This window comes from Sylvia atricapilla, chromosome Z (assembly GCF_009819655.1).
Source record: "Sylvia atricapilla isolate bSylAtr1 chromosome Z, bSylAtr1.pri, whole genome shotgun sequence".
NCBI lineage: Eukaryota > Metazoa > Chordata > Aves > Passeriformes > Sylviidae > Sylvia > Sylvia atricapilla.
The window spans coordinates 43,942,801-44,078,707 of NC_089174.1; the positions used below are offsets into that span (position 1 = coordinate 43,942,801).

General features: G+C 41.6%; 1 protein-coding gene across 1 annotated transcript; it reads left to right on the plus strand.

Annotated features, from left to right (window-relative positions):
• The first annotated feature begins 16,322 nt into the window (after window positions 1–16,322).
• On the plus strand, window positions 16,323–95,984 carry TRABD2A (TraB domain containing 2A). Its single transcript, XM_066338608.1, has 7 exons — window positions 16,323–16,522; window positions 24,222–24,782; window positions 67,950–68,096; window positions 70,267–70,441; window positions 84,415–84,505; window positions 91,501–91,752; window positions 95,257–95,984. The coding sequence occupies exons 1-7, from the start codon at window positions 16,406–16,408 to the stop codon at window positions 95,435–95,437; spliced, it is 1,524 nt and encodes a 507-aa protein (XP_066194705.1). The 5' UTR covers window positions 16,323–16,405; the 3' UTR covers window positions 95,438–95,984.
• Window positions 95,985–135,907: the final 39,923 nt, after the last annotated feature.

Consider the following 135,907-nt stretch of genomic DNA (forward strand, 5'->3'; position numbering starts at 1 on the left):
GCCATGCATAGTCCTACCCATTCCCCAGATGTCCATGCTCAGAGCACTCTGGCCACCATGGGATGTGATTTCTTGTAGGACTCCGTGAGTCAGCCACTTTGGAAACTGAAATTCAGACAAACAACATTGTAGAGCACATTTGTGAATATTGTGTTTAAGTGACAAACAAGCGGTGTTTCAGATGCAGTGGCTTATAATCTTCTTCAGCTGTGAAGATGCCCAGTTATGAAACTCTCCCTTCATGTGAAGGCTCTCATCTTCCACTGGGTGCCTGCTTCTAGTAGCTCTCCCCACACACCATGTCTCTGCCACTTCTCCCATCTTCAGGCCAGCCAGTGGTCCTCCGTTGTCACTGGGGGCTAGGGGGAAGTAGACACAGCTGTAAGGATGAACTGTCTTTCATAAATGCAAAATGGCTCCCATAGGTCTTTGCTGTCCTCTTCCTTTGGAAGTGAGAGCAGCCTGCCTGTCTCTTCACACTCAGATCTTGCCAGTAAGTTGATTGCACTGTGAAGGGCCCAGGTCCCTGGTATGTTCCATGATTTCTTCCTGCAGCTATTACCACCTGCCAGCATCTCCTTTTTCTGGGAAAGTGTTTCCCTGTGTGCAGTGTGTCTTAAACATGGCAAAACAGGTGCTTGCCCCTTTCCCCTTGCTCTGCCTATGGGGTTTAGCAGTCTAGGTTGGATACACAAATCCTGAGCAACCCAGTAATGTGAGACTGCAGTATTATGGGGCCAGGTTTCCAGCTCTATCTCAACAGAGCACTGGCACCCATGTCTAGATTTTCAGCATGTGAAAACTCTTGTTGGCTACTCTGCAGATTTAAGAACTACAGGGAATGAGAGTCAAGGCCAGGTAAAGTCAAAAGGGTTATTTTCTGTACTTTCCAGTATGATAGAAAAAGAGTGTCCATTTCCCTTTCTGGGATAACAGTGCCATGCTTGCAGATTCATTCATGCCATCAACTTCTTGCTACCAGGTGCAGCAATGTGGAAACAGGTCTATTTTAACTCTTATTGTGGAGGGAACACTCCTCAGACACTAAAACTCACCATGTGACTTTGGTAGAGGTCTGCAGAAGTGACATAAATGGAAGGACGTGGAGGGGATAATACTCTAGGGATGCATTGTCAGGAGGTTTATCAAGCCAAGAGCACCACACAGTACAGACATGGCTTTTATGTTTTCATCTCCTGCTCTGACATCCTAGGTGTGTATGGAAACCACTGTAACTAAGCAATATCTTATTTAAGTCTCTGTTTATTTCACTCTGGTCCCAGGTGCCTTCACTTCCTCATGTACTTTCTGTCTTTCATGATCTTTCTCTCCGTGAGTACATTGTCACAGCCAGGACTTGGAGAGCAAGTCCAACGGGCTTTGTAATGAAGGTGCAGCTACATTCAGGGCTGAGACATACCATCAGCCTGGCAACTGGGAGACCTCTAAATAGAAATCACTAAACAGAAATTGCATGTAAGGGGCCAAGGGTTGTAGGCCTGGCTGTACATCACCATGCATTGATAGTGTTTCCTAAGGAAGGAATTTGAGTACTTTCGCTTGTTGTCTGGAAAAACATGAGCAGGTGATTTCTGATGATCAGAAAGTGTTCAAGTACTATTAAGGATTTTGGGAAAAAGACATCAGATAACTTGGTCCTTGATTAAAGTTCTCTGCAATGTTTGATTTCTATATGGTAGCATGAATGTAGGTTGCACTGATGCCTAGAGAGGATCAGAGACTAGCATAATTTCTGTCAGTGGTAGCCTTTGGCTATACTTTGTTGTGTCAGGAAGGGCAGATTTGTCATAGATATCTGTCTAAAATCAATATATATCAAACAGCATGTTTGAAGGAGAAAGGGCAAGATAGATCACTTACTGAGTAACACACTGGCCATCACAGTGAGAACCAATGCTGTCTGCTTTCAACTGTTATGAGTCAGGCAGGGCAAGAGTTGAATTTTTATCTTCTGGTTCTGGTGTGGGAGTGTTGTGGGTGTGGAGAAGGCCATCAGCCTACCACTTGGATACTGTGAGTAGTGCAGGACATTCTTTCTTTGGGAGTCCTGAGGCAGTCAGCTGTAGCTAGTATCATGGTTGCCTGCCATAGACAAGAAGTTTTGATAAGATTTTTTCTGTCTTTAGAAATTTTTTGGGGGCGGGATTTTTAAGCTCCCATGGAGGTAAATAGGTAACAGGTAAAAAGCTCAGAATTCTTGGTGACAACCAGTTTTCATAGAGCAGGCTCTTGATAAGAGCTGTGATCATGAAGAAAAATGTGAAAATTTGATTCATCAAGTACTCAAAAATATAGAAAACAAACTCCACCTGTATTTCTTTTCTATTTGCTACTTTCAGGTCTACTCTGTGATTTTTCAGGAACCAGAATAATGGCACAGGTATTGCACAGGTATTTTTAGATAAAGACTTCAGTGCTGCCAGGCTGATGGTTTGTCACAACCCAGCTACAGCCCTGACTGTAGCTGTAACTTGCCCACATAGCCCCACAGACATGCTCCTCAACAGGCTGGCTGAGCCTTCCCACTGAAAGAAAAAGCCAGTTAAGCAACTGTGACTTTGATTTCAAACACAGCTCTCAGTATTGGCTGATAGTCGAAAGCACCTTTTGAACAGCTAAAACAGTTTCACATGCTTAAGCCATGGCTTTAGAGATCTTTCTTTCACAGGAGCAACACCTACAATGCAGCCAACTGCAAAATCCCACCATCTGAGCTGAAATTCCCACTTTGGTTTTCATAAGTGATGGCTGCTCTGACTGATCAAAAGTAAAATTCATAAATTTATAAATTTATTTACAGCAGATGGAGGAATTTCTTTCTTTTTTGCAACATCTGTGAATGATCAGGATTCTGTCTGATTGCTGGATAGCTAGCAAATCCAGGTTGGAACATCTGTGCATCAGATATGCATCATTGCTGATCCATCTGCAAAAGACATCAGATGTCAATTGATTGATTTGAGCTTTATAGGGCTAGATAACCAAGCAGTAGGAAAAGAGAAACTACATGGCACAATGAGAGTTTTTTCCCCTGCCTCTCCTTCTTTTCAGCTCTGTGTAGTTCCACTGATTATGCTTTTGCAGTTGTTTTTCTTACATGGTGCAGTAATTGGGTTGAATATGGATGGGAGAATGAAAGCCCACATCTCAAAGATGTGTGAATGCATCTGCCCCTTGGCAAAAATAACTTTACCTGTGATTGCCATCACCAAAACCATAAATGAAATACATCATGAAATCTTCCATGAAATCTTCCTGAAACTGCTTTGGGATCTCAGTGGGAATATGGAGGGTGGTATTCAGGTTCTGTAACAAGGATTTTAACATTTTTTTGGTGTCTTCTCTTTTAGTTTTTAAATCATGTTTATTTGAATGTTGTGACACTTGAGATTTTTATTTGAAGCTGAAGTTTTATTTCCTGTCTTCTTAATCCCTGATTGCATTTACACTGGTCACCACCATTCTTCATTGATTCATACTGCCCACTTCCTATTGCACATGCATATGCAGTTATTGCTCTTCTGTCTGCTTCTTTATTGACTTCTGGAAGTGCAGACATGCATCATGATGATTAAGAAGACTCTAATTTTTAGGTTTTTTTTTAATGTGGTGTGCAAGGAGATGTGGCCTGGCTTATGACTGTTGCAGCAACTACAGTATCCCTCAGTGGCACAAAATCAGCCTAGACCTGGGCTTGTATTGTCTTTCCAGCAATCAGTGAATTAGCAATTATCACTTGAGCAGTAGGTCTCCAAACAATGCCTGAGAGGAGAAAATTAAAATCTGTCTCACCTAGCCCTACATTGCATTATCATGGGAAGTGATAGCAGCACGCTGATGTGAGGTTTTCAGGCCAGTGTGACCACCCAGACATGATAAAGGCAACAGGTACAAAGTTAGAAAGTAACGCCTTTATACAGACATCCTTCTGATTCTAACTCCTGTTGATGTGCCGCATCTGGAAAGCCAGCAACCAAATCCTCTGCTGAGATCATGTCATGCTCTAGTTTTTTTTGCTGCTCTGAGAGCAATGAGTGTAGAGTGTTTCTGTGCAGGCAGTACTGTTAAAACCCTGTTTCTGAGACAGGGAGAGAAGAAGGCTTGCTTTAGCAGCCCGTGGGACTCTGTGACTATTATAGCTGACAGAGGGTATCTGCCACACAGTTTAAAACCACAGCCATCAGCCACCCTGTTAAATGATCTTCCCTCTGCAATTCAAGGGTAGCTCGTTAACATAGTAGTTCAAACTTCCCAGTATGACTGTGATGTCTGGGTAACAACGTGCTTTGCAGACTGTATTTTATTCTTGGTAGGAGCAGAGCAGTCACTAAACAGCTGGCTAGCCTAGCAGATGAATCCCCTCTTCTGTAGGCATCTCCGGTGTGAGATTACAGCTGTCTACATGAGAAACAAAATCTCCTCCTTGAAGGCTGCGGCTCAGGTATTATGCATGAGCTGTTTTATTTGTATCATGCCATCCGGGGGAAAGGTCTTTCTGCATCATAAGAAACCCGCAGAAAATCACAAATGGGGGGGAAAGCATCGATCTCACAAATGTGTATAAATATTTGAAGAAAGTGTGCAAATATGTTTGAACAAATTTATTTTCAGTGATGCCAAGTAATGAGACCAGAGACAATGGGAACAAATTGAAACAAAAAGGTTTTCTCTGAATACCAGGAAACATTTTTATACTGTGAGGGTGACCAAGCAATGGTGCAAAATGGCCAGAGAAGTGGTAGATCTCTGCACTTGGAGATATTCAAAAGTCATCTGGACCAGTCCTGGACAACTGGCTCTAAGTGGCTTTACTGGACCTTGGGAATGATTCTGTGACAGTGAGTGAGTGTATCTCTTCAGACCAGTCTAATGTGAGCATGGTCTTCATCCAGGTAATGGGAGTCCACCAGCTCAGTGGCACATGACAGTGGAATGCCTTCATTGTTAGTAGCCTCCTCTTGCACAGCTTCTCTCTCTTGTAGACACAGAAGTACATTAACATTTCACAACCATGGGAAAATGAGGCCCTGGAAAGTTGACATGGAGTCGTTTAGGTGTAAGACAGTTCCAGAGGCAAATGAACTAGGCAATACCACTTAGTGTATGAGTTGGTTAAAAAATGTTGTCCTAAGTAATAAAAGAAGCATCGCATTCCAGCTTTTTCTCCTACAAAAATTGTATGACATTCTCTTTTGCTTCTGTCCTTTATGCCTGGGGGCAACATAACTGGTAACTGACAAAAGTGAGATTGCTGCAAGCATGCCCTGCTCAGATCTAATAAATCACATAAAAGTAGAGGAAGAACAGAACTGGAAACGTCTCTGAATAATCAGCAGATGAAAAACCTTTTACAATCTACTAATCTTGAAATGCAGGCGAAGATTTGGTCAGTTTTCTCTCAGAACTAAGTAATTCTGTGGTATAAATTAAATTAAAAACCAGAAAGAGCATTTCTCTTCCACTGTGTGGGGGAAATATGCTCCAGATACTTGCAGCCTGTTGGCAACAAGCAGCAGTGTGATGGATGAGATGGATTTTGAAATTATGCCTCTAACTGATCTAAAGAAAAATTAGTGATAAAATGTTCAGCAACTGGCTGGGTGGAAATAACAAATGGAATGCTGTAACCTAGACCTTAGAGATACCTCTTAATGTGCTTCATTTGGGGTAATTTTCAGAGACAAGACTCAAAAACAGCCTTATGTTGAGTGATCTGTTCTCTCAAGGTACTGGTGGATATAGGGAAAATTTTCCAGTGACTGCCTGGTCTAAGACCTAAACCATGGTTCTGAGCATACAGCACTGGAAATGCAGAAGGGTAATTACTGCTGAGATAGTTTGCCGTCCGTGAAAATCAGTCTTGACTCTGAGAGCTTTTGGGAATCTTTGCTACAGCAATAATCTTCTTGAGGAAGAACAAAGGAACTGGTAAAAACATTGCTGAGCATTTAAAACATGAAATTTCTGAAGCTGATACAAAAAGGAATTTTGTCTCAGAGCACCAGCTATGTGAGATATCAATACCATTTTGCAGGGGGTTTCTGATGTTACAGCAGAGTTAGTTTGGAATTCTGGTGCCAGGATCAACCTAGCTTGTGCATAATTGGTGGCATAGTAAGACCCTGGGATTCTATATACTCACTGGTTTTTACTCACAGAATACCTTTAGGATAACTGTGTCCAGAGTTAGCAGAGGTTTTAGGGCTAGAAGACAAGCAAGTGTGCACATGGATCAGTGTGATGACTATGAAGAAAAGCCCTCTTCTCAGCAGACTACTGCAGCATGGATGTCTCATTTCTCCAGTAGCTTCTGTGGCAATCGACTTCTGCTGAACTCATCTGTGCTATTCACACTTGCAAAGGTTCAGCCATAGTTTTTTCATGAGATTGGAAATATTTTTGTACTATAGTTTTGCATATAACTATATGTTAGAGTAATATAGTTATATAATCAGCCTTTTTTTTTCTATTAAAGATGTCAATTCTAAACATTTGGTTTTGCTTACACCAGTAGTAGATAATGATTGTGACAGTGGTGGCTGCCACAGATGTATCAAGATGCTGACTACAATGCTTCACTTTGGGACACTTTTCATCCTCACTCAGGCTCCAGGAACCTGTCCACCACAACAGGTGGTGGACACACCACATAACCATCCCTCCATTGCAAATTTTCTTGAAGGGAGCCAGAGAGAGCAATCCTGTGGAAATCTGCTGGAGTCTGTCAATTAACTAACCTCTTGGATGGTGCTGGTGAGCAAAAAGGTTGCATTAAAGTCAGAAAGATTTGAATCCCAAGCAAGGATTGACAAGGTTTCATTGTGTCCCCAGGAGTGATGGAGAGAATCCCAGGAAGTGAGGTGTAAATTACCTGGTTTCCTCCACTGGGGTCTAGCCAAGAATTTAACACCTTTGTTTGCATAGGAGAGGTCCTGCTGTGCTTTTAGTGTCTGTAAGGGCCCCCACACTGCTGCTGTCTCATGCAAATGTGCTGAAAGAGCACTTCTGAGCAAGAGTCATGAATCAACCCTGGCTCAGGCTCCCCAGGAAAAAAATAGTCAGTCCTCCAGTCTTTACTGGGTGTCTCTCTCTAATTTATGGGTGCCTGGAGGGATACTCCTTAGGGAAGTGCAATCTCCTATTTCGTTTAGGGTTACAGCCTGAAGGCCATTTTTAGAACTACACAGGGATGTGTCCTGTGCCAGCACAGGAAGAACGTGTCCTGGCACACTGCACGTCATCTTGGTCTCCACTATAGGTATATTAGAGCAACTGGAGGGAGTTTTCTTGCAGGATTACATTTTGCACAGCCACAGAGGTGTATTCTTTAAGTGATGATGATTTTTTTTAAAGTTACTATCTTAGGTGGAAAGGCTGACTTGATGTAAGCTTACTGTAAGGAAAATCCCTTTCATATATAACTGATGTTCTGTTATCCACCTCCATTTAGTTAGCCTGCAGCTAAGCCCTATCAGCCCATAGTCACTTCAGGAGGCCCCATGCCTGGAACTAGTGATTTTGCTGTGTGTGCAAGGCACTGAGCCCAAAATCACAAGCCCTGCCAAGTCTGAGGTGCCATTCTGGCAGCAGTGCCAAGCAGAATGGAGGAGCAAGAGGCTGGGAAAAAGAAATCTCAGAGTTAGCAGAGCACCTTGAGGATGTGCTAAGTGCAAACAGGCAGAAAACTACTCCTTCCCTAGACAGGGCCAGGAGAGCAATCTTGTGGGTGATGCAAAAGACAAAAAAGGAGCAACAGATGCAGCAAGGCTGCTGAGCTGGTGTGCAGTGTTGAGGGGGTAAAGCAGTTGGTGAACAAAGCCAAGCTCTGGCACCACAGGTTTTGTGACATGCAGAAAAATTCTTGCACCCTAGTCCCAAAATACAGAGTGAGTATATTTGTCTCTTTCCTCTTTCCTCACCAGAGGAAACAGAGATTCTGCCAGAATACATTTGTCTGAATTCTCATCTAGGCAAAAGCCATCTGCAGGCTGGAGTAAGGAAACATCCAAGCTGGTTTCCTACTCCAGCCTGTATATAGCTTTCAGAGGCCCAGCCTAGCAGTAATGAAAATTTTGTTCAGTTTTAAGAATTAATTCACTCACTGTCAAACATTTGGAGAAACAACACAACCTCTTCCTCCCTTAACTTCCTCATCTATCTGTTTTTCTGACTTGACAATGACCAGGATAGATCCTATAAGACTTGGTGGTCATCCAACAAATCTTTAATAAACTTCTAGACAGGAAATGCTATTGTCCTTGATACCACTTCTCCTCCAAATTTTCCTATCTTTAGGACACAGTCTGTGTATTGTTGATGTTAAAACACTTTCTGTCCACTTCAGTTGTATGACTGACACTCCATCTCATTGCTGCATCTGTGCAGAGGCAGACTGACAAATCTACATACTGATTATTCTTGCTTTATTGTCTTATTTCTTGATAATAGAAGGAGGCAGAAACAAGAAGACAGCTGAGGAAAGAAACATTATTTAACTGGATGTAAAAATGTTAAATAAGACCAGGAAGTTAGAGTCCAGAAAAAAATAGTGCCTCCCTTATTTCTTGTAGTAGAATCAGTCAAGATTGTTTCCTGTGCTGAACCTAGATGATTTTATTTGAGCATATGGTCCTCTTGACTTTTGTGCAGAGCTGTGAGTGCTGGTTTGTAATGGCACTGGTCTTGTTACCAGTCTGCACTCTTTGTGTGGAGTCAAGACATTGTCCTGCTATTGGGCTGTGATGTTGGCAGCTATTTAGCAGAGGGACCCAAAGGCAGATGGTTCATAATGTCTAAGAGACACTGAGACCTGAGGCCTTCCACAGTGGGGACAATCTCATGAAGATGGATAAGGGGAAAGAGAGCATCCTAGGAAAAGTATCGTGCTATGCTTTAGGATGAATCCACAGAAATCATAATGCCATCTTCGGGGCATAATGTCTTTATGGATCAGAAGAAGAGAAGAAGCAAACAATACATCCCAAACCACTTTATCTACAGAGAAAGAAGACCGGAGTCAATGTTGAGTGCTGCTTAAAACCCCATCTGCACAGTATCTTGTGCAGATCCCATCTGTACATAGGTGTGCACTTGGGTTACAATCCTGTTCTGTCTGGGCTGGGAAAGCAGCCCTGGTCCTTTGTGCGAAGATTCAAAAAAGCAGATGAGATGAGCCTATGAGCTTCTGTTACTGATTAAAAACTGACCCTATGGCCTGAGGAGAACAAAGGTGTATCAGGTAGCTTGATTGCTTCGCAGGTGTGGAGATGAAGTGGCTTGAGAGATTCAGAGAAGTCCTGCATTTTTCTAGTGATGGCTTAAGCATCCCTGTCTGTCTGAAGGAAGGCTACAGGCCTCATGAAATGTCAAAGGCAATTCTAGCAGATGCCTCTGAAGACTAAAAAATGAGGCTTTGGTTTAAAATAGTTGCAGATAGTCAGGGTAATTAAGTAGGAGTGCTGTCCACCAGTGGAAGGCAAATAAACAGGGTGAAGTGGCTTCAGTGCTTGTGGCTAGAATCAGGGGAAGAATGGGTTGTCTTGCTAATGATTTGGCACATATGGCTCAGTACGAGGTCTTTACTCTTCACATGGTGAAGAGATATCCTTAGGAAAGCACTGTCTCCCTGTGAACTTCCCTCCTTAATGTTTTTTTGTGTATTCAGTATCAATCACACAGACCAATGGAGGGTTCCATTTCCTTTGATTGTTCGTTGATGGTTTGGGTTTGTTTTCTGCACAACAGAGCATTGGACCAGATTGCAGCCTAAAGTGGAGACCTGGTTCAGCTGTGGTACTGCCCACATGCTTCAAGTTAAGCACGGTTCCAAGAACCCTCCAGGTCTGACGGAACATGGTCCTGCTGCTTTCATGTCCCTGGCAACTCACTCACTTGAAAGACACCACAGTGATGAAAAAAAAATTGTTTTATGTCCTTATAGTGGGTGCAGAGGAGGTAATTTGGCCTGTTTCTGTAGCATATCTTTAACACAGGATTTAAGAAGTAATCCTGTGGTCACTGAAATCCTGGACAGAGCTGTCAGTGGAGAGAGCGCAAATCAGATCCAAACTGGCTAAGAATGTTACACAGCATTTCCAGCAGAAATGTTCATGGTGCCTGACAAGGTTTGGACAGTGTTTCAGCTCTTCAAAGTCATCTGCTTGGCAAAATGAGGTGCAACAGCTGTGATTAAAGGCAATAATTAGTCCCCTCCCCACCCAAAAATGCTGTGTCAGCAAATAAATTCAGCATTTAGAACTGTCAAGCTAGAGTTAAGCCACTTCTTGGAATAAATAGAAAGCACATTTATTGGCACTTTTAAATTTATCTTCTTTAATCCTGATGAAGAAGTATAGGCATTTTCTTCAGTATTTAAATGGGAGAAAGAAAATTCCCAGTTGACAGAAACCAAAGCAAGTGCTGCCTGAAAGAAAAATTACCCATGAAAATAGAGCTAGAATAAAAACTTAGTTTCAGCTCTGCTACACTTGATGGGCTGACAAGAAACAAGAATCTTTACAGTCAAGTAAAGGATAATCACTGACAAGCTCATATACGGCTATATATATATACAGCTATACAGTGGTCTCTTGAGAGAGCTCAAGGCTAATCCAGAATTGCATGAAACTTCCTCAGTATGCTGTTTCTTTAATTTTTCTGGGACATTTTGCAGTTAGTGAAGCAAACTGTCTATGTAACTATTCAGAAGATCTGAGCTTTAAATGCCTTGAGGCAGGGATGGCCATTAGCTGTGCAAGTCTGTATTGCAAATAACCCAGCAGAAGAAGCTGCCGAGCAAGGACACATTCAAGTGCTTCTCAGAAGGCAGGTCTGAAAGGGTTGGAAAATACACTGCAATTCTGTGGTGCCACAAATGACTGATCTGACCTTCACCACCCCAAAGAAACATTCCACCCCACCTCTTACGGCCCACTGAGGTCAGTATCCTGAAAAACATCAAAAACAGTTTCCCCTTGTGCTGGAGCTTCACTCCGATGATGCACTCTGTGGCTCTGTTACTGCCTCAGTAAATACAAGCATGTTCATAATGTATTTATATGGTAAAAAAAAAAAAAAAAAGTCACCTTACATACTGTCAAGGCAACATTTTGTAACAAGTTACATATTGTCCTCAACTCTGTCTTGCTTGCTCATTTTTTTCTGAGCCAGTTACAAAACCAGGAGAAAATAAGTGCTGTCTCTTGGAAAATTCCTCTCTACTTTGTGGAAAATCCCTAATTGCAGTTGCTAAAAAATGAGGATAGCTTTTATCCCTCAAAGACATCCTGAAAAAAAAACAAACAAACAAAAAAAACCCCTGCTTTAATGAATAAACTGAATTTGATGCATATCTAAGTGATTTAAATTTCCTTCAGTTGTTCCATAGCAAAGCTGTCCTGATATTTCCTAGAAGACATCAGAAATATACCTATGTAGACTAAAGATTTTACAAATTTTGGAGCTTTCCTGAGGGGCCCAGTCTTTCCAGCTGCTTCCCAGATGGATGTTATGTGCGCAGGACTAGGGTTCACCTGAGTTTTCAGGACTCATTTCTCCTGCATCTTTCCTCCAGCCCAGGGAAGGGCTTGAGGAGGGAGTGCAAAGAGAAGAGGGACTGTTGCATCCTTCCTTTCTGAGGCCTAAGCCACTGTTTTTCTGACAGTAGGGCTGAGGGCCATATATAGGCTTCCACACAGAGAGAGGGACTAAACCCCTATTTACTGAATTGAATAAAATTATGCATTAATCATGTTAATTTTTTCCAATCCTTTCCAACATTATGAACTACTAACTAACTCTACTTTTTACTATTTTGCTAGCATTTTATTCTCACATTTTAAATAGTATGGGTTTTGATTGCACTCTTATAAAAATGCTTTCAGATTGGGAAAGCAGTTTGTAAACTGTTGTTTGACTCCTTCCAGCCTGGCTTCAAATGTTCCTCTTCCTTTATTTCAAAAGTGCTCAGGCCTAGCACAATTCAGAGCTCCCTGTTGTGGTCATGTACTTTCACTTCATCTCCTTTCAAAGTTGAAGAGATTTATTTTTGTTTCACTTTCTCTCTCCAGTCAAATTGAGATTACTGTTATTAAGACGTATTTGGAGAACAGAATTCCACTCTTTTCGGTTTATTTTTGGCTTCTGGGTAACTATGCTTGATAATTACATGTAACCACTGAACTTTGTAATATATCCCCCATATTTCCATTCCAACTGACCTAACACTTTCATACAGTAACATACTACAAAATCCACTAACCCTTTTTTATCTGGAGACATAACTGGGACTCTGTGTTCATGAATCTCTGAAGGCCACATCAATCCTTCTTTGCAAACTTCCTTCCAAATGCAGATACAGTACTTTCTCTCAACTTGATGAAAAAAATCTCCTTTGTTCCTTGATAAAGTGCTTTATGATATGTGTTTCATAATTTTAAATGGTAAGAAATACTTAAATTTCATGGTCTTTAAAATCAGTTTTAAAACCATGTTCAACAGCAGGTGAATCAGAGCTGACCTGCCTGTTAATAGACTGTGAGTATAATTCTGTCCTGAACTCTGTGCAAACCTCTTTTGTGGCAGCCTCTCTCTCTCAAGGTTTACTGTGTTTGGCTGTATGAGGTGGCTTTCTTTCCTGCTGCAGGTTAAGGTTAGGTAACAAAGGTACGTACATAACTTGGAGGTCTCTCAGGCATGTGTGTGCTGTGTAACATGTACAGATGGATGCATGCCATCCCAATTAGCATGTGCAGGAGTTTTGGGCTGTGGTGCTCTTTGCAGATCTGTCACCAGTAACACCCACTTGAGGAGACTTGTGCCTCTGACAGCCTCTCACCTATTTCCACATAAATCCTCTTATGGCCTGAGAAACTAATTGAAGTTAAGCATCAGCTGATGTACAAAAATCAATATCAGCAACAAAAAACCCCAACCAACCAAAAAAAAAAAAAAAAAAGAAAAAACACCCTCCAAACAAAACTCCCCACCAATCCTGCCACCCCCAACCCTCAAAAAACAACAAAAGCAACAAACCCTACGTCCCAAAAAACCCACCCAAAAAACCCCAGCTAAACCAACCAAACAAACCAAAGGATGCAGCCTGTGTTTGCACACAGCTCAGGTTACCTCTTGGCCCCGCCTGCAGGCATACCTAAAGCTTGGGATGTGAGTGTGAGGAACTCCTCGTGCATGACAACTTCTTCAACTAGCTGCTCAGACTGTGCTGCTGTACGAGACACAACTCATTCAGTATCTTTAATTAAGTACTAGCAAGTGACAACTCAGGCCACAGCCTCTCCATGGTCTAAGGCCCTGATCCAGAAAAGCATTTAAGTGCATGTCTGTTTACCATTTCTGGACAATGTTCAAAAGTACATGCTTAGATATTTGGACATTTTGAAGTCCTACTGAAATAATTTTGCAATTTGTTTATCCCAATTATTCAGGGATGAACAAATCCTGGACATGACACAAGCAGAAATTTATTAAATAAAAATGTTGGGTTTATCTCTTAGGTTTCTGCTAATAGAGTTAGGGTGTGGCTTTCTCCTGAAATGTTGCAGTGCAAGTAAAAATTACTTTGGAAATCTCTTTAAGACACTGCCTTTGTCTTTTCTTGTTCCCTATTTTTCATTAGCAATTCACCACAAAGAATGGATTTCCCACCAGTTCAAAAGTAAGGCCAAGCAGAATGTTAATCTGCATTGCCTGTAGGCCTACGGGCTATATTTCAGAAAGCACTGTTATGTAATTTGCTACTTTAAAACAAAAAGTAAACCAAATGGTCACAGAGAAGGTACCTAACCAGTCTGCAAGCACATCTCTCTGCCATGAAAAATTTATTCTTATTCTCTATAGATTGCTCAGGGTATTGTATGAATGCTATCTGGCTTTCATGCCCAGACATACATATGACCAAATGTGTGCCTGGCTTACAGCATTCCAGGGCAAAGGAAATGTTATGTTTTATACTGGGCTGCTAGGAGTAGTGTTCAGAAAAGCTGCTTGACTATCTGTGACTGGTGTGAAAGAAAACTCACTATTTGAAGCTCTAATTTTGAATTAGGATTCTTTTTTGGGGGGCAGATAAAGAAAGAGGTACCATCTGCACTTCTTGCTCTGATTGTTACAGGAGTACCTGAACGGCTGGGAAACTACTATCAGTATTTTACCCTGCTGTAAAAACAAAATAGTTTGGGACAACAAATACTATTCATTGCATAAATTCCATATTCTTGGTCATATAATGCTCTTTGCTCTAAATGATTGGCATGACCTAAAGAAGATGCACTTCAGGTATTACTCTGGCATACTTCTCATCAAAATCCACAAGATTTAGATACACAGTAATGTACATAAAAGAAGGGAAAACAATGAAGGATTTCCTTCTGGAGGCAGGGGGTTTTGCACAAAAAAACCCCAGACAAAAGTAAAGAATTGCACCTTTTCCTTCTTTGAGCTGATGGGAAGTTTGCCATGGACTCTGAACCAGAATTTAACCTTGGGACAGGTATCTTGATCTCTGGAGTAGAAAAAGATGTGTTTAGAAGTGAGAATATGGGAAAGCTAAAGAGACAGTGACTACCTGAGTCTGCAAACAGACAGACATGCTTCTCTGGTGTTATTTTGTGCATTGTATTTTCACATACACAGCTTTGAAGGAATGGTCCACATTAATAAAGAAATTACAGGGCTCTTTTAAGACCATCTCTGTTCATTCTGTATATTAAGCCCAAGGGTAGGTCAGTACCACCAGCAATTAAAAAAAAAAAAAAAACAACAAACCCAACAAACCCAAATTAGAAGAAATGTCATTCAGCCCCTCAGGACAGCAAGCATAAGGTAGAAATTGTAAAATTACTATTACTGGATAGTATATATGACCAATACATTAATATAATATATATTGCCAATATAATTAATATATACTATATTAATAGATAACAGGTATTATGTGTTATCATACTGAGAAAAGGTGGAAAAAATCATCATAGCAAATTGCCTGAAAAAAAGCAACACCTTATTCTTCTGCATAAACAAAAAGATATTGCTTTGTAGAGTGGCATGCCTTTTACCTCTATTGTCTTTTTATTTAAAGCTTCAATAGATTTTGGCTTTGTTGTTGGGAAATACTTGATTAAAAGAAGTAGGATGATGCAGGAAGGATTGTTCCATACAATAACGCCATATACCTTAGTGAGCCACAGATTTTTAGCATTTTAGCTTTAAAGGTTTACCCAATTTAAGCATTAAAAGTGCCAACAGTTTTGCTGTATATCAATTATTTACACACGCCATAATAAAATTATCAGGAGGAGACTACTGAATAGTTTGAGAGCTATGAGAGCTCATTCTGTTAATTTGCACTGGACTGAAGCCTGGCACATTTCTGGCTTTTCTCAATATTTTTAAGACTGTGCTTAACAGCAAGGTGTACTTCTGTAAAGATTTAAACCCTAGGCTCCTCGGCAGGAACAGATGAATTTGACTCTTAGAGACTGATACATTATCCAGCGTATTTTTGATCATGTAAGGATCACACTTAGAGCACAGTACGCCCAGGTCACAGGTTCCATCCCTGTATAGGACGTTCACAGAAGAGCTGGCCTCAATGGTCCTTGCGGGTCCCTCCAACGCAGAATATTCGGTGATGCTGTGAACACTGCTTCTGCAAAGCACACTGGACGCACAACTTTGGAACGGTCGCCCATGAAACAAGGAGGAGTTAAAATAATTCAAGCCGACGGACAATGAAAAAGCCTGTGAACAATCACAACATTCCATTTTACATTCACTTAAGGACAGCAGTAGGAAGGGCAGAGACACGGGCGGGGGGCCCTGGGCGGACAGAGCCGGGGTGCTGCGCTCCCTGCGGGCCCGGGCACGACGGGCTCGCCGAGGGCTGCGGGACGGGGGCCGCGGCCGCCGCGGCCCCTCGGGGCCAGGAGAGGTCCCGGCGTGGCACTGCCTGGCTGCGGGACCCCCCCGGGCCGCCCCACCGCCCGCCCCTGCTGCGACGGGTCCCGCGCCCTCCCCTTCCTCCCCCCGCCCCGCAGGGAACCTTTTAAGAGGAGGGGGCAGCATCTGGAGGGCTTGGGCGGGGTATTGGGCTGCTCCTGCCGGAGCTCCGGGACTGAGTAGGACGGCCAAACCCAAAGACTAACGGGGGGGGGGGGAGGGGGGGAGGGGGGAGGGAGGTGGAAAAAGGCAAAAGAAAGGGGGGGGGGACCAACAAAACAAACCAAAACAACAACAACAACAAAACCCCAAAACAAACAAACAAACAAACAAAACCAAAAACGGGAGCTGCGGAAGCAGGGAAAGGTGGGGCGACAAAACAGAAAGCGCAGAGGGACGCGGTCCGCAGGCTGCGCTCAGCGCGGGGATGGTGCGCCCCGGCGGGCTGTGCCTCCTGCTGCTGCTGCTGCTGCAGGGCTCCCTTCTCCTGCTGCTGGCCACAGCCCGGCACGGCCGAGCCGCCGCCTGCCCGCTACGCAGAAAGGTAAGCGCCGCCCGTGGTGCCCTCCTGCCTTGGGGTACCTCCTGCTCGGGGTGCGCTGCCCTCTGCCCCGCCCCGCGCCGGCAGCGCGGGGGACGCGGGCCCGGTCCCCTCGGGGTGCGGGGACGGCGGGCGGGATCGCCCCGGCCGCGGCGCCATCCCCTCTGTCGGGCGGGCGACGTGCGCCGAGCTCGGGCAGCGAGCGCTTGGCAGCGGTGCCGCGGGACTGTGCGGCAGGGCGCTGGGGCCGTGCACCCATCCCAGGGGGCTGACGGAAGAGCGTGACGGGGGAGGAGGACCTCGGGGTGAACCTCAGCAGGATCTTTTGCGTGCGCTGACTAGGACGAGCCGCGATGCTCGCCAGAAGAAGATAGTGGATGGGAGTGACTTGCTGCCGCCGCCCCACGCAGGGGTATCGCCTAGTCCCAGTTCGGAACGCCGAGCGTGCTGGAACAAGTTCGGGCCCGCAAATTGCCATTTGGCGTGAAAACATGGTTACACGTTATGTGAGGATCTTCTCGTCTCCTAAAGTCAGCAGTTTGACTGCTGTAGCCAGGAGCATGCAGTGACTTAGCTCCGGAGGGTGGTTACCAGAGCAGAGCATCCCTGATGCGGGTTAAGGCTGATCTTAAGGCCAGTGTGAAGTTTGTGTAGACAGTGTCTGTCATTTCTGTGAGAAATCAGAAAAAGTCGTTCTGAGATAAAAGTACCAAAAATCATGTAGGAAAAGCCTTCTTGAACTTATATTGTGTTAACAGGCCATCTGTGCTGTCTGTTGGCATCTGCTTGGACCTGATGTGCTCTGGCATATGTGTACCACCACTTCACCTTCCCTCCCAGGTGGGGTAACTCCATCAGCACAGATCGTAAGGAAACTGGAAGGTCTTAGAAGTAAGTGCAGACCTGCTATACTGGAGAGGTGCTGAAGCCACAGCAGGCTCACTGCAGGGCACTTGTGAGAGTTTTGCAACTGAAGAAGATCTGCTCTGTGACTTCACTCCACTCTCTCACCTGCTTATGCACCTACATGTAGCCCTCGTTCCTGGGGCCTTCCTGCCTCTATGAGCATGCTGGCTCCCCAGAATACATTCTAGGATCTAGGGCATTATGGAATCAGCCATGTGCCAAGTTACTTGTGCTTCACTGGAGGTGTCTGCTTGAGCTTCAGTTAAACAGCCGTGTGGGATGGTGTCTTTACAATTTGCTTGGAACCAGCTCGACAGCTGGATTTGTAGGTGGCCAGCTGTGACACTGCCATAAAGCCAGGTCAAGCCTTTGGAGTGTGCGCCCCCTTTTCCTTTAGGGCATGAGGTGCAAAAGCCTGTGGGCTGGTACGAAACTACTGCAAGGAGCTAGTGAGAGCAAAGACAAAAAAAACAGCTCCTGAGCAGAAGTCATACTTGTGGAAATTGATAACTTCACACAGATTTGGTGGGACATGCAGGAAGTTTTTCTCAGGCACAATTGACTGGATTTCTGCCGGTTGCTAGCAAGACTGGAGGTGAATGTGTTAATGGTAGGTAATTATCTGCTGATTACTCTGTCATTAAAATGTGGAACCACCTGTAGTTCTGGAATAGGCAGGCTGTTTCCGAGGGTCATTAGGACAGTGGTAATAACCACACTGTCTAGGAATAGCAGCATCTGCCTTATTTACAAAGCTGGTGAGTTTATCCTTATGACTATTTACACGAACTCCTTAGGAAAAATATAATGTCTTGTTCCTGCATCACCACGGGTAGATTTTTAATTTACTTTAGTTTTTTATAGGATTCCTTTTCTTACCTCTCATAGACAGGTCTCACTGTCTTCCTTTTGTCAGGTTGCCTCAGTCTCTGGCTTGAAAGAAGTATGTGTGTTGTCTGAAAAACTGCTTTTTTAAGGAATCAACCTATAGTACTTCAGAGGGCTTTCTCAACGTGACTACAAATTATAGTTAAAGCAGCAACCAATAATGTGCCTATCATTCTCAAAAAGAAAATTTGAAAGCAGTTAATTTAAAATAAAAGTATACTGGAATCTTCTTGGGTTGTATTCCAGATACTAACTAATGTGGTTTGGTATGGCTTTCTTTTTGCTTAACATTGGAGTGTATTGGGGAAATCAAAGCCAGACATCAGGGATTAATTGTGGAATGCTTGTAGTTGTAGTTGGTTAGTATTTTATGATGTGTTGTTCCTGATGAAGGGCCAATGAATTAATTTATATGGCTACTTTTCCCCATATCTGCCCTTCAGCAAAGAAAGTAATCTGTCTGTTCTTAACCTGTGACTTTTTAGTCAAAAACTTTGTTTTTCAGTTCTGGCACTTTGGCTGTGTTCTTTCAATAGCTGTAGCTAGTGCAGTGTTTATCCCCAGGTGAGTTCTGCTTTAAGTCTTAAGCTGAGTGTCAGTGATGCAGGTGGGCAAAAGCTCAAGATGAGTACTATAAAAATGTGGCTAGCATTTTTGTATACATTACCATGTTTTCATGGGCATGTAATGTGGTGAGTAAAATCTTTGCCTCAATTAGGTATAAAGGAACATGACAAGATAGGATGCCAGGATAGATAAGAGAGAGGGAGAAAGCCATATAGGGAGGATTTAGGGCTGCCTGCCTGGGTGAAATATTGCATTCCACGTGCTTTGGCTTCTGTAGCAAGCAAGAAAAATAAGGCACAAGAATATTGTGGATTGAGAAACAGTGCAGTTCTAGTGTGAAGTTTGGAAGGTGTGGCTGTGAGGTCAACTGGTGAATATTAGGGGTCCTGAAAGACAGTGAAAGACAGAGGGCCTCCTTGATTGTTCATATCTGGAATTCCCATCCAGTTCTTCACACTCTAGACAGCAGTTTTCCTTTCCCTCTTCATTCCTCACATCACCACAGCTTTCTGTCTTTTTTCAGTTCAGTTTTTTATATTCCCATGCTCTTCTAGATGTTTGGAGTGCTGTCACTAGACGAATTCTTTGCTTCTCTTGGTGTTTTTCTGAATTGTTTTCTGGATCTTTGCCAGTTTTACTCTTGTTAGTATGCCATTCAGCCCAGTTTGAGCTAGTTCCTCTGAAAAAAAAATACACTTTCTCTGATTTTCTTTGGCACTTCTCTTGCAGAAGATTCATTGCTGCCTCACTTCAAGTGATATATGATATCTGACGAGCACAGTAGTATTTGTGTATTTGAAGACTAAAGGTTGAATCCTGTAACAGATCTATAGATTGTGCTGGAAAAGCAAGCTGCTGGTGCTAGTTAAAATGAACAAAATCTGAGGCTTTGGGGTTTTTTTGTGAAAAAGAAGGAACCTCAGCTCCCAAGGAAATACCCTTGATGTGCACTGTGCTTTTCCAGAATTTTTGCAGTGGCTGACACCGTTGTCCTGTCATGTTGGGGAAATGCTCTCTGTCCCTGTGTGTCCCCATTGCACCTCAGTGGACAGTGAGTTTGTCCTGTGTAGCCTTGGTTGAGAAGGAGGCTTTCCAAGTCTTGTGGTAGAGAGTGGATCCCACAAGCCCCAGTGCATTCTCTGTGAGAGTGTCAGCTTTGTCACCTGAAGAGGTAAGGGAAAGGAGGAGGGACCATGCCATGGTGCTGAGCATTCAGAAATACCTTGATTTGATGACTCCTTGGATCTTTGTGGGCAGCAAGTTGGGAGACCTGTGTTCTTTTGTGAGACTGCCACTCTTTTCCCTTTCTCAAGGTTTTTCCCCTGATGAGTAATGCATTGAGTACCACCTGTAAATTGTAGAGTGAAGACAGAAATATGTATCCATGCATCTTGATCTATGCTACTGGAACTGAAATTCCTTAAGTTGTACAGCCTAGCTGCCATAAGCCTCCAGGACAACCCTTTGACTGTAATTAATTTTAAAACACCTGTTTGTTTGTTTTTGTTTTTGTTTTGGTTTGTTTGTTTGTTGCAACAGTTGTATTAAAGAATTTTACTGCAAAGGAAAATTGGGGTTCAGCAGTTTTATATACTGCATGCTCTCAGGGAAGTGAGGTAGTACAGTGATGGTGTGTGGTGTGATGCTGAACAAGCCTCAGTACTGCTCCTGTGCTATTTCATGGCAACCTAGAGCACTGTTTAACAGCTTCCCTTTTATGGTATTGGGGTGAGATTATAGCCTTGCTTTTCGCTCTCTGAGGCTACATTGAGACATGTGGGAGCTCCAGGAGGTGGGCAGGGAGATGGGAGTGCCTGAAGATACAACAGGGGAAGACAGACCTGCTCAGGCACAACAAGGGGTCGACCCCTTCCCCACTCGCACAGAGCAGTAACTGGAGGCTCTTTGCAGAGGTCTGGCACAGAGGCAGAGCACTGCTGGCATTCCAGTCTCTGCTTCAGAAGGAAAAGGAGATGCCAAGAGAGTCCAAGGCACTAGCATGTCCGGAGCAGCTGTAGTACCACTTCTGGAGGGAGAGTGAACTTTGTGAGCTCCCCATGTACCGTCACTTGCTGGTGCCCAAAAACTGATTCTGCAGGGTCCAAGGATTTTCCCCTCAGTGGTAGGAAACTGAGGTTTCCTTGTCCTCTCAAGCTCCAGGCTTTCTGTGAAGGAAGGTCTGAGTGGTGTTTAGGGTGATTTTTCAAGTTCATGACTACTTCTTTTGACATGCAAGTGTCAGCTATAGTGCTCAGCTGCTTTGCTTTATAATGTCAGGGTCTCGAGAGCTGTGTGAAAATTTTTGCTATATCTCAGCCTGCTTTCCTTCTGCCCATGGTTTCACACGTTTCCTATTAACCCATGACACTGTGCTAGAGGCTCTTTAAAGGAAGACTTCATGTACTCTGTGATGAGTGCCTGATGGCCTGTTTTATTTCTTCATAGGTTCCACTGGCAGCTGGCAGTATTACTCTGCATTTAATATCTGATTGTGAAAGTTGTGGGGATAAGCAGAGGAAAAAAAAAATAGTATAATGCAAAAAGCCTTTCTGGCTGGGCTGTGTGCAGAAGTCCAGAGCAGTGCTAATGATCATGTTGAAGTCTGGTACCAGTCATCTGGACTTGAGCCTTCTGGCTGGATTTATTGAGGAGCTAAAATCGGTTGACCACTTGTTCCATACAATTCTTTGCAGTCATACCTGGTTTTGTACACTCCCACATACATGATCAGACTTGTGTGAAGAGAAGGAGTACAGACCTCCTAGCCTCATGCCTGTTCCAGGTCCCTCCTCTGTCTTTATACTCATAGTAGATAGAAAGCAGTCATTCTGCTTCGTCCTTGATGCCTCAGCATTACTTCCAGTTCGTGTCTCACTGCAGTGACATGGCCTTTCATTTTCCCCTTCTGACTAATGTTGGGGAGAACCTTGTCTCATTTTCCCTCTTGTTTAACTCGGCATATTCATTCTTCTGTATCCTTTCCAGGTCTGTGATAGATTTTTATTCACCTGTTGCCTTGTATCTTTTGTACCTCCTGATGCTTTTAATGTTTGTTCTCCCTTCTTCTTATGGTCTTCCAGGAGAGTTTTTGTGCTCTGTGATACAGGCGTGCATTCCAGGACTGTCCTGTAGGGTTTGGAGTTGTAGAATGGTGTTGATATGTTGCAGAACAGTCTGAAGAGCCCTTTGGAATATGTTTGGTTTGTACAGTGCTCCTGGGCACATGGTGCAGTTCTTGGTGCTCTTCTGTGCAGCTCAAGGAGTTGGACTTCAGTGATCCCTTTGTGTCGCTTTCAGCTCAAGATATTCTATATTCTATAGTCCATGCAGGTGAAGTGGACTGCTGGTAGCACTTTGCTGAAGTGGTGCCTGATCTGTGGCCTGGTTTTTGTGTACAGAGCTGCTGGAGAAGGCTGTCTAGGATGAACCACTGCAGAGCAGTGTTTAAGATTAACCTTTCTGAGTCTTTAGTGTCAGAAATTTATAGGCAATGTGCTTCCAGTAAATTCGTCCAAGCAGCCTGTTCTTCTTTTGGCAGTCAGGAAGGCTTCTTAGATCAGCACACATGCACAGTTAGCCCCAGTGCTGGAGTTTAGAGTTATCTGCTGGCTCAAGACTGACCAGATGTTTGAGTGCATCTGGAAGCCTGTTCTCTTACTTAGACATGCAAAGGCTACTTCTTCCTGTCTGTGCAGACAGACACTGCTTGTGTCTGTTGTTCCAGTAAGTACTGCTACACCACTAGGGTGCTGTAGGTGATGAAGGCTGTGCCTGCTCCGGGTGTAAAGTGAGTTGGAAGGATTCAAGCAGGATCCATGTTTTCCTGTGTGCTCTTCTGCCCTGTGGGAATACCACAGCTCTGTATTGAGGTATCTCAGGTGATGCTCTGAGGTGTATTTTCCAGCAGAACAAATTTAAATCTGATTCTGACATTCCTAAACCAATTTAAAAGAACAGATGCTTCTTTTTATTCCTCTGTGTTTACAAGTATATACCCTGAAACCACAGGCCAAGTTTGGCCTGCAGAAAAATCTTTAATTTCCAAGGTATTGCACACTCTTCTCTGCTACCCGAGAAATAGTACTGGGCTGTGAGTGGTCTTTATTGGGTGTCTGTCTGCCATGTACAAAACTTTATTTCTGCCTGCCCCAGCAAGTCTGCCTGCCAGCTGTGTTTTGTGTTACTCGTTTTCTCAGTGTCTTGCTGTTGTGGTGTAACCCCAGCTGTCAATCAAGCACTGTGCTCATTAAACTCCAATTCAGTATAAGAGAGTTTGCAAGAGAGCACTGGAAGGGTAAAAGTGTTGGGTTCAGATAATGACAGCTTAGTAACTAAAGCCAAATTCATGCACACAAACAAAGCAAAATGAGGAATTGACCATTTCCTGGGGCAGGCAGGTGTTCAGCCATCCCCAGGAAAGCAGGCTCCATCATGTATAGCAGTGACTTGAGAAGACAAACCCCATCATTCTGAATGTCCCTTCTCCTCTCCCCCCACCCTCCCAGGCTTTTTGTGCTGAGCATGATGTCATAGGTTATGGAATATTGCTTTGGTCAATTAGGGTCAGCTGTCCTGGATATATCCTCTCCCAATATCTTGTGCACCCTCAGCATGTGTGCTTGCATACATGAGCACTCCTCACACGATATGGAGAAAAAGCCTTGGCTCTGTGCAAGCACTGCTCAGCAATAACAACAACATCTCTGTATTGTCAGCACTGTTTTCTGCACAAATCCAAAACTCAGCTCCATACCAGCCACTGTGAAGAAACTTCACCCCAACCAAAATCAGCATACTCAAAGTGGGAAGTTCACCCATGATGCTGCACCACCTTCTGACTGTTGCAGCAGTTTCTTTGATGAAAGATGCATTGCTGTGCTGAAGTGAAAGGTGAAAGTGATAGAAATCCTCCTGTCCTGCTTTGCTTTAGCACAGTGATGCCAATTTTTGACTTGATGAAAGGCAAAAGTTGGGTAAGTGTTGTGCTTGAATCATGGTGTGCTAGGGCTGTGCTCTGCTGCTGCTTTTGTAGATATCCAGATGATGTATCAGGTGATGTTACTGTTGAGAAGATGCAGAGTTACCTTTCAGGAGGAGAAAGCCCAAGCCAATATTTGTATGTTTTTATTTAATGAAAATGGAATTTTTACCCCAGAACCTGAGAAAAACAATGGTCAAAGAGGAATTTATGTGAGCAGAGTCACTTTAGGAAAAGTCCATGCTGGCAAGCTGCTGAACCAGGTGACTTGCTAACTTGGCACCATGTTTTCCTTAAGCCCCCTGCTGCAGTGGCCTGGCATAAATGTGTGTACTTACTCAGCTGTGTCTCCCTCTCTCCCAGCAAAATGAGCTGAACTCCTTCCTGTGGACAATCAAGAGAAATCCCCCATCTTATTTCTTTGGCACCATCCATGTCCCGTACACACGTGTCTGGGATTTCATCCCAGAGAACTCCAAGAAGGCCTTCCAGCAGAGCCACATCGTGTACTTTGAGCTGGATCTCACTGATCCCTACACCATCTCAGCTCTCACCAGCTGCCAGCTCCTGCCACAGGGGGAGAACCTCCAGGATGTGCTGCCCCATGACATCTACTGCCGGCTGAAGCGGCACCTGGAGTATGTGAAGCTGATGATGCCGTCCTGGATGACCCCAGACCAGCGGGGCAAAGGGCTGTATGCAGACTACCTCTTCAATGCCATTGCTGGCAACTGGGAGCGCAAGAGGCCGGTCTGGGTGATGCTGATGGTGAACTCCCTGACAGAGGTAGACATCAAGTCACGAGGCGTGCCCGTCCTGGATCTGTTCCTGGCCCAGGAAGCGGAGCGGCTGAGGAAGCAAACGGGCGCTGTGGAGAAAGTAGAAGAGCAGTGCCACCCACTCAATGGGCTGAACTTCTCTCAGGTGAGGTGGAGTGGTGTGCAGGGTGCCAGGCTAACTGCTGAGCTGGATGTCTCAGCAGCAGCAGCATGGGTTGGGGCGTGGGATAAGTGCTTTCTGCCCAGAGACCTGTGTCTGCACCCTGCAGCCTGTGCCTTTGCCTGCATCCTCAGAAGAATTTGCTAGCGCAGGATATCAGGCCAGAGATGAATTCATCCAGGCCTGGCCCAGGAAAGCCTCTGTTCCACCCTCAGAGACACTGGACCTTTGGATATGTGCTCTCTGACCCTGACTGAGGCTGGGGTGCCTCAGGGCTGTCCTGCAGGAGTTCAGAACAGGCTGGGGCTCAGTGTCAAACTTGCTTTTGTAATAGCAAGTTAAAAAGAAAGAAGTGGCTACTTCGGGAAAGCAGGGATTCTGTGAGTAGTGTTGAGAATAATTGCTGGTTAGAAAGCATCATAATGAATATCTTGATACCCTCAGAAATAGGGGCCCAATATCTACATTGGGAAAAGGGGTTTTTTTGTTGGGATTTTTTTCCCCTTCCTTTCTTACCAGATGAGGGTCAGCACAGCACAGCTTTCTTCAGGGAGTTTCACAGACTAATACAGGGTCCTGTGCAAATGCCTTTGTGTTTGCAAACCTGTTTACACACGAACTGGTAGAGTTCAGCATTGTCGTTCATGCAGCAGAATCACCTCTCTGTTGTCCATGTGTTGGATGAGGTGCTCCTCTCTGAACAAAATACACCAGGCAGTAGTGTCTGTTGTTGTCTCTGCCCAGTGGGATCGGAGGAATAGTGTTGCTCTCTGTCCTGTGGTACGATTACTGCAGGGCGTTGCTGGTTTGGGGAGTGGAAGTGGCATTTACTTAGGAATGATCAAGACCTGCATTTTGCAGTATGGCCTAGTAGCACAAGATGGGGGGCCTTTTAGTCATAGGGCTGGGGAGTTTTGACTGATGCCTGACCTTCTCCCCTGCAGCCTGAAGCACAGTTTGGAAGGGAAGGAGCAGAAGGCGAGTGCAGTGCAGCAAGGGCAGTGACAGCAGCTCAGGACAAATGTCTGAAGTGCTGCTGCCCCAGACAACGTTGCTGGGGAATTCATGGTGCAGGGAATAGCACAACAGTCCAGGCTGCATCACTTGAGCAGTCCTTGACTGCAGGCAAGCCTTTTTTCCTTCTTTTCCATTGTTTGGAGCTGGGCAACCTCCTCTGCATCTTCAGTCTTTTGTTTAACACAGTGCTTTGAATGCTTATACTGTTGCTGTTTGCTTGCAACTAAACTGAGAATAGGCTGGGAAGTCCCTTCTTTTCTGCCTCTTACCTGGCTGGGTATTTAAAAACATTATTGCCCATGTTTTTCTTTTGCTGGCATTGCCTCTATATTTATTATGATAGAAGTGGAGACATAGGCATTTTTCTCCAGTGCCTTGTAAGAAAGTGGTAGGGAGACTGAGAAATGTTGATTGCAATTATTGCTAAGCTCAGGTAAATGTTGACTCTTAGACCTTCATAGCTTTCTTCAAAGAGAAGCTGCTTTTGTGCTGTTTTTCAGATGGGATAAACACCAAGTGATCCAAGAAGCTGCACAGGCAAGAGACACAGAGCTGCAAAATCCAGAATTGCATAGCTTTCTGAGAAGACCAGAGAGACAAAATCTGCATGAGTAACTTGCCTCTAGTTGGGAAAATCATACCCCATCGTTGACCCACGGCGAGTGGAGGTGTGCATTTGAATCATGAAGGCTGCAGCTCCTCCCATGCCTGCTCACTTTCCAGGGAAGGAATGTACTGTCCCTTGAGGGAGCAGGTCTGGAGCAGCTGCTGCACTGCAAATTCCCACCTCCGCTGCTGCCCACTACTAGATTTCCAATACAGGCAGCTCAAGGAAAGGGAAAACCAGAGGTAGATGATTTTTGTATTTCTAAGCCAATTTCATGGCTTAGAAACTGTCTTGTGAACTCTCATGGCTGGCAATTGTGTAAGTCTTTGATTTAAGAGCTTTTTTGTCAACTTGTTCAGGCAGTAGAGTTAATTATGTGTTTAATAGAAACCAAGCAGAGAGTTTGAAATAGGCTCTTTGAAAATTATTCTCTTTAGTGTGCTGCTGTTTGCAAACCCCCAGTACTGGACCACTTCTGTGACTGTTTTTCAAACTAGCAAACGCACAGGCATGACTTAGAAACTTCTGTTGGGGAAAGTGGAACAAAACCTATAGCCTAACACTGTACAAGAAATATCATAGAATCACAGAATGGCCTAAGTCGGAAGGGTGCTCAAAGCAGCTCCATCCCGACTACCATGAGCAAGGACACCTTTCACTAAGCGCAGATTTCTCAGAGCCCCATCCAACCTGGCCTCAAACACTTCCAGGGATGGGACATCTACAGCTTTTCTGGGCAACCTGTGGCAGTACCTTACCACTCTCACAGTGAAGAATTTCTTCCTAACATCTAATCTAAACATACTCTCTTTCACTCTGAAGCAACTCCCTTTGTCCCTTGTAAAAAGTCTTTCTTGTGGGTTTCCTTTCCATACTGAAAGGTGCATAATAGGTAACCCCAAAGCCTTCTCTTTCCCAGGCTGAACAATTCCAATTGTCTCAGCTTTTTCCTATAGGAGAGGTGCTCCTTTCTTCTAATCAATCTTGGTGGCCCTCTCTGGACCTACTCCAAGACATCCATGGTGCTGGGACCCCAGAGCTGGATGCAGGGTTCCAGGTAGGGCCTCACCAGAGCAGAGCAGAGGGGCAGAATCCCCTCCCTCCCCTGCTGCCCACGCTGCTTTGGATGCAGCCCAGGACACGTTTGGCTTTCTGGGCTGGGAGTGCCCATGGCTGGGTCATGTCCAGCACCGCCAAGTCCTTCTCACAGGGCTGCTCTCCATCTGTGCAGCCCCAGCCTGTGCTGATGCTGGGGGTTGTCCTGACCCAGGTGCAGCACCTGGCACTTAGTCTTCCTAAGCTGCATGAGATTCCTGTAGGCTCACTTGTCAAGCTTGTCCAGGTTCCTCTGGATGTCATCTAGGGAGACCCTTTTTTCCTAATAGCAGAATTACAGAGAAGTTATTTACTTAGCAGAGAAGCAAGTTTGGTGTTTTCAGTTTGTGCATAGGGTTTGCTCTTTTGCATCCAGAGTTATTCTTCTGGCTGGTAAGGCAGACTCCCAAGCCACTTCCAAACTATACATTGTTACTAGCTAGGTTCCTGTTTTTATCCATTCTATTGAACAAGGCCTTATTGGTGTATGGTATTGCAGGTGAAGTTCTGGAACAGTTTGTTGTTGTCTCCCTGGGCACAGTGCTTACTAACTCCAAAGTACAAACAGACCCAAATAAGCATCTTCCTTCTCCTTGTGAAGAGAGAACAGTAATAAATGAAAGAAAAAAAAAAAAAAAAAAAAAAAAAAAAGACAACCCACATACAACAGCCAACAGGGCCTATCAAGGGGGCTCTTTTTCTTTGGCTTTTTATAACAAAGACTTTTGATTTATGACTATCTTATTTTACCTGCCAAATCTCTCTATTCTTGCTCAGCTCAGACTGGCTGCCCACATTGCCAGATCATAAAAGTATTTCTGTTCAGTACACTATGATGTGTGCACAGACTGTGAAATACTTTACTGCCTTCTTAATCTGTCTGTCTTGTTCCAAGTTCTGTGCAACTTCAGGACTATGGAAAGATTAATTTGCTTCCATGCCAAGGCCATGGTGTTTATTTTTGCTCTTTCATGCTGTTTCCATCCTTGTTTGTCTTACAGACTTGTTGTCCCTCTCCACCTTATTTGCTGGATAGTGCCTTTCTTGTTACAATGAGACCCTATGTAGGTCTCATTCCTAACTGCATTTGGGCTTTGTAGCTAAGTGCAATCTGCCACTGCTGTCTTCCAGCACCTTTCCCTTCCAGCTCATCCTTTTCAGCTATGCACATGCTTACATGTTTGCTGCATTGGGGGCATTAGTGCTGCAGCCCAAAATAGCTTTGCAGGTGGCTTCAGTAGTGTCATCAACATCAGTTTAGTACTGTCTCAGAAAACGAGCAAGTGTTGGCCCTTGTACTGTGCCAGGCACTTCCTTTGGTACACTGTGGTGATGTTCAGGCTCTATTCCTCACAAACTGGTCTCAGCTTGAACATAAGAAGTTTAGACTCACATCTGCCCCTTGTGTGGACCCATGGTTAACTGTGTAAACACAGTCCAGCCATCACTACTTCCTAGCCACAACCCTGGCCAGTTTGGCTTTTCCAATACTGGGACACTTGGTAGAAGATTCTATTACCAGTTCTTGATTTGAGAACTGTTTCCACTCGTGACTTTCCTGTGGTCATGCCTTGTCACAGCATTCTTCCTGACTGAACCTCTGAATGCATTGCTGCATATTCAGATGTAGGCTTCAAAGCTGCTTGGGATGCAGTAGGAAGCTGAGAGCCAGAAAGGGCTGACTGCCCATGAAATCCTGGCTCCAAATCTGGGACTGAGCACTTGCAAGTATCGTCATTTCCATCTTTCAGCCAGTCCCTCATATAGTTCATTGCAAATTGGAAATGAAGCAAAATTTTCTACACTAATAATTTTGTATTGATTACGACATTATTTGTTTATGTTTCTACTCAAAAAACAAGCTTTGCAAGCACTGAAGTGCTGAGAGATTCTTAATTTTCCCAGCACTTCCAAGTTCTGGATCACTAGCATGACCATAAGAGCTGTAGACTCCTGCCTGGCAAATACAGCCCTTCTGACATAATAGCAACATCATTTTTGCTGCTTAATCTGCGTACCCACTTGGGTGAAAGGGCCACCCTTGTATAAAGTTACTGTTTAGGAAAAGTCTGTATTTGTGGGGAAACTAGGAAAAAAAGACTTCGTTGCTTCGTTACAAGTGTTACATGGTTTGTTGGTTGGTTTGAATTTTTTTCCTTTCTCAGGGGTTTAGAAGTGATGCCTTGAAATTAGGCACAGAAGATACAGTATGAAATGGTGATATTTGTGCTAGTCTTCTCATTTCAGGTAAAGGGGGCGTTTTGCTGTACTCAGCTGACCAGTTACAATAGTTGTCTTTAATTTGTGGGACGATGAGGCCAGATCTGGCAGTGTTTTCATTCACAAGACCTTGGTTCAGGCTCATCTTTGACAATGACAGTAATGGAGAATCTCAGAAAAAGAAAGAGCAAGGAAGAAAGAGCACATAGTACACAATCTGCAAAGAGGAGATTAAATTCTGTAGTTTACGTCCAAATTTGGAGCACAGCAAGGCAAAGAGCAGTTCCTTGATGAAGGAGCTGACAGAGGAGTAGAGCATTTTATTGGTAAACAAGTTGAATGGGACACTTCTTGCAGTAACCTGATTGCATCTGCTGCCCCAGAGGTATAACTTCAAGACTTATTTGTTAGAACCAGCCTTCTTTCTTCAGGTGATCAGGGAACATCAAGGTTTTGTGCAGATGAACTGGAGCTGGAACAACTGAATTGATCCTATTAGCATCTTTGGCTGCTGGAGGCTGTGACCTAGATTTGTTTTTGTTTTTGTTTCCAATTCATGTGTAAACAAGCCTGCAGATTCCACGTCTGAACATTAGGGGTGGGGAACAGGCTGACTGGTGGAAACCAAAATAACTAAGGCTTTGCATATCTATTGAAATAATTACAGTTCAATTAAGATCTTTTTAACTGTGTGGGGATTTCAGGGTTCTTCCCTCGGTAAAAGTGGCATTCAGTGGTGATATGCCGCTTCTGCGTTCCAAAGGGTGGGGAGTTGGTTTCAAACAGCCTGGACTCTGTGGTAGGGTTTTGAAATCCCTTGCGTTTGCACTCTATGTGCCTGTCAGCTAGCTGGATTTTCCCATTAAAAATGCTCTTAGCTCAGCATGTTACAGCAGAAACAGAAGACAGCAGGTGGCAAACCTGGCTTCTTCTGTCCTTGCTGCTCCCAAGGAGGTTCCTTGCAAGTGTCTGGCTGCCAGTTTTACAGTGTGAGTATGCCAGTGCACTTTCCTTTTCCACTCAGTGATCAAGGGCTGGGCAGTGAAATGTGTGCGCTGTTCTGAGAGCTCTTGTAACTGGGTTATCCTGCTAACTTCTGGAAGGTGGAGCTTGCCACTGCAAGCTGCAGAGGAGCATAGCCCTGTCAGCAGGCTGAGGGATGCCAGGCATCAGTGGCCATTCAAGGTAGCACACAGAAGCTCTGAGCTGAATGCTTTTTGGAACAGCTCAGCCAAAAGTACGGAGTGGGGATCAGGGCAGAGGTATGGCCTTGGCTTAGTAAGCTGTTCAGGAGTTGGTGCCCCTGTGTGTGAAGTTCTGCTCTACACATTCTCAAATTCTAACAGAATTACAGTGATGGATCATGGTCATCTGATGCTGTGGCTCTGTCAGATGCCTGATCCCAAGAGCTCGCTGCTTACTGCCATTACAGAACCCAAAGCATGGGACTGTAGCTGCCAGCTTTTCCCTTGGACAAACAGGTTGCAACTGGTCTGGACACCTTACAGGCATGTAAGGTGCCTGTAGAAGTTGCAGAAGACAGCTTCCTTTCACACCTAAAATCTGGGCTGCATTCCTATCACCCTTCTGTCCAGTACTGGTGAGATGGTACTTCTGTCCGAGACTGGATTGCAGGATCCATGAGGATCCCTGTTAGCTCCTGCATCCCAAATGACAGCATTTCTGACTCATGGCAATGGTCCTGAAGAATTGTTTTTAGTTTTCATCACTAAATTTAGATGAAAAATAAACCCCAGGTTTAGTTTCTTCTATTTGATTTTGTGAGGGTTTGTATTCCACTGAAGAGCCTCTGCTGTACTTGTATGAGCATTACAGCTGTAACCAGTTTGTCCTTTAATGTTCTGTTTGTTGAGCCTGTCCCAGAAGTGCACATTTTCTGTGTTTTAACTGTTGTCTCTTCCCAGGACTAGCAGCAGCTCTCTTGTGACTTGGCAGTCATTTGTGTGCTTGGTGCAGTGGTATTGTCACTGTCCTCATCTTTCCTTGTTTATGCATCTGTGTTTGGCTGTGGTTCTTTCAGGCACAGTGGTTTGCTGAGCGCTCATGCTTGGGGCTGTCAAATTCCTTTTTAATCACACTGTTTCCCAGGGAAGAAGTGTTGCTGTTGTTCTTGGTCCAGTCCATGTCTGCTCCCTGGTTAATGTGAACTTGCAAGTCAACTTACATGTTCTTTCTCATCTGCATTTACATTTTTAGGTCTTCTGAGTACTGTTTCTGCTCCCCATGTCTTCAGTATGTGAAGTATTGGTTTTGTATTTCTCTAAATTCCTACTGCCATACACTCTCTTGAGAAAACTGTTCCTATATGCTGTTGACTTACTGCAGAAAACTTGCAAAACATTATCAAGGTTTTTGGAAAGAGTATACTGTTCCTATTATACTTGTTGTCTTAAAATGTCTATATCCTATAATTATTTGTAATAGTCTTTGTGAATGCTTTTATTAGATAATTTGAAAGATTGATTGCAAGTAGGATAAAGCTGAACATAGTTTTAAGATAACAGTCTCTTTTTCTGACCTAAGGCAAAAAGGAAAGAGTAGGAACTTTTTTTTTTTTTTTTTTTTTTTTTTTTAATAATACAGGAAAGATTGAGTTCTTCAATAAAATTCTTAAAATCCAGCAAGCTTAGCAGCTATATGCACATCCACACCAGACATCATCCACTTACAGCATGTGTGGATGAAAGATGCTCAGACACCAAGGTGTGTGAACAGTTTCAAAGAGATTAGACAGATGAATGAAGAACAATCACACCAGGTAATCTCATACATGTCCCAAATGCCATCTCTGGCTCAAGACATCTTTCAGCCCCTGACAGCTTGAATTGAGGGCAGGTGTGAGTGGAGGAGTTGTTCTGTGGGTTGTGGGCTTCTGCTCCACTGGTAAGATGTGGAGTGCTTGTTCCCAAAATGTAAATAAGATGGGCTTGGAAGCTGATATGTAATGGGTCAGCTGAAGTAAGCTCAGCAATGTCCCTGCTGGAGCATTCAGATACCCACATGTTCTCCCTTTTCACAGAATATATCTTCCTTGAGCAGGCAGAGGTCACATGTGAACAGATGAGTAGGTGGGGAGCAGTTGGCTGTGCAGTCTTACACTAGGGAGAAGTTAGGAAGGTTTATCCATAGATCTGTCAATTAAATGTGTAACAGTGTTTAGTCTGCAATTAACTGTGATGTCAATCCTGTCCTATTACTGTTTGAGAGAAGATTTAGGTAACTGGCCCTGTTAATTTCTCGGGTTTTTTTGTTCTTAACAAGATTAGCAGGATTGCTAGCTTTAGCCATAACTCAGATTAATCTTTGACAAAAATAGATACACTTACTTGACTTCTGTGAAGTCAGGTCTGGTAGATGCATTACAACACTGTTCTAGCAAATAAAATTTTATTTTTTGACGGCAGATCTTATGTGCTTTTGTGTGACCTGTTTTGCTTTTTGAGTGCATTTGTTAGCAACACATAGTGTTGGAAATTGATTTGCATCTTACTCAAACCATTTGTTTTTATATTGATCAGTGTATTCCACTCCCTCAATATTCCCCAGACAGCACCATGTGAGAAAAGTATTTATACATATTTTGGGTCCATCAGGCTGTCAAACCTCAAATTAACTGAGGTTGTAACTATGCATCAAAGCTGGCTGAATTCGCTGCAAATAAATGAGCACTTCCAGGTGCTGTTTGATGCAGACAGCAAGCATTATCCCATTCTCTCCAAGGTTAAAGCTGAGATTCTGGCTGCCTTTGCTGAGTATGTCTGGTGGAGAGGTATGGTCACACTGGCCACTTGTAATAGCTGTAGGGAGAGACTCCACTGAGACGAGAACATTGTTTTGTGGTGAGAACATCATGCCTTTTTGCTGTCTTGAGAGCACCCCATGTAGAGTTAGCCCCTCTGCCTTTCAGCTGGCTCATAGGAATGTCACACAGGATGAACCATCATACCTCCACCAAGGACAGGAGTTTCATGGTGTGCTTCACTTGGCTGAGTGGGGAGCCTGTACAAACCCTTTTTCACTTATGTTTTAGAGCAATCAGCATAGGATGACATCATACAGTTCTTTATCTTTGGTCTTCCATCATCTTTTCGCATTTTGAAGAGCTTCCTCCAAGCTCAGGGGAAGTGTTTGTGTTTATCATGGAAACATATTGTATGAAGAATACCAGATGCTCTACAGTAGCAGGAGGGCTGGAGCCCTGCTCTGGTGCTGGAGGTATGCCAGCACAAGGTGGTGCTGAGGACTCTGGTACTGACACTACAGTTCCCCTGATGCAGCACAGGCCACATTTTCAGTTTTGTCAAGTAAAAACTTTACCTGTGTTTGGGATACTGGACTAGCTGCTTAAAGATTTTAACCACTGAGAAAATTTCATCTAGACATTGCCCTAAACATCTTCCTGCCTCTCCAACTTCAAACCTTTGAGTCGTGACTCCTGCACACACCTAAAGAACCGAAGTGATAAGCAGGTTTTGGTGTTGGTTTGGACTTGTTTTGCAGAGGGGAGCTGGCTAAATCACTCAGATGCTCAAAATCTACTGGTTTCTTCCCACATTTTTCCTTCTCTGCCATCTGAAGGTGGGCAAGTTACGTCAGAATCTATTGGTAAAGAAAACTGAAGCAGCTTAGCTTTCCATGGTTACACAGGATCTACACAAAGCTAGCTCTCCCTGGTGTTTCACTAGACATCTCACTCAGGGCTATGCAGCTTTGAGAACTCTGCTTGCTAGCCTAGACCAGAACTGTTTCAGCAGAAAAGACATGCCCTTAGCCCCAGTGCCTATAATCATACAAGAACTCCCTCAACTTCTGTGTATGCCTGAGGAAATTCCTGCCTCTGGAGTTTCAGCATAATCTCCTAAAGTGCAAACATACCAAACTCTTGGGTAGCTCTTTGAGAGAGAAACTAAAATCCTGTCACTGTTGATACATTTGACAAAATGATCTCTGGAAGTTTTTAGAGCTGAAATGTCTGTACTTAAGTAGTTGCAGATATCCTGATATGAGGCATATCTATACTCTCCTTGAGACCAGAGTGAGTAATGTCGGCAGGTAATAGTGGGTAATATAGACATTTCAGTCTTGTGTTGGCTAGTGCATTTCCAGTTTTGCAGCAGCTTGTATAAATGGCTTGACTCTGTAAAATGCAGACATGTCAGGAGTGTTTGGAAGCTTCTAACAGAGGCATTTCTGTTAGAAGGCATTTAATTTCTGAAACAAATGACAGTGTACAGACTAAGTCCGAGCTCATGTACAGCCTCTGCTGCTCAGCCAGTGTACAGTAACTTGGTATGTTAGGGAAATTTGATCACAAGTTTCACCCCTGTGTGAATTTATAAGGCCTGTTTAATAAAGATAAATGAACTGTTGTTGCAGCTGGAGTCCCATGGGATAAACGGCATTTTTGTAATGTTCAAAAGCAAAGTAGCTACAGCCTTGTTTTCTAGGAAGGATGAGAAGGTGACGCCACATAATTTTTATCTGCTTCGAAGATGTTGGTAAGTCAGAAGAAGAAGGCATGGAAAGCTCAAGGTTTTAGCTGATCAGCAGGGGATAGAAGTATCTGTTATGAGTATTGCACAGTGCCTGGGTGAGCATCTCCTTGAAACTCTACCAGAGGAGAATAAGAGAAAAATTATGCTCTCATTTAGGTACTTCAGCACTCCGAGAAAGCTATTCACATAAAACACATATGTGAATAACACTGTCTAGAAAGTACTTATGCTGTCTTGGACTAATGCAATTTCAAATATCATCTGAGTTAATAAAAAATGAATGAATCACTGAACTGAAAAGGATACTTGCTTAGGTACAAATAATAATGACTGAACTTTATTTTTATGTGAAAGAGAATATATAGTCCCAACCAATAAGATTAGTGCTCTAAGGGAGGTCAGTTTTTTGAAATGGAAAATAATTATAGGCCAAATGAAGTAGACAGAAAGCATAAAAATGCGAATGGTAATTGGGAATTGTTCAAGAATTCTAATTAGATCCCTGAGAAACCACAATTCTGCATTTGCAAAGACAAATTTTTTAATTTTAAGGAAAGCTGGTTTGGTTAACAAAGGACATTAAAGCAGCAAAAAACCTCAAAATACAATTAATAGAAAAATAGAGCAAGCAACATAAACAAGTAATCTGCAAGCAAAGGTAGACAATTCATGGGGGAACTGAAGAGTACCAGTGAAGAGTTTTTGGGCAGCAAATTTAACAATAAGAAGGGATTCTTTAAATGTATCAAGGATTCTTGAAATGCTAGGAGTGGTTTAGGCTCCATACTGACTAGGGGTGAAAAAGCATGCTGAAAAAGCAGTGGCAGAAATAATTAATAATTATTTTGTGATGTTTGGAAAGGAGAAGACTCTGTATTTGTAGCTTATCATTAGAGAATGTTTTCTGCATTGCTGACAAATTGCTTCCAGTAATTAGGAAAAATGTTAAATGTTGTTGTTTTTAAATGTTCAAAACAATGGTTAACCTAAAGTCCATAATTTTTAGAGACTAAGACAAGGAGCTCTTTGAATCATTAATTGCACTTGAAAAAATTCAGAGAAGTGGAAAAAAAGCTACTGTAAGAGTTTATTCTGGGGCAAGTAGGGAGTAGCCTGCCAGACTACCTGAAGTTCAATTTGGTTAGGGCACAGAAAGTCTGATAAGCTCTACAGCTAGTGAAGAATTGAGAGAAGACAGTATGGTACTAGACAATTTTCCCTGAATGGTAAGCTGGCTTTGTCAGAAAACTTCTTCATATGAGTATGATTTTTGGTAATAATTGGAGATACAATTGCACATAGCTTTGGAAGCTTTTGAATTTGTTCCTGGTGATACTCTGATAAAGGAGTACACACGAGACAAAATCAAAGTGGCTTATTGTAAATAGCCTGGAGTATTTGTGCATTCTTATGAAACAGCTGCAGATGGGGAGTCATCCTCCACCAGTGAGTAGGGAGGCTAAAAATAATTCTCATAAAGAAGTACTAAAGGTGTCTGTTCCTGGCCCTGCATTACCCAGTGGCTTTGTCAGTAATATAGCATAAATGCTGGCACAAGCGTGGGGATGCTTGGAGGGGATGTAGACAACAGGTCAGCTGTGGCAGCAGAGCTCAGTCACCTGAAAAGCAGGGCTCATCTGGGACTGTTCCGTGCAAGGATGTACATTTATAGCAAAGCACAGACATTGAGCTGGCAAGACTGGAGGCCTTGTCTGGAATATCCTGGTGGTGCAACGGGCTTGAAAGATACCAGTTAACATGACTGCCAAGCTCAGTAATTCAGCTGAGAAGGAACTTGCAGTCCTCAGGTGAGTGATAGGAATAGGGGAGAAATGTTCTGAGGACCCTAGTGCAGGAATGCTGCCTAGTCCTGGTGTCAGCACTTCAGAAAGCATTGAAGAGCTGGATATAGGCCAGGAAAGAGCTATGCAATTATTCCAGGACTTGAACACCAAGCTCTATAACAGGAAAGTAAACAAACTTGATCTAAAATGTTGTGTCCAGAGAAACAAATTGTTCCTTGAATTTTCTTGGGCATTTGAGGCAGCAGGACAAAATAATAAATTCTGTATGTCTAGTGGCCTAGATGTTGAGGAAACACGCTATTATCAGATTCAATATAATTGGTCTCTAATGAAGGCAATTAGCTAGTTTAACAAATTTTCTTAGGACCGAGTGGAACTGCCATTATTTAGACTTCAAGTTGCCACCAGGTATCTCTCTGAAACAGAAGCTGTTTCTAGGTAGCTGCTGATTTGTGCATGGTATCAATGTACATTTTGATCCATCTGGTCAGTGACTGTCTTTACATTAATGTGAAAGCAGAGCTTTTTTCTTACATTGAGGTGCAGGATGATAAGGTTTTCTAAAACAGGTACTGTGACTTCAGCAGGCAAGAATGAGGTGGCAGCTGCAGGTCAAAGCTGTGTGCTCTTTGTTGCACATCATCTGAAAATGGGCTGAGCTTTTAGGAATATTAAATGAATGTCAAGAAGAGGGGGTCTTGAGGTACTAAAGGCCCTTTTGCTAGCTTGTTCGAAATGCTCTCAGGCATCAGCTCTGTCTGTGTGTGTGTGTGACAGGAACCAAAAGACTCGTAGGTTTGCATGCAGTGCTGCAATGCCTGCAGAGAAAGATCCCTAAGGAGCAGGCACTACCTCTTTTGGAGTCTGTTTACCTGCTTAGCAAGGAATGAAGTGGGACCTTAAGGCTATAGTGTTGCCTGGAAGCCACATTCCTGCTCAGATTAGTCAGGAATAAGCAGCTGGAGTTCAACAGTGTCTTCATCTCACTAAGGCCCTGCCTTAACTTCAGTGGTTTACATCTGTTCCAGGACACTGTAAAGAGCCCAGTTCTGTCTGGCACAGGGTGGGGGCTGGCCCCTGGAGTGTGGCAGGTGCTGAGATGCATGGCAGGTGGACAGAGTGCTCTGTGTACATGTGGTATGACACTGTACCTTGCCATACTCTGTGCTGTCAAGTGGGGGGCTGGGATTTTGGTAAGTGATGACAACCCCTGCTTGTCATTGATGTGTGGCACTGAGCACAGGGAGCACCGGACAGATGAAGAATGATTTAAAAAGTACCTGAATTTCCAGGTCCCCTTAATTCAAGGCTGTCCTGGAATACTAGACTATACTTTCTTGTGTGCTCTTGTTAAGAAGGCTTGAATTGATTCCCAGAGCAGTGCTTTGTGGAGATTACTGGGGCAGCAACAGTGTCAGGGACCCTGTATGCATGGAGATTGGAAATTGTGGCAGCAGTGGTGATGGTAGGTAACTGAATTCACTCACTCCTCTTGTTTGTACTGTCAGTATTTCCTCCCCAGCTGAGGTTCACACTGTCTGAGGAAGCTGCAGCATGTCTACACAGTGGCACTGTAATTAATGCTCTGGGAGTAATCTAGTTTTTTTGCCCAAATTTTGGTTGTTACTTTAGGCTTGTCCAGTTTGACAGCAAAAGTTAAAATTTCCAACTACCAAATGAATAGTCGGAGCTCATTACCACTATAGCAAATCTGCTTCTAAAATGTCATTGTGTTGTCACTGTTAGAGATAGCATTGTAGTTACATGGGGTTATCTCTTCTGTCCTCCCTGTGCTCAGTGAGGACTGGAAACCTGGCTAAAGACATTGCCTTGCTTAGGTGATTTTCTAACAAGTAGTGTTTCAAGGCTACTATGGTGTTTTGAGGACCTATCTTGAGCATATCTACTCCTTGTTTTGGTGGATTAGGGAAGACAGGTTGCTTGTATTGCTGGAGCATAATGTTTTTGTAATTTCCAGGGATCATGGGCTTGCAGGGGGAAGTCCATGACACTGCTTTTGTGTTCCATTAACCATGTATGGTTGTGCACATGCAGCTGAGCAGACATCTAAAATTTAGACGAATTATTTCCTTGCCCAGGAACCTAAATGAATTAGAGTCTGATGAAGTGGTGTCAGGTCATAGGTTGGACCTGATGATGTAGAAGGTCTTTTCCAGCCTAGTTCATTCTGTGATTTTGTGTTACTATGAGACAGAAGAAGCTGGTGTTTCCACATATCAATGTCTTTAGGAGATGTATGTTCATCCATAATTGTTGCTTCCGTGTATCCATCTACCAACAATACCTCTCTGGAAGGAACCACCCCGCAGGTTTTTAGCTGAACTCAGAGCTGGTGGCTGTGGTTTGTCAGGGAGTGCAGGACCGGACGCTGGCATAAAGCAAGTTTTCAGGCAACGTACTGGAGTGATGACGACTGGTGATGATGATGGTAGCTCAGTAATATCTGCCCAGTTTACACAGTTGTGATCCCATGTGCTGCATGCTTTTCTATTCTTGCTCTTAATATAGATGGTGGAGATCTCTTGAGAGCCTGTTGGTTCAGGCTAGTCTGTAGAATTGTTGCATGGCACTAGACCTTACCAAGTCAGGGCATTTGCCATATGATGTATAGACAGAGTGGTCAATAGCTTTGGACACAGTGTTAAAAGAAACACTCATGTTCAGTACTACTTTCCCTTGAGCTGGGTTTTCTTCTCTCACCATCTAAAAAGCAGTGTGGTTTAGGGCAGATGATCACTGCTGATTACAGAAGTTAAATGCAACATTACTTTGTGCTCATGTGGTTGTATTCACAGCAACAACAAACCCCAAGGTGTGTGTGTAGCTGGAGAAGGAGGGAGATAAAAGTGTAGGGATCTCAGTTACTCCCATTTTCTGCTTCAGATGGTAATTATTCCATTTGTCTCACATCCAGGGCCTAGTTTTATAGAAACTCTCAAGTCAGGTCTGGTTTGCCTGGTACTGTGATGCTCCAAATAATCCTGCTGCTGTCACTTTCTGTGCTGCCTCTGAACTCCACAGGCATCATAAATTCAGTCCTGTTTCTCTTCAGAATGAGCTGAATTCTTTTTTCTTCCCCTCTGCCAAATTCTGGGCTTGTGCTATTTTCTGGAGTAAGTACAAAGGGACAGAGCTAGAACTGAGTTTTAACTGCATTCCTGCCTGGCTCCTTCTTACTGTTTAACATCAACACTTGGCCAGAACTCTGTTGGTTTGGTTTGGTTTTTTCCTTTTCTGTATTTTTCCTGGAATACACACTGTTATTCACAGTTGGATAGGTCTAATGCAAAGCAGTGGATTGCCTGAACTCTGACTGTAATCAAGCAAGCACTTTTGCTTCATGTTTAAAAACAAAGACAACCATTAAGCAAACTTTCCTGACTGTTGAGAGACAGGCATCAGCCCTGAAAAAGCATTGCTGTCAACTCCTTGCTGTAGTGGCAGCACCCTCCTGGAAGCTGGTGTCTGCCGAAGGTTTCTTGCTCCAGCACTACATGCAGTATGTGTGATGTCCTGGCAGATGGGTGCAGGGCTCAGGGCAGCTGGCCTCAGTGTGCATGCACCAGGTGGTATCCAGCCTGCCAGGAAGATGACCAAGAAGGAAGCCCAGATTCCTGTCAGTCCGACTGCCACGACTTTGCTACATGCTGCTTTGAAAAATACCCCCTGGGCAGGACTGTGTTCCTGGCTGGATTTGTACATCTGAATGCTCTGCAATTTGCACAGCCAGAGGTGCAGGGGGGAGTGGGATAAGCTTAGGTTTCCACTCGCTGACAGCCCCTTGTTAAGTAAAAAGGAATACTCTTCCCTCCAGCTGGGAAATGGAGCCCAGAGCCTGGACTGGTGATGTGGGTTCACCAGGGCATGTGCTGTATAGATAGTGCCATTCCACTGAAGGTCAGAGGGCCTTCCAGGGTCTGGTGGTCTATGCAGACATTTATCATCTTCTACCTGGCAGAGGGAACAAAAATGTGACTTGTTTCAAGGCTGGCAACAAGGCAGTTACTCTAGTGTTGCTGCATTTTGTCAGTTATTTTCTCCCTAGCTGAGGTTCCTGTTTTCTCATGTTCACCTGCCTTTCTCAAGGACTTTCACTGAGCTAGAGGTTCTCCATATTACTGCACTGTCCCAGGCACAATGCAGTGTTTCAGTTCAGAGCCTTTTTCTTCCCTCTTTTTCTCCCTTTTTTTTTTTCCCCAGTCACCCATGCCAGGCAGAGGTGCAGTACTGCTGAATTAGGAGGAACATCTGCTTTGAAGCTGGGATCTCATACCAAGTTGACCATGATCTTCTTCAGTCTCTGCATCTCTGTTTGCTCTTCACTATCAGAGCTCAAGCGTTTGCATTGGTACTGCTGGTTTATTTGAACTCCTGTTTGCTCTCTGTTCATGCTATATTTTAATCTAGCCAGGCACTCCTAGAAACTAGTCAGTTTATCATCCAGAGTCTAACTGTATGTCATAGGATGGAAACCTGGAGATTCACCAATGTATGAGTACTCATATTAGGTGTTGTAAGTATTACATAATGTTTTCAAACATCCTGTTTGGAATAGTTTACTCTGGTTCTAATAACATTTGCCATAGCCAAGATGCTTTCTTCCATCCTTTTCAGTCTCTAGAGGTGAGTGATTTCAGATTAGTTAGCTGATAGCAAGAACTTTATCCTGGCCACAGATGGTTCCAGCAGAGGATTTTATTGATGGGCTTTCATAGCTGAGAGTTAATATGGTTGGGAAGGTACTTTTCTGAAAGCTGTACTGCATTTAGTTTTAATGAAGGCAGAAACTGTACTTGCCTCACACTGATTTGAGGAGAAGCAGTCATCCCTTATCTCTGCTATGACCTCTAATAAGAGTGGCTGGAGAAAATTAAGGTATGACCTTGTTGCTAAGACTTACAGGAATGAAAATCTGGTGAAGTGTCTACGTCTCAGAGAGTAGTGACTGAAGCCAATCCATCTCCCAGCTTCAGCTCCTACCAGGAAGATGATCTTATCGTCAGTCACATGCCATCTTATTTAGTAGTGGCAGAACTGTGGTAGGAAACAACTATGTCTCAGCATGAGTCAAACAGCAAAGGTTTGACTGCTAGTTTAGGCTTCAAAACTGCACAGCAGGAGCAGCCGTGGGAAAATGGGTTGTGAAATGGTTGGTGCAGGAGTGGAGAGGGCTGAAGTCAAATTACTCAAGGACATAGACTATAAGTCTGAGAGATACTGCAGTCATTGAGTAAGTGACAGCACATGATAAGTGGTACAATAAGTGGAACAGCTCCTAGTGTTGGCATCACTGCTTTCTTCACTGCTTCTCCAAGCTATGTCAGTGGCAGGCACTTAGCATGTCCTATATAGGTCTGGTTCTCTTAAGTGTTTACATTTCCTACATATCTGCTCCTCCTCTTTCTATCTGATGTTCAAACAATGTGTAACCTTGCAGAATTTGCTTAGTTTTTTCAAGGTGGTTATTCTTACAGCAGGCTCTGCTCCTGAGATGTAGGGGTGAGTCACTTGTGCTTTGCTTCATGTGGCAAATTGAGGGGCAGCTACATAAAGCAGTGCTTAACTGCAGAATTAAAAGGCATAGGGTACAGCTTATGACAGAGATGCTTGATGTTCTCCATCACTTTTCATATATCACTTCAGGTTTTATACGTCCAAGTCATTTGAGGTCCCCTGTGGAGAGTCTCACAACTTGTCCTGGTGAAACAGTGAGGACACCAGATGGCTTTGCCAGCTGTGAATCCCTTTGCTGATTTGTGGCTAGGCAGGCCTTTGCAGACTCACAAGAATGCCTTGTGTTGGGAACAAGCAGACAGGTTGGGGTGTTGAAAGACAGGTATGGAGCTCATTGAATTGTAGCCCATTATGGTTTCTATTTGACTGCAGTCTTACAATGCTGTACAGCAAGTTGTCTGGAGAAATGTTCCAAAGATTGCCTAGTACTTCATCAGTAATTATTAGTGGTGTAGCCTGTGATAGCAGAGAGCCCTCTTCCTGAGTAGTTGACAAAAGTATTTCTTACCTTTTCATCTTTTTGATTTGTGCTGAAACAACTAGTAAATCTGTCCCTGATGTGCAGCCTGCTATGCTGTAGACTCTACTGAATTTAATTTGCAGTTCTGTGTTCCATCTAATCAGACATTACAAGGGACGCTCCAGTTATGCTTTGTAGATCAGTTACCCTCTCCTGAGCCAGAAGTTTACAACTGAAAGTTGCACAAGACAATTTTTATTCACTTTAATTCGTTCCTGTGAGCAGTGAAACATGAAATTCCTGAACAGAGATCGAACATAGTGTTCTTATTGTTGCAGCGCAGTCTGAGTCATCAATGTCAATTTTGCATTCACTGTTTATCTGTAAAAACTAGGAATTATGATTCTAGCTTGTCATTCAAAAATCTAGGGATTGGATAACCAAGAAAACATAGAAGACATATACTCCAATGGTTTACAAACCAGAGAAGGGACCAGAGGTGACATAGTGGAAGATACGTGCAGAAAATTGCAGTTAGGAGCAAGAAAATTAGAAAAGATGAGAGGAGGAGCTAGATGCTCTCTTAGCAGTGGTATACTGTGAAAAAAGATCATTGTATCTTCTACAAGAGATTATTTATGCACAGACTTATTTATCTGTTGTCTCCATTAATCTTTCAAAGTGGAAGTAGATAACTTCCCTAGAAATGGGAAGACAGCATGGGAAAAGGGACTAGTTTGGGACTGGATCTACAGGAGAAGTTTCCAGTCAACCATCTTCCTTGTAATGTGATTTTTGTGTCTGCTGATCTGAATCTACTGATAAACATGTTACTTTTCCCAACAGGTCATGTTTATCAGGTCAGCTGAATTAGTAAGTGTTAGCCTCAAACGTTTTCCGGGTTTTATATCCTCTGAGGTCACTGTTTCCTCGCTTTCTTGCTTTGTCTACTGGAGGCAAGCAGTGTAGTATTTCACTAGCTAGCTGGGATGCAGTGCAGCTACCAGCCAATGAGCTGGTACTGCAGCTGGTGCATCTCTCCAAGGCCTGGATAGCTTTTTATCCACCCGTAGCCAAGAGGGAGGGTTGAACAAGATGCAGTCCCATAAGGGAGTGAATCAGAATGCTACAAATGCTATTGCATAATTAGCTCAGTGTAGTAGGTTCCGAGAATCAGCATGCTGACATATCCATGTTAACTGTTCACATGACATAGTCTTAGGCTGGTCTGGACCCTGCATTGCAGTGTAGCATATTTTGCAAGTGCCCTACCCATCCACAATGGATCTCCCCTTGAAAAGAGCTGAGCATCGAACACTGATGTTGCTGTAGTACTGTGGTATGTGAAGTGGGAGAGCAGGGATCAGAAGCTCCAAACACATGCTTTTGGTGTGAGGACAGCTGGCTGCATAGTCTCTTCTCCATTACCTCTGCTCCATGTTTGTCTCCAGTGATTAGTTCTGACACATGCCAAAGACTTCCAATGAAAATGAAAGAAAACTGAGCCCAAATGATGTGTTAAGGGCCACCAGGCAAAGCTTGCAAGACAAGGTGTAGAGTAGGAACAGGCTTTGGTGTTCAGGAGAAAGAGATGGAGAGTCTTACTTGCAAGTGGTGGCTGGAGGCAAGTTTCTGCAAATGGGTCCTGTGTGCTACAGGGGAAGAGGGTGCTGTTGCTGTTGTATTCCTGCAGACTTCCATATACCTTGTACAGAGTGTTTATGGGGTGTAGTGCCCTCCATATCTCACCCGTGTCCTGGGCCAGCTCTGTGGCAGCGCTGCAATTCCTGATTGCCACTTCTATAGTGGGCTTTGACTAAAGTTACTCTGAGGACCTGAGGTGAACTCTTCTACTGAAAGCTTTGTGAAAATGGCAGAGAGGCCTAAGTGTGGAAGAAAACCTTGAACATGTTAATGTAATCTTGATGATGGTTTGAAAAAGACTATACTGTGACTGTTATGTGGGTTTGGGTTTTGTTTGGGATTGTTTTTTGGCAAGAGCGTTCTTTTCCAGTGAAGGATGCTTGAGATAATACGTGGCAGAAAAAGAACCTGATATATCCAGGCTAAGAAATTATAATAGGGAGACCTGACTTTAATTCCAAGACCAGCCATTGACTTTCTGCCTGTACTCTGCCTTCTGTTCCTTGTATAGCAGCAGGATTAACAGTGCTGTGCAGAGCTGTCATGCAGACATTGCAATGAATGTGCTGTGCCAGTGCTTGCAAAATAGCAGTAGCAAAAGAACACACAGGAACAGAAGATGGTAGCATGCTGCTTCTGCTGTTGGCTTTCCTAAACAAATACAGCCTGGCCACATGCTCTAGGTTAATTGTATTTTGATCCCTTCCTAGCCTGAGAATCTAAGTCCTTTGTTAGTAACAAGCCATCTCAGTAGCCTTTTAGGGAGGTAGAACTGGCTTGTTACTGCAAAGCAAGTGAGGAGGCATGTGAGGTAGTCTGTCTGCTTTGAATGAAGGTAGATTTAGTTCCAAGGAAGTCTAGGTTTCCACATGCAGTGAAGCTATGTTAATAAATTTGATTTCAAATATTTTCTTTCAAAAGCTAAGAATGCCTTTTTCGTAAAAGAGTAGAAAGCATTACAAGATTACAACACCTACACTTTCCTAGGTGGGTACAAAATCTGTAAGCAACAGCCACATAATTACCTAGGAGAAAAGTGAATACCAGAATAAGGTTATTTTGCTTACTTTCTCCACTGATCTGTTACTATGTCTTTTAATCTCAGGTGATGGTGCTTTTTGTTCATGATGTTTCCTGTTAAAAGGATTTAGTGAATGTGGTTTTTGTTAATTTATGTTGGTTTAATTTTAGCAAAAATTTCATTAAGATTGACAGTGGCGCAGTATTACAGAGATCAAGCTGTAGTTGGGTGTTTTGCCCCTTAATAGACCTTTGTTTCTCCATCGGGAATCAGATTGTCATGTCTGAGAAGATAATATTCTAAAACACAAGTGCTTCAGAGGTTATTGTTGCACCAGTGACTTTACATACTTTTGTGGAGGGGAGGAGAGGTCTCCGGATTTCCTTATTTTCAGGGCTCTAGTGAGTGTGAATTGAATTATTTTGGAGACTGGAACAGTATTTCACACTTCCGTCACCAATGAGCCTGTAAAAAAACAGCAGGATGGTAACTGGCTGTTAACTGAGGCAGAGGGTGTGTTGGCAGATGCTGCTATGTGGCCTGAAGATAATATTCTTGACAGTTTTGTCTCATGAGTGCTTTGTCTCATGGTTAAATGAGTTATGCCAGGTCATGGCAAGTTTTAGTTCAAGCCTATGTGTGGTGTTGATGGGTTTGTGTTTAGTGCAGGGGGTGATGTACAGTTTCCTGTAAGCTTGCACTGTGAAGAGCATCCTTTTGCTCCTGGATGTGATGTTTGCCAGATAAGTAAATATGTATTAGCTGAAGAAGATTTTGACAAGTGCCAGGTAGGTTACAAGAACAAGTCTTCGTAGTCTCAATATTATTTGGACTCTTATATTCCAATCTGCATCTACAAATCTTTGCTGGGATAACTCAAAATCTGTGTAATTCTGGATTTTTAAAAATGCTATTTAAAGGGTCCTATTCTTTTCAGTGAAACTGTTCGTTAGATGTTAGGTCAGAATGTCCTCACTGTTTCTTTGCCTGTGTTGTGACAGGGCCATAATCAATGTCACTGCAGAAGGAGTGTGAATAAGTGGTTTTTCCAGCTGTTAGTGCAATGTAACAGTTCAGAGTGCTGGAGCTGGGAAGACTGTCTTGCTGGTGTGGCTGTTCTCTCAGCTGTGTTGCTATGTAACAGAGATGCCAAGGAAAGGCATCAGCATGCTTTCTGGCCTAGAGCAGAGTGGAGGTGGTGGCTTACTTTCTGAGTGCTTTGCTGAGTACCTTTTCCATGGATTATGCTTGCAGCCAAGATGGCGGGATAGACAAAGACAAGTGCAAACAATCATCTTCCAGTGATTTCAGATGGTGGCTGTTATAAACGGGCCAGGAGACCTGCTCCTTTGAAAAGCCTTTATTAGTCAGCTCTTTCAAGGGGGAACTCGAGGGGTCGCCTGCGCCGCCGCTGCTCCTGTCGTTGTTCCCGCTCCTGTCGCCGTTCTCGTTCCGGCCACCGCTGAGGAGGTGTCAGGCGAATCTGCTGCTCTCGTCACAGAATCGGGAGTTCCGGCCTCGCGGGAATCCCCAGGAACTCCACTGGGCTCGTGTGGTCTAGGGGCGTCACTTCTTCCCAGTCTCTTTGTGGTCATGACGAGGGGGCAGAAGCAGAATTCAGTCCTTAGGTAGCTGAGGGTCTTCTCGGTGTTGTAGTGTCTCCCTTTTATCTGGATTTTGTGCTGGGTCGCGGCTTTTGGGTCCGTTTGCCGGCAACTGCACTTCGGTTTGGAGCAATGCACCATGGAAGTCCTTGGATTTTCCTATTAGGCGGGGCCGGCAGTTCGAGGAGCCGGTGGGGAATGGGGACAGCCTAGCCCGACGGAAGGGGAGGGAACCCGGGGTTTTAGCGGGGGTATACAACTTGGAATAAGATTTTTGAGGGTACAAACTTTGGTACAAACAGCATAATTTTCTTAACAGACAGGTTACAACTGGCATAACATTTGAACAGTACAAATTTTTTAACAAATGACAAACTGTGTAAGAAAATGGGAATCTCTTACATTTTATTCATTTCAGTGGCTTTTTTGTCTTTTTGAAAATGTGTGCGCAGTGTAACTCCGGTCAAAGGAGATTAGAATCTTCTGCACATACAACTCACACTTTTTGTTATGATACAGCATTGTTATCACAGAAAATAAAATGGGAGGAAGACTGGCTTGGGGAAGACAAGCCATGTCCTTGCGTTCTGGAGCTTAAAGGGTCTTTCATCACAGCCCTGGTAGCTGATGCTTCTTCTCTCTTCACAATGCATTGTTCATAGCTACAGGCCAAGAAATCATGTTTTCTCAGGTCTGGTACAAAGATACAACTTTCAAAGTTACAACTAAAAGTGTGCGGGAAAGGGTTTCTTTCTCCTAGGTTTCAGGAAGGTGTGTCTGTTTGGATTGCAAAATTCACTTTAATTTCATGACAACAGGAAACCTGATGTTTTTGTATGTCTAAATTTTTAATCTCAATATATTTGTAGGTATATTGCAGGTATATTTGTAGGTTAAATATTGGTTTAGAGGTCCTGACTACCAATGATTTTGAATTGGGCTGAAAGAGGCACAGGACTTTTGAAATGCAAAATGTTATATACAGAAACTCAATCATAGGTTGATTCTCTTTGGACAGCCAGTTTTGAGAAACATCAGTCTGATTTTCAGACAGCTGGATGGATATGCATTGTGCTGACTTTCTAGCCTTGTTCTGAAATGCTGATACCTTTGATTTCCTTCTGCTGAGCATTTCCAAGAGCGCTTCTTTGTTTTCTCTCTTGGCAGTCATTAAAAGACCCAGCTGTTCTGAGCAGATTTCTCATGGGCTTTCAAATTTTTTTTTCAGTCTAATGCAGAAGGGAACATCTAGAGCTCTCTACCTGTAAATTCCATTAGGCTGGAATTAGGAGAAGTTTTCTTCGTAGAAAGACCGAATACACTCTGTTGCCCAGGGAGGTGGTGGAGGTGGTCACGATCCCTGGAAGTGTTGAAGAAAAGACTGGATGTGGCACTTAGTGCTGTGGTTTTGTTGACAAGGTGGTGCTTGGTCATAGCTTGGATTTATGATCTCAAAGGCATTTTCCAACCTAGCTGATTCTGTGATTTCTATGATACACATTCCTGTTCATGTGTGTGTGCGCATGCAAGTGTGCTGAAGCAGCAGTGTGATGGGAGGTGGCACATGTGAAGGGGATCTGAGAAATCAGAATCCCCATAGAGTTGAGACATACCGTTTGGGGAAGACATGATTTGTCAAGAAGGATTGGAGTACTGGGAAGTCAGAACTTTCTTTGTGAGATTTATTATTTCATTGAGATTTTTGGGTTTTTTTGCTCTCTGGCATAAAGACTTGTTTGATGGGACTCATGTGTGGCAGAGATTAGTGCAGTCTCACTTGAAGCAAAGTTTTCTGGTTTCTACAAATATCTTGAGAGTATCTCTGTGCTACAGGAGCAAGTTGTATGGCCTCTGAGCTCTGTGGTTATCCATGAATGATTTCTGTTCAGTTACTAAATTAACAGCTAATTCAACAATGTCACTTGGTATATTAAGTAGGTTTATAAGATAAACTAACTGATTTAACTTAATAAAATTGAAACTGAAGGACCAGTTAAGTGTCTGCAGTTGGCAATTAGTAAAGTTCCTGACTGAGCTGCTTTGCAGATGACTACTGAGCTCATATGATCCAGATAATTTTATTATCACCAGATCTAATGATTCCAAAAAAATTATAAGCACCACAGTAAATAATCTCCAAGTTGAATTATTGTGTAATCCAACAAACAAAAACATTTCAGATCTTGTGGGTTTGCTGAGTTTAACAAAATTACCTGGAAGTGTATGCATTTGTATAGTCTGTCTTGTCAGAAAGTAATCTTTGGGAAGATTATCCTATTATTTTGATCACTGACTTTCTTTCTGCATACATTTATTTTCACTGCTCTAGATGGCTCTTAATTATTGTACGTACAATATTTGGTTTTTACCCGATTTCAGGTTTGTATTTGTTGTGGTTTCATTCCAGCCAGCAACCCAGCAACCAAGCCCCAGGCTCGTTATTCCCACATGAATCAGATCAGGGAGAGAATTGGAAGGGTAAGAGGTAGAAAACTCATGGGTTGAGATAAAGATAGTTTAAAAGGAAAAGCAAAAGCCACACACACCTTCAGCATTTCCCACGGGCAGGCAGGTGTTTCCCATCTCCAGGACAGCAGGACCCCCTCGCGTCGCACAGTGACTTGGAAAGACAAATGCCATCGCTCCAAACGTCTCCTCCTTCCTCCCTCTTGGATGCAGCTTGAAATACTGAGCAGGATGACACATGGTCTGCAATATTCCTTTGGGTCACCTGCCCTGGCTGTGTCCCCTCCTATCCTTCCAGCCACCCCTAACTTTCTCCCAAGTGTGGCAGTTCAAAAAGCAGGAAAGGCCTTGGCTCTGTGTAAGCCCTCCTCAGTAATAAGAAAAACATCTCTGTATTATCAGCCCTGTGTGCAGCACAATCCAAAACACAGCCCCATACTTGACACTGTGAAGACAGTTAACTCTACCCCAGCCAAAACGAGTACAGTGTTAAAAGTAGCAGTTGAAACCTTTAGCAGGAAGACAGACGCAAGTGTGCAAAAAAGCTAGAGTCTGGAGCAACCTTTCAGTCAACAGAACTCTCGGTTTCATTTCAGCAATTGCTTTTTCAGGGCTGGTAAGATCTGGTATTCTGGTATCACTTGAAACAGGAAAATTCTGGACAAAGTAGCCTAGAAGATAAGGAGTGTTTCAGAGAGAACTGGGAAAATAAAGAAACAAATTTTTTAGAAAGCAAGGATCCCTAAGTATTAGGTAATTCAAAATGGAGGTGAAACCGGCCAATTCAATTGTTACTAATGTTGTAGGAAATTACAGTTTCAGACACCTTGCTTAGTTTTGTGTAGTATGGCTTATAAAAACAGAACTTTTTGCCTTGTTTTTTGTCTGAATACAGGTCATATGTAATATCCTACTTACTTTACTTTCTGAAATGAGCCATTTTTTTTGAGTGTCCTTTCCTTAAGAATATAGCTTGACAAGAGTGGTTAAGCACCTGATGAGTTAGGCATCAAAGACTGAAAAACTACCACGTATATGTTGCAACTCAGCCTTTCCTAACAGTTTATCTGTCTAGAATTGCTGCCTTCATGCCTGAAGAAGCATGTACTTTATAGCATGAGAGCATTTGGTTATGAGCTAAACAATTTTGTTGTTGTTGTTGTTGTTGTTGTTGTTGTTGCAAGGCAGAAGTAAACCAAAATGGTGCATATTAATGAAGTTAATGGTGTCTTAAATGCAGTGCTGAAGACTGTACAGTGACCTGGGGAAATCCATTCCTCTTCTTTGCTTCCCATCTTAGCTTCACCTCATACCCAACACACTTGCTGTTGCAAGCTGATGTCATCTTTTTGTAGGCCATGACTTGCTGAGCTTTTTGTTAGTTAGCTATCTTCTGTAGGCAGGATGAATTGTGGTGATTCCTGTCTCTTTCTTCAGGCTTCTCTTATCCTGAATTGATTAAGCCAGTAATGTCGTCGTTTCCTGTAGCTTACATTTCCAAACCTCTGAAAAATTCCTTTTTCTCCTCCGGACTCTTGAGTTTGTTTCTGTCTCAGTAGTGTATGAAACAGGATGCAAGAGACTTGCAGAGGCCTTAACAGGACTGGATAGGACAGCTCAATTACTTCCCACTTGTTATCTATTACACTATTGGAAACTGCTTTGGCAAAAACATCGTGTTGTTGATTGACAAATTTTCTAATGCCCTGCCACTCATAGATCCTATGATGGTATGGCTATCTTCCCAATAATTCCTCATGTTTATTTTTGTATTGATTCTGTTTTTTGTTTCCCACATTTTGATTTGATCTACCTGAGATTACTCTTTCATTTTACCATAACTGTTGTGAAATATTGTGCTATCTCCAAAGAGGAAGTTCTGGTCCTTTTTGACCTTGGAATTAAAAAAAACACTGAACAAAAAGGAAAAAAAATCCCCAAATCAAACCCCACCAGAATTTGTCATAATAAATCTTCATGTACTGAGATAGATACCCAGGAGTTCACAACCAATTTTGTTATTTTTAGTGCCTTAGCCGGTTACAGAAAGGCACATTCACTTTGCAGCGAGAGCCCCTGTCCTGGGAAGACCTCATAAATTAGCTTGCCTAAACATACTGCCTTTTTCTAAGTCTAAAAGTCCTTTGATTTCTGTGACCTTTCTGTTTGGAAGCTAAAGAGATATGACAGGCTTGAAACGCCAGATTTGTCGGAAATCTTACAAATTAATTGTAACTGTGCATTTATTCCATTACGGTAGTAAGTCGCATAAGCATTTGCTGGATATGAAGTACTTATTAAATAATGTCAGAACATATGAAGAATAAAATGCAGCGTGGAAGGAGTGTGGTGTTTTAGTTCATTCATCTGAGCGGGTTTGTGCAGTGATCCCGAGTGCAGGGTGTTCCACAGTGCTGCACAAGTCCCGAGCCATACGTGACTGCAGACTCCTGAGCCGTGGTACAGCTGTGCCCAGTAGCGTCTGAGCTCTAGCTAAAGTCCATGTTTGGTGTGCGTTGCTTGGAAAGAGAGGCAGTAAATGTTCTGGGAGCTCTAGCAGTGTGTCTGAGATCATGATATTTCTCATCTTCAACTGCAAAAGAGGAGGACTTTTGCAGTTGGAAGCTTTAGTGCCTGCAGTGAGCCCAAGGTCCAAGTTTCTGGTAGTTCTTGATGAGCTATTACAACAGGCTTGGCGCATCTGTCTTGGCACATCCATCCCATTTCACTCCGTGAAAAGGGAACCTGGTGGTAGCCCTGAGGCTGTTTGTTAACAGTGGGGTTTTTTTCCCCCTCTCCAGAGTGTGTACTTTCTGCAAGGCTTCTTTTGTGTGTTAGCTGTAGTGCTTTCCAACACCTTTGAAAGATACCCCATGCTTGGTTTTTAAAGAGAATGGGGCTGAGGATTCAGGCCTCATGACAAAAGCGGAGATGTTTTCTTATGTCAGCAGTTAAGAATTTAAAAGACTGTAAAAAACGTTCTACAGAAGACGACAATGGGACTCTCTACTGCCTTTCCCGCCCCCTCTAGTAACCTGTAAATGTCTAGCTGCCATTCAAAACTAGGATAAAAGTTTCAGAAGACTTTCTGGGTTTAGCCAAAACAGTTACTGATGCAGCTGATGCTTTGTTATTTAGTTGCCTTCCACATGAGGGAAATTGACAGTACAGATTGATGCTCATTTAACACTTTTTTTCTTTGACTTGTTAAACTAGGAATTTTCTTCTAGGGTAGATAAAGCCGTGAAGTCTAATGAGTGCGATAAGAAAATGGAGTGGACATAAGCAGGAAATGTACTAAATATTCTTTCTGGTGGCCAGGTTTTTTGAGGACTGTCCACCAGCAAGTCTGCCCTGGTGCAGAGTCCCTTGTTGTGCACAAATATTCATTGTACCATTTTGTAGCAGGGGAGCAGAAGCTGGAGGTAGGAGACAGGATGAGAGAAGAACTTGAAAGAAAAGCCTTGGACTATGTGAGCATGGCAGAAAGGCTGAAGCAAGCAAATATTTTTGTTAAAAAGCGGTGCTGTTATGGACCATCAGGAAAAGAATAGAACTGATACTGGGTTAGTCAGAAATTTAGTGATGAGGGGAGAATGAAAGTACACCTGGTAAAAATAACTATTTTAAAACCAGCAGAAGCAGGCACATGCAGCCAAGGCTTCTAAAGGAACTAGCACAGGTTACTACAAACTGCTAGGCAGAGTGTTTGAACTATCATGGAAAATAAATGAGATCCAAGGAAGTTGAACTAAGTAAATGTAGCAACAGTCTTTAACAAGATAAAATCCATGTCCCTGGAAATTGTTAGGCAGAAAGTTGAATTTAAAAAAAATTCGAATGTTGCAAAGGCCAAATGTGTCAGCACTTATATCGAAAGCAGTTTTTCAGCTATTTTGAATTGAAATTGAATTAGGCCTTTCTGCTGGTAGAGAATTGCAGAGCATTCTGTGCACTGCTGTTGCAACAATTCCATCAGCACAGAAAAAAAATATGATAGGCCTAAAGTATGAACTAATTTTAATTCATGATTTCTTGACTATGATTTTTGATGATGGTTTTCAAAATGTGCAGTCATTTTATGTGCCCCTGGTGTCCCTGAATGACTCTTCTGTCTGACCAAAATTTAAATCAACATTGTGCTACACGAAATACATCTTTGACACAATATACTGAGGATTGGTCCAGTGGCTTTCGAGTTTCATGAAGCCCTATTCAAGATAAAAGTTGTGCTGACAAAATTTTGAGGGCCTCTGGAGCAGAGCTATATAATTGCTGAGTAAACTGAAAACGTGGGCCTGGATTAATTGAAACATAAGTAAAATTGTCTCTTATGTTCCATCCTGGATGAAAAATAAATGTGATAAAATATTTTCTAAGGGGCTCTGCAGAGGGGTGATATATTCCCAGCAGACGCTGTGTATGTCTAGCAAACAGCTGGGAACCCATTTATGATTTGGATTGACATTTATCTAACTGTCTTTCTTGCAAAAACACTTCAGAGAAATTCCATTGCTGGAATGGCTTGTTTCCCTAGCCAAGGATAGAGAAAGAAGTAGTTACTTGCCAGGGTGTACAGCCTTCAAGTTTTGTTTTATTTGATTTGGACTGCTGGGGAATGTGTATGCGGTTGTACATGCTTACTGAGAGTCTGCTGTATGATTCAGGTTTGTCCCTTTTGAGCAGTTGCTGCTCCTGTTTTTGTATTTGTGAGCTTGCACTCTTCTGGCGTGAACAAGACAAGCAAGACTGTTCTCAGGTAGCAGTTCTGTCCACTTAATCTGAAAGGTCTCCTGGAAGGAATTGTCCAAGGAGATTGCAGTAGAGGCTGCAGAGGATTTGGGTTCTGGGTTTGGTACTAAGCTTTGATGCTGACCAGAGGACATACCAAGGGAGTGAGTTGTTTCTCTGTGATCTCATTCTCGCCATTTATGGTTGGTTGTGCAAGCACTTCCTTCCACAGTGCTTCTTGTCATCAGGCAAAGAACCAGTACTGGCACGTCAGGAGAATCTGATACATTACCCTGCATCTGGAATTTCATGCTGAAATACTGGCACCTTTTGCATCCGGGAGGTATGGAGAGCCTCATTACAAAAGGCAAATGTGACAGCACTTAGCATATGACCATCAGGAATGGACCCTACCCTTGTTCCCACCTTTGGAGCAGTGGAAAACTGGGTATATTGAATTGAGTGAGCTCTGACTGGACTTGCAAGATCTCCAGCCCACCAGTGGCACTTTCACTAACTCAGTGGCTTATTTGGATAGATACCCAGTCAAAGTGTGTGCCAGCAGGTCACAAGCAAGCAGAAGGGGAAGACTGCCTGGAAGAGGGGTCTTGGAATGGAAAAGGAAGAGAATATTTAAAGAGCTCTAGTTTGTGCAGCAAAAAGAAAGGCTCCAGCCAATGTATCATGACCAACTCAATATGCTCATATAGTGTGAAATCCTATTTTTGAGTGTAAGAAAGCAAGTAGAAGCAATGAAGTGAGACACTAGCCAGTGTTATACCTAATCTTCAGCAGTGTTCAGCTGGAAGTATGTAGCTGTTTAGGGCTGAATTTTTGGAATGTGGTGTGCATGCACATGATAAAAGGCTTAATGTCCTCTGTGCTTGAAATTCACACGTGCACTCACTGTAGTTTGGGCTCACAAAGAGTACAGTGGAGCTGATGTGCAAAGTATCCACTGCCTTCTGAAATCTCTTTTAAAACTTAAATTTTCTTTTTACATTAATTCCAAACCTCTCAGCAGGTTCTTTAAATGTGACTGTGTTTTGGAGTCTTTTTGGGATTTATATAAGAGCTTTAAATGCAGTTCTGAGGGATGGTGATTTCTTTCCAGGTTTGATCTGTCACAATCAGATGTTATTCTAGATAAGGTTTCCTATCAAGATGTTTGATGTGAATTCACTGTTCAGAATCAAGTGCATTGAACAACACAATAAATATGACGTGTTCTGAACATGAAATCTCTGTTGTCCTGTTAGGTTTCTGTTTAGTTTTATTAAATTTTCAATGGTTCAGAGCCTGAAAAACTGGCATGGTTGGGAGAAACACAAGTCTGGTTTTGGTTGAGGAGTGGTTTTGGAAGAGTCTTCTTAGGACAATGTCTAAGAAGATTCCTACATTAGCAGGGTTCTTGTGGGCTTTTCTTCCCAGATGAAATACTGCCGTGTCTGAAAAATTTAGGCAAGAACTAATACTGACATTTTTCTGTTGTCAGTTAGTCCCTGTCATGCTTGTGTGTAAGGAGGCAAAAAAACCTTCCAAGTGTGGACTTAAGTGAAAAGCAAGCTACTGTATCTGAGAAAGAGTAGCTGCTAGAAAGCAAGGGGAGGTTTGTAGTTAGGGTTGCTTTGAAGGGCAAAGAGGCACACTCCTGACAGAATGCAGTGTAAGAGCACCTCAGCGTTTGGGCGCACCGTGTGTTATGGCACACTGGTGTGTGTAGTGCTGGAGAAGGGCTGGATGGGGCTACCTGTGAGTCCGGACACAGCAGAGTCCATAGGGATCCTGTTAATGACTGGTGAAAGATTCCCTACCTGGGAATGACACCCTGCTGGCTCTCAGACATCGCATGTCCTAGTCTTTGGAAGCAACTTTGTGTCAGAAACTGTCGTTAATTAGAAAGTTTACAGATGAGTAAAAAATACCAAGAGGGCAGTATTTTAACTAAGATGATCGAATGAAGAATTTCTAATGTTTATGAGAGTTTCTTTTTTGGTGTGATGGATTTTGACACAAGTTTTTCAATTCCAACTTTATTTTCCTTACATATGAGTTTGGGAGGAATGTTTTAATCCTTTCATGTATCTGAATATTTTTTAAAACCTTGTAGAAGCTATATGGTATGGGATATGTAAAATATTGCAAGGGCTGAATATATGCTTTATGCTACTTATTCTGTGTCACAATCCAGAGTGAAGTAATCTCTGAATTCTTTTCTGCTTGATCCGGTGTCACAACACTGCATAGACACAAGGCTTGTGGACCTGCATCTCAGATTTTCACTGAAGAGACAGAAGTATAAGGAACTCCAGTAGGTGCTGCTGACACTGAGAAGGTGCACACTTCTAACAGTGTAATGCAGGAGGGAGGCATACTTCAGCGGATCTTGGGGGTGGGATAACAATAGTGAAATTTAACCCAGTACTTTGTATATTTTATGTTCTCATTCAAATACAAGTTTCAGGAGTAGACTTTTTGTGGTACAAGTCTCATGCCTATGCTGTACAGACCTTCTTGAGAGTTTATTGTTTAAAAAATGGAATTGAGTCACTTGGTAATGCCTGGGAAAGATCACATTAGTCTGTAAGTACAGCTTGTCAGAATTTACCTAGTTCAGTCAGGGTGAATATTTCAGCTGCTTGAATTATTTTTCGCTGAATACTTGCCTGTTGTTCTGTTTTTGTCACAGTTTTAGCAACTACTTACTAAGCAACTGCTGTTGTAAAATACTGGTTTTTATTTTGAAAATTGGGTCTGGAGGAAGATGATTCACATCTGATTATACCTTTATAATCTTCTGCACCAGAGCTCTTTGCCTTGGTGCTGAATGCTACAGGCCAGGATTCAATATATTCTTGCATTTTTCCATATAGAGAGTTGCTGGTTTAGTTGATACCAGTTGCACTGTGGCTTTTCCACATAATTTCTGAAAAGCATTGCCCTGCCTAGCTCAGGAGAACTACCCAGTAATTCACTTTGAGGCCAAAGTGTAACATGCCCATAAGATAAATCCTGACATCCTTTGTTCTTGTTTCTGTTCACTTCATCACATCCCAGACCCTGCCTGCTTATCTTGGTCCATTTTAATCCTGACAGTCAGACTTACATAATCATTGTGACTTTGCAAAACTTCTGAGCTCTTGGCAGATAGCTCTGCTTTTCTCAGGGATCTTTGAGCAAATGTTTATCCAGGACACTTACCCTGATGGCAAGTGTGTGTGACCATGTGCTGGAACTGCTGTTGAGAAGATGACCTGCCCTGGCCTTTAAAAAACAATTTGCCTATCTAGGGCTCAAAAGGGCTAAAGAACACAGAGGTAGCAGTTGGAACAGTATTCTACCTCATTCAAAGAGATGATTAAGAAATTTCTGTTCAGTTAGTCTAAAAGATTTGAGTTTAGAGACATTCTCATGGCATTTTGGCCCCATAAAATCTTTTTTTTTTTTTCAAGTGGTAGTGATGGAGGAGACCTTTAATAAAGTTTCTGCTTTCCAATTTGAGCTAGCATCCTTCTGCCTTCATATCTTGGAGGGCTGAAGTTACCTTTTGACGATATAACCCTTTTATTTTTAAATATAGGCAGCAGGAGAATTTGAATAATAAAGGCATGTAATACTGTGGACAAGTCTCAGGGCTAGCAGAGGAAAATAAGAATTTTTTCTTCTGGCTTTGGATGCATTGAAACTGGCTCAGAAGTCCACAGGTTAAAATTTTCCATATTTTGCCAGCAACAGTTTACCTGATAAGAGATGTCTTGCAAATAAGTTGAATTTAGGCAGCCACTTAAAATTCTTGAGGGGTCCTTGTTGGCATACAACAATCCTTTTCAAGAACAAAACAAAGAGAAAAACATTACAAAACCAACCAGATACTTTCTAGCCTTTTGCTCAGAAGTGCCAAACACTCGGCCACTGCATTGACAGCAGATGAATTTTCCTGGGTCTGAAAATCAAACTATTTTATATATTTTTCATAAAGGCAGCTTGGTGTATTGGCTGACTTTGGGCAACTGGTCATGTCCTAATGTGGACAGCAAGGGAGGTGAGTGGAGGTGCCACCTGGCAGTGGGTCCAGGTGACTCAACCTCATGAGTATAATCTCAGGAGGTTCTTACTGCTCATCTGGTGGCTTGTAAATCCCCATCTTGCCTTGGGACATGCTATTTTTTCTGTGTGGGTGAGCTCACAGGTACTATGAAGAACACAGATTTAGGCCAGTGTCTCACTATTTAAAAATTCTGTCAACTATTCCTGTTGGAAAGCTTTTGCATTGAGAACTTCCAGCTTTGATCCTCTTGAAACCAGCTAGGGACCATTCCTACAGTACTTGTTTGAAGCTTTTCGTTGCAAGTTGAACAGTATATAACAACAAAGTATAATGTAAATTCTCGCTTTCACGTCTGTGTCTGTCGGAAGGTCATCTGATGCCCTGCTGTGCTCCTTTGGGAAGCCAGAACCTTCTCTTAAAGATGATTCTAATTGCCTACAACATAAACACTAGTTCAAAATTGTTGTTCTGTCTGGAACAGCAGCCAAAGTCCTGGCCTAATTGTTCTGTTGAGTGGAAAAATGTTTTGTCAGTGCTGAATGTTTTATATGGAACATGCTTTCCTAGCTGGCAGAACTTCAAGAAACTCCAAGGAGCTTGTTGCATGGTTAGCAGAAGACATATGATAACTATCTGGGCCAGTTCATGGCATTGCAAGGTTAGGTTGTTTGCTCTATTAACCTTATATTCTTGATTTGTTGACACTTACAGCAATCCCACAAGTAATGTGCGTCAGTTTTGCAGAAAGAGGGGGAAGCATTCCAGCCAACTAAAAATATGTGTTCTGAATTACTCATTTCACCAAAGAAAACATATACAAGTGTTGAGAATGTGTTCAGTGTTCTAAATTTCTGAGGCATGTTACTTCTGGAAGCAATCTTCCAAACTGTTGCTGAGTTCAGTCCTAAGGTACACATGGCTGGGGATAGAGGGGACAAATAAAAATAATACTGGAGGCAAGTAGGGACTTGTAAGAACTTTTGTTTCATCCAGAACTTTTGTTTCATCCAAAGAGCATCTGTGAGCACTGAAAAATGAAAAAACATGAATGTATGAGCACTGAATGAAAAAACATGGCTGCTAAATCCTGGGTCATTACTACCCTGTTTGTTTAGTTTCTGTAACTGTGGGTCAGGAAAGTGGAAAATGGTTCTAAATCTTGTCCTTGAAGCTATGAAAGATAGGTAGTCTTCAGCAGTATTACTAGCTTACTGCTTACAGTCACAAACATAGTGAAGTGTCACCATTTCTACATTTTTACATGCTTTCTACAATTGGAAAGCCAAATTGTTTCCTTTCTAAGAAATTTTTCCTGTATGAATGTTGAAAAGTGTAAAAAAGTAAGTCTGTTTTATTAACTTCAGTATTTAATTTTGTTTCAATTACATTTAAGAGTCTCCAGTGGAAAGGGAGGAGAAGGAAGTGGATCAAAACAAGTGTTTTAGCAGAAGATTATTTAAAACAAACAAACAAACAAACAAACAAAATTCTAACTAAAACATCATTTGCAGATGTTGAATTTTACAAGTATAGCTAGTCTCTGCCCAGGAAACCCTAGATTCAGGTTTTTTGCTTTGCAATTTGGTTCTTCTTTTAATGCAATCTTGAGATGGTTCTGTTAAGTGTCTTGTGAAGTAAGTATTGGGCAAAAAAATGAAAAGATTGCTACTAGTGTACTGATTAGACAGTTCTGTAAATCAGAAAGTGAGTATATTCTAAGAGAAATCAGGAATAAATTACTATTTCCTTTTCATTTGGGTCATTGTTCCCAATGATTTTGAAGGTGGACATTGCTAACTGAAGAAATACTGAATAGGAGACAGGTAGGTATTCTAAGTGTAGACGTAGTAGGTTGAAAATAGAGAGGGGGATTTTTTTTGCCTTCAGCTTTTCTTTGGGACTGTAGAAACCTGACATTAGACAAAGGGCTAGTCCCTGGTTCCTTTCCTTGAGGTAAAAATGTATCTGGTGAAGATTTGATACATGAAGGTTTTAGAAACAAACTTTGCTCACATTTACAAAATCTTTAACAAAAATGGAATTAAAAAAAAAAAAAAAAAAACAAAACCCAAACTTAAGTCTGTCTCTAGTAATGTGCAAATAGTTCAAGGATTTTCTATATGAGAATGCACTTTGTGAAAGCTTGGGAGATTCCTGCAGGACAAGAAGGAATCCAAATAAGCTTGGATGGAGAGTTCTCACGACAAGTGCAACCTCAGGTTCATAGCCACATAATTAACCCTACAGAAAGATGGGAGCAAGTTCCAGCAAGGTCTTTGAGGCGTCCAGATGTGAATTACAAGCCATCCTGAGAAATGGGAACAATTTATACCACTGCTGGTCTTATTCCACATTCAGCACATAGTGGGGCATTTATTTCTGCTGCAGCCCAGTGAAACATAAAAATTACATTTTACACTGTAAATCAGTGTAAATTACTCAGACAAAAGGCTATGTTTTAGTGCAGTCTATTACAAGTAAATGGGTTGCACTTCTTCCAGCAGCGCTGCAAGGAATGTTCATTTGATTCAACATTATCAACCATCCTTCTGCAATAAGATGAGAATGAAAAACTCATAAGTTGCTTTTAAAGCCTCGTATTTATTGCTTCTTGCTGGTTTGTGCATTCCCACTTGAGTTCCAGGTAGCAACTGTAAACTTTCAGTGTCTTGCATTTGGTCCTGGTAAGACACACTGCAAGAATTTGGCATAAGATGTGTTAGTGTGAGTTTGTTTTCAGCAGAGACAGACATCAAATTCTTCACTGCCTTTACCTGAGTCATTATCCTTTTGTCTGGCTTGAGGCAAGCTGGATGTCATTTAAGTGACTTGTATGATCCCGGTACAGAAAGGTGCTCCCTCTCCTTGCAATGCTGCCAATGAAGAAAAAACCTAAATATTAATAATATAAAGCCTATGGGAAATGTGTAGCTCATAAGTAATCTAAAGTAGTTTCCATTTCCTTTTGTTTCATTGGCCCCTACTGTTCATCTCTTGTCTGCTGAGAGTCTCTGCAAACTGTCTCTGTCTCTGCTAGTGGCTTCAATCTAGTCTTTCTCACAGAAGTGGTCCGAGTTAGAGAATTTGCCTCATTTTTCTCTCTTCATTACTAAAGCAACAGTTCTGAAAGTGACTTAGACTGCCCTGAAGGCTGCAGATGGTGGGTTAAACCTCCTTTTGCCTTTTTCAGCCCATACCAAAATCAGACTTCTTCTACCTGTATGTGCAGGAGCTCCTCATGGTAGTAGGTGGGTACAGGCTTCCAGGCTCTGGCATTGCCAGTCCCAGCTTTCTGTTGAAGGCTCACCAGACTTCTAAGGAGCTGCATCACACTGGAGCAAGAAATCCTGCTTTCTTCTCAACATTTGGCCTCTTGGGCCATTACCATGACAAAGGAGGATTATTGACTTTGATAGTCATGCTTTTGATTTAAGGCCTGCTTTGATTTGGGGCAATAGTGTTCATTGGCCCAGAGAAGCAATGGTCTCTGCCAGGTGAAGAGCAAGGAGAGAAACATGCTTTTAAGAAGGAGGAGAAAAAGGGAAAGAATTGGCTGAAGAGGCTGAATGGAAGCTGTAATGGATGCAGTTGGTCTCTGGGAAGGACCCAAAAGCAGCCCATGATTCCCTAAGACAATTAAAAGCAAATTGTCCGGCTGAGTGATCCCAGAGCAAGGAAGATGCTCCCCAGACTATAATTCAAGGGGCTGAATGGCCCTCAAAAACTGAGAGCAGAAAGAAGAAGAAAAAAAAAAAAAAAAAAAATCCGAAGATGAGGCAAATGATGGAACAGATGTGAGTGCTTTTGTTGGGAAGACTTGGAGGCGAGCGGGATGGCGATAGGCTAATTTGAGGCGAATAGTGCCAGATTCCTTTCATATGCAGAATAGCACTTTGATCCAATGTGGATGAAAGTACTGAAAAGTGGAGAGGATGGCAGGGGGTCTTTTGTCTTTGAAAAAAAGGCATCTGCCAGGCTCTAACTCTCTTTTCCCCACTCCCTTAGCCTAGCAGGCCACTCCAACAATGCTAGCAAAGGGGACAAGTATCTCCTGACAGCGGAAGAAATCTCCAGGAGGAGAATGAGGTTTGCAGCAATATATATACTAGAGAGCTTAATCGATTTTTTCCACGGTAGAAAAAGGGAGAGGGTTGGAGGAAAACAGAGATCACAGTGAAAATGGGAGGTGGGAGATAAAAAATACCTTTCTAATGAACTTGTTACTTTTGTTCTCCGAATACATCTTTTCAGAAGATACTTTGATGCTAGTATGAATACCCTTAATGGAGCAGAGTAGGATAGAGTTGCTGGAGGGGGTATGTGAAATAAGGAGGAATAGTTTTGCAGGGAGGATGAATGTAGAGTGATTTCTGTGGATTCCAGCAGGAGAGACCTTCTAAACAGTAAAATAGTGTAATGCATGAGATACCTGCAAGACAGATGCATACTTTCTGTACCTCCTGCTGGAGAAGCTCAGATCTACCCAAAATCTTGGGCTTGATTTGTAAGCAAAATTAAAATTTTCTTTTTAACCTTTCCATATTTGCTGTTTTCTTAACTGCTTGGAATTACTAGGAAGGAAAGGGTTGCAGGATCAAATGGGGATTTTGGAAGGGAAGCAATATTTGTGCCTAGCAAATACAGCAGTTTCAGACCAGCTACTGATCTGGTCCCTGCTTCTCATGCTCTGTTGACTTTCTTCAGCTTTTCACATACGGTAAACAAGACCAGATCCAATTTGCAGTGTTTGATGGCTGGGGTCGTCTTTAGGCCTCACTTTACACCTAGTCTGATGTTTTCTTTGAGAAGTAATGACAGATAATGAGTTATCAGCTTCTGAGCAAGACCCGTCTCAGTAAATTAAATCCTTTAAGAACAGCAGGCTTAGGAATCTTCCCTTCTCTTGAGACCCTGACAGTGTTTATCCATTGCTATTTACTGAAGATAACCTTCTCACCAGGGCAGAGCTTTAAGCAGCATCTGATATCACAAAAAGTTCCTGCCCCTTTACCCCCACAACCCTTTCTCTTTCACTGAGGACTTTAAATTCCCTCAAGAAGGTAGGAGTGATAGAAGAGTTGAGAAGAGCTATCACATTGCTTTGAGAGACTGTAGACTCATGCTGATGGCCAAGTGTAATCCTGTGTAGTTCTTCAGTAGGTGTGCCATCATCCCCCGTGCAGCAGATGCCATTGTGCTGTTCAGACCACCTGATGTGGAGAGTATTTTTGACAATAGAATTTCCTGTACTCCAGCTGTGAAAAGCCTGATGCATGAATTACTGTAACTCATTTAGGGAGGGCTAATTTTCAAGGGCATTGATGGTCTCTTGATTTCTGCCTCTTTGTTGTATTTTGACTTTTCTTGCGTCTGTGCAGATGGATTTAAGCTGCTGCTGCTGTCCTTAAAGGAGCAGAGACCACCTCTGTCCCTCACAGCACAAAGGTAGAGGCCCACTCTCTAGGTGGGGGACTTCAGGTGGTTCTTGTGTAACTTCTCTCTAATGTCCTCTCTTCAGTGGTAGGATGCAGGTCTGGGTCTGAGTGGGGAAAGACATTGCTTGTGGGGAAGTCTGAGATGTCAGGGAACAGTCTGTAGTCCTCCATGACAAAGAAAAACAGCTGATGAATTGCTACAAAAACCACCAATATGGCCATGGAGTCCATGGCAGGCTGCTGGATGCTCTGTCCCCAGGCAGCTGTGGTTAGGATAGGATGTAGGAGTCTTGAGCAGTGAGCTGGGATGCTTTGTTCTTTAAGATGAAACATGAACATCCGCACTGTAAAGGGCCTTTTGTGCTTTCTCATCTGGGCAGGCAAGCCCTTCACCTGCTGGCATCCTGAAATTTCTTCATATGTCCAGTATCAACTCTCACACCTCCAACCAGAAAGGCGTACTCCTAGCAAAGGCCATAGAGCTGCCAAAGTTCGGGCAGTTTTTTGTCATGCCAGCAGTAAGATTAGAGATATGGAGAAAGAGGGGGTGAGTTGCCTCTATTCCTGTGAAATGTGTGCAGTGATCCTCCATAACTGTTGATCATTATTCAAATTTATGCTGTCATTTTGGGGCAGATTTATGTTGCTCTTTGCAGTTTACCGCGTACAGAAAAGAATGGAGATGCCTGTGTGACTTGGCCTGGCTGCTGCAGTCCAGGTCTAGTCTGTTTGAAGGAAAGACTGAATCTATTTCACCTGAAGCACATTGCAAGGGAGGAGGAAAAAGAGGTCTGTGTGGACCTGAGGGCTTCTTGCATGCAGAGCAAGTGACAGCAGGAGTACAGGCTGCAGGGGTACAGCAGAGAGAGGAAGATTGGCTTTTTTCTCACATCTCACCCAGCAGGCTGGTGTTTTCTCCCCAGAAACCAGTTACTCTCTGCTGGTTTGTGTTTGGATGAAAATCAAACAGTGAAGATTGCAAAGCCTCTTTGATGTTCTTGAGGCAGAGCTACCTGACCAGCTCAGGAAGCTGTTACATTTCCTGACTGCTATCTGGACAGGGACTGTCTGGTCATTGTTTCAAAGTCTGGAAAAGGACATACTGCTTTTGAAATGAGTAAAATGTAAGAAATTCCCATTTTTGACACAGTCTGTCATTTGTTAGGAAGGTTATGCTGTTTAAAATGTTATGCCAGTTGTACCCTGTCTGTTAAGAAAGCTATGCTGCTTTGTACCAATATTTGTACCCTCAAAAATCTTATTCCAAGTTGTATACCCCCGCTAAAACCCCGGGTTCCCTCCCCTTCCGTCGGGCTAGGCTGTCCCCATTCCCCACCGGCTCCTCGAACTGCCGGCCCCGCCTAATAGGAAAATCCAAGGACTTCCATGGTGCACTGCTCCAAAACCGAAGTGCAGTTGCCGGCAAACGGACCCAAAAGCCGGGACCCAGCACAAAATCCAAATAAAAGGGAGACACTACAACACCGAGAAGACCCTCAGCTACCTAAGGACTGAATTCTGCTTCTGCCGCCTTGCCATGACCACAAAGAGACTGGGAAACAGTGGCACCCCTAGACCACACGAGCCCAGTGGAGTTCCTGGGGATTCCCGCGAGGCCGGAACTCCCAATTCTGCTGGGAGAGCAGCAGATTCACCTGACACCTCCTCAGCGGTGGCCGGAGCGAGAACGGCAACAAGAGCGGCGACGGCGCAGGCGACCCCTCGAGTTCCCCCTTCAAAGAGCTGACTAATAAAGGCCTTTCAAAGGAGCAGGTCTCCTGGCCCATTTATAACAGCTTTAATGATAAATAATCAAGCAGATGGTGTCCAATAGCTTAAAGATAGGCCATTCCCATGGAAGTGCTTTCAGCTGGACTGGCTGATTGTACATGCAACATTTTCCTGGCATGATCTAGCAGTCATGGCTGTAGAAATCCTGTACTTCCAGCATGGATTTGGCTTGTCTCTCAGTGAATGTTGTCTGGTCATTAGCATCCACTAGGAGTTCTCTGAAGCCAAACAAATTGAAAATGATGACTTTAGAGTATGATAAAACCCAGCTCCCATGCAAACCTTTGTTTAGACATAAGGTGGTTTCAGTTTGGTTTTGTTCCATTTCCTTTAAAATCTACCAGCGATCCTTTGCAAGATAGCCACTGCTTAGTCTGATATAACTCACCTGAGTGTCTGCATGGAGTTATTTTTTAGTTGCATGCAGTTTCTACCTACAAAGTGAACTTAAAAACATGAGATGTGAGTGAATGTTGTGATTCACCCTCCCAGAATCAATGCTATGTTGTGTGTTTTCATATTGGGTTACATACACACTGATTTGGATCCAAAGAGGTAAGTCTAGCTGTAGCGGGGACAGCATGGTTTCAAGTCTGGTGGAATTTCTACCTTTCTGTAGAAGACAGATGGTTGTGCTGAGGGAGGGAAGTTGCACCTGTTTGTTTCCACATCTGCTGAGTAATCCCAAAATTTGGTTCACATAGTCTCAGCACATTGAGTATGCTTACTCATGTGTGAGTTTGATAGTGTTGGCAAATACTTTCAGTTCTAGAGTGCCTTTGATGGTGTTTCCAGCAAATGTCCAGGAGGAGTTAATTACACTGAGAGTAACCAGAGCTTAGATAATAACACTCACATGAGTAATTTTTGAAAAAATTCAAAGCAGTATATCTGAGCTTACTTCCTTCAAAAATAAAAATAATAAACCAGTAGGTAGTTGGAAACCTTGTTACAGTTGTCCAGTTTTGGTGTGAAAACTGGTGGCAGCGTGAGTGTAAGCATGAAGAGATGTGCTCAGATGAGATGGTACTGTTCTATTCACCAGGTGCTGACAGAGGACTGCTCCCTGCACAGGGGACTGTGCAGCTGCATGCCTCACCAAACGTGCCCACAGGCATCCCATGTTCAGCCTGGGAAGTTTTCATCCCAAGTCTTTCTTGGTTTCCTGCCTTTCTGGGGCTTGGTGACTGCTGTCTGCAGGGGCTGGAGCAGCTAACCAGAGGTACAGAGATTCTGCATCTGTTTGGCTGCAGAGACATGTGTTGGTCCAAAGTGCTCTCTTGTCCCTTTCAAATGGCTGCCATCCTCATGGGCTCTGCACTGCCTGAGGCATGGGGCAGTTCGATCACAGCCAGTGTCTGGGTCAGGCCCGGAGACCACTGCCGTGGGAGAGCCCTGCCATGCTGGAGGTGAGGAGGCAGCCACATCTGGATCTTCTCTCTTTATGGGCAACAGAAAGGTCCCTGGGAATAGGAGCTGTGGCAGCCAGATAGTTTTCCTTGAGGCAAAGGGGAAGGCTGAGGAGGAAGAAATGCTGGCAGCACCCTGCCTGTGGAGGCAGTCAGATGTGAGAGGCTGAGTGCTGAGCAGCTGCACGGAGAGCAGCTCCCCACATTCCCCCAATAGCCACCACTCTTCCCTGGCCTGCTCCAGAGAGCCATTCCTTCCTGACACATGTGCAGTGTCTGAGACACAAAGTAGGAAGCAACAGCCTGTGACTGTTCTTGCAAATGAGGAAGGAAGGGCAAACAAGGAGAAGCCATGCTTAATTTAGGTAGGTGGCTGAGAAGCTACGGGGATAGGAGCCTGTCAGGCCCTAGGGCTCTGGTGGTCAGGCAAACTGCCATCTGAGGGAGCAAGATTGCCCCTGCTTCAGCCTGCCCCTTTGTATCATCTATATTAATCAAGTCACAGGCAAAACCCCGTTGAGTTAGTTAAATGTGGTGAGTCCATTCCTTCTGAGCAGCCAGGATCCAAGGTGTGAGTACCTGTGGAGCCGTGGAAGGCATGGGTTGGTGATGTCTAGACTGGCAGGCTCAGAGCCTTCAGCAGCTTCAGAGGGCCTTCAGCAGGTGGCTGTGTTTCTGTGACCTTCTCATGGGATGAAAAGAACTTACTGGGAACTCTGTCTTTTCCTCCCTTCTCCTCCTCCCTCAGGTGGTCTTTGCTTTGAATCAGACTCTCTTGCAGCAGGAGAGCCTCCGAGCAGGCAGTTTCCAGATCCCCTATACGACAGAAGACCTTATCAAGCATTACAACTGTGGGGACCTCAGCTCCATCATCTTCAACCATGACACTTCTCAAGTGAGTCTTGCCACTGCAGCCCTTGTACTACACACATCTCCCTGTAGTGCTAGCCCCTGTAACACCTGTTCTCATCTCTCCTCAGGCAGACCCTTTCTGGGTGAGGGCCAGGGGCATGTTGCTGGCTCCCTGGCACATATGCTTTCCTGAGCCTTCTGTTCCAGAAGTCTGCACTGCTTCAACCCCTGTCTTGCACACAAGCAGCAAAGGTGCACCTGGCTTCCCCTTTTAGATGAAGGCCATGTTCACTTTAGCTTCAAAGCTCTATGAGGGCATAGAGCTCTATGAGGGTATAATAATTTACTTTTTTAAGGATCCTGTGGAATTAAGCTAGCTTTGGTATGAGCAAACTTAATACCAACAGAGAGCAACAGCACGCTCTCTTGTGTGAATAGGATCAGAGAAATGCACCCCTGACTTGGATGCTTGTGTAAGGCTGGGTGAGTTACAAGGTTTTTGATGTCCCTATCAGTATGACTGTGTGCTGTCGACAAGGCCCAAAGAAGAGCAATGGGGTGAAAGAAAGAAAAGATAGATTCAGACTGAATGTGAAGTAAAAGAGACCTTCTGAGACCTCACAGATTTGGGTTTATGGTTTCCTAAGCAGCACAATGGAATGCAACACTGATCTTTAAACCATAAGAAAATGCCCAGCAGGGACCAATTTGGCCTGTTTGGGCTGTTAGATTAACCTCAGGCCAAGACATCAGGCCTCTCTGTTCTTGTCTGTGAGGTATTGCCTGGCAGTTTGTGCATGTCAGTGAAAGCACAGGCTCTATCCTTAGAGTGTTGAAAAGGCAGGTGTTGATACCTGAGCCTTCTGTGCTGAATAACCATTTTGCTGTGACCTTTTGATACATACAGTGACGTGCTGCATAGCTGGAGAGTCAACCTTTGCTTCCCTGGTGGCAAGCTTTGTATGTGCGCTGCTGTCTTCCTGTCTCACACACTCACCCTCCTGCAGCTGCAGGCATCCTGGTCATTAACACTGCCTAGCTTTTACACTTGCCTTCCATGCATAGGTTTCAAAGGATTTCTCAGAGGAGACCAGCATTTTGAGAGGATGCAGATGCTGCATCACTTCCTGTGGAGATGTTACAGACTGCTGACATTGCCCCGAGGTCCTTGGAGAGAGCAGCTGTTTCTGAGACATGCATGTTGCCAAGGGAACAACTGTCCTTTACTTAATGTGAGGGGCTCCACTTCAGGGCACTCTCCTTGGCAGCGGAGCTGAATACTGATACTTTGCAACACCGGCAGTTTATGTTTTAAGCAGAACTTCTCAGTAAGTTGTATTTGACTCCATGCTTGCCCGGTAGATGACTGCCTGTGGGCTGACTATCCTTTGAAAATATTCCATAAGGGTCTCTGAGTGGCTCCAAAGTATCTTCATCTCCTGCAGCCTTGCAAGGGAAAGCACCTGGCTCTGCTCTCCAGAATTCACCGCTTGCAGTCTCTTTAGTTAACTGTCCCCATAACTGAGTGCCTAAAGCTACTTGTCAAGAAGCCAGGATTGCTGCAACAATTGCAGTCCCATGTTTTCTCTTCACTGGCAAGGGGTCAGGGTAGTGTGCAGCCACAACTGTCCTTGGGAGCCCCAGGGGAGGGAGCCAGCATTTTAAAAGACACCGTTCAGGACAGGGCAAATGGAGGTGGTAACGTGTTCTTTTCTGACAAAATTTGGCCCTTTTATAGTTTAGGGATTTTTTTTTAACTACTTCAAATTGCACAGTTATTCTTTGACAGCCTGAGGGCTCTGATACCAGTCAGATTCTCTTAGAAGATCATAATTATCATTATAGTTTTGTCATACCTCTGGCAGTTTAAGAAAGAGGTATGTAGCTAGAGGCAGTTAGGGAAAAATACTTTCTTCAACTGAGCAATCAGGATTTGGAGTCTTCAGTATTGCAAAATGAAAGTATTTGTTGACTTTGAAACAAAAAATGTCCATCTGGCTAGCTTATGAAATGATACATTGAGAGAAATGAAGTACCATGCATCATTAGAAATTTGCTATGTATTTTTTTAGCTTGCTTTGGGTTTTGTCCTACTGACTGTGCCTTGAAGGATGAGGCAGTTGCTATACTCTATGTGGAGCAGAAGTGCCTGCGCATGATGGCTGGCTGTGAAATAAATTCCCCTTTCATGAAGACTTTTTTTTCTACCTTAGGTCCCGAATTTCATTAATGCTACACTTCCAGCCCATGAACGCATTACTGCCCAAGAAATAGACAGCTACTTCCGGCAGGAGCTCATCTACAAACGAAATGAGCGAATGGGCAGGAGGGTGAAGGACCTGCTGGAAGAGCACCCAGACAAGAGTTTCTTCTTTGCATTTGGAGCTGGTATGTGACTGCAGTGTCATTCAGCTGAACTCATCCTTCCTGTGTCCTTTAGAGGCATTCTGCAAATGCTTGCCTCAGTTTAAACAGGGGTCAGTATTTTTACTATGGTGGACATGGAACTCAGCTTTTCCCCAAAAGTTATACCCTAGTAGGAAAATCTTCTCAGTGTAGGAGACCTTTTCTTCAGTGTGCAAAGAGCTCACAGTGCATGTGCTTACTGCAGTATCTGTTAATTACAGACATATTTGTTGTATGCAGAGGCAAAGAAACTGAGTCAACTGCAGTGCCTGCACAGGAGGAACAGGTCATAGGCATGCACACGTGTTTATTGTCTGGGCAACCAATGGAAGAGGAGAGGAGGAATAGGGAGCTGAGATGAAAGGACACACATCTGAGGCTTCACTGGTGCTTGCATTAACCTTTCAAGGACATGTTCAAAAGAAGTAAATGCCGAATTGTGTGAATCTAAGAGGCTCGATGAATGCAAGGGAAGAAACAAGTCACATTTTTGCCTTTCTCTTCCTCCTTCAGCTCCTCACCTCTTTCACTGCAATTCCACAAGGAAGCTGTGACTGCTACTATTTTGAAACAGTGCAGTGGGGTCAGTTGGGAAAAACCTACTCCATTTTCTGTCTCTTAGCAGTCAGCAGGACTCTGCAGGCACATCCAGCAGTACGTCCAACTCAGTAAGGTTAGCATCTACACTTCAGACTAGGGTTGGATGGAGGGTATGAACATGATTGCTTTGCTATGACTCCCATCCTTTGTCCTAGCTCTAGGGAAAGGAAGAAATTGGGATCAGTGTTAGAAAAGACAGGAGCTAATTCCCAGAGAAGTATCACATCCCCTCCTCCATGAGCCATATGGCCTTTGGGAAAGGAGGAGAACTGAGACTGGTGTCAGTCAGTATCCATGTGTGGTTTTTCAGTCTCAGTGAATACTGCTTTAGTGAGGATGAAAGATCTAAATAAGACAAGGAAAATATTTACTTAAACACTAAAAGCATTTGTATTCAGAGTCTGTGAGAATTTCTGTACTTGCAGCAGTGAGTTGTGGTTACATATTTAGCATAACAAGGGGCCCAGTGTGTGAGCCAGGGCGTCAGGAAAGGTGGCTGACCATGTTTGTTCAGATGTGTGCGACGATTGTAACCTACTGTCTTCCTGCACTGTCACTGCTCTGTGCAACTTCCTGTCACAAAGTATGGTGAAGCAGGCCCTGGTTGTGTAGATTCTGGTCATGTCTTTCTGGGGGCTAAGACCAGGGCATTGCTGCACTCCACTGCTGGAGTTCTGAGCACATTTGAACCAGCTGCTCTGATGTTTGTGATGAAAGGATGAGCCAGCCCCAAGTCCAAGTTGGGTGTATTGCAGGTAGCTACTCTTCTGTCAGGATGCCAGTTGCAGATATTTGGGCTCAGGTTACTGCATCACAGCTGGAGTGATGAGCAGCATGTGTAAGCAGACATATATGTTGCTCTGACATCTCCCAAGAGCAAGATCCTTTGAGAGGAGAGAGCTTCTTCCCCTTTTTACACACACTCTGAGTCCCCGTAGCTGTGAGTCACATCTTAGATTTTTTTGTGTAATTTGTTCTCCCTCCCATCAATTTCTTTCTATTCTGTAGTCTGGGGCAGAAGGACTGTCTTCATTGTCATTGAAGTGGACAGTACTGCTCCAGAGTTCAGAAGCACTGCAGGAGCAGAACAGATTCCTGTCTTAATTTCTCAGCTTTCTTGTTCTTAGCTTTAATGACAGTACTAAAATCCTTTCCCAGGCTTCCTTTTCTTTTTTTCCTTTTATTTTCCCAGTTCCCCCTTTTCTGTATTCTGATGGCCTACATTTCTATACTGTAGCAGTCCCAGGGGCCTTGTGCCTAAATGAACACCTTTAAACCCAGACAGCTTCCCTGTCTTTTCTGGGGACTTTGGACTGATTTTGAAATTGTCTCTAGTTACTCTCTGGCTTTGATACCAGTCTGTCCTCTGTTCTCATCTGCTCATCCAAATAGTTCTGTTCAAAGGATAGTGCCAGCCTCCCACATTTAGCAGCACAATTCTTGATTATGCCCTTGTTTGACTGCATGAGGGTTTTTTTGCTTGTTTATTTGTTTCATTTGTTTCTTATTAAGCATCTAAATGAGAAGTAGCATCACAGGATATATTGCAGAAAACAGATCAATTTCTACAGAATTCTGAGGTTTCCTGAGTGCATATTGCAATTATGAATGCAGTCTTTCATTGTTTTCCAGCAAGTTAATTCAGCCTTTTGCTTATGCAGATTGCTGTATGTGATAGATAATTATGTGGAAGAGTTATTTTTATGCCAGCAAGCAGTGAAGATGAACAAATATCTTGTGATCAGTTTCAAGCATTGTTTAGAATTGTTCTGCTGTTAATTACTGTGAAAATGTTCCAGGAAAGTGCTCATACAAGGCAGGTTAGAATGACTCGTAGGAAAAAAGAAGAAAAGAGAAAGCTCTAGGTGTATAAATAAATCATGACTGTGTGGTGGTTTGCCCTCTTCTGACCACCGGTGAAGAAAGTATATCCTAGCAGTAGCTTATAAACTGCAGGACAAGGTTGTATTAAAATGATAGTAGGATATGTAAGGGTCTCCCAGTTAGAAGGGGAGAGAAGACTGTCAGTTGTTTTCTTTCCAGATTTTTTCACCTTGTATTTATTTTTAAAACAGCTAGGCTTCTTGTAATAAAATTTCAAATTTTCCATTAATGAAACACCATTAAAAAACACTTTTATCATCAATTATATGCAAACAAGATCATGGTTTGTGGGTGACTGTGGGATTACATATATATATATCTTGTTATTTAAACTACTCTTAGTATTTTTATTTCAAATGGAGGAAAATCAGAAAATACTGATTTATTTTATATTCTAACTCTATTGATGGGATTTAGAGATGTGTAATACATTGTGCAAAAGAAGACTTCTCTTTTTTCAGGTCATGATATAGCTGCATGGTTATAGATGTTGACTTCTTACATGGAAAGAAGTGTGGTAATTTGGGCCATAATCAATTTGATCATTAGATTCAGCACATTTTATGCCTTTTTTTAAAAATCTATCAAGCATACTCTCCCTATATTCAAAAATGCTTAACAGTCAGAGCTCATTTCTGGAGCTATTTTTGTTTGGAAGTAATTTGCACCAAAGTGGAGAACTAAAAAATAACAGATTTTGCTGAAAAGATTCAAAACACTTTGCTTATGGCCAGCGTGCAAACAGGGAGTTGGCAATGCCAGCAGCATTCCAGTAGGTTCAGTAAAGATTTATCTTAATTGTGGACAGGCCCTTATGTATGGTGGTACCGGGGTTACAAGCCAGGCCTACTCCCTGTTGCCAGTAGTGCAACTTGTGAAGCAAAGCCAGCTATAAGCTTTCACCAGCAGTCTTCCTCCCATATGCATTTTTAATTTCTCTGAATTCTTGAGTGGCACGTTCAGGATCTGGATGCTAAGCCAGTGTAAGTGATGGCACATGATTCCACAGCCAGCCAGCCAGGTAATGCTGTGGGTTTCTGGTTTGTCTAGGAAGGGAACACTGACCTAGTGAGAAGCGCATTGTCCTGTGGAGAGTTTTACCACTTGTCCACATTTTCCAAGGGTTGCTGCATGCTGCCTAAACCTTCCCAGAGTCAAGGGATACTTGACACTGAGTCAGAGAGCTCTGGAAATTCTCTGATTGATCCCTCTGCTCAGAGCAGGATCATATAGAGAGAGCAGTTTTCCTACCTAGGACTGGAGTAGGAGCAAGGAGGAAGACTCCAGAATCTCTCTGGGTAATCTCTTCTAGTGTTTAATCACTAAAGAGGCTTTTTCTTATGTTTAAGTGGGACTTCCTGTATATCAGTTTATGTCCATTACCGCTTGTTGTTTCATGGGACATCGCTACTGGGAAAAGTTCTGCTCTGTCTATTTTGCAACCTCCTGTCAAGTATTTATGCATAAGGTATGGCCCCCAAGCCTTCTCTCGTCCAGGTGGAATAGTCTCAGCTTCTCCTAGTATGACACACGTTCTAATTGTTTCATCATCTTTGTGGCCCTTTGCAGCACTCTATCCAGTATGTTCTCATCTCTTTTGAGTGGGGAAGCTCAGAGATACACACTGGAGGGACCCAGATATATCAGGGCTGAGGAGCAGGGAGGGATCACCCCCCTCACTCTGCTGGCCACAATTCTACTCACAGAGCCCAGGAGGCAAATGGCTGCCTTTGCCATAAGGACTCATTGCTGCCTTAAGGCCTGCTTGATGACCACCAAGACACCACATCTTTTTCTGCCAAACTAGTCTTCAGCCAGCTGGTGCTCAGCCTATTGTGGTGCCTGGAGCTATTCCTGCCCAGGTGCAGATTTGCTGCACCTTTGCTTTGCTGAACTTCATGAACCAAGTTTCCCGTCATCATAAATCCATAATGATCACTCCCAACCATTTGCTTATCCCTGACACATTTGGAAATAGTCTGCAGGCTAATTTGCCCCACCACCTCTTCCAGGAACAGAAGTGTGACCAAGCAGTTTATAATTTCTCAGACCCTTCTTCATGCCCTTCTTGAAGACAAGAGTTATACTTGCTTTCTTTCAGTCCTCAGGGACCCTGCTCACTTGCCATGATCTTTTGAAGGTAATTGAAAGTGGCTTTTTGTGTCATTAAGCAAGCTCACACAGTTTCTCTGGATGTATCCTATAGGGACTTGAACATGGCTGGTCTATTTGAATGTTCCTTAACCTGATCCTTTTCCCCCCATACTGAACCTTCTTTGCCCTGGACTTTTCTGCTAGTCATAGGAACCTGAGATTCCTGAAGGTTGGTTTGACCTCTAATTAAAGTAACAAAGACATTAGGTACTTGGCCATTTCTGCATTTTTTGTCATCAGGTCTTCTGCCCCCTTCTAAGTGCTTAGATTATATTTACCTAGTCTACATTGTACTGCTGATGTGCCAGTAGAGGCATTCTGTGTTCCCGTTGATGTTTCTAACCAGATTCAGCTCTAGATGGGTTTTTTCTTCAGCATGGTAATTTTATTCATTTTACTCCTTTAGCTTACTTATGGTTTCTGTTGAAGGAGCTGAAGAATAAGAGAGAAACAAACCCAAAAAAACCCTGTTGGGGTTTTTATTATGTAGGAGGAAGAATACTTAGTGGCTTGAGATCTTGCCTTTATTTTGACAGACAAGACCTCTGGTGAAGCCAGGTTTCTAGGAGCCAAGTTTAAGTTCCTTGTAGTTTCTACTGCCTCTTTGAACAGTTAAGAAACTCTAAAGTGTCAGTTCATGAATAAGAAGTACAGAGGAATTCTAAGATTCCTTATATCCCTATGGAAGAAATTACTGACTTCAGTGAGAAAGGCTGGCTGATTTGATGACCTGAGAAGCTGCTCCTCTTAATCTTGAGAACGCTGGAAAAATCCTTTTTCTCTTAGAGTTATTTTTCCCTGTTACTCCTGAAAAAAACATCATTCTGAGGCTTTAAACTATGGTGGATGTTGGTAAGCCAGCATTAACACAAAGGAAAGAAGGATGTTGGTAAGAACTTCTTCAGCAAACATTTTTTCTAATTACTGAAGGAAATAACATAAGTGTTTATTTGGCATTAGTCAGACTGTATGGAGTCAAATCTCCATGGACTGACTGTTCTTTTTTCCCCAGACAGAATAGGTACCCCAGTCTGCTGTAGTACACCAAATCGCTTCCTTCAGCTTCTCTAGGTTTTGAGGCAATCCCTGTGATGTGAGAGGTCAGTTTTGTGTCAGCCTTAGGTGCCACATACATTGGATCCGTAGGCATGTCTAAACCCTTTTCCATCCATCCTTATGTCATAAAAAAGACAAAAAAACCCAAAACCAACCAAACAAAAACCCCCCAAACCCACAGAAAACCCCAAACAAAACAAACAACCCCCCCCAGCCAACCCCCCCAAAAAAACAAAGCAAAACAAAAAAAACCAAACCAAAACACAAAAAACCCACCCAAAAACAACAACAAAATCCCCCCTAAAAAAACAAACAAAAAAGAAAACAAAACCAAAACCAAAACAAAACCACCAAAAAAACCCCCCCAAAACAAACAAACAAACAACAAAAAAACACAAACCAGACCAAAACAAAACAAAAAATTCCAGGAGAAAGTGGAATTGTGCTGAATCTGAGTGGTGCGTTAGGTGGCATTATTTCCATGTAGAGATGTTCAGTCCTACTTCTTGACATTTTCTGGAATCTGGAATCCTTAGATGCATAAATTATGCAAGAGGAGCAAGATTTGTTGTCTCTGGGTAAAAAAGATGGGAGAAAGGACCTGGCAACAGTGGGTGTAAAAAGTCAACAGTGCTAAGACCAGTGCTCTATCTGTCCAGCTTGTATGGGTGTTTATACCCATAAACCAAAACCAAACACAAACTTGCCATGGGAATAAGAAAGTTGCTCAGGGAAATGAGATATCACTATGAAATTTGGTAGGAATTCAGAATACACTACGGAAAATTTGAAGCTGCTGTCAGTACATTTGGAATTGGAAATATGGGCTGCACAGGGAATGTAGATTTACCTATGCCTTATGTAAAAGGTTTGAAATGTTTAATGAGTAAGTTCATGAAAAGTCCATAAGAAGGTGAATATTTGTGGGTCCTGAAAGAGGTAAAAAAAAGCTGGAGGGAGGGGCAGGAAGACAAATAGATTTAAAAAACAGATTAAATGAGTCTTGTGAGGCCACCTAACTTCTCCCTAGGCTGAAAGAGTTTGCTGATTGCCTGCATGCTTCTGTCTCTGGAATGCAGCAGCATTTTAACTTCCTTGGGTGGGTGGAAAGGCTGAGTGCCTGAAGGTGTGCCTGTACCTCTGTAATCTGCGAATGCCAGATACAACCTAGCAGCTTTGAGACTGTTTTCCTTAGTAGCCTCTTTGAGTCTTCAGAATGCTAATGACAGGGTTTATTAGAACAAAAACCCCTGAAGGGGAAAGATAATGTTGTGTGGAGGCAGGACCCACATCCAGTGCCCTAGGGTTCACATGAAGGGCACTACTCCTGATATCTCTGACACTGAAATGGAGAAATCTTTGCATTTCTCCATTAGAGGCAGTAACCTCTGTTCTAATATATTAGTGCAGCTGTCAAAATCAGCCAGGCCAAAAAGTTGTGCTGTTTCTGCTCAGGTGCTGACAGTCATCTTATCAGTGCTGGGTTTACCCATTACTGCCTTTACTGGGCAGCGAAGTAGGAGAACTTTCATCATATAATGTGTGTCTTGAGCTAGGGGAATTTCGAGTCCTTAGTAACTTTTTTTTTTTTTGCTGGAAAGGAGGGAGTGGTGTGTACTAGGAACAGGCCCAGTGGCAGAGGTGGCTCTGCCTACTGTATCTCAAATATGACACTGGTAATTCTTTCCCTTACTGGTAGCATAGTGCTGGCTGCTACCATTCAATACATGTCTTCTTGTCTCATAACCTAAGGCTTTCCAGTGAAAAACCCTCAGTAAATGGATTCCCAGTAGCTTAGGCTGCCTGAATGTAAGCTGTTTCTCTTATTTTTTACAAAACAAGCAATATGAGCATGTAAACTTTTCTTCTGTGTTGATTTAGTCATAGATTCTGTCTTAAAATCATTGAGAAAGCTTTTTCTAACTTCAGTTTTTGGAGATTGTCAGGATGTTTGACTTTGCCCAGGGGTAAAAATGGGAATCCTTGGGGATAAAAAATACCTACATCTTACATTTAAGAGGCCTAATTTTTGACAGAAACAGGTAGATGAATATCTTCTTATCTTTCACAAGAAAAATGTCTTCATTTTGGCTCATGCAAATTGTAACTCCACATGTTTATTTTCCATTTTATTAGACCATTTTCCCCATGTTGTGCAGCAACATCTACTACTTTGAGAAGTTACATAGGTGAGTTGATTAGCATACCACATCACTTTTCAAGAAATGGAAGGTTGTATTTTTTCCTCCTGAGTAAATTCAAGTTTGAGGCACTTTGTTTAAGTCTTTTCATGTGTAGGGAATGTACTCTCTTGGGCATAGAAAACACCACTATTCTGCTGTTATGCCCACCAGATTTTTTCCTGTTTGGTTCGAGAGTAGTGACATATGGTCCACTAAGGTTTTGTACTAGTAAAAGATTTCCAGGAAATCGTGTTTCTGTGGATAAACACTTACAATAGTGTCAGTAGGATAAAACCTTGGGTTCAAAGTTTATGGAGTAATATTTCATTAATATTTCATCTTGTAGATAATCACAGGAAGGATTTTGTTTGGAGGTCTGCAGTCTGTAAAATACAGGAGAGTATAGGATGGCTGTTTTTATGGGATTTGATGTGCAAGCCCAAAGTAAGAAGTATTTTAATGCAACATCCTTATACTCTTACACCTAATGTAAATTCAGGGATTCCTTAAGTTACTTACAGCATCACTGGTGCCACCTCATCCCCTTCAGTCTTTGTCATTTCCTTCTCTCTGCAGTATGAAATTTGTGACAATACCATGCCCTTTGTCCTTGGTTTCTGTTCTGGAACCTGGACTTTTCTGGACTTGGAAATACTGTGAGAAGCAGGAACATACTGGATTTAGTATTACATGTTTTGCATTTGGTACACTTAAATGGCAGATTTGGAATGCCAGCCACTTAAGACTGATCTCAGTTTTCCATATGTTGTTTGGATTATCTAATGTATCTGTGCAAAATTTCCTCCTCCTGATTCTGGGAGAAGTGAAGCGTGAGCTCACTACACCTGGGTGCATCATACCCATGCTTGGAAACAATCTCTTCCTCTTGAGAAGTGTGTGCAGAAAGCATGTGTATGAAGGAAACTGATTTTTTAATTTAATTGATCACATCAACTGCTTTCCTTCTTTTGCTTTGGAATGTAATAAATATTTTGTCTAGCTTTTTACCTCCACAATTGTACTAGCTGGGTTAAAATTACTCCAAGTTCTGCATCCTGGTGTGTACTTAAAAAGTATGACTGTGTTTATGTTAAAGACAAAGTTAGGAAGAATGAAAGCAGATGATAATTGCCATAGGCATTTCCAGGAAGTTTCTAAATAATTGTAAGATCCATACCTGTAAAATTCTCTTGAAAGTATTCATTTCAGTGACTCATACAGTCTCTGGCACCAAAAGTCCATTTGAGTGCTTGCAGTCCAAATAAATATCCAGCTTTATGATTTCCCCAGAGGTTGGACTAATCTGTGCTGTTTTGTGATTGCAGTGCTATAATTCTCTGCTTTAGTTGTTCCCACAACATCTTGAAGTCAGCAGTCAAGATCGGGTTTCCTAACAAACAGTTTGATGTCTTTACATGTATGTGCAGTGATTCATTGTCTTGGGATGTTTGTAAATGGTTAGGTCTTGACATGCTTTTGGGGCAGATGGGAAGTGCCATCTTTCTACTAAAGAAAACACAGAATTTTGTATACTTGGGTGTTTCCTTTTAAATGAATCTAAGAGGTTAAAGAACTTTATTTATCTGCTTGGAATAGTCGATTTTATTGAAATTCAGAGAGGAGTATAGTTTTCATGAATCTTGCAGACTTAGTTTCTGTGAAAAACTAAAATTTAGTAACAGAAACAGATCCTTTGTTTTGCAATATTTCCTAGTTCCTTTTGCTAGATGCAGAAATATTTCAGACTTACAATGGCTTAAATTTGGGTTCAACAGTCTCTGCTGAAACACAGAGTCATCTAGATAAAAACTTACTTAAACTGTTGCGGTTATAGAAGCAGTTCTGAATGAGCTGACAGGAAAAGATGCAAGAAGGGGACACAGGTTTCAGGGCAGCAGTAGTAGCCTGTGTTCTGCAGGATTGGGTATGGCTACTGAGGAAGGTCAGAAGCCCACAATTCGTTGTCAAGTTTGCAAGTGCACATTGGTCAAACTGCGTTGTTCTTTGAGCGTATCGCCTGTTGTGGTCCCTGCATGCCATCTCCTTTCAGTGCAGATTAAAGGCCTGGGTCTTATTTACTCTCCAGTAGAGTGCATGGCTGAGCTGGTCCGCACAACAGCTTCTTAGTTTCTCTTTGAGCTTGAACACAGAAGAATAAAGATTCATGACTCCCCGCCCCCTGCCAGAGTAAATTGACCTCTTGGAGACATCTCTTCACCTAGTGGTGTGAGGATAATGCAGGGCTATGTACAGAAAGAAAAGAGCAGGCTTACTGATGGGACAGGGCCCAGGGCCTTTCTTTTGGGGAGCATTCAAGTGTGTTAGGCAAAAATTGAAAACAGGTGAAAGAGGCCTGTGCCTTGTCACGTGACTTATCATCTAAGTCTCCCTTGCAGCAATAGCTGCTTGATCTTAAACCTTGGAGAGTGAATCTTTCCTGTGTTTCTTACCATTGTTTTTGGCAATCTGAAATCTCTTACACCACTGAGTGCTTTTTGTGGTAGTACCCAGTAATTAGTCAAAAGTTTTGATTCCAGAGAGGCTCATGGTGGGGTCCTGTTTCTCAAACCTTCACCCTTCTGCCTTTTTAAATTTCACATTTCAGTCAGTTGAACCTGTAGATCCTCTGGGCCAGAAACTGTTAAAAATGGGCCAGGAGACCTGCTCCTTTGAAAGGCCTTTATTAGTCAGCTCTTTGAAGGGGGAACTCGATGGGTCGCCTGCGCCGTTGCCGCTCTTGTTGCCGTTCTTGCTCTTATTGCTGTTCTCGTTCCGGCCGACGCTGAGGATGAGGTGTCAGTCGAATCTGCTGCTCTCCCAGCAGAATCGGGAGTTCCGGCCTCGCGGGAATCCCCAGGAACTCAACTGGGCTCATGTGGTCTAGGGGTGTCGCTGTTTCTCAGTCTCTTTGTGGTCATGGCGAGGCAGCAGAAGCAGAATTCGGTTCTTATGTAGCTGAGGGTCTTCTTGTTGTTGTAGTGTCTCCCTTTTATTTGGATTTTGTGCTGGGTCGTGGCTTTTGGGTCCGTTTGCTGGCAACTGCACTTTGGTTTTGGAGCAGTGCACCATGGAAGTCCTTGGATTTTCCTATTAGGCGGGGCCGGCAGTTCGAGGAGCCGGTGGGGAATGGCGGCAGCCTAGCCCGACGGAAGGGGAGGGAACCCGGGGTTTTAACAGGGGTATACAACTTGGAATAAGGTTTTGAGGGTACAAATTTTGGTACAAACAGCATAGCTTTCTTAACAGACAGGTTACAACTGGCATAACATTTTAAACAGCATAACCTTCCTAACAAATGATGGACTGTGTCAAAAAATGGGAATCTCTTACATTTTATTCATTTCAGAAACAAGCTCTGTCTGATGGAGTGTGAGTGGCCCACCTTTGGATAGTGAATACTGCATCACCTAACCTTTTATGTACCTAACCTGACTGGCTGCTGATTTACCATGTTTTGTGAGCAATTTAATATCACATGCCAGTTTGTATTTGTATGCATCTGTTTTACACATATTTATTCATTTGGTCTGTTCTCTTTTGCACAATATTAGCGCATCATTTTTCTCTCACATGCAGACATAACTCATTGCCTTGGCAACAATGAGCAAAGGCACTCTATGAAAGTATGTACAGATAACTGTGTTAAAAAATACATTCTTATCACTGCATTAAATTAAATTAAAAATAAAGAGCCCAGCTACAGAAAATCACTCAAGCAGGTTGACTAATTTAAATGGGATTCATCCATGCTGCAGTGTTTTCCTGCATTCCACTCTAAATCACTGCTCTGAGCAAGGATGACTGAAGATAGATGGAGGAGTAGTATGTTTAGTGGTGTGGCATGAGCAGCTATTCAGTAGCTCACTCTTGAAATGCATGTAACTGTAAGCTCTTAAACTGTCTCAAGGAAAATTATTTTAAGACCATATACTACCCTATGGATTGCTTATCTTTATGCCTTGTCCCTTTCCTCCTGAAAGATTTGGATTAGGAAAATATGACTTCAGAGACTTGGCACTGCTTTTCACTTCTGAAGATGGGATTTGGCTCATGCATCATTGCCTGCATGAGGTGAATGACTTATCTGAACTTGGAATATACACTGCCCCTATCCTTGTCAGTTGAGAGGCACTTCTCTACAAGCCCAAGTTATCTTACCTCCCTGTCATATGCAAGGAATGGATCACCCTTTGGAAGCACCCCTTCCTCTGCTGTGTGGAAGTAGGGAAGGAGGAGTGAATCCCTCTCCCCTTTCCTTTGCACATACATCTCCTCTGTGTTAAAGGTGAGAGATAGAAACTAGGCCTGGCGTATTATATACCTAGTGTTTGTTTTACAGTAGTTAATTTTACTCAGTTACAATATTTTATTACAGTTATTCCTGTTCCCTGCTGCAACTGGTCTTTTTTTGCTGACATGAGGGAATTCTCAGTTATCTGTACCTGGAGATGAGCCATCGGGAAGCAGCAGATACCAACAGTGTTAGGTTAGGTCAACATAATGGTACATAAGCTTTACTCCTTTTAAAGACAAAATTTAATCTGAGGAGGTGGGGCAAAATCCAATTATTGTGTGAGAAAATATGGTACCCAATGGGTGTGCATTGTAGTGTTCAGTTAAAAGGTTTCATTTGAACTAGATTGGTTTATGCTCTTAGGCTCTGGAGTCCATGTTGTGCTCAAGTGGTGCCATCTAACTTATGACTTAAGCTAGTGCATCATTAGCACTTTGCTGTTGTTGTATAAGAAATTGGAAATTTTGTGCTCCAATTCATTCAACCCCTTTTGGAATGTAAAGTCATGATCCCTTATGTTTAGTCTTCTGATATTCTCAGTACTGTTAGAATTATCTTTATAGCTTCTTGCTCTCCCTGGTTACTAGAATCATTCTGTTGGTTCTATTGCCATGTATTTATGAACAGTATTATCAGAAAACAGTTCTTCTGGGATTATTTATCAGTTTTAGCACTGTATACATCTACAGAATCAAAGGATCACTCTAATGAGTAATTTGCCAAAGGCAAATTTTAATTTATGTGGGCTGTTAAACGAAGAAATATTTTGTGAAAGCTGGATCTGTGACAGAGTGTGCAAGGCCTTTGTTCTCTCTTTGCTCTCTTTTTCTTGTGCTTCTTAGCAGCCTGGTCTGATGATATGTTAGAGTGATGGTGGAAGACATTCTGTGAGTAGAACATCCAGTCAGGAAAGCTCCTGCAGCGTTTGAGTAATCACTTATTTACTATTATGCCAAAATACAATCTTACCAGCTACCACATCTGTCTGAGAATGGAGTGGAGGTGTAAATTGCAGAAATAGGACAGAACTGTCTAAGTCTTTCTAAAACAAAATCTTTTTATCAACATGGTTGAGGTTAAGTTTCTGGCCCCAGTGGCATCTAATGAGAAATGAAAGAGGTTGATCTGAATCATTTGCTTTCAGAGTGATTTTCTGTTCTTTGCAGTTGGATGATTCTTAATAATTTAAAAATCTTTAGTGACATTGAGCAACAGCTCTGTGTCTTTATGATGCTAGAGTTTGTTAAAATGTGGCTGGATTCTGACCTTCTTTGCATCAGCACCAGTGGTAGACTCACTGCTGCTCTTGAACAGTGGTGTCTGAACTTCATCTCTTGTTCCCTCTATCAGGCAATGGCCTGATTATCACAGAGTCAGTTAGGTTGAAAAAGACCTCTGATATTATAAAGTCCAATCTTTGACCAATCACCACCATGCCAGCTAGACTGTGGTGCTAAGTGATGCATTCAGTCTTTCCTTAAACACTTCCAGGGATGGTGACTCCACCACCTCCTTGGGCAGCCCATTATGCAGCAACATGTGAGACCAGAGTAATTGCCATCATATCTGCATTTTAGAAAGGCAGAATGCAGTAATTGAAGTGACCGTGGGAAAGTTCAGCAATCACTCATTTTAGATCCTGTGTTTCCATGTTGATAGGGAGTGGTAAAGCCCTGCCTGCCATGAGTGTGGCACACCTCCTGTGATGAGAAAGGATTTTGTTGTTCTTCTCCCTCTTTCAATGTGGTTGGTGAGTTCTGATGTCATTTTTCTTTTAACTGCAGGTCACTTCATGGGCAACAACACAGTGATTGATGTTTTGAGGAGAGAAGGGTACGAGGTAGAACACACTCCAGCTGGACAAGCCATCAACAAGTAATGCATGCTTTTACCTTAGCTGAGCAGCCATTGGGGGGTAGGTTTGTAAACAATTATGAAGTAGGAATGGCAGCTGGAACTAAGTTATAACCAAGAGTGAGCTAGGCTTTTTTTTTTTCTCCTTCCTAACAGCTTGCTTTTCTTTTCCATGAGTTTGGAAAGGGGATTTTATTTAGTTTTGCTTTGAGGTTTCTTTTTTTTTTTGTGTGTGTGGTGTTGGTTTTTTGTTTTGTTTTGTTTTGTTTTGTTTTGTGTGGTTTTTTTTTTGTTGTTTTTGGTTTTTTTTTTTGGGTTTTGTTGTTGGGATTGGGGGTATTTGGTTTTTTGGTTTGTTGTTGGGATTGGTTTTGTGGTGGTTTTTTATTGTGGTTTTGGGTTTGGTGGCGTTTTTTGTTGGTTTTGTTTGAGGAGGTTTTTTGTTTGTTTGAGAGGTTGTTTTGTTTTGTTTCTTTGTTGTTCCTGTTGTTGTTAATAAAATTTCCACCCTTGTTAATTTTTAACTCTTAAGTGAACAGCCACAGAGTACGCATACTTGGTTCATCAGATCTGGAAGATGTCTTGTACCACACAGGCTTCTAGGTTTCTTTTTCCTCACTTTTATGTGTTTGACTGCCCTGCCTCTTAATAATCCTCTTCTTTTATACTGCTATATTTTATTCTTTCTGTTTGCTTTCTCCCAGCTTGGAATCTGATAGCCCAGAGTCTTTGCAAGCTGTCTCTATGACTGATTGCTCTCATGTCCCCTGCTTTCTTCTGCATTTTTAAGCCAAGGTGCTTGTTGTTCTGGTTCATCCTGCAGCTGTCCTTTGGGATATACCCTTCCTGCCTCTTTTTATCTCTCACTGGATGCTTTTATCCACCTCCTTGGTTTCAGTAACTACAGAATGCCAGATAATCTCCTCCTCCACTCTCTACTGAGAATTACTTGTGCTTTGACTCAGCTCTTCCTGGAATTCTTGCCACCAGCTTAGGGTCTGCAGTCTTTGCTTTCCCCTTCTCCAGACTCTTGCTAAACATGTAGCTGTCAGATACACTTGCTCTTCACTGCTAAAAAAACACAAAGTAGAAAACTGGAAATTAGTCCCAATTATGGTACTGTTTCCCTTTTATCTTCTGTGCATGGCACAGTGTCCTTGCTTACATCTCTGTCCCTCCTCCCCCATATTTCTGATATGGGACTCTCAGGCAGGACTATCACCTTTCGATAGGATTTGTGCAGAGGGCTCAGTGTTGAGTCTTGCTCTGTGCCAAGGGCTCTACAGGTGTGATGCAAATTAGTAACAGCTGTTTCTCTCATACTCTGCTTCATCTTTCTCTTTATACCACCTTTGCTGTTGTCTGAAAACATGAGATTGAAATTTTGGCACATTGTGTTTCTGCAATGATTCTTAACATGGACGTACATCATTAACTCTACGTGCACTGAAAAAACCTGACTTCCAAGACTTAGCCCATGATTATATGAATGCCAGCCCCTGACCCTGTTTCTACCAGTGGACAGGTAGTCTGACAAAGAGAAGCACCTGTGCTTAAGCACAAGACTTAATGATTCTGTAACACTTTGAGTTGTGCCAGAAAGTAAGTACACAGTGTACCCATGTTTACAGGGATGATAAAAAAAAAAACCCAAACCAAACCAGCCTGCACTGATATTTTCATGTTGTTAGCTTGGTTCTGTTTTTAGCTTAGATATTCCTAAAAACAACTCCAGCAGCTTCTTAAAGCCTAAAGAAAGATAGCTTAATAGATTCTTGAGAATACACGAGGGCAGAAAACTGAAAAATGGAGGGATAGATTTTTAGTTATCAGGAAGGTTGGTATCAAGGTTACTTAGAGTACCTGGGCATCCAGTTCCATAACTACATCATGGGAGTTCATTGTGCAGCCTCTTGTGACTTGAAAGCCCTCAGTTTGGCATCCGTTGCATCTTGAACCTCTTATAGGGACTATTGGACAGAGTATCTTTCCTGGAGTCTTGATACTAAACCTGAGTAAGAAGATGGCACTTCACTGTTAACATTTCTGGATGACTTGGAAAGAGATTAAAAAATAGGAAATACATTTTAAGAAAAAAATGTGAGTGCAAAGGAAAAGAGTTTCTAAGGTGAGGGAAAGGACCTGTGGCAAGAGTGTGTCAGAGTTCTAGAGCTTGGAAGGAAGATTTCACTTAATTGCTGTCCTGGGCTTGTTCTAGGAGCAAATAGTAGAGCAGCCTGTGACAGTAAATCCAGTGCTGATCGCATAAATGTTGAACTGTATCCAGGTATTGTCCTACATAGTGTTGCACACAGTCAACTCAGTACCTGTGGACTATTTCACTGCTCATAATTGAGACAAGATAAAAATGCAAGAGGTTTGACTGAGACAAAGATTTTAAATGAATAAAACTGCTCTGGTGTCAGCCAAAGTAGGTGTATTAGTTGAGAGGTTCAAAAATACAAGAAGGAGCAAGTCTGTAGTCATCTCCTTTTCCTGCAACATGACGTTCTGCTGTAGCAGCACAGTCTGCTGTATCCTGTGCTCTGGCTAAACAAAAAGTCCCTTGTGAGGTATGTTCCTATAAATGTGTAGGAACCAATGGATAGTTATGTTCTTTTCCCTCTAGCAGGCAGGGCTGCCTGAGGTGTCCTTTCCATCTGCAGAGCAAATGTGATGGATGCCCCTAGCTGGAGACAGAAAGATTCTTTCTCCCTGGTGTCTCCCAGGCAGGGAAGGCAAAAGAGGTGCTCCAAGCAGGCAGTATTGCAAAGGGCAGCTTATAAATAGTACCAGAAGTTCAGTCAAGCCCCTACTGACTCACTTTGGTCTGTAACTGTTGTTCCTGATTTTAGGATGTAGTTCCATATTGTAAAATATTGAACACAATCCAGCCATTATTAAGATGCTTGCTGACTCTCCCTTAGCTGCTGTGACTGGAGAAGGAATTCCCTGTGGGGGGAAGAAGGATGGACTTTTGAATCTCTGTTCCTTTTCAAGTGATCTCTAGGAGAATTGCCTGCAGGAAGCATTGCAAAGGAGGTTTGGTATTTGGATGTGTCTGAGGCCACATCTGTCAGAATAAATGTCTGGCTGTGCAGGACGCAGGTGATCTACCTGCAGCAGTGCTGAGCTCCAGCATGATATGGCCATGGGTTCAGTAGGGAAGGCTGTAGGCAGCATGGAATCTACAGGGGCAGGGTTCTGCCCATTTTGTGACTTAATTAAGGAACAAAAACAGTGAAGAGAAATGGTGAAAAATGAAATCATAGGCAGTAGTCCTTTACACAGATTAAATCAGGTCACTGGAGAGAGCTAATGAGGGATCATCACTCTGTAAGGTGGAGTTAAAGAGTGGGTGATGTGAAGCAGCTGAGGAGGAGAGCTGAAGGATCATGACAGTTCAGAGATGATAAAGTGTGACAGAGTGTGACACCACAATGATTTTGAATGAGGTTGATAACCCAGGGTCCATTCTGCTGCAGACTCTCTCATATAAACTTGAACATGTGATCACTCTGATTTTCCTTGCAGCAAATAAGACATATCTTTGTGTTTCATCTACTCTCTTGATGTTCTAGTCCACAACTTCCTTTCTCCTTGTCCAGGAATTCCTCTCTATTTGCTGTCAAATAGATGTGCATACAGTCATGGGCTAGCTTGAAAACTGCACCTGTGCTGGAATATGTCTCCTTCCAGACCACCTCTTTTTCACGCCCTTGGAAGCTGAAAAAGGAAAATGGTTCTGGGAAAGTTTCATTGATTGAAGGCAGGTTTCTGCTTGGTAGTCTGTGGTTTTCTGTTACTTTTCTGAATTTCAGTCCAAGCCAATCTGCACTTTCGTTACAGATGATTGTTGCATCTCTTCTCTTTATGAAATAGCCATAAATATCAGTCAGATATTCCTGCTAGGTTCTGTTTATACACAGAGTGGTTTGAGTTTGTGGTTTGTCCAAGATTCTCATAAACAAGTGAAGAGGGAAAATTGTTCCAAACAATGAGAAATATGGGCCAGCAAAGCCATGAGTGAAGAGGACACTGCAGACTGCCTGCCTTAGAGTATAAATGAGATGTTGCTTGTTCTAAGAATAAAGAAACAGAGTTTCAGTAATCAGGTTGGAGCTGACTATCATTTTTTTAAATTAGTCACCTTCACAGGAAGCTGAGTAGTCATAGCCCTAAGAGCTTTTCCTGGGAGCTCAACTTTAGGTTTCCAAGATTTGTCTTGTAGGACAGTTTGTACATGTACATAATCTCAGTGACATACCTCACTTGCTGGGGCTCCTTTGAAATTCCCAATAATGCTGCCAGCCTAATACAGGATCTGGGCAGCTGGAAGGCTAACTAATGCCTGAATCCCATTCCCTTGTTACTTGCTATAAATGTGTGCAAAGCTCAGCTCTGCTTGTGAGAGAGATGCAATTTCTCAGTTTCCTCCCCTTCATGTAGACCTTCATACTTGTCCGTAAAACCCACTAAGACCACCATTTCATGCTCTGCTGAGCGGCAGAATGGCATTAAAACCTTTTGAAGATCAACACCAGAAGCTAAAGCCACAATGATGTGTTGGGCTGTGGTCTGTTATGTGTCAGACATGTCCTGTGATGCGATGCTGTGTAAAGGCTGTGCATTTGCTGCTTTGTACCATCTGCCTTCATCAAAATGAAAATGAGAAGAGAGTGAACTTAGTGGTGCCGAAACTAATCTGTTTTCAGTTGATGCAGACTAGATGGCCCAAAGGATTCCTTAATCATGGAATCATATAACATTAAGGGTTTGGAAAGGACTTCAAAGATCATCTAGTCCTAATCCCCCTGCCATGGGCAGGGCCACCTCCCACTAGGCCAGCTTGTTCAAGGTCTTATGCAGCCTGGCTTTGAGAAGTGACAGGGTTGGAGTGCCACAACCTTCCTTCTTCCAGTATTTCACCATCCTCACAGTAAAGAATTTCTTCCCAATACCTGGCCTAAATTCATCCCTTCTTTAGTTTATATCTGTTACTCCTGTCACTACAATTCCTGACAAAGCGTCCCTCTCCAGCTTCCCTGTAGGACCCTTCAGATACTGGGAAGTTGCTATGAGTTTTCCATACAGCCTTCTCCTCTCCAGAGTGAGGAGACCTAGCTTTCTTAGTCTGTCTTCACAGGAGAGGTTTTCCTTTACTCTTACTAATGTTGTGGCCTCCTCTGGACTTGGTCCAACAGTTCCATATCCTTCTTATTCTGAGGACTCCAGACCTCGGTACAGGGTTCCAGGTGGGGTCTTGCCAGAGCAGAGCAGAGGGATAGAATCCCCTCCCTCCCCTGCTGCCCACGCTGTTTTGGATGTAGCCCAGGATCCCATTGCCTTTCAGGGCTGTGAGTGCACATGGCTGGGCCACGTTAAGTTTTTCATCACCCCCAAGTCCTCCTCAGGGCTGCTGTCAGTCAGTTTTCCACTCTACCTGTAGTTGTGTCTGGGATTGCCACAACCCAGGTGCAGGACCTTGCACTTGGCCTCGTTGAACTTCATGGGGTTTGCATAAGCTCCAGCTTGTCCAGGCCCCTCTGGATGGGCAGAGGGGCCTTCCCTCCAGCGTGTCGACTGCTCCACAGAGCTGGGTGTTGGTGGCCAACTTGCTGAGAGTGCCCTTGATCCCACTGTACATGTCACTGACAAAGATCTTGAACAGTGACAGTGCCAGTACTGACCCTTGAGGGACACCATTCAGCACTGGTCTTCATGTGGACAAGGAGCTGTTGACCACAATTGTTTGTGTGTGGCCATCCAGCCTGTTCTTTATCCACCAAGCAATCCATCCATCAAATCTATGTCTATCTAGTTTGGAGACAAGGATGTAATGTGGGACAGTGTAAAATGCTATGCCTATGTCCAGGCAGATGATAGCAGCTGCTCTGCGACATCCATCAATGCTCAGCCCCATCAGAGAAGATAATCAAATTTAACAGGAATTGTTTGCCCTTGGTAAAACCATAATGGCTGTTACAAATCACCTCTTTTCTCCATGTTTGTTTTAGCATGGTTTTCAGGAGAATCTGCTCCATGATCTTGCCTGACACAGAGGTGAGACTTTTACTTTCTCCTTTTTAAAAATTAAGGTTATATTTCCCTTTTTCCAGGTGTTGGGAATTTCACCTGGGTGCCACAAGTTTTTAAAAATGATTGATAGTAGCTTAGCAACCTATCTGCCAGCTCCCTTAGAACCCACAGATGGATCTCATCAGGTCACATGCACTTGTGTACATTCAGACTCCTTAGATAGTCTTGAACTTGATTCTCTCCTACATTGTACTTAGGGTCTTCATACTCCCATTTGCGTTTCCTGACTTAGGTGGCTTGGCTGTAACACTTGTTGTTGGGTCATTGAGAACTCCAGCCTTCTCTGGGTCCAGCATGCAATCAGCTTACTGCTAATGATGTACTAAGCCTTTCCCTTCAAAGGTGATAATTTTCAAGCTGTGTTTCTGTAGCCATGACCACAGTCTGTGGGCTGGCTTGTTTCTTACCTCCTCCACCAGTGAGAGTTACTGATCCAGAGCTGGTTTCATCAGCCAGTGTGCTTTAGTTGTTCTGCTTGCCCCTTCCCCTTGTCTCCCATGTGAGTTTGCTCTAGGCAGGAATGTTGAAAAGAATAATCTGGTCTGTGTTCTGCAGCACATTAGACTAGAGGAGTGTGGTTTGATTCTGACTTAGAAGTGATTCCATTTTGTCTCTTTGTAGATATGCAGGCTTAATACCAAGAGGTACTCCACCTTTATCCAGACTACATTTTTTCCTTTGATACAGACTGCCTCTTTTTCAAAGATTTTTTTTTTTTTTTTTTTTTTTGCTAAAGAGCACTATTTTGATCACTAAGTCAATACTGACTAAAGGAAAAGGGAGCAAGCATACAAGGCAGAGAAATGAGCATCCAGGGAGAAACATCTATATTATATGTATGTGCCTTGATACTATCTCTTACAGGATTTTGCTTCAAGGCCCTTTTAAATGTTATCTGTGTTCTCTCTTTCTTCCAGCCAAAAATCTCCCAAAGCCTTGTTAGCCTTTTCATCATCACACAGTCCCTATGTCATGTCCCATGAACTCCCACTGCACCCCCAGAAGGAGAAGGAAGAGGAGGAGGAAGAGTTCCTGCCTCACCTATTATTCCCTGACAGCACTGATGTGCTCATGAAGGTTGACAGGAAGTACAAAAAGAAGAAGAAAAAGCAGCAGAAGAAGCAAAGACTTCGACAATTTAATGACCTCTGGGTTCGCCTTGGAGAAAGGTAGCTAATGGCTGGGGAGGGGAGGATGGCTTGTCATGCAAACTGGACTTTAACTTAGATGGTTTAATACAGACCCTCAAACTTCTGCAGGGGTAGATATATCCTGTGGACAGGATCTGACCTTCTCCTCTGATGTGATTCTTTCTGAAGCATTTGCACAAGGTTTCTTGTGCTTTTAATGGTAAAAAAAAACTTTATCGTTTTTCTTTGCATAGTTAGATTTGTGGAAAACTAAGCATAAAACAAGTGCAAGATGATTCTGCATTTGGGTTTGAGGGATTGTGAGCATATGGTAGTCTTCTCTTTCATGGAAGGCTGTGTCCAGTGGTAGATGGTATAGATCAAAGCCTTTGACCATTATGCAAAAGCTGCTGCATATGAAGAATTAGCATTCCTGGCGCACGTTCTCCTTGCACTTGGGCAATATTCATGCAGTATTTTCAGTCTCTGTATTCTTTCAGCCTGAAAAAATGACAGTGTAATGGATGGCAGAGTTTATGTGAAAAATTTGTGTCTTAGGGGGCATTTTTCATTCATGAACATCTCTTTCTTTTCATCCAGAAAAGCTTACTTACTTGGAAGAACTAGAACAAACTGGTGGAGGGCAAGGGGGATGGGGGGAAGCAGCCAATTTCTCTCTCACTAGCTATTCTTGGGCCTGAGGCTGAATGTGTACCTTAATGTTTCCCTCTCGTGAGATAGCACACATGCCCAAATCTGCTTTCTTTTGTACTTCGTGTGTCTGTATCTCTGCCATACTCAGGTTGAAGGCATTAAATTTTTCTGATACTATAAATAACCAGTGATAGAGAAAAGGCTGCAGTGATGGAGAAAAGTCTGACAGTTCTTGAAATAGAGCCTGTACATTATCTGGATTTTTTTTTTCTCTCTGAGGAATACTTCTTTCTGCTACCCAGGTTACTGAGTGTAGCAGGTTTCTCCTATGTCTTTCCCATCAGGTCCTTGGATCCAAATTGTACCGCTGGTCAGGCTGGCCACAAGTGACTGCAGCAGCTGTTCTGTTTGAGGCATTCAGCCATTGTCAGATTTTTTAGACCACATTCCCTTCTGTGCTCCTTCCTTCAACTTTATTTGGGAGATTTGGGTATTTGGGAGACAAAGGGAAAGAAGTGCTCATGTAAGATGTCCTCTGACAGACCTACATACAGTCCAAGATTCACCAATATAACAAATCCTATTCTGATTGCATTTGATTTTATCTCCTAGTGTACCATTTACTTTCTGTTAATGTAGTTGATACTAGCTGATTATGAATGGATTTTTGGAGTTTCTATTGATAGTCTGTTTAGTTGAAATGCTAAGGAATGTATGTCTTAATCTCTCACCCTGCATCCATAGTGCCATGTTCAGTGCTTCATATGCCATTGCTCCCACAAAGCGCAGGAAGTCAATGGGCAGTGACTCTGAGATACTGCAAGTGCACAGGTATCAAGCCTTCAGAAGAAGAGGGAAGATGGGAAGATGTGCTACTGTGACCAAGTTGAAGGCACATTAGGGCTGCATACTAGATTTCAAGTACTGCCAGATGTTAGTGAGCCAAAAGCAAACCAAATTATGGCAGCCTAGGAAACTGCTGCATAAATATGGCAGCAGCAGCAAATGCTGCTTTTCTTTCCTTCTTTGTATGTTTCCTTTATTTCCCTATTACTTGAGTCATCTTTTGTGCTAGAAACCCACCCCAGGTGAGTGGTTCTAGGTGACAAATGCTTTGTAGGGGCCACTCCTTAGCAGCGGAGGAGAGCTTAAACTGTTGGAAATGGAGATGTTGCACCGCCGTGCAGGGAAAGACAAACGATGTCTGTGGGGGATTGCTTGCCTATAGTGCCGAGGCAAGGCAGCTCTCCCTCAGGCAGGAGCCCCTCCCAGGCGCTGGGCTTCTTGTAAAGCCCGGGTTGTCTGCTGGGCTGGGCTGACAGCCCCACCTCGCGGCCCATCTTTTCCCAGGAAAATCCAGCACCTCGGCTCCAGCTCGCCTGTGCAGGGCATGTCTGACTGGGAGTCTCCTTCCTTGCTCTAAACATTCCTCAGGGTGTGCATACACAGGTAAAGCTGTGGGGCTTCTACAAATGGGGCATTCACAGCTTTCAGATTTACAGACGGACTTGATGACCTTGAAGGTCTTTTACAACCTACATAATTCTGTGATTCCTTCTGTGAGCCTGAAAATGTGAAAGGTGCAGCTCAAGTGATTTAATAGTGTTGTAGTGGGCTTGTCAGAATGGCCTTGGTTCGTGCCCCTATATGCATCAGCTGCTGGCTACATTTCCTTGATATGCTGCCAGCTGGCTTCTCTCTGGCTTTTGTTCAGATCTTCTGGAGAGCCCTTTGGGTAAGGAAGAGTAAAGTGTTTTTAAAAAGGATAGTAATTGCCATCAATTTCCCAAAGTATTTTTACTTAGTGGACTGAAATAAAGCAAGAATGGTGCAGAGCAGTTGAGGATTGGGTGCAGAAGAAATGACTCGATTTTTCTATTTGTCAGGTAGACTTCCTTTTAGTTTTGTAAAAATTTGTCTTCAGGTCCTACACAGCACCATGCGGTCCTGGGGGCTATGTCAGTCACACAGCTGTGATGTCAAGTATTGCTTTCAGTCCATTGCAGAAGAGAACAGCATCCTGTGTAGTATTTGACCCTTGTGACTCTTGACCTGCTGTGGTGTGTTATTTCCCCCAGTGCAGGTCAGTTGGCCTTAGCAGCCAGGAGCATATGAATTTCTCTCCTCCATCATGTATTGCCATTGTGGGAGCTCAGCTCATGTGTGCTCCAATTCAGTTCTTGTTCATCATGATGTCAGAGTATCTCTACTGCTGGGAGATACTCTGGAATGTGGTGATCTAGGATGCGTTTCTTCTGGAAGCCATTTTTCCTCTGCTTAAAGTACATCGTGTAAATCTTTGTAATTCCTGACGTGTGGAAGACATGATGCAGTATATAAATAAGGTGGGTCCATGCTAAGGGACATGAAGCATGGCTGAGGAAGATGTACTCAGAAAACAGATGCCTCACTCCAGCTATGCTCAAGTGCCCTTGCAGTGACACTCCTCTACAACAGCACTTGTTTTGTTCTTATCTATTTTGTGCTTAACTGACAGTGTCTAGGAGTATGGTCATCTTGGACTATGGATTGACTGTGTGGAAGCAATGGACAGGCTGAGTAGGCTTGAGACAGGGCAGGTATTTTGGTGCTGTCATCACCCTCCTCAGTCTCTTTGCTGTCTCCCCTCAAGTCTAGCTCATAGTCTGACTGGGTAGCGCCTCGTCCTTGTAAGCTGGTGTGGGAACTGTCCACATGTGTGAAGAAGGGATAAGACAGCACTGCCATTTAGGAGGCACAGCGTTTTGGTCAGTGTATAACTTGTACAAGGGACCACTTGCATGGACTCAGAAAGCTGACAGTGGATCACAGATGCTGACCACCTCCTGCTCTGTGGCTGTTGGGTGGTTTGGGCTGGGTAAGGACTGATGTTCTTCTCTTGCCTTGCAGTGCTACTGATCCTCCTCCCCGGATCCGCATCATTAATGGCTACATCACGGTGGACCCCCAGCCCCGGGGACACGGACGGTCCAGTCACACTCCCGCAGGCACCAGCGCTGCTCACCAGCTTTCCCATCCTCTCCTCCCTCCACTACTGACTTTGACTTTGCATAAGATAATGCTTCACTGAAATGCAGGAGGACCCAAGCTGCAAGACTCTTGCCTTAAAAATAATAATAAAAAAGAAACTTATGTAAAAGAAGAAATGGAAGACTATGAGTGGGACACCTGTTCTTTGGAGTGTTCTTAAATTGCCTCCTTTTCCTGAGTCCAGATCATTAACTCTGTTCTGGTTTGACCTGCCCAATACAGGAGAAGATATTTTAATGAAAGTGTTATTTATCCTTCTCTTGCAGAAGAATGATTTCATATTATCCCATAATACTTTGGGGAGATTGTAATGCCACTATAACATAGCTGTTGTTTAGCTGTTTGAGCCCATCTAAAGTACAGTTTTTTCACCTTCAGTGCCTTGCTAAAAGATTTACACACCTTTGACTTGTTTATTGGAATGGAATATTTTGATCATAGGAGCACAGCTGGGAAAGAGAGTTGGTATTTACTGTATGTCTCTACTGGTAATGCTTTAAATTTTGCTTGTTAGGGCTCCAGATTACAGACAAAGGTTCATGACAACACCTACAATAGAATAAAACAGTGAAGACTTGTGAACTGAATGCTTCTGCTGTCTGTTTGGTGGTATTTAAGATGTGCCCCCCTGAACCTCTAGTGGGCAGGCAAGTCTCATAAGTTCAAACTAATGTACATTTAAGGGGGAAAAAAAAATCAGTGGAAACTTCACAAATCATAACGTTAGAGTCTTCCAAAAAATTTCTCAAGAGGTGATTTGCACAAACAAGACTTAATTCTAGAAAATCCTTTCAAGTTTTCTACTGAGTTAATTTCTCAGACTTTCCAAATTGCTTTAAATCCTTTGCTATCTGTGTGAAGTAGATGTGTTGTCAACTGTTGAATGTAAAGAAACTTGGAAGTGGTGAGGTATTTCTGTATTTGTAGACAACAAATTGTGATCCTCTTGTGATCACAATTAACCATATTTGTGAGCAATATTTCACCCCCATCTTGTAGCAGGGGTTTCATTGCCTGGGAAAATCTCCTATGTTTCACTCATGGATGAACTTAGAGCCAGTGTGTTGAGCTCAGTAACTTGGAAACATAGTAGTCACTTGCTCGAAAGAGGCAACAAACCTTTAAGTTTCCTTTCCTATGCCTTTACACATACTTCAGTGCTTCTATTGCCTGTAAAAAGTAGGTTTTTTTCATAGCCTCCTATAGCACATTAGAGGAGGAATAACAAAGGTTCCAGGTTTCCTAACAGGCTTTTAATCTCTTGATCTCAAATTTCAGTCTACTTTCCCGGAGGGCTGAACCTGAACCTCTGTTTGCTGAGGAAAACAGAGAAAGGGGAGGCTAAGTGTCACTGTTAGCAGCAGCATTGTGAGGAGAGAAATGTATCTGGGCTAGAGTAGAAGACAACAGCATCTTGTATATTCCCTCTTACACATAATTCTGCAAGACTTTGAGTACCTGAATGCATTCTGGCTTCCTTGCCTTTCACAGCAGCCAGGCTGATGATCTGTTCTCCCTCTTCTCTCACTCTCTGGTTGATCTTTTACTGATCATAGACCTGGTGGAGCTGGAGCTTGTTTTCCTTGACCTGAATGTGACCAGAAGAGAGCAGATTGTATGAAGTGTAGGTCACTTTAAAAAAAAAATCTACTGCAAGCCTGACAAACTAGGCACATAGGATCATTGGTTTAGTTTGGTTTGGAAGGGGGCTTAACAGTTTATCTAATTCGAACCCCATTGCTGTGGGTCAGGACAGCAACAACCTTCCACTACACCAGGTTGCTCAAAGTCCCTCCTTGAACACTTCCAGGGATGGGCCGGGTACAGGCTCTCTGAACAACCTGTTCTGGTGTCGCGTCATCCTCACATACCTACTTGCCTATTGACCAGCACATCTGGCCACCACAAATGTCACCACACTAGTGGTTCTACTCCTTCACTTTTCCTTCCAGACCAATTGCAGATTGTCCTTTATGCTCCCTGCACCCAGCAGCAGCTGAGTAGTACCAGCAGGAAGTCAGAGGACCAGATTTCTACACGTGGGCACCCAGTGGAGGAACTGCTTCTGGAGTCCCAAGAAAAAATGGAGCAGAGCTTCTGCCTTTTTGCTCAAAGGTAGCTCTGAGATAGAAATGTTGACTCAGACGTTCGCAGCGCTCTGCTAGAGAGGATTTCTAACCAGAGCTCCTCCTGGTGGCCTCTTAACCCGCTCTGAAAAGTTGGCTAGGGAGACATTCTCTCCATGGAGGTGGCCTTTTTAAAGAAATGGTAGTAACAGGTATTTTGATTATGTTCAGATTAACGCTAGAATAAAATAAGATTGCACTTCCAAGTCTTTTCAAGTTGCATTGCAGTAGATATGCATCTGCCTGCAGACATTCATTATATTCTTGTAATTTTCCACCTGGCTTTTTAGGTCATCCCAGGAAATGCACTTCACATGTCTGATTTTAATGTAGTGGAATGTTATAAGTGTAAGCTCACTTGGCTCATCCCAGAGCTTGGTAGCAGGCAAAACTGTTCTCTGATACCTTCCAATTGGTGGGTTTGGATCTCAGTTGTATGTGGAAGGCACAGGAAGTTTTGTGCTGGACTTGTTGCAGAAAACGGGATAATTATTTGCCAATATAGCTTCAAGCATATAAAATCACACCTAAGTGGATAAAATGGACAAAGGCCATTAAAACTACTGGAGCATAAATGCTACAAGCCACAAGAATCTTGAATATCAGTCTCTTTCCCTGGAATGGAAGGCAAAAAGATGTGTAACACCAGTACAGCACCACTCTCTCTGTCTTGTGGACTTAATATCTCTGAGCACTTTCTTGTTTTCCTTGACCTGAATGTGGGCAAATGCCCCAACCATGCTGAGGAACTTCACTGCTGTGTAGATATCCCATACCTGGACTCCTGTGGGACATGCATGTACACCGGCTGAACACGAGTGGCAGCTTCCTAAACACCACACAGTGCTGCTTGGATTTTTTGCAGTATTGTTAGCTGGCACTGCTACTATGGAACCAGAATATAGTAATCAAAGTACTGGTTGGCAAAGGAACTTACTCTCTAGAAGGTGACTCGGGACCAGTGTCACTCTGGGGAAGTTTGTTTGTATTAACAGCGATACAAGAAATATGGAGTCTTTGCAATAGAAACCACCAAACATTGCCTAGGATGCTTTCCTATTTTGCCAAAGGATGTGTGAAAGCTTACACACTCTGAAAGTACTATACTCAGCAGTATTCGCTGCATTTTTGTTTATTTATGATTGTGTGTATACTTGTCCATTATCTGTTTGGGAGATAAAGCTATAATGTTGGAGTTATTTTCCATGTTAAGATTCAAATTTGATGAAAATCAATAATTTGTGTTTCAGAATTCTGATTTTTTTTGTTTGATTTTGTTTTGTTTTGTTTTGTTTTGTTTTGTTTTTTGCCCAAGAACTGAGTAGCTATAAAGGCTATTAGGCAAGTAGGGCAGTTTACAGAAGAGCTGGCAAATACTGTCTCAACAGTTCATCCCCTAATCATCAGGAATGGAAACTGGTAATCCATGAAGTGTTTAGGTGTACCACTGTAAATAAAAACCCAATAAATTGCCCAAGAATTATGATGTCAATGATGAAGTACTGAGATTGGTTTACAGCCTGAAAATTGACAAAAAAACCCTTTCCAAAATTTCAGTCGCAACTGCTAAAAATAAGCTGAATATTCTTTAGATACCCAGTTCTTTATTGAATTTATCTGTTCAGTGTAGTCTGTTTCCTCTAGTAATGTGTTCTGGCTTTACATGGAATTTCTTCCACCTGAATTTCATTAAAACTCAGATTTGTTTTAAAAGCTGTTTATGTTTGCAGTTTGGCAACTGCATTTCTTAATGTGTCAGTTCTAATTTTTTTTTTTTTTTTTTTTTTTTTTTTTTTTTTTTTTTTTTTTACACAGAGTAACTGTGCTGTACAACTGGAGTGTTTATGTTTGTTCTGTGTATGGAAAAACATAATGCATTAGAGGTCCCTGTAGTGCCTCTGCCTTGCTGCACACAATCAGCTCGTAATGGCATGGCCCACCCCTCTGTCTATCCACCACTCCCACCGTAACCCTGAATCCTTTTGCATGCTTCACAGTCCCCTACTCACGATTTCATACAGTTAAGATATCCAGAACTCACACACTGATCCCACAGGTCCCATATGATCACTGGTCCAGTCTGTTACCAGCACTGCTCCTCTGCCTATTTGGTACCTCTGATCACACCCAGCGCCTTCTACTTGCTGACAGGTGCAACTTGAGGTTTGTCAGTGAGGCACACCCCACACCTGCCCACCATGGGTTGGCAGAAGATACAGACCCTCTTCTGCCCCTGGCAAATGGTGCCATGCACATGTGCCTGTGACTTGAGGTCTCATGCTAGCAGCTGGAGCGGGGCCCATCACCTGCTTTGTTCTCCCTCACAGTTACTGTTTTTCAGGATGCCCACTGTTCTTTTCATGGTGACAAAGACCACCACCCCCTATATTTAAGGAAAGATTTAATAAAGAGGTTAGGACCAACTTCACTGATCAGGTACGGGGTGTGTTCAGACAAGTGTACTGACCAGCAGACCAGTCCCTTTTGTATCATGTTCTGTCTATTCCCTTTCCTTGTTTCTCCCCAACACCCTTTCACTAAACATTCTTGTGCAAATTTTTCTTAATCACTGTACCTCTGCCCCTGAATATTTCAAACCCTCACAATCCTCTTTTTCTCCCCTTTCTTATCAGTTATGAAGGTGGCCGTCTCCAAAGCTGGGCCTGCGAGTTTCTTTCAATCATCCATCAATTAATAACTAGAAACTTTTAATCCTTAGCATCATCTCTCTTATCTGTTGTTTGTCATGTTTGTCTTTATTTGTACCTAAAGCTTCCTTTGCTGAAACCAGCTCTATGTTGCTAAAACCAAGAAACATAATTGTATTCCTGTCTTTGAAAGTCCAGCATGGAAAGAAAAACTGCAGGTGATGCAGTTAAGAGGTCTAGCATGACACCTGGATCTAATTGCTTGTCTGACCTCATGATGCAGTAGTAGCCACCAGCCTCTTGCACTGAGCCCAGTGGACGCAAATTAAAGCATCTTCGATTTTTTTAGCTTACTCGTAGCTTGTGAACAATCTGTAGTTTGCTGGAAGCTTGGTTGCTGGATGACTCCCAGAGCAGATAGAGGGATACTCATATGGATTAGAAACTTTTTCGTCTAAAACACACCATTTCTGAATTGATACTGTACCTTTAACCCGCTTTCATAAGGTTCCAAACTGGTTTTTAAAGTAAGTTTTAAATGGACGCCAACAGAATTGACCACTTAGAGTAGTCAGGCATTGAGAAAAGAGAAGCAAATACATGATGTGTGCCTTTTGTGGTAATGCCTGACTGAAGTCTGGGATACATCCTCCTGCCTTGACCAACAGTTTTCAAAGAAACTCTTGCGTAGTCCATAATCCAGATGTTCAGCCATTCACGGAGAAGCCAGAATATGCAGTACACCGCAGCTAACACTAGATGTTGCCCATGTACTTCAGAAACTGACACTCATCGTGCAAAAGGAAAGGGGCTTGAGGCTTTTGAAAAACTCAGGTGCATAGCTATAGGCTTCCTATTTCAGAATTATTTCAGTCAGCAGTACAAATATTTCTGCCTTACTTTAAGTAGTGGTTATGTCTTCTTATTCTTCTCATCATTGTTCATATCTGGCTATTCCTGTCTGGTGATTTGAAAGGAAACTCTAACCTGCCTTCTTAAAATTTCCTTCTTTTTTTGTTGTTGTTTTGGTTTGGTTTTGTTGTTGCTTTTCTTTTGGGTCGAGATTTTTGAGGGGTTGGGGGGAGGGGTTGTGTTTGTCATTGTTGTTTGTGCTTGTTTGGTTTTGTTTTGCTTTGTTACTTCTGTATGAAGCAGTGCTACCCAGGGTGGAAATATGCACCCTGTAAGTAGATGTGGCAGGGTTGTTACTGATCCTCCAGTACATCCTCACTGTTTTCTATCTTTGTGCCGTGTGTTTTATTCTGTTTGTCATCTTGTTCTCTGTTGAAAAAAAAGAAAATATGTGGTTGAAACACTTGAAGTAGGATATTGGAGTACTTTATTCAGATCCCTGCTCATCCAGGCATCATTTACCTGATTTAGATTAATAGTTTTGCTCTATTTGGGCCTTGCTGTCTCTTTTCTTAAGAAGGGGCCTAGAGGTGCTTCCTCCCCACGTAGGGGTGTTACATTCTTAAATATATATCTAAGTGCTTGAATCGGACTGATAAAATTATGTGGGAGAAAATTACACTTAGAGATAAACCCATTAGAGTCATTACCTGTATTAAAGATGAGAAGTCTATCCGACAATATTCAGGTCTCTAGAGTGCCATATATTTGGAGGAATTAATGGCCAGTGTGCATACAGTCCTGACAGCCAATTCCTCCGAACCCCAGCCAGACCACTGCTCTTGTTCTTTTGAGGCATACCTTGAAGTCTTAGCCATATGCAAATTCTTCAAAGTGCTTTAATCATGACTATTTCACAGAAAATAAAACCACAGGAGCCCTGAATTCCATCCAATGAAGTAAGTAATCATCAGGCTGGCTGTATACTTACCACCCTGCTGAAGGAGACCCTGTGCTATTTCTGCCTCTTTACCTGTGAAAGACAGCGACTTCTAGTCCCAGTCCTTCTGCCTTTCTTGAAGAAAATCCTTTCCCTTCTGGTGTGCCAACAAATAAGTATCATCTGTGTTTCTTTGGTTCTACTGCTCTTCTTTTTGGGATTTATATCACTCTTGGTTTGCTACATCAGTTTTTCTCCCAAAGGAATCAAGGTGCTGCATGTTGATTCTTAATGTTATACAGCATTTCAAACACAAACTGGATGATAAATACATGTACTATGTCAGATGTGCTCAAGGCATGAATGTCTAGCAATTAACAAGTAAAACATATCTACCTAGTCCTGTTTACTATTTTGGTTCATCTTGCTCACAGAAAGAAGTCCTTAGAAAGATAAACTCAATTATCCATTTGTCGAGGATCTCTGACTTTATGGAGAAAGCTCACCAGGTCATTTTCTTTCTCTGGACTGGTCTGTGAGTGACTTCTCTGTAGTCATACTGAACTACAATCATAGCACAGACTTCATCTGTTTGAAAAGAGAAAAGAGAAGATTTAACATTTAATTGCCACAAAGTTAGACAGCACAAGAGTGTTTGAACTACTGTTGTGGGTTTGTCCTGGCAGGCAGTTCAGCCAGTCTTGCTCAGTCCCCCACACTGGCATGGGGAGAGAGTTGGAAGCGTAAAAGTGACGAAACTTGTGGGTTGAGACAAAGACAATTTGGTAGGTTAAAAAAAACCAAACAACTGTGTGTGCACTCAAAGCTTCAGCAGGCAGATATTCAGTTGTCTCTGGGAAAGCAGGGTTTTATCACATGTAATGATTTCTTGGGAAGATAAATACTGTAACTCCAAATGCCCATGCCCCTTCTCCTTTTTCCCCCTTCAGCTGTATATGCTGAGGATGTTGCCATACAGTATGGAATGTTGATTTGGTCAATTCGGGTCAGCTGTTCAGCTGTGTCCCTTCCCAACCTTTTGGGCACTCCCCTCCTGCTCACTGGCCAAGCACCATGAGAAACAGAAAGGGACTTACATTGTTCAAGCACTATTCAGTAGTATCTAAAATATATGGATGTCATAAACTCAATTTCCATCACCAATCCAAAACATAGAACCATACAAGATACTAGGTAGAAAATTAGAGTTATTGAGCAAGACCCAATACAACTGTGGAGAACTTTGTTCTTTTTCTTTAATGGATATGTTTCACTTTTAAGTAATGATGTCTAAGAAGCTCTCTCTGGCATCCTTCTGTTAGAATGAACAGGACATTTGACACATATTCAAATGAGGGGTTATCTAGTGCTGTCAATAATACCAGCAGTCCAGGAGAAAGTCTGGTTTGTATGTTTCCCAAACACACAAACCCAAGTGCCTTGAGATTTGTGCATAACACAGAACTTCAAGAGCAAGCAAGGAAGGGAAAGTAAGTTGTAAGTGTGGAGCCCTTGAATGTTGAAGGATTTGATAATGCTTTAAAGATCTGCAGTTGAATCTGCTTCATTTGTAGACTTAAATACTTAGAGTAAATGTCTAAATTGTTATTTCAAAACTGTGATTGTGACTCACTTGAAGAATATGCTCTATTGTGGTCTGAGTGAGGGTGACCTGGTGCCACCTACTGGGAATTTTTCTGTACTTCCTAACATAGGTTAGATGATTAAGGGGCTGGAACAACTCTAGTGATGAAAGGCTGAGAGAGCTGGGCTTGTTCAAACTCAAGAAGAAATGGCTGAGAGGGGATCTTACCAATGTCTATAAATATCTCGAGGGTGTCAGGAGCATGGATGAGACTATCTTTTCAGTGGTTCCTAGCCATAGAACAAGAGGCAACAGGCAGAAATTCATGCACAGGAAGTTCCACCTGAATGAGGAGGAACTTTGTTACTATGCAGGTGACTGTGCATGGAACAGACTGCCTAGGGAAGGCGCAGAGTCTACCTCACTGCAGATATTCAAGAACCACCTGGTCGCAATCTTTTGCCAAGTGCTCTGGGATGATGGTGCTTGAGCAAGGAGGTCTCAGACCAGGTGATCCATGGTGGTCCCTTCTAACCTGAACCATTCTGTGATTCTGTTTATAGTTACAGTGTTCAGAACTGGGAATCTCAGTCCTGAAGCAGTACTCTCTGGAGTACAGGCCTGTACAATAATTGAACGTGTTATTTTTCTTGTAAAAGTTATGACTGATTAAACATATCTCAAGTCTGTAATATTATAGACCCCTTGAGGGTCTGTTTCTTTCTATTCACAAGTTAAACTTTGTAGTCTGCATTCAGGGGTTGAGGAATGGGTAGAGAAGCCTGCTCAGAAATCTGTTGCACCTGCCTGTGTATAGAGTACTGAAGTTAAAACATCATCAAAGTGCTGTGTAAGAAGCAGAAAGGACAGACAACAGACTGTCCCACTCTTGGCAGCCCTGTGTGGTACAGAAACCTGGAAATTTTTGGCAACCAAAACTGCTTTTATGGTAAGGACACTGAATACACAGAGGCATAGGACAGGCCTGAGTTTGTAAACTTTCTCAGCTGTCTAAAGTTCTTGGCTTTGGCACTTCTTTTCTAAGCCAGATGTAATTTTTGTGTACTTAGTAATATCTTACAGATTTCCATAAACTTGCTCCATCTCCCTTTAGATCCTGGTAATAGTGTTTGCAGTGTGTTTTGTCAGATGTTTCCATGGATGTACTTGTTCCTATATGAAGAACTACATCCCTATTCATTTTTAACCAGACTTGTGGTAACTTTATATGTCCTTGAAAATAGCTGAACTGTTTGCAGATGAAAATGTCCACAAGTAGTATCACTTTGGGCAAAGACCAAAGGGTATCCTCTGACAGGAATATACTGTATTAGCTTTGGAAACATTTGACCAGAAGCTCCTTCATCCTATTCTAAAAATTATGTATTTCTAAAAATGTAGCTTTATCTTAGTAAGTTATATTTATTGGTTGGCAGCCCTTGTAGCTAACACTGCTTGACATTCAAAATACGTAACACAAACTCAGTGACATAGGTCTTTGTCATATTGGAAAAGGTTACATGGCAGCCTGGAGGAACCTGAAGGTTCTCAGCTCAGACAGCTGGAGAAGGTAATTGGATGTTGCTGGCTCAAAGCTCTGGCATTTTCTGTTAGTTCTGTTAGAGTTTTGGTTTCACAGTTCCTTTGTTGTAGTGCTGCTTTCACATCACAATCTGTCTCCTGGAATCCAGAGACCTTGCAAAAGCCTTGTTGGAAGAGACCCACCTACACCTTGTGGAGAGCCCTCACAGGGCTGGTGGATGCCCGGAGGAGTCTGTGGCCCCTTGGGAAGCCCATGCTGAAGCAGGCTCCTGGCAGGACCTGTGGCCCTGTGGAGTGAAGAGCCCATGCTGGAGCACATTTGTTGATGGACTTATGGCCCCATGAGGGTCTCACCCTGGAGCAGCCTTTTCTTGAAGGACTGCACCAAAGGGAATGCTCCAGTGTTGGAAAAGTTGTAAAAAACCACAGCTTTTGGGATGGACCCACACTGGAGAAGTTAATGGAGGACTGTTTTCCATGGAAGGCACCCCAGACTGAAGCAGGTGAAGAGTGTGAGGAGTTCTTTGCCGGAGGAGGAAGAAGCAGCAGAAACAACATGTGATGAACAGACCACAACTCCCATTCCCTCTTCCCTTATACCACCAGAGAGGTGTGGAGGAGCTGGAGAATTTGTGAGTGAAGTTGAGCCCAGGAAAAAGAGAAATGTGAAGTGAATGTGTTTTAAGATTCAAATTTTATTTCTCATTACCCTACTCAGATTTAATTGGTAATATATTAAGCTAATTTCCCCAAGTCAAGCCTATTCCTTTCATGATGATAATTGCTGAGAGATCTTTCCCTGTCCTTCTCTCAACTCATGAGTTTTTTGTTATATTTTTTCCTCCCTTGTCCACATAGGAGTGGAAGTGATAGAGTAGCTTTGATGGGCATCTGGCATCCAGCCAGGGTCAACCCACCACGACCTAGCACAAATTTTAGAAAGGTAGGTCTACAGCAGCTCTTCATATATTTGACCTTCTTTTTCAGGAAAATCAGAGCTACCTGATCTTCTGTGTTGCATTAAAGACTATGACATAAATGCTTTAAAAAGAAATTCTTTCTCTAGTTGCATTTACTCCACTGAAACTCACAGATTTTTATTCCCTTCTTTGGTCTTCCAAGAAGGGCTAGATAATAACAAACCTGAGATTGTGATTAATGTCACTAATGCCCAACATAGTTCAAAAACATTCAAGTTTCATGTAGGTCACACCTATGGAGATGTATACAAGCTGTTCTTGGGAAGGGCTAATAAATTATGTTCATAAAAGAAGTTAAATGTGCTCAGATGTTCAAGGTTATTTGTTCTTGTGTAGGTCTGCCTAATATTTAATTCCAAATAAGGGAGGTATTACGGTACTGCCCTCTGAGTAGTAATAGCCTGTTTGGTTTTCTCCTATCTCTTAGAGTGGTTATAGACTTCAAAGGAATGTATTTAAATGTCTAGGTTATACTTTACTGTATTTTGAAGCAATCAAATAAATGAAAATTAAAAGCAGCTTTGTTTCACTATTCTTTGGAAGCTTTACTAATATCACTAGAAATGTGTAAGTGTTATTTTTTAGTCATTAACTAAACAGATGCTTCTTGCTCCCTGCACCTGTTGAAACTTGTATAATCCTAAAAAAGCTGTATTATGCACTCTGTAAGAAAATGGCTTTATAATGTAATTCTTCATTTCAACAGGTGTACTGGATGCATTAATTCCTAGTAATCTTCCTAAATTACACAGCAATTCCTGAATTAAACAGCACTGATAATTATTGACAGGCATGACAGAGGCATTGTTAATAGGGTTTTGACCAAAGAGGTGCAAAGTTTCTCCATGTACAAACTTGCCCAAGACAACAGTGTGTTTCATTTCTGCAGGTTTCAACTCTGCCAACAATTTTGAATGGCAAAAACATTACTAGTGAGACTTGGGGTCTGAATTACCATGCCATAGGGAATGGGTTTATCCCAGTGTACGTTTGTTTATGATTACCTGGGTGCACATCCAAGCTTGCATATAACCCTCACAATTTAGTTATATTTTTTCTTGTTGTTCACTTAATGCACTGTTGGATTTTTATTGGCAGCTGTAGAAAGCTTGTATTCATAGTTTTTAACCACTTGTATCCGTATAGGTTGAAGTGTACTATTTTCTCGCTGAAATACCATGTCTCAGATACCTATGGTCTTTGGAAGTCTTTGTTATTTTTTTAAGCCTCACCACCTTATGTTAGATTTGTTGTATGTTGTATATTCACTTTCACTTATACAGCTGCCACTTTATAATGGCTTAGTGTGTGTCAACTTTTGTAACTTCCTGTTTCACAAATTGAGTGATTAATTAAAATGTAGAGCAGTAGCATATCAGGCTACTGCCATGCTTATCATGGGATTTTTCTTTTTGGGAATATTCACCTGCTGCACAATCACTTGATTCAACCAGGTGATTCTGTGATTCTTTAGTGCTGAGCCTTCTTCACTCCCTGTGGTGCAGCACACAGAGTAGAAAAGTTTCTTCCTGGCATAGGGAGTTCCATCTGATGTTAATTACAGAATTGTTAGTCTGTTAGGTGATATATGTATATATCTGTGTTTGGTGAAAGCTTGCAGTTGGACAAAGAAGTATAGCAAAGAGTATATATTTGTATATACTGTGGAGTCTTTCAAAATTATTAGACATTGATTCTTAAAACATTAATCAGCAATCGTATAAGCTGAAGAGAAGTCTGTATTTCTGGACAGTAAAAAAAGGGAGAAAAAATAAGAAAAGTGTGACAGCATTGTAATCAAGAGTTTGCATCTGTTTGAAAGCAAAATATAAATCCATAGTATAGGAAATTTAGTGTTGGCATATGCAAAGCAGTGCTCCACTGGACAATGATTATCTTTGTTTCCCAATTTTACTTTACTCTGACTGTTTTTCATATATTACTTACATTTTTCTGACAGGTTAAGATAAAGGCCTGGGCATCATGTGCCCAAAGATGGTTTTAGGATACATCAAAAGTGAAAAAATGGTAAAGTAGAAATAGCAATCAAACTCAATGTAATTTTAAGAAGAAAATATACCTGGACCAAGTTATTCTATAGATCTTTCTCAGCTTCATTTATAGAAACATAGAAGCAATATGATTTGAAAAGACCTCTAAGGTCATCAAATCCATCTGTTAACCCAGCACTGCCATGTTCACTACTCAGCCATGTCCTTAGGCACCATGTCAAAGAGATGATGATTTCAGCACTTCTATGGGCAGCCTGTTCTTATACCTGAAAACCCTTTCAGTAAAGAAGTTTTTCCTTATATGAAATCCAAACCTCACTTAGCACAGCTTGTTTAAGAGGCTGTTTCTTCTTATCCTTTTGCTTGCTGCCTGGAAAAAAAAAGGCTGAACCTCCCCTGGCTTCAAAAGGAGCGTCAGTCTCCTTTTGAGCAGCTGTAGAGAACAATAAAGTCTCTCCTTTTTGCTAGTTTCCTTTTCTCTAGGCTAAACAATCCCAGCTCCTTCAGCTGCTCCTCATAAAACTTGTGCTCCAGACCCTTCACCAGCTCTGTTGCCCTTGTCTGGACATACTTCAGCAGCTCAATGTCTTTCTTGTCATGAGAGGCCTAGAACTGGACACAGGACTTGAGATATGGCCTCACAGTGCTGAGTATTGGGGGAGAATTGCCTCCCTGGTCCTTCTGGCCAGGAGGTAGGCCAGGAGTGAATTCACCTGCCACTCCAAGAAGCAATCTGATTACATTTTCTCCCCATCTATTAGGTCCTCTTCTTCTGCAGAGGGTTGAGAGGGTGAAGGATCCTTCCCTTCCTGTGATGCAGCCAGCTGGTGCCTTTGTCTCAGGGGTGGCAGAGCATGGCTTATCCCCTACTTATCCATTAAATCTGTTTTACTCAGAAAATTAAAATCTACAGGGAAGCAGTTTCTATCATGAGGTTTACTCTCTGTAATCCATTCTATATGAAGATTTTACAGTCCATTTATGCCAAACTCTAGTCTATAAGCCACTTCTTAATGTTGAACTCTGAAAAATATTGCTTGTTAGTTATTTCTATGCCATTGCTATGATTGATTCTCAGTGCTGTGTATTTATAATTTTTTAATGCAATTTCTGACTGTTTTAAATTCTATTGTTAATGTTGTGTCATTTTTAGCAGAACAGGCACAAATTTTGCATGCATATGATGTAATTCACAGAGTTGCTGGTTGCTAGGCTGTTCTTTAGTTGAGGTACTTTGGTAAGAGGGGCCAGCTAACAGAGGAAAAGCTCAGAGGCAGCCAACAAAGGCAGCAGTTTGCAGAGCAGGCTGTGCAGAATGGGGCTCAGCAGCTTGGCTTACAAATTCACATGTGTCCTCAGCAGTGGTGTCACTGTAGCACCACAGAGCAGCCCTCAACAGCTGCTGGGGGACCTCTCCCACTTAAGCTGTTATCCAGTCAGAGCTCTGGTGGGTGGATGCTGCCTTCCAGTAGAGCCTAAGGGTTCTTGCTGGGAATGGAGTAGTGGGAAAAGGCTTCCTGTGCTGCAGGAAATGTGCCCGTGTTGAGAAATGGTGTTGCCGAATGAAGAAGCTGTGGGAAAAGTCCACAGACTGTGTAGCGGCAGAAAATAATTAGGTATGTCTTTTCCAAGATTCTGGCTTCAAGAACTTGAACTTAAAAGTGTATTGAAGGCAGCACAGGTCGGGTTTGGTTTTGGAGATAGACACTCCCATTATGGCAAGTGTTGGAAGTTTGTGAGTTCAGGCATTAGGAGAATGGCTTCTGCTCTATCTGTAGAATTGCTATTAAGGAGTAAATAAGGAGTCAGTGCAGTGTTCTTGTAGCTGTGAAGAGTTGACAGCTCTGTCAAATGAAGCCTCTAATTGGGTTGAGCTTGAGCTCTGCAACAGCATCAGGATGAAGCAGCAAGTTACGGAAGTGTGAGACTCTCTGTGGTGATCCCTAAGAGGTGAATAAACAGAAAAGGATCTGGCTCGGTTTTGTTGGGGTCAAGTGAGACTTGCTGAAGCCGTTGAAGATAATGAAAATTGAAGCAAAGGAAATTGAAGAAAAGGAAAATAAGGATCACGAGCGTCAGGGCAACCAAGAGAAATATAAATCTTCCCTAGTGATGATCTGCATCTGTGAAAATCAGAGCTGGAACATCAAAAGATTCAAATCACTGGGGGCATCAATGGTGACAAAAAAGAGCACAAAAATCTGGGCCATTAAAGACAAAATTCTCAGAAAGATTCTCAGGGAAACGCTCTGGACAATGAAGAACTCACTGATGTATTGCAACAATCAAATGCAGTATTTGATTGCAGTTCCTGGGCAGAAATCAGAATAAATGACAGATTACTTCGTGTTTCTCCTGGATGGGATTATTTCTACAGAGAAAGTGTTGCTCTCTGTTCCATGTCAAGGATTTGCTGAAGTGGACGGAATTCTGCCCTGGGATGGATGGGGAGCCAACTGAGAGCATATGGATCTGGATTGAAGGCAGGGCAGGCAGGGACAGGTGACATTACAGCAGCAGCCTGCTACAGACTGCCTGACCAGGAACACTGAGCAGATGAATCCCTCTGGAGATAAACAGGAGCAGCCTCACATTCAGAAGTCAGGTCCACAGTGGGGATTTGAACCACTGTGACAGGTGTTCAAGGGAGAATACAGCAGGATGTAAGCAATCTGAGAGGTTCCTGGAATGCAGTGATGACAACTTCCTTCTCCAAGTGACAGAGGAAAGTGCTGTCCTTTTTCTCACCAACAAGTAGAGGCTGGTGGAGAATGGGAAGCCCAAGGGCAGCCTTAGCTACAGTGACCATGAAATGGTCGCATTTGAGATCTTTGGGGCAGTGGGGAGGGCACAGAGCAAGCTCACAACCCTGGATTTCAGAGGAGCACACTTTGGCCTCCTCAGGGATTTACTTAGTTGAGTACCATGGGATAACTCCCTGAAGGGATGAAAGGCCAAAGAAAGCTGGTTGATATTCAAGGATCACCATCTCCAAGCTCAGGACCAGTGCATATCAGTGAAGAGGAAGTAAGGTAAAAGTATCAAGATGCTTATGTGGATGAAGGAAGAGCTCCTGGACAAACTCAAACACAAACAGGAAGCACACTGAAGGTGGAAGCAAGGACAGCAGCCTGGGAAAAATACAAAGATACTGTGTGAGCAGCCAGGGATGAGATAAAGAAAGCTAAAACTCTGATAGAATTAAGATAAAGAAAGCTAAAGCTCTGATAGAATTAAAACTTGCCAAGGATATCAAGGGCAAGAAGAAAATTTACTATATAAATTTATATACTATATACTATACTATATATAGGTACCTTAGTAATTAAAGGAAGACTAGGGACAATATGAACCCTCTCTGGAAGGAAGCAGGAGACCTGGTTACCAGAAACATGGAGAAGACTGAGGTACTCCATGAATTTTTTGACTCAGTCTCCCCTGGTGAGTGCTTCAGCCACACTGCCCAAATTGCAGAAACCATAAAAAGTAAAGGGACTGGAGAACCACCTACTGTAGGAGAAGATCAGTTTGAGACCATCTAAGAAACCAGAAGGTACACACGGGACTTGATGAGATAACTAACATCCATGGATCCTGAAGGAACTGGCAGAGGGAGTGATTAAGACACTGTCCTTTATATTTGAGAAGCTGTGGCAATCTGGTGATGTTCCCTTTACCTGGAAAAGGAAAGCATAACTCACTTTTTTAAAAGGGCGTGTAAGGATGGAATGGGGAACTACAGGCTAGTAAGTCTCACCTATGTGTCTGGACCCATCACAGGTTAGATGATCCTGAAAAACACAAAAGTGCACAAGAAAATAATAAGGAAATTGCTGATGACTAATGTACCTTCACTAAGTAGATAATGCCTGACAAAATTGGTGGCCTGCTACAGTCGGGTTACAGCAGTGACAGGATAAGTGGAAATAGATTTAAGCTGAAAGACAGTAGGTTTAGATTAGATTTTAGGGAGAAATTCTTTATTGTGAGGGTGGTGAGTCACTGCACTGCTAAAGAAGCTATGGATAGCTGGAAGTTGCCTTCTCAAGGCCAGGTTGGATGGAGCTTTGATGGGCCTGATGTAGCAGAACATATTCCTGGCTGTGGCAGGGGGGGTTGCATCTAGGTGGTCTTTACGGTCTCTTTCAAACCAGGCCATTCTATGATTCTTCAAATAAGGGAACCTTAAGGATTTAGGTACTTTTTCTTTTCTTGGAAAACAATTTATATTTGCATGTATTCCATGTAGATTTCTTCATAAAAGCATTCCTTAACTTCCATGCCGTGGCATAATTTAATTTACATTTTGAGTAGGCTGTCCCTCTGTATATATCAAGCTGAATATAACTGTGATATCTCCACCCTGCCCAGAAGGCAGAGCCGAGAAGTTACTTTGTTTAAGTCAAGGTCATAAAACTGATTACTTTTAAAACCTCCAGAATATTTTACATAATTTTTTCTTCTTCAGAATTTTTGATCAGAAAGTCAGTTTACATGGTCTGCTGGCACAGTGCCTGTAGAATAAATATTAGCTACTACCTTTCCTTGGTGTTAACTTCTGCAGCTCTAAAGCCACAAAATGCTGCAGAGTCCTCTGGGTTTTAAGTTTAATTCATTAGTTTAGACATGCATGGTACCCAAGAGAGAAATAATCCTTTGTCTTGAGTTTCTGCCTTTGGTGAACAGAATAGAGAGAGAAATTTAAGTGAAGTCAGGTCTCCTTCATCATGGCTTAACATTTACATACCAAATGTGCTCTGACGGGCTGTCCCTGTAACTGCTTCAGCCTTGGGAGAAGGAAGTTTCCTCCAGTGTTCAGTATCTAGTTACAGAAAACATGCAAAAATACTGTGGGAAAATGTATTTATTTTATATTACTACAAGGCTAAAGATGAAGAAGAAATGTTATAGAAAATGAGCGCTACTCATGAGAAGTACTCAGTTGTCACCACTCAAGAATCTGTCTGCATTTTGCAGCGGCAAGTCTGCCAGAGACAGATTCTGTGTATTAATTTTTCTTTAAAGTATTTTTAGCATGTTTGTTTAGTATATCTTCTAAGAAAATAGCATTTTGCATTATCCATGTTTTAAATGCCCCAAGATGAGATCTTATTAAATTGTACTAAAATCTCCACCCTTACAAGCTAGAATATTTGTAGAAAAAAAAAGTTAAAAAAATATTTCCTAGAAGATGGGATTTATATGGATTTTATGAATTTATCCTATGATGTAAGCCAGACTTCTTTGTTTTATACCTTATGTAGAGGTACATGTATAATGTACTTTGATTCTATTTGTATGTACATTATGAGAAACTAATGAAATCACTGAAATTGTAAAATGTTCATGCTTTACTTCCAGTGCATATTCTGTATTAAGTCTTAATTTAGGTGACAAATAAAATTCCTTTCTCTTTCATAGCGTATGTATACATATGCATGTATACATATATATATATATATATATATATATATGTACATTTCTTTTTAAGGTCTAGATGCTTAAATAAATCTTGCAAAATGCTCTTGGACCTAGAGTGCCCATCCCCTTCTATTCCAGAGCTTAATCTCTCTCTACAAGCATTTGTTTAAGGTGTTATTAGCAAACTTCGCTGATAGAAATTGTGCAAATTCCTCTTACCATCTTTTGCCATGACTGATTACTATTAATCACCTTTTGAAATCAGGTCACTTTTACTGTGAGGTGGATCAATTTAAGCTAAGTATCAAGCAACATTTGACTAAATCAACTTTCTTCAAGGCCACATAAGAACTCCCTAAAGGGACTAGGTTCTTCCACTCTTGTTTTCCCTAATATTTCTTTTTTTAGCTCTCTGGTTTATCACCATCAAAACAAGAATAAGAATATGTAGCCTTGCATATTCTTATTCTCATGTCCCCATTCAAAAAACTCCTAATTTTCTTATGATCTTGCCTCCCTGGTGCTCTTGTATGTGTTTGGCATCTAATACACTGCTACTTGTAGAGAAAAAATAGTGGAGTCACTAGTGAGAACTGAGGGCCTATGACATCTTTAGTTTAAACTGTGATCTAGCACATGACATCAAGAGAAATGGTTTCAGATAGTCTAGTGAATTACTCCAGGATTTGGCTGTAATGAAGTTACTGAGCTCATCTATAACTAATTTGTTCTTGTTTCAACTATTTAGTAAAGCTACTAAGACTTTTGAAGGGAATGATAATCTGGAGGAGCTCTTCCTAATACAGCTTAGTCAGACGCTCCACACAATATGCACCAATGTGTGTTGAAGTCTTTCTGAGTTTCTGACAAGGTCCTGTCTAGCTTTACGCTGTGCCTTGAAACCCTACAGCAAAGAGAAGGATTTAAAGATATGGAATGGAATTCTGCCTCCAGGGACCTTCTGACTTGGGTTTAGGTACCTTTCAACAGGCTTGGATTAAAAACGCGTGTCAAAGATTAGACATCTGAGGTTTACAGTGGTATCTATAGACAAGGGAGAAAGATTGTTTTCTAGAGTTTAGACTTTAAAATATTGATATGTAGAACCACAATTAATATTTTTCCAAGATAGAGTATCCACTTGAAAATCATGTATGAGAAACCATACGGGATTTGAAGTTCCTTGCCATTTGCTGGCCTGAATCCAGGAAAGTATACTCAGTACTTCAACATAAGAGTGGAACTTAAGAACATATTTCTCAGCATGCTTAAATGCAACTTCTCCTTCAGTTGAAAAGCTGACTTAAGGAATGTGTTCAAATTGCTTTTGGAAATAGAATATTCTTCATAATGCTGTTTATATTTGTAGCCTGTATTTGCCTACTGAAAGTCAAACACTTCCTAAACTTTTATTTGTAGTTCTCTTTATTTGATTTTTACTGACTATTTTTCTTTACTCAAGAGCAATGCCATGTTAAACTGGATGTGCCATGGCTTGAAGACAGTGTGATTTATGTGTCGTGATGGAGATGAAGGACACAGAAAGAAATTCAAAAGGATGGGATTGGTAGTCCTATCTTCATTAAATTAGGTTATACAGGAAACTGGATATATTTGAAAGATCCTTCTGTGATTTTCAACCCATTGTTTTAAAAGTAGATTTTTCATAGTGACAGTGTCTCACTTCATTGGATGTGTTTTTGAACAATTTCAAAGACACCAGCTCAGCTCTGTCCATAAGTAGTTTCCTAAAGCCCATTTCTCTTTTTCCTCAGCCTGCATACAAGAATCTTGTCACACATCTCAATGGTACTGTTCAAAACTCCTCTTCCACCTCCACAGAAACAGTGCAGAAGAGTATGTGGAGTACTTCTCCCTTCTTTCCACACTTACCTGTTCCTTGTCCTAAATCCAGACCATGTCAGTGTTTGTGCCCTTGTTTGATGGGACAAGCTATAGTCACCTCTACACACACAAAAAACTCTCTAGTAGTAAGATGGGCGTGGCTGTCAGTCTGACAATTATTATTTGTTACCACAGATTCACTGATGCTAGAGGAGATGCAAGAGGTTACGTCAATCAAACCTCCCACTCAGAGAAGGCTAAAAGATTTATTTACTGATTTTTATGCAGTATATGTCTTCTTATTACTGCTTTAATCCTTGTAGTGTGTTCCTAGTGAATGTAATAAAATGTGTGTTCACTTTGAAGTTCCAAGGACTTTTATCTTAGAAGCATTTAAAAAAATCTATTTCTTTTATCTGTGTCATATTTATGACCTAGATGTGGGATTATTGATATGGTATGGACTAGATAGTCATGACATAGAAAATGGTAGTTTCATATGTAAAGTTCTTTGGAATTCATATTCATCCAGAAAGGGGACACATTAGGGTTAGAAGCCCTTTCCTATGGAGCATCACGAGGAAGAAATAAATAAAAATATGACAAAAGTTTCTTGAGACTTGAGACTGATCAAGTTTCAGAATTTAGTTGTGGTCAAATTTTTATTACAGAAAAGTTATGGTTCATTTTGAATTCTACCTGCTCCAAAACTCCAATACTTCTTTGTGAAAGGAGTCATGAAATGTGAGTCCTGAAGGAGTGAGGGCATGTCTCTCCATGAGCCAGTTCAAGCTGGGTTTAAGGTAGACCCAGACTAGCTTGTAGATTCATAGCTGTTATGGAGGAACATAGATCTGAGAGGTAGTTTCTGTCTGTTCTTTGTGCTTTTTAGAGGCATTTTAGAGCTGTGCAGTGCCATTTACAGTCTATATTTGTGAACACAGTAGGAACACTGGCTTCAGTGAGACTACTATCAAGAAAGACTGATATTTTGTAGTTCCTCTCTGTGATACAGAGCAGGTCCAGCTTCTAGAAGCCGACCTCAATTCTTTTAAGCATTGACAATTACAGATAATATTATATGAATTGGGAGATTAAAGAAAGCTCGTTCTTTTGCTTTTGGATATATGAGGCAGTTGTTTCTAGACAAGATAAACTGTCACATAAAGATGTGATTGATGATTGATTTCTTTTTAATTCTTAATTATTTTTCTGTTTGTATAATGATGAAAAAATAGAGTACATCTGATTTTGTCAAGTATTGTTTGAGAGGCAATGGATTTTCTGCTAAGTTACAGTTAATTTTCCTAATCTTTTCTACATTTTTTTTTCCTCTGATCACCTCTGCACTTGCTGAATTTGGAATTGCAGATCTTGGAAAACAATTAATAGAGAATCTCCAGGCTGGATTTGGACCTCTGTATAAAGACAAATCATCCTCAGCTGCATTAGCACTGGTCATGAGCACAGGTCTTGACCCAGTTGAAGCTTCTGAGCAATTTCACAAAAAGCAGGGATGTTCAGAAAGGTATTGATTACACTGTTTGATTGCACAGGCTGTCAGGCAGATTTTTACACATGTCAGTATCAAATATCAAAATATTTTAATGATATTTAAGAAATTATTTCTTTAGGCTTATTTGGAAAAGAGTCCTACTTGGTCTCTTTAAAATGCCAGTCTCTTTTAAACATATCCTTATTATGTCAAAGTACTTGATGCTACATTGCCACGCATCTAATCTTAGCTGTCTAAAAATTGACAAGATTTTACTGGCTGGCTTAGTAGAAGCTGAGATTTCATCTGCATAGTGTAAGCATAGATATATATTTCTACACATTTTATGTATATTATATAATGCTTCCCCTTTATAAGAACAATGGCAAGCTTTTTGTGTCTAAAATAATATGCAACAACTAAATTCTTAATTACGGCTTGATTACTGGTTTTTAAGCCACTACCGCCAAATTGATGTGCTCATGGATTTGATGGTGTTTAGTTCTTCAGAAGATGAAATAGTTTTCATTTTAGGCGTAAATATTAGACTTAAACCCCTGTTTTCAACACTTAAGCCCCAGAGTTTTCAAAATGGCAAATTCCAAAGCTTTGGCTATTTCAAAAGTAACCAGATAGAGAATTTTACTTACTACGAACACTCATAAAACTTTTGCTTTATTGCAGACTGCAGTCAGTTTCACTGGGATAAAGCCAAGGCTCTATTGCAGAAAAAAAAGATGATATAGGATGTAATAAAACAGGGAAATGAAATGCTTCTGGTAAACTGCCAAGTCAACTTTACATGGGAGTTTGCTCTATAAGAGCGTGTAAAATGTTTAACCCTGCCAAGTATGTAATTTTCATGCTGCATTAGAGCACATTTTCACAAAGTTAGTGTCAGATCAGAATTGTGTTCTTATAATTCTCACTTATAGTTTAGGATAAATGGAAAGACTCTTTAAGATTTAAAAGTTGCTATTTGCTGCATTGTTATGCAAAATGTAACCTACACTATAGTGGCCTTCTGGCCATTCCCATTTTTATGGATCTTTAAGGTGTACCACATTACTTACATGTGTTTCTTTTATGAAAAAATGGATGACAGTTCACTGGAAAACTGTACAATTACCCAGTTTTAAAACCTGAAAGCTGAACCATAGAAAGCTCTACATGACATACAACAAGCCATCATTTTTGCTAAATCCACTCCTCTACCAGTACTCACTTTCACTAATGCATCAGGTGCTCATTTTTACATGACTTCACTTCTCACAACTTCACTTTGCTTAGACATCCATAATCTCTGACTTCTTTGTTATTAATTTCATTTGTTTTCTACTTTTTCAATAGGTAACAGTGATTCTAAAAGGGATGTCAGTACTGAAGCCACAGTGATAAAACTACATGCAAAAAAGAGATTGTTTTTGCTATTATATGGTGGCTTAAAAATCCCCCATAATTACTGCCTTTGCAATTTTCAATAATTATTTTCTGCCTTTAGTTTTAGTTCTAAACTGTTATCTCCTGTAAGTTTTCTGTGGTTTTTGTGCTTTTATTCATTCTTCTGGAACTTCAACCAATTCCAAACTCCCCAGTTCCAAGTAGGTCTCCTAAGTGCAATTAGAAAATTGTTTATTCTGTCTCCCAAATCACACATATAAGAATTAGCAAATATTACTGAAGTACTCATTTTAATTAGTTTTGTGATACCCTGTTGGTTAAAGTTGGGTTAGTGCATTAAGCCAAACTTAACAAGAGAACAAGCTGTTCACATGTGCTGGTTTTGGTTGGGATACATTTAATTTTCATCACAGTAGCTAGTGTGGGGCTGGGTTTTGGGTTTATGTTGGAAACAGTGCTGATAACAGGGATGTTTTCACTGTTGCTGAGCAGTCTTTACACAGAAGCAAGGCCTTTTTTGTCTCTCACATCACCCCACTGTACATGAGCTGGGGTTACATGAGGAATTCTGAGGGGACACAGCCAGGACAGCTGATCCCAGTTAACCAAAGGGATGTCCAAAACACATGGCCTCATGCTCAGCCAATAACAACTGGAGGAAGAGCAATGAAGGGGAAGGACATATGTCATGATGATGTTTGTCTATCCAAGTCACCATTACATGTGATGGGGCCCTGCTGGCCTGGAGATGGCTGAACACCTGCCTGCCCATGGGAAATAGTGAATGAATTCCTTGGTTTTCTTGATTGTGTGTAGCTTTTGTTTTTCCCTGTTAAACTATCTTTATCTCAACCCACAAGCTGGTCATCTTTTACCCTTCTGATTCTCTCTCCAAAACCCACCAAGGGGGGACAGTGACTGAGTGGCTGTCTGTGGTGCTTAGTTAACAGCCGGGGTTAAACTACAACAGCTATTTGCTTTTCAGGTATTTCAGTTCATGGGAACTACCATCTCCATTTAGGCTCTCTGCTCTGTAAAACTTGTTCTGTCCCTATGCTGCCAAATACTGCCAATGAAATGTGTTCAGAAAATACAAAACAAAATAATAATAAAGAAATTTCCTTTTAGAATCTCTCAGATAAAATATTTATGTTGTTTTCCAAAAATGTATTTGTGGATGTTGGTTTTACACACTGATATATTTGTCTTTAGTTAGCTTTCTTTATGTTTTAAGACACACCTTATTTATGGCTACATGAAATAGGATGAACTGTCATCACTGGAGGTACTGCAGACCTAAAGAATATCAAGTTCCAACAAGTCATGATATTTTGCAATTTTAGACTTAGCGTACAGTGTGGTGCGTGTAAATACAACTATTAAGCAAGTACCTGTACCAAGTCCCAGGAATGGAAACGTATGTTCTCAGGAAACACAGGAAATTCCTATCCTCCCTTGCTTTGCAAAAACATGTGATGTGTTTGACTCAAAATTCCAGAGAGGCAGTTGCAGAAAAAAGAATCACAAATAGATCTTTTCCAATGATAGCAGAAGCCAGAAGTGGAAATCTCCAGTTAAATAAATGATCAAAGGACAGGACTGTTATGACAGAAAGCATAAATTGCAGTTTGCATTTTTAATTCTGGTGGATGAACTTTAAGTAATTCCCAACCAGAACCTCTCTGTTCTGTCTTTAATTTTAGTACTGGCAGAAGTCATGTGGATATAGCACCTGATATATTTGAGAGTTGCAAGTAACAAGAGCAGAGTAGTATTTAGAATTTAGAATTAGCCCAGAATTTAGACTGTTGCAAGGATGAAATAAGTCTATTACTCACTCAAGTGTAAATAAACCAGTTTAAATTGCATTGGTATCTGCAGTTTACTTCGTGGCACATGTGACTGCAATTTTTAAAAAGGATTCAAGAGACATTCTTGGAAGCTACGCAACACTCTTTGATGAGACTGAGAGAATTTGAAAAATCTATGAATCATAGAATCATAAAATTTACTACTCATTCTATGATTCATTCTATGAGTCAATTTATTCTAAGGAGTATTATTACCCATTTTTCCTAAAAATGGATAAACAGGTACTCTTGGAAGCATCATAGTGTAAGGGAACTCCATTTTGTAAAGTGAATTCAGGCCTCACGGATCTGTTGCAGGTCTTTGAAAGAATTAAAGGTGCAAACCAGTTGTAATACTGTTAATACTATCGGCATTCAAAGTACTCAGCGAAGTCTCCAGTGAAAGAATAGTAAGCCACTGAATAAGGAGTGTCTGTACTTGTTTAAACACAAAACCCAAAACTAGAATAGACAGTATTCACAGAGCTGCAACTACTTAGTAAAAAATCATGGATCTCCTTGCTAAGACCACTTGTGACCATTACAGCTGCAACTGCCCTGTAAAAGCGGATGACCAATGAAGTGGCATTATTGAAGATATACAGAGAAGTAAAAACAAAACAAACTGAAGAGCTGCTGAAGAATCTCATGCAGCAAAATGAGCAATAAAGTGGGAGATGAATGGATAAACTTTAAATAATGCATGTGGGAAAAATCCTAATTCTTCCTACAAGGCAATCTGAGAAGTTGTGACACACAGTTCTATGAAAACCTGAGAGCAGCAGCCAGGAAAGGGGAAAAAGGCAGAAGGAAAGTAATAGTGAGGAGTGCAATTCTACACCATGCCTCTCTACAAATCAATGTTGGTCCCACTGAATCTTGTGCACTATTCTAGTTGTCCCCTGTCAAAAGCTGCATCATTAGAAAAGGTTAAAAAAGAGCAACAAGCATCATCATGGGTGTAGAAACATTTTTTTGTGAGGGCCAATTAAATAGACTAGAAACCTTTATCCTGGAAAAGAAGTGAATGAGAAAAAAACCCCAGCGCTTTATATTGACAAGATCACAAGAATGTAGAAGAGAAATAACCATGTGCTTCAGAAGAGGAGGATGGACATCAAATTAGGTCATTAGTTAACAAATAGAGAAAAAAACACAAAAAAACCAAAAAAACCCTACCTACTATATGAAATCTAAAAAGAAAGAAAACACCCCTAGATTAGGAAAGCATAAACCACAAATCAAGGGTACCTAGAAGATGTTCTGAGGAATAAATATTGTATGGTCTCTCTGATTTTATACTCTCTCTTCATACTTACTGAACTTACTTACCTTTGCAACTCTTATCTTTTTAATCAGACTGCTGTGTCTCTTGCTTGGCCATTCTTTCTGCCCGTTAGGAAAGGTAACTGCTGCATTAAAATTGCGTATTATAATAGCTAAATAAGACCATTAAATTATAATAGGATATACTCAGACAACTTTCATCTAATTTCTAGAATGGTTATGCCCATCTCTGCAAGACCATTTATTTTACATCATTTTCTGCTCTAAATCTCTTCTTTCCCACATTCAAAAGTTACAAAATTTTAATGCCACTTGTTATATAATCAGCATGCTCATCTGACTGAAGTTAAAACCTCTTGTAGATAAATCTGTTCCATTCAGAAAATGGAAATCCAGTTTCCATTTTCCTAGAGCCCATCTGTTAACTTCACAGCATCATAAAAAATGAAAGAAAAATTAAAATATGTAGTTAATGTCTTTTTTTTTCAATTCATGTAGCTAATGAACTTGCAAAAGGACTTCATGCAGACATATGGCCAACATTCACAGAAATGACAACTACATTTTTTAAGAATATATCTGTGGCAAAACACAAAGAAAAAAAATTTTTTTTTGCATTTGTGGAGCTTTCTTTTTTTTTTTTTTTTTTTTTTTTTTTTTTAGTGCTATTAGCCAGGTATGTCTGAAGGTACTGAAGCATATAGGAGGAGACACTCATTGAAACAGTTATTCTGCCTGTTTGACATATCTAGGATTTTTTTCAAGGAGAGTTTCACAACTGCAATAGTATTTTCTGCAGATCTTATGTAGTGACCAGTTAAAGAGGAATCAGTACAGTATTTATTTCACTACTATTTCTCTCATCAATCATATTAATTGTGATTCTGCAGAAAGGTCCACACAAAGTTACTACTTAAAACTAACTTATAAAATTACAAGACAAAGAAAGAAAACATAAAAAGGAAAAGTAATATCCATGTTTCCAAGCAATTCAATTAATAAACTACATATCTGAAGTATAAGATCATAGACTGGGAGTTGACACATGGATATATATGCCTCAATTGTTAGTGTCTTTTCATCCTGACTTTTGAAAATGTTTTTTAATAAAAGTTCTACTAATGCCTTTACTGATTATGCAGTGAGTCAATATTTATTCCATTTTCCACTACCACCAGCAGTAGTTTACTTGTTGCCAATTTTATGTTAAATTTATAAATTTTATTTAGCTTCATCCCAAAGTGGCAGGAACTTCTCTTTTATCAATTCTCATCATATTTCTTCAGTCATGCAATGAAAACTTGCCAAGCCATGTGTTTTATGACAACAAATGCATATTAAAGAGCCATTGGTTTCTGCTTAAATCTTTTTCCCATTGTTTATCTCAGTGTGCCCTAAAGATTTAAAAAGCTGAAAGGAAAAATCTGCTCTTTTTTTTAGATTTTTATAATATTTCCTTGAAAAAATTTCTGCTGTAACTTAAAAAGGGCTTGCATGATCACTTTCATTCATTCCACTTAGGAAATAGTGTGTAAGAATCTGTGTTAAAAAAATATATATACACATCTGTAGAGAAAATTTCTAACAAGGGTGATTAGAATGTTGAGGGGAAAAATTATTAAAAATCATGAGAACTTGTTTTAGAGTCCAAACCAAGAGATCACCAATCAAGTAAAGATTAGAATTCAATGGACAATTTAAACAATTTTTCTGGTGCTGAATTGAAAACTTCCAAGAACTAATGGAGTGCCAATTCAGAGTAATTTTTCTGAGCATTTCTGAGTGTTTTCAGCTGTAGCACACAGAGAGATCATAATATATATACATATATATATTATATATATATTATACTATATATATATTATATTTATATAGATTATATATTTCTAGAAATATTATTTATTTATTTATTTATTTGTGTGTGTGTATATATATATATAAAAAGGTATATATATACCTCTTTGCGCTGTAGGGGACAAGGTGTGATCTATGCTTTGTTTGTTACGTGTTTTAAGACTTGCACAAAACCCACTGCACGCCATGAGGTACTGCTACATTTTACTTTAAACACAGAAGCAGAGGAAAACATTTGGGTCTCCTGTTTGGAGCATCTGGTGTGAATTTAACAACAGTGATACTTTCCTGAAGGCTTTGTTGTCAGGGCAGGCAGTGGCTGCGGGCTGCCCTGACTCAGGCAACGAGTGCAGCCCTCACATGGAGGTGTTGCGGCCGTCTGCTGCAGGCATTTGATGGAAAACAGGACCTCTGCAGATGGCAGGTTATGTAACATGGTCCAGAACTGACACCACCAACTGGCTGCCAGATGAAGCTGTAAAGCATTTGCACGACCCAAAAATGTTTTTCTTGTTAACACAGCTTGTTATGGCAAACTAAAGGTAGTATGAATGCTCGTTACTGACAGGCAGAAGTATTTCACTTAATTGTGGCATAAAGCTAATAGGTCTGTTCCCTGAGCTATCTCTAGCTCCCTTACAAAAGCAAAGAGAAGGAGGTGAAGGAGAAAAAACACGTACTGTGTAGACACGGCATATGCCGTCTGTTTAACATGTTTATTCCGTCTGTTTTAGATATTCTTCCTGATTTATTATGACCTTAGTGAGGTCCCTTCTCATTCCATTGACTGGGGAGGGTTCAAGATAGCAGGCTAACAGAATGGCACTGTTCTTTCTAAAGGCTAAAATTAGGTGTGCTGAATTCCACATACTCTCTAAAACTGAAGCACTCAGTGAAACAAAGGATATAGTAACTGAAGTCCTGGATCTGTGATCACTACTGATCTCAGACTCATAGATTAATGAGTCAAGATTGAGTGCCTTTGAAATATTCTTAGTTTATCTCAGAGGTTTTGATTTTTTTAAACCTCTTTTTCTTTTTTTCTCAGATGAAGAACTTTCTAACTTTAAGACTCCCCATATAGTTCTCATATACAGAGTAGTTAAATATTCTTACATGCTGCCTATCAAGTCATAGGTAATCTTCTTCAAGTCTCCTATCCAAAAATAAGTATATAAAACCCCCTAATTTTCTCATATTAAAAGAGACCATTTACCCCATACATCCCTTTTCCAAGATGAAAAGCAAATTTTCAGTTTTTATCTTTTAACACAAAATGCAATGTCTTTCTCTTACAGTAAGGAGCTTTCATAGCTCATCATTTTCAGTCACTGTCGCAGTCTGGCTTATGCAACTGTTTTACTGCTGTCCTCTTTGAACTCTACCATTATCTTGCCTACTGGGTGTGTTAGCCATTACCCAGCTGATTATCTCCTTTTTGCTTTTGGAAGCAAGAAAGAGCACCCTCATGCCTTTGGAGAGCAGACAGCAGCTGTAGCTCTTATCCTCTGCAGCAGGAGCAATTCACAATATTGCTTGACTTCATACCTTCATGACATTTGCAAAGAAATACTGTTCGCTATTTTTATGCCTGAAGTTTCCCCTCCAAGGCTGACCAGGCAGCTGTTCAATGTATTTAGTGAATCAGTGAACAGATTTAGACAATTTATTTCTGGCACCACAGCTTACTGAACAGTGCATTGACAATACTGCAGGTCTTCTGCAAGGTTATTACAGTTTTTCACTCTTACAAACACCTCTCCTAAATTCTGCTCTAGAACTGGTGATGTATTACTCACTAGTCTTCATATCTATCAACACTGGTACTAAATTTGGGCTGCTCAAGACTGCTGGAGTCATGTCTTCCACCTATGATAGTGATGGCAAGAGAAACAAGGTAACTGTGTGAAGTGTAACAGAGAAAAAATGGCTGCAAAGATGAGACAGAACATCTATGCAAATGTCTCTTTTCTGTTGAAATATGAAAATGCTTTCTTTGCCCAATACTATATACTATATATAGTCACCTTTCCCATACACTAGAAGAGACAAACCAAAACTGGGAATACTGTTCTGAGCCCTCTTGCCAAGTTTAAGATAAAGAGACTTATATATTTGTTGAAGCAAGTGTTTCCAAGCATCCCTCCGAGGCAAATCTGTTTTGATCTTCAGAATACAGCTGCTTATGACATTACAAAGATTTTTCTTTGGCATAAGACAATAAATGCTTGTTTAGAGGACAGATTTTGTTTGGACTACGAACATATAATCACAGAAAGGTTTGGATTGGAATGGTCCTTAAAGATAATGTGTTTCCAATGCCTTCCACCATGGAAAGGACACCTTTCACAAGACCAGGTTATTCAAAGCCTCATCCAACTTGGCCTTAAACACTTCCAGCATTGGGCTATCTACTGCTTCTCTGGGCCTGCCCAGTGCTTCACCATTCTCACAGTAAATATTTCTATCATCTTTATACCATAAAACTGACCCTCTTTCAGTTCAAAGCCATTCCCCCTAGTCTTGCCACTACATGCCCTTTTAAAATGTCCCTGTACAGATCTCTTGTAGCCCTCTCCGGGTACTGGAATGTGCCCTAAGATTCCCTAGAATCTTCTCTTTTCCAGACTGAATAACCCCAACTCTCTCAGCCTGTCTCTGTAGGAAAGGTGCTCCAGCCCACTGATCAGCTTTGTGGACATCCAATGGACTCGCTCCAACAGTTCCATGCCCGTCCTGTGCTGGGATCTCAGGACAGCTAGACACAGCTCTGTGGGTAGGATCACACATGAACAGAGAGGCAGATAAATCTCCCTCACACTGCTGGCCACTTCTTTGGATGCAGCCCAGGATGCAGTTGGCTTTCTGTGCTGCAAATGCATATCACCAGGTCATGTCAGCCTCCTTGTCCAACAATACTCCTGAGTATTTCCCCTCAGGATTGCTTTCTGTTCATTCCCCACCCAGACTAATTCTGTGTTTGGAATTGCCCCAGCCAAGGTGTAGGAGCTTGCACTTCACTGAGTTTCATGAGGTTTGCACAGACCCACCTGCCAAGAGTGTCAAGGTCTCACTGTGTGACATCCCTTCCCTCCAGTGTGTTGACTGTCACATACAGTTCAGTTTCAGTGGCAAACCTGCTCTCAATCCCACTGTCTATAGGGCAAAATGGTGTTGAACAGCACCAGTCCCAGTACTGAACCCTGAGGCTACCACTGGTCACTGGTCTCTGCTTGGACATTAAGCCATTGACCACAACCCCTTGAGTGTGACATCCAGCCAATTCCTCATCCACCAAGTGCTCTGTCTGGCAAATCCACATCTCTCCAGTTCAGACAAGGATGTTGTGTGGGACTGTTGGTGGTGTCAAAGGCCTTACACAAGTCCGGATAATGTCAGTCACTCTTTCATCCACCAGCTTTGTAACACTGTCATAAGAAGCCATCATATTGCTGTTGAAACTGTTTTACTATATTAGAGAGAGCATATGCATTAATATTTGATTATTCTAATGATCCTTGTTGTGCAGAATTAATTGTCTTCATTCAAATCTTTTTTCTTTGTTTCCTTTTATTTTGTTCCTTTCCCTTATGAAGCATGAAAATACAACTGTATTGCTTTGGTATTCTGGGTCTTTAAACAGGAACAAACCCCTCAATTTCAACGTTCAGCTTGAGGATATCAAAAGCTGATACTCATCTGTAACCACCTATGAAAATGTTTGCCATCCATGTCTTCCCACAGATATTTTCTTTTGGTGTACGCATATATCTTATGTATTTCTTCAGATACTTCAAGCAAAATACTTGGTTTATTTTGATGTTGGCATATAATTTTACCTATTTGATTAATAAGAATATGTTTTAATATAGATGTCATATACATATGGATGCATGTGTTTCTACAACAGGAGTGTACTTTGCTCATGTACATGGCAATTGCCAAAACTTCAAAGAATACACTGAAACCTTCTTTTGACTGTAGATGCAGAATTCCTTAGAATGCATAGAAATGCCAGCCTAATGTTTCAAGTTTGTAGGTTTTTCTTAAACACATTTCTAAAATAGTTTTGTTAAATGAATTATACTTTGTACATTAAAGGCCAAATTTGATTTAACAATCATAGTTTGTTAAGCAGAAATAATGAGAAATGGCTGTGCTACTTGTTAGATCTGGCTTCTCTTGCATAACAGAGGATTCCTGGATTCTTCAGCCCATTTCCTATCAACTCAAGTTTTAATAACTAACTCCTTAATATCTATACATTTTATGTTCTATGTTAGCATATATGTTATCCATGGCATTGTACAAATCAATCACTTCTCGTGGGATAGTGGTTTTATGGTTTCTGATTTCACGAAGGAACACTTTGAAGGAGTGCTAAGAAGCTGTTCATATCCAAGTTCTCAATGTTACATTTGTTAAATCTTGTTCATTTTTCCTACGGGGACCCTGGTAATCCTCTAAAATCTTCTTAAGCAAGACATTTATAGCAGCTGAATCAAAGTAATATTATATGCTTAGAAACACACAGGATAAGAATTTTGAGACCTTAAATACAAACTAATGGATGCATAAACAAGAAGGAAAAAAATGTTACTTTATTCTTAAATTTTTTTTTGTAGAATTGCAGTGATTTTATATATTTTGATTGTACCACCTTCTTGATTGTACTACAGCCCCCCTGGGTAAATAATTGCATCTCTTTGTTTCTGCTCATAATAATAGATAATAAGATATGCTTTCTTCCTATACCATTTGTATTTAATAATGACAACTCTTCACTTTAGAAACACTGTTACATTCACTTTGTATCATTTTGAGTAACCTGACCTTTACATCATAATTCTATAATTTATCTGACACTTTCTACTGGGTTTCTAATTATTTAAATTCCTATTCTAAATGCATTAGGCAACAAAACACATACCAGTCCTTCTGGGAAGATGGTATCAACTTCAGCTTTTAGAAGCAGTTTTTTAACCAAATCAATCTATGGGTCTCATAGCTTTCTGTTTGGGGAAAAAAATAACTCCAGTGTTTGTTCAAAAATTAAAATTAGTTATACAAATTATGCTTCTATAGCAATAAGGTGAAGTACTAGCAAAATAATGGAGAACCATTCCCATAGAAAATATGGAATATAAATAACAATATTTAATAAACTTTATTCCTCTGGCCTTGCAACAAGGATTTAATAACAGCTAGAACCATGAGAGTGAAGTAAAATCATTAAAATTTTAACTCATTTCCTCATGTTTAAGGTCTCATTTAGTAATATATATAATGTCAAATTAGAAACATACTGAGAAGAATGAGCTTTATGTAGAAATCAGTGAAAATTGTCTTTAGAACGATCAGCTTGAGGTATTAATAAACACTTTAATCTGATTGTAAGCATCTATTTTGAATTTATGTACCATTCATAGTCCACAATTAAATGGACTAGAATGGTGCAGAATTAAAAAAATATATACAGTATATTTCTGGGAATGAAATTTAGGAAATGCATTTTTCCTGTGTAGCTATTCTTTTACTAAATAACTGAGAAAGATGGTGCATGACTAGAAAGTTGGTTCAGAATACTGTAACTAAATTCAAATAGGCTCATAATCCCAAATATTCCATGGAAATTTTTCCTATGAACAAAGAAAAACGAAGAAAAGACAGGATGAAGGTTCTGAAAAGTTCTCTGAAGGATAGCTATTTTTTCTTTTTTCTCTTCTCTCTACAGCATGAAGAGATAAATATGCTAATTATAATAATCCTTGAGTTGCAGCCATGAACAAAAGCACAGGGATCAGGAAAAAACAGAGATTAAATTTGCACTTTGTTAGAACCATCTTGTCCAAACCTCCTGGTACGACAGGTTCATTTTCATCCTTCTTGGTGCTGCTGTTCTATATTGTGAAGATTATTGATTAAAAAGAATGAAAATGGCTTTTCTCTTCAATAAACTTACTCTTAACAGAAGTGCACTTGTGGTGATCCTGAGCTTACCTAATGAAATAAAGTAACTTTATACTTATAGTATAAAAAGTCAAAGCTTCTAATATTCAATTTTTTTTTTTTGTACTTTGGATGTTTAAGGAGAAAAAACCCTGGTCATAAATCATGGTAAATCAATGGAAGATGTTGTATAAGGCATCACTGGGCACTGAATTTTTATTTGCGTTTTGAATACCTTCACAAGACATTTTGACTAGTGAATATAAAGCATGTATTATTAAGCAAAATGTTTTTATTTTTTCTTTTAAGATAAAGTGTTCTTTTGCTAAGTATAGATAAGTGCTATACTGCATAGATATTTGGGAGTTATAACTCAAGTGCTTAAAGAAATAAGACCCCCAAACATCTTAATCATTATTAAGACTGGTGCTAAAAAACATTCTGCTGGGACGCATTAAAGTGTTAGCAGATCTTGCCAGGTGTCCCACGCTGCCCATGCGACAAAACACATATCTGGAGAGATGTCAGAGCAGGCTGATGGGATAAACCATTTAAACCCTTGTATCATCCCCTGCTGTCTTGCTGCCCTCGCAGGCACAGTGGGAACACTTTGTCATCAACAGATCACAACTCAGAAAAGCGCAGGACAGAATCCCAGGTTGTGGTAAATTCCCCTGGTTAAGCACCTACTTTCAGGATTTCCTGTTTGCCTAATCAAAAAAAAAAAAAAAAAAAAAAAAAAAAAAAAAAAAAAAAAGCTCTTGCATTTGAGAAAATGTTTCTTAGAAAAGTGAAGTGCACGAAGACTGAGTTCAACCTTGGTTCAACTCCTTCTCTAGCTGAACTCTTCCCATTTCTTCTATTTTCCAGAAGCTACTGTTTGATGTGCCCACCAACTGTATAAGGGGGAACAGGATCCTGGGGTCAGAGCAAGCACTGGACATTTTGTGGCAAAAACTGAAAATCTCAGAGCTGGATTCAGACAAGCCAGGGAAACTATTCTCACCAAGTTCACTGAGACTGGATGGTAACAAACACCAACCCTCTTCAAACATCTGTGTAAATCAAGGCAAGCAAATATTTTCATTGGCTCCTATAACCAGTTGTGAGATTTATTCATTTTAGTTGACAGGAGTGTTCAAATTTTCTCTCACAAAATAAAATATGGTAAGATTTAAGGAATGTGAAATATAAGCTGTTCACCAGAAACATTGTATTTTCCCTAGTGGAACAAAAATTGCATATTGTTGCTATGATAACTCATCAGGAAATTTTATTTAAGCAGTAGAGATGATTTTCTAATCACTTAAGACTTCCAAATCCTTTTAGAAATACTGCTTTATGTTTTCAAATAGGCATTGCAATTAATATTGTGCACTTGATACATAAGTAAGACCAATGCACTCACTCTTGTGTCATGTTTTTTTTCAAAAATGCTTGCCCTTGTTTGCCTATAGGAGTACTATTATTGGTTTAACCATAATTCTGAAGGCATTAAATTTGTTTCTGTTTTGTAGTATATTTGAAAGGAAGTAATCTAAACAGTTCATTGTTTTCTGCTTAGAACATGATGAAAAGCATTGTGAATAATAATTATTAGATTGCATTATTCTCAGCTACCCTTAATGACACAGTTAATAATTTTCATTAAATCCTTATTTTAGAAATGTTTACTACATTGTAGTGAAAATCTTAATTGCCCTGAAGTGCATTATGTGGGTTTTTTTTTTTTTCTTTAAGAGGTATCTCTGAATATTTAGGACATCTTTCATGATGGCTCTGAAACAGCTGGAAAGCAAAACAGAAAGTGGAAGTTACTTTTTTATGACCCTGCTATTACACAAATCTTTCTGCTGCTTATAATTTGAAATAATTGTCTTAGCAGCTTATATGTCCATCACACACCAAGAGTTCTTTCACCAAGTCCATATAACAAATGCTCAACACTCTACTGCTTTCATATTACACAAATCCTTTAACTTGTACTTACTTTTCAGTGAATTACCAAATGTTCCAAGTTAGTTTTAGAATGGTAAGCTTGCATGGGGTCCATAAGTTGTTGCTGAAAATGCAAGATGAGTGTTTCTGTACAAAACTATAAGTACTAGCATATTTTTTGGAAGTCAAAGCACTTGAACCATTGGTTTATGTCTGTGGGAAAGCAAAGGTTCTAAAGATGACTCAAAACAATGACAATATGCATTTAGATGCTGAGTGTTAACATAGACACCTGGCTCAAAGCTCTCAATCACCCTCTAGATGTCCTTGATAAAGGAAAGCAGGAATCCACATTTCACTCAAAATATGGTTTTGCTTTGGTATCTAGACCTCCTCAGTCTCAAAGCTACTTTAGCAAATCTACTTGTAAGCAACAAAATCATCAGTATTTCATTACATCCATGCTGTTGATAATAGATGTAGAGCAAATGTGGTTAGAGTTCCTTAGAACAGAGCAAATCAGGAACAAATTAACTAGTATTGAGAGCTTAAGCATTCCTTCAATCAGTAAACAAAAGTAACTTGACAACTGTTTCCTTTTTGCTAAAGTAAAATCAAACTAATTCTGCTTTGACTATAGGCATCACGATTTTGGGGGTTTTTTTGGTCAGTCAGTGTGTATCAGGCAGCTCTGGATCCATCCATCAGGAGCGATCCATCTCCATTAGAGTTTCACCATGGGTCACTATGGCAGACTCTTTCTGAGTTACCTTTTCCATGCTATGTACAAATAGAGCAGTGCACAAGTCCAGCACTGCAGTCAGAAAAGAATATATGTGTTCAATTTCTCTGTATGTTGTGGAGAGAATAATTCCCTGACATCTACCACTGATATTCACTAGCCTTACCACTAACTTTACCTCTGAAACAATTTCATAAACTCAGAGAACATATATAAATGATAGCTGAATGGAAAAGCAGATTTACCTTCATGTCATCACGTTTTAAACATACATTATTTCTTACTGGATTTTCATATCAGGACACTTTCATCTTTATTCCTTGGAAGTTTTACAGATACTTGGTGATATTGATGCTGAGCTTGGTTACAAATAAACTCTGATGTTAGACAAGGGTTCTTGTCCCTCCTTTGATGAGTCAGTGTTTTATGAGCACGGTGAACCACTGCTATATATTCAGGATGTGCCCTGTACATACTATGCAATGGATAAGTACTCCCGTGTCAGGTATCTGCCATAATTTTATTTCCAGCCTCAAGATACTATGGGACTCTGGCTGGGATTTCCTTCTGAGGCAGAGGAAAACATCAGGAGCACTCTAGGGATTCTTACTGTAAGGATTTTAATATATTTTATTTTTGGGAAGGGGCGATAAAATATTTTCCTTCTGTCTGTTAAAAGTGGTGAACACTGGGGCAAAAATCTGTGTTGGAGACTAAATCCTGAATGGCTGTTTCTGTCTCTGGACAAATTCCCTGTTTCTTCTGTTACATTTTTCTGTTAGGGAACTCAATGACACAGACTTCAGTTGTGTAACCTGGAAAACCTTATCTCAGGGGAGAAGAACTCCACAGCCTATCTGAGAGCAAAATTGATTGTCATCTTGATAAGAAGACGCAACTACAATATGGTAGAAAATGTGATTCCTGAGCTACAAAAAGCTGGAGCTATTTTTTGATGGTTGGTCAATGAGATAAAAGTCAAGCTGTTTTGTTGTGTCTATGGGAATGACAAAAGCTACTATACAGTATTTCTACATCAAAATCTGTCTAAAATGACACACCTTTTGCTCTCTCACCATAAACAGTGCCTCTATTTCCATCTTTTAAGAGCCACGGAAGAAGAGCATGGACACATGTATGGGCTTTTTTTTTTTGCCTTATCCAGATTTGAAAGATCAGTTGGTCTTTATGTCAGTTGGTCTTTATACATCCTCAGGAACTATGAAATACACTTCTCCTTACAAACACCCTTTTCTCTCTCACACCACTGAATTCTGACAATTTCATAGGAATCTTTGGTAGATCTTTTGCAGATGTTTGTCATCAACCTAAGGGTTTTCCAAAAGCCCAAACTTTTACTTGGCCATCTTGCTTATGGTATAAATCTTACTGCTTTTTGGTATTGAAAAACTCCCTCAAATAGCAAAATATCAAAAGCTGAGATTGTTATATTGTTGCATAAAAAGCATATTATTCTGTCGGAGCAACCATCACAAAAAACCAGCTATGAATAAGGGACAAGTGATCCAATTCTGACTTTGTGATAATGCTTTTAAGTCTTGTTTTTAGAACTCTAGGGAACTCTCACAAAAACTAATGCTGGGTTTTTTGAGTATGTCAGAAGAGATGGGGAGCATCTATAGTGGTTTTCTAAACAATCTGGTTTCTGCTCTGTTGGCCAATGCAGCATATCCTCTGAAGTCTTTAGGGAGTTTTGTACAAGATTCACCTCAGGGTAGCCTAGGTGATACATGCTGAACCTGATCTTTCACAGCTTTAAGTAGGACACCTGTACAGAGATATTAAAGAAAATGCTGGCCCAAATTTACTGTGTATTCCTTTCTCTGAAGGTAATTTGGAGTGAAAATCTAAAATTCACACAGCTGGCTGGAAAATCTGTTAGTCAAGCCTTTTCCTGGACATTTGGCTGCAATCTGCTGCTATTCTTCAGGACAAACACTTCTGGGCTGTGGGGAGAATATGCTGAAGCACAGTCCTTGTGGTAATCAGCACCTCCACAGCTTGAGCCTTCCAGATCATTGCACTGCAACAGTCTGAGATATGGTCATTCCCTTCATTTGCCTGATCTCTTTGGAGTTATTGTTTCCTGTTCCACTTAAAATATCATATGCTTAATGCCATTTTCTCAGGTGTGTGGTGGTCTAGAATGTTTCTGGCAGGAGTATTCCAATTAAGTCTGAAGACATCTGAACATAATTAGAGAGAACTGAGTCTCTAGGTGTCCTCCTCATAACCACAAATACTACTAGCCTTTAAAAAACTCCTGCTGAGAACCTGAATCTCTGGCAGTCTTTTCTGCTGACCTTAGATCTGTTTCTGGGGAGTCTGCTGGGACACTTAATCCCAGAGCATGTTCATTTTAAATTCAGCAGCAGCAGGAATTTATTGGAGAGGTTTCCTAGAGTGGTAATATTCAGTGGACACATCTTCAAAGAACACCCAACGGACTTTAACAAACAGGGCACGTCAAATGTTATGTTTGGAGTTGAACTAGTGCTTTGAGATCATGAATTAAGCGCAGCCCTAACCTTCAATTTCTCCTGTTCAGACTCTTATGCACTCAATAACTGATGTAGAAGAGTCTCTTTTGTCACTTCCACTTCCTTCTGCTCATTATTGTATGCCAGTGCTATGTAAGAATCACATAATTTTGCAACAGGATTATGACATTTGGTTGCACAGAATTATAAAATTGGAAACTTTCTGAACTAGCAAAAATCTGTGCTTCAACTCTGACTTCCTTTAGAAGTCGAGATATCTTGGTATTCTGAATGCTGAGAGGATGCATTATTTAAATACTCAGGTCATATGTGGAGATGTTCACATAAACATGTTAACCGTAAACATGTTTCCTCAACACATAGTATGTGGCCTGTTAATCCCTCAAGTACTGTTAACTGCAAAGCTGTAGAAACGAATTTCTATTTAGGAGGGCATAATCATGTCACAGAAACTGTTGGTCCTCTTAGTTGCACACTGGACTAGAAGGAACCATCATCACCACACTACGGATAATTTAAGTGTGCTTCAAATTGGCTGAACTCAGCTATGAACTTCCAAGTACAGTTTTAGTATGCAGTGTTAAAATTGGGAAATTATATTTAGTAAAATACTCAGAGTTTGAAGTGTCATGGTCAAAAAAGTCACCAATAGTCTTTCTGTACCTTGGTTTTTCTTGGGAAAAAATACAAGGATTTTCCACAGGTTATTAAACTTCACCAAAATTCCAAAACTAAAACCTAACCAAAACAACAATAAAAGCAGTGAAACAGCCAAACAAAACGCCACAATGACAAAACCAAACCAAACCAAACCAAACCAAACCAAACCAACAACAACAAAACCCTCGAACCAACCAAACAAAAAACAGTGCTCTAAATGGAAATATATTTGTTTGCTACAGAGTTCCAGAACACAGATGCTGGTTGTTCATATTTCAGGATGTCTCCTTTTCATTTCCCCTAGATAAAAGGAGAGGGACCCATCACCTGTAATTTTGGATAGTCCTCATGGCCTGACAGACTCTATGCAGACATAAAGGTTAATTATGAATCACTCTTCTATTGATTATAAAATGAAAAATCTTGGGTTTTGCTTAGCAGTATTTTTTCTTTATACAATCAAACTGACAGTGCCATCCAAATAAAAATGAATTAACTAACAATCATATGCCATCTTATAAGATCATAACAACTAAAGAAAGTTTTTCATCATAATAATTTCTACCTAAAATGAAATTCAGAGTAATATTGGTACATCTATTTTTAGAGTTCTCTGTGGCTTTGACCTTATCTCTTCCTTCATGAACTGCAATATTTTATGCTGAGTGGATTCTGGGCTTCTGGTTGATTTTTCCTGTCTGTGACATTTTATGATTGCTTTTACTTTTTGATGCTCATTTCAGTGTCTGCGTCCTGAGGATATTCTATTGGTTCATGGGAAATTTTTGACTACAAGTCCTTGAGATAATGACAGAACGTGGTGGTTTTGGATGGGGTGGGGTGGGTTTTTCTTCATGGTGT

Bases quoted from the DNA above. Each gene is read 5' to 3' on its own strand.
- TRABD2A (XM_066338608.1), top strand. From the start codon at position 16,406: ATGGTGCGCCCCGGCGGGCTGTGCCTCCTGCTGCTGCTGCTGCTGCAG. The intron at 68,097-70,266 runs GTGAGTCTTGCC...TTTCTACCTTAG, and splicing joins TCAACCATGACACTTCTCAA to GTCCCGAATTTCATTAATGC. The intron at 91,753-95,256 runs GTAGCTAATGGC...CTTGCCTTGCAG, and splicing joins TGGGTTCGCCTTGGAGAAAG to TGCTACTGATCCTCCTCCCC.